Genomic DNA, 144179 nt, shown 5'->3' with positions numbered 1-144179 from the left:
CACATTTCTCAATCAATCCATTCAATTCAATTTCACAAACCTATCATCAACCCTCAACACATCAACAATCATCATTAATTTATACTCATTAGAATCATAATCCAACTCATACAAATTCATTCATCCTTTGTACACACATTACACACCATATACACAATCCATCAATAATTCATTCAGTTCATTCCTATCTTCTTCTAGCCTAAGTTTTCACGTGACATTAAACATTAACTACGAGAAACCAAGACCATACCTTGGCCGATTTCTCTCTAAGCTCGGAACTCCTCAAAAACCTTTCTTTTCACAAGTTCCAAGCTTCCAAACGTCAATTCCTCAAACTTAATCACCCGGATTTCATTTCAAACCGTCCAATTAAACTCCAAATAAATAAGAACACAATCTAATTCACACAATATCACTATAATCAACATAGAGTTCACTAATTCAATATTTCACAAGGGTTCAACAGTTCATTACCTTACCCACGGATATATTGGACAAAACCCAGTGATTATCCATTGCTAGAGTTCACCTAAACCATTAAAATCATTCAATTCCTCAATACCCAAATCCTAAAATCACGAAATTGAGGAGAGGGAGAACTGAGAGAAAAATGCTAATTTCTTACCACTTTGTTCGGATAGAATTGAAGAGAATTCCAAGGCGAACACGTGGCCGCTAACAGCTCATCAATCAGAACTCCGGATTGAAAATTATGGACGATTGAATTTTTGGAGGTGAGGTTAGGGTTTGTAAACGTGATTCTTCCTATTCTTCAGCACATTTCATGCATGAAATGAAGAAGGCGGCTTCATGTGGGTGATTTATAGGCTGGGCTTTGGGCCCGGTTCAACTGGTTTGGTCCGTTGGTCCGGTTTTGGGTCAAAATTTTTAAAATTTGTGTCAAAATTTATTTTTTAATATTTCTACTCCTCTAAATTATAAAATTTAATTTTCTTAATTTCTTTGAGTAATAATTAATTTATTGGCTAATTATTTATTAATTTCACGGTATTTAAAGTAAGTCTGAGGGATGGACTACTTATGCTTTACTGCATACTCTGAGTTTGTGTCTATGCTATATAGGATATCTAATTGATATGTTTAGCATGAAGTTTATGAGTATTATATCTGTAAGACTCCAGATTTTTGAAAATTAAATAATTAGCTATTTATGAGCTAATATATTATATTGAGATATAATTTTTAAGAAAATTATTTTTAACAAAAATAATTAAATAAAATTTTATGATTATTGAAGTTTAATTTAATTATTATTTATTCTATTAAATTTAAATTGATTATTATTATTATTATTATTATTATTATTATTATTATTATTATTATTATTCAAAAAAAAGGAAAAGAAAGTGGACGAAGGCCATTATTATACATATATGCCGTGGTATATATTCATTATATATATACATAGTAAAGATAAGGAAAGCCAAAAATGTGGCTGCTATGCATAGATACATATGTAATGGTTACATGTTCCTTTACTTAATAATTGTGATACCTTGCAACCATTCATTAATCATCATCATCTAATATTCATTCTTATCTTTTTGGCCAAGATTGAAAGAAAAGAAAGAGAGAGAAATGACCGTGGGATAGAGAGAGAGGAAACCATGAAACCCTCTAAGCTTCCGACTTTGATTTCTTGCGATCCGTAACTCCAATAAAAAATCTAATTCGATAAAAATGTTTGTATCTTTTTCCTCTACGTGTTGGTGTCACTTTTGTTCGGTAGAAGTTGACGGTGACGTAGCCCCTCTTTTCCTTGAGTTCGCCTAATTGGAGTTTTACGAGGTACAGACAATTTTTGACATTTTCTTCTTCAGCGACTCAGTCAAAAAGTTTCTCCAAAATCTTCATTGATTTTGATTTCATACGGAGGTAGGGGTTCGTTTTTAAATTATAAGTTTTTAATTCATGAATGCTCAAAAGTTTAATGAGTAATTGCAAATAATTTATGACTGCCTGAAATGGTTGAATGACGAATTTGTATTGAATTGGTGACTGTGGAAATAATTGAATTTGATGAATATATATTTGATTTTTTGAATATTTGAGAATGTTAAAGATTCTGATTTATAGCTGGTTGTGATGAGAATTGTCAAAATTGTGGTTGTTGTGAATAAATTATGTGTATGTTTTGATAAAATGATGTAAAAATTGAGAATAATGTATGGATTGAGATAAGTTAAGGAATGATAAAAGTGAGGGAGCCGTGAAGGTGGTGAAGTCTATTTTAAGGAGAGGTTCTACTAAGTTTTTGTAAAAATATACAAAAAAGTGATTTTATTTTGGAAACCTGATTTACAAACTTATTTTGAGAAATAACTCTATGTTAGAAAAAGATTTGGTTTACATATTTACTCATAATTGAAAAAAGGGTTTTTATATTAAAAAAATAATTTATTGGAAGTGATTTTTAAGAATTGAAAATGGATTTATAATATTAAATTTGATTTGTTTGAATTATCAAGAAGGATTTTTGAGAATTGAAGATAGTTTGGTAGGGACCCTTGAAGGGTGGCAAAGTCCGAATTTTAGAGAAAATGCTGTAGAAAATTTTATAAAACTCCGAGGCTTGGTTAAAGCATTATTTAAAAGAAATTTTGATTTAAGAATCGTATTAATTGATTTTGATTTATTAAGAAAAGATTCTTGTTTTCAGTTCGATTGATTAAGAAAAGTATAATGTTTTAAGTTCAATCTATTGAGAAAAGATTTTGTTTTAAGTTGGGAATTGAGTTTGATTTATTAAGAAAATGACTTTTTATCTTGATTTAATATTAAAGAAATTTGGGTATTTGGAGATTAAAGGTTTTAATGCTAAGATTGAAAATATACCTATGAGGTGATGTGGAGGTAAGAGTGATTGATTATTTGGTGATGCGGAAGTATGCTTAGTAACATGGCGATGCGGAGGTATGCATATTTATTTGGTGATGCAGAGGTATGACAAAAAGAAAAGAAATGAGAAACGAGAAATGAAAGCATAATTGAATAGTGCATGTTTGAACAGACCTTGTGCCAAAGTGCTAATGCGGAAGTGCTCACCTAACTGATAGCCAAAGGTTGCTAATGCGGGAATGTCCGTCTAACTGATAGCCTATGGTTGCTAATGCGAAAGTGCCCGCCTAACTGATAGCCTAAAGTTGCTAATGCGGGAAGGTTCGCCTAACTGATAGCCTGTTCTTACCATGATGCCAAGATATCCTGACTGACATGGGTTTGCCCATGATGATAATTGTGCCTGACTGACACGGTAAAGGAGCCATATTCGGGGTTCGCCCGGAGTAACGTCGGGTTACGAGTAGACAACCGACGCATGAGCTCATGGCCTGCTTAGGACAGGCATGCATCATATTGTTTGCATATTTACATTTGGTTGTGTTTTGCTTGTTGTATTTTCTCTGTGATTGTGCTAGTTGTCTTATTCTGGCTTGCTTGTGGGATCAATTGGATCTCTGGTACTATTAGTTTATACATTAATAGAACCTAAGGACCCTAGATAGATTACCTTGTTATGGTTTTAAATTATAACTTTAAATTTTAATCTGAGTGTCAGAGTTCTAGGATTGCCTCTAACTTTTTTGGAACCTTATTTATTATTTATTTGGGCACCATTACCATGCTGAGAACCTTCGGTTCTCATTCCATTCATATGTTGTCGTTTTTCATATGCAGGTCGAGAGGCATCACACTGAACGTCTAGAGTTTCTTGGCCCTAAGTTTTTACTTTGGATTGATTGAAATTCTACCAAACTCAATAGGAAGCATATTGTAGATATAGATAGTTAGCATTTAGTATAGCTGCATACATATAAGTAGTTGCATTAAATAAAATGTTTACCCCTTTGGTTGTGTTGTGTGGGGGAATTGATGAGTCCATATTTTACGATATATTTTGCTTTAATTTGGGTGGATTTTATCACACAAACCCACATTTATTCATCTAAATAGCATGCTTTTGAGATTCCTTCCTAAATTGTGCTTGAAAGTGAAAACATGCTCTTTTGTACTTAATTTAGTCAATTTTGATTCACTTTAATCCCATTTGGTGTCTTGATGTATTTGTTAAGTGATTTCAGGTTTCCAAGGCAAGTATGGGTTGAAGGAGTGAAGGAAAGAGCATGCAAAAGGGAAGAAACCATGAAGAAATGGAGTTTGGAAGTTTCAGCACCTGTGCGTACGTACAAGTATGTGTGCGCACGCACAACGAGGATTTGCAAGCGACGCGTAGCGTGGATGGATTTTTGCGCAGGGACGCGTATGCGTGACCCGAATTATGTTAGCTCATTAATGCAAATCGCTAGGGGCAATTTTTGGGCCTCCAGAACCTAGTCCAACTCATTTCTGGAGCTATATGAGGCCAAAGTGAAGCTGAATGAAGGGGAGCAATTAGGCTTAGGTTTTCTATGTTTTTGCTTTAGTTTTCTAGAGAGAGAAGCTCCCCCTCTCTTTAAAATTAGGGTTTTTAGCTTAGTTTTCTTTTAATTTCAGCACTTTAATTCTTGTTTTAATGTAGTTTCCTTTATGTTTTCATGCTTTCTTGTCTTTACCTTCTTTATTTCTCTTGTTATTTCCTTTATTTTGTCATTTTTATGTTATGAACACTCTTTGTTAATTTTACTTTCAATTAATACAATTTATGTTTTCATGTCATTTATTGCTTTATTGAGTTGCTATCTTTACTTTCCTTGCTTGGTAGTTGTAGCATTTATTATTTCTTGTCATTTTATTATACTTTATTTTCATGCACACCAAGTGTTTGATAAAATGCTTGGCTTTATTTTTACTTAGTTTTTCTCCACTCTTGGCTTGAAATTGATGACTTTGGTGAGCCTTGAGTCATTGATATCCATTCCGCATTGTGTGAGAATAGTTAATTGGTTTGGTTTCCATTGACGCTAGTCTTTCACTAAGTAATTAGTGAGTTGTCTAGGACTTATGAATTGAGATCAATTACGTCTTTTGACTAATTCTCAAGGAGGATTGACTGATTTGGATTGATTCCACATCATTGCCATGTTTGTGGTCAATGGCTAGGATAGGTAGCCTTAGCCTTCAATTACTTGCCAAGAGGTTTTCTTGCATTTTAAGTTTTATTGCTTTGACTTTTAATTCCTTGCATGTTTAATTAATTGCTTTAATTCCTTGCATGTTCAATTCTCAAACCCATCAAATTTTTGGCGCCGTTGCCGGGGAGTTGCAATGGTGTATGTTATTGGCTATTGTGCATATGTGAATAGTGTGAATAACCTAATTTTGGATGATTGTACAAATGTTGCTTGCTTTTGGTTAATGTAAATATGTTAATATGTGAATAGCTTGTTTTGATTGATTGCTTGTTTTTGCTAGTTTTAGGAGTTCATTTTTTTTTGTTCTTATTACCTTTGATTTTCACTTTCTTTCTATCATATGAACTCTCACCCATTGTATTTTGAGTTTTATTGCTATTGTGTATAGGAATTTGGAATTTCAATTGCTTGTTACCTAGAAGGAATGGAAGGAATTCACAACAAGATTGGGTGCACAAGCTTGGGGATCTCAATTGCCTTGGAAGATACAAGCTTGGGTGGATTTTCAAGGAGGTTTGATGAGAGCTCTCCATAAGTCCAACTTAAGGACATTAAACCAAAGTGCTAGGTGAGAGACACCCCACCATGGTAACATTATTTCAACCCTTCTCTTTGTTTATAATTCGCTTTTATTGCATTTTTGTTTGATTGATTATCTTAGAATTAGTTTAATTTTTAATTTGGATAGGTTAATTTGGCTTGGATCATGATTTTGTGATGTTTTGGATGTTTTGGGGCTGAATTTTGATTGAGCTAAGGCTTGGTACCTTAGATTTTGAAAGAAAATTTTTTGAAAAAAACAGGGCATCTGTGCGGACGCACATACTTGTGCATGCGCACACAACTACTATTTTCTGCTTCCAGTGCATGCGCACCAACCTGTGCGTACGCACACTCATGATTTTGCCCCCTGTTCACAGTGCCAGCACAGCCTATGCGCATGCACCCTTGCCCTTTTCGCTATTGTGCGCACACACAGAACTGTGTGCGCGCGCACACATGATCCTTTCCTTAAAAAAAAATTTTAGCCTCTCTATGCGTAGGCACAGCCCTGTGCCCACGCACACCCAAAATATCGCCTCTGGTCGTGGCGTTAGCACGAATAATGCGAACACACAACCATTTAACTTTTTCCCATCGACGCGTACGCATGCCCCACGCGTACGCGTCACCTTGCATTTTCGCCTTTCCACGCGTACGCGTCACCTTGCATTTTCGCCTTTCCACGCGCACGCGTCTAATACGTGTACGCGTCGACCCTCATTTTCGCAATAACCATGTGCGCGCGTCCATGACGCGTACGCGTGATTGCTCGTGTGTGCGCACATCCCTTTGTGCGTACGCACGCCCCTGTTTTCTCACCTTTACACTTCTTTTCTTCTCTTTCTCTCTACTTCTTCTCTTCTTTTGCTCTTCCACCCCTCTCCTCTCTTGCTTTTGCTCTCTTCTCTACTTGCGTTACTTTATTTTATTTGCATTTCATTTTTATTTTAGTAATTATATTAGTTTTAGTTTAATAGTTGTTAATTAGATAAATCGCAAGTGTTTGATTGATGTTGATTGGGTTGCTTGTTGCTTGAATTTGGTTTCAAGTTTGAAGAATATGTGCACTAAGCATTAAAGCCTTGTTTAATTCCCTAAATGAATTGTTAGTTTGATTCATATGCTGTCATGACCATATGCATTAGACTTTATCCTTGTTTGGCATCTGAATTGTGCACTTTTACTTTAGTGAATTGAGTTGAGCTACTTAGCATCATGGTTCTTAAGTGAATATAATCACATAACAAGGTATTTGTTCCTTGTTAATGCTTTGTATTTTTTTGAGTTGACTTGACTTGATTCTTATCAAGATTTGTCACTGATAAAACTGGTAAGATTGATGAGCCAACCAAGGATTCAACTTGGGATTTTTAATTTGTTTTTCTGCTTAAGGCTAGTAACGTGGTTATAGAACAAGAGGGGATTAAAAAGGCTCAAGGGGGCTAACAAAGGTGATGTAGGAGGTAGGCTTATTTGGGATAAGTGAGGGAAAATTCAAATGATGGCCTCAATCATATGTGGGTATGTGACGAACTAATTTTCTATCGGTAAAGAAATTCACAAAATATAATCGCGTTGTAAGTATAGCTCCTAAACCAACAGAAAATCCTTTTGTACAAACGTTTGGTTGTCACAAGTAACAAACCCAATAAAATTTATAAACCGAAGTATTTAAACCTCGGGTCGTCTTCTCAAGGAATTGCAGGGTGGAATGACTTATTATTAGCTATGGAAAAGGTAGAATTTTGGGTTTTGAAAGGTTTGAACAAGGAAAATAAATTGCAGGAATTAATAAATTAATATCTAATAAAACTCTTGGCAAGGTGTAAAAATTTGGAAGTCCTATCCTAGTTATTCTTATCGATGGTGATGAGAATTGAGTTTTAATCCCACTTAGTTAACCTTTACTAAAGCAAAGGAAAGTCAAGTGGACTAATTAGTTTGATCCTCAAGTCCTAGTCAATTCTTAAGAAAGGACTAGAGTTAGTGGAATTCAATTCAATTAGCAAAAATAACAATCATCAATCACGATGAGTTTGATAACTCAAGAGTCTCTAATTAATCAATTAAAGCCAAGAATGTAAAAAGCTAAATAAGAATCATAAATCTGAAATACCTCAGTTGCATTAATAAAAGAAAAACAATCTAAACATAAAGAGTTCATAAGCCAAATTGGTAACATAAGTCAGATACGAATAAAAGTATTGGAATAACTAAAAATATAAAAGGAATATTGAACCTGAGAAGAAGTTGAAATACTAAATCCTTTAAGAGGAATCCTAATCCTAAAACCTAAGAGAGAAGAGAGAACCTCTCTCTCTGAAAACTACATCTAAATTATGAAAAGTGAATAATGGAAGACTTGTTCATGAATGGATGCATTCCCCCACTTTATAGCCTCTAATCTATATTTTCTGGGCCAAAAACTGAGTCAAAAACAGCCCAAAAATCGCCCCCAGCGTATTCTGGTACGTACAGGTCGGGGAAAAGTGACGCGGAAGCGTCGTCCACGCGTTTGCGTGGATTGAGTTTCTGCCAGGTCATGCGTCCGCGTGATCCACGCATTCGCGTCATCTAGCTTCGAGGCAGCTATGACAAATTATATATCTTTGCGAAGCCCCAAACGTTAGCTTTCCAATGCAATTGGAACCGCATCATTTGGACCTCTGTAGCTCAAGTTATGGTCGTTTTAGTGCGAGAGGATCAGGTTGACAGCTTTGCAGTTGCTTCAACTTCTTGTATTCCTTCCACTTTTGCATGCTTTCTTTCCATCCTCTAAGCCATTCCTGCCCTGTAATCTCTGAAAACACTTAACACACATATCAAGGCATCGAATGGTAATAAGAGAAGATTAAACATATCAAAATTAAGACCAAAGAAGCATGTTTTCAATCATAGCACAAAATCACGAAGGAAAACGTAAACTCATGCAAATTATATGAATAAGTATATGAAAGATTGATAAAATCCACTCAATTGAGCACAAGATAAACCATAAAACAGTGGTTTATCAGTATGTATCTACATTCTATATTGGACATATGGATTAAAACAAAGTAAAGATTACAAGCATAGAAAAGAAGTGTGAAACACACAGGAATGAAATTTATGGTTGAATGTAACCATACAATTAAGCTCAAAAACTCACGGGTTGTGTGTTCGTTGGCTCAAAAATCATATATCAATTATGTATGTCATGCAAGTAGAAATCAAGAGTTCCCATTATTCTCAATGTGAATCTTAGGATGGCTCTTAAAAAGTTAGTGTTCTTCCTTGAAGAAATGTTGTTAACTAACTCACATTTGTTGCTATATATATATATATATACAGTGTGTGGATTGTTGTGATTCTGTTATACTAAAGTTTCTAGTTTACTCTTTTTATTTTCAATTAATCCAAAATATGCTAAAAGGGTAAACTAAGCTAATTAATCCATATATTCTATATCACAACTTAATAAGCTAAAAGTGCAACTAAACTAGATATCTAAGATAAATATATAAACCAAAGTGCAAAATGCAGAAATACAGTAAAAATACAGAAAAATGTGCAAGTACTGGAAGATAAATAAGATAAGATAAAATAAAATAAAAATAAAAAAATACAGAAAAATAAGCAAAATAGGATAAAAAGAGAGTCTGAAAAGTGGTTCACCAAAATAAAGTTCGCTGGAGATAGCGACCTCCCCACACTTAAATAATAGCATCGTCCTCGACGCTTACTCAAGCTGGGTGTGAAGAAGTGTCATCTCCGGAAGGATGTGCAGTAGGTGTCTCTGTGGTGGTCTGAGGCTCTGCAGTCTGTATGAGTGTCGGAGGGTCTGCCTGCTGAAGTGGAGGCTCTATCTGTAGAGGGATCTCTGGATCAGCCGGCTGTATCTGATGGGGCTCCTCATAGTGTGGAGCAGCCTGCTTAGGTCCTGCCTGCTCAGCCTCTGCATGTGCCTCATCCTCATGTTTGTCCGCCTCCTCCTCAGATGGCTCAAAAGGGGTGTCAGGCTCAGAGGGGATGTCGTGGTGGCCAGATCAGATCATCAACTTTAAGTGCTCATAGCATCGCTTGTTGCGACGCTTAGATCTATCATATCGCCGCTGGTTACGGCGCTCCATCTTGTCTAACCGGTCAAATAAGTGATGCACAAGGTGGTAGATGGGCTCTAAAGCAAGTGAGGGTGCAGTAGTGGTGGCTGGTGCAGCAGGGCCTGAAGGGGCAGCAGAAGATGTGGCTGCCTCAGCAGAGTCAGTGAGAAAAGGAGGTCTGTAGCCCAGAGCCTAAAACTTCCTGCTGTGAGGGATGATCTTCTTGTAGTCTGCTGCGGTGGGCTTCTCATCTGCTAGCTCCCAGGGCACCTCAGCTTGGCGGCCCAGCTGAGTAATTAAGTATGGAAAAGGGAGGGTGCCTCTTACATGGACTCTGGCCATGTAATACCGGATAAAACGGGGCAGATATAAGTCCTTTCCCTCCATCACACACCAGATGAGGGTGATCATAGCAACTGGCACTTCCGTCTCATGAGTGCTCGGCATCACATAGTTAGTCAGAATCTGCTGCCAAATCCAAGCCTCATCATTCACGTAGATAATCTTTATTCCTTTTGAGGCCACTATGGACTTGCCCATGACCCATGGGACAGTAGGATCAAGGGCTATAGTCCTCTTGACTGCGTCCCAGTCAAATCTCATGAATCGCATATCCTCTTCAGCTTTTTGGTAACCATCTGGCTGATCTGACTTAGGCTAAAGTTGGATGATTTCTTCAATGGCTTCCTCAGTAATCAGAATTTGCTTGCCTCAAAGCTGTACTGCATCCAGGGATGTTTTGAAGTAGTTACAGTAGAATTCTCTGACCCAGGATGAGTTGACTTCAGTCAAGTTCCTTTCCAAGAAGATACAGCCTCTCTGTTGAATTTTTTCTGAAGTGTATTGTTTAAGTTCTTCTGGAATTTTGAGGGTCCTTTCCAGGTATAGGTTTCTGGAAGTGGCAAAACTGGATACTTAAGCTCATAGTATCTGTTGGTAAACTTGACAGGATCTGTGGCAGGCTGTAGCTGATCAGCCTTTTCCTGCGGGGTAAAGTTTTTTTCCCGTCAGGAATTATCGTGAAGGATATCCAATATAGAGGTAGAGGATTCTCCTCTTTTCCTTTTTCCAGTGGTAGCTTTACCTTTTTCCTTACTTTTGGGATCAGACATCCTGAAAAGCAGAAGTTGCAGGATACAGTTTAAGAACTAAAGCAGGAAAACAGGTAAGCAAATAGGATTTATCAATATAAGCATAAAGGCAAAAGAGCAATAGAAGCATGAAATGAGTTAAATATAAGTAAATTTTGTACTGTATGTAAGTGAAAAGTCTGAGAGTAAAAATCACAATCCAAAATATAAGATATGTGGAATTCTTGTTAATTAGGAAAAAACAGTAATCATGCCTTTGAGTTAGAAAGTTAAAGTAGTCAGGTAAAAAGAGAAGTTAGAAAGTTAAAGCAGTTAGTAAGTAAAAAGAAAGTTAAAGTAAGTGGCATGATAATGGGTTTCCTAGTTAACAATAAATTCACAAACTTGAAGAACAATCAACTCATATTCAAGCAAAGATTTCAGTTTATTGATGATAATTTATAAAATTTGCAAAAGGAAAAAGAAATCATCAATAATACAATTTAGTAATCCGGGAACCAGAAAGAGTGAGAATGCAAGCCCATTAATCCATGAAGTGGCTAGCTTGAAACCAAATAGCGCAAAACTTGAATTTGCCAAAACCAATTCATGAATGGTAGTAGAGTGAAACAATTTGCTGAAAAAATTTGGGCAGTATTCCGGCTAAAATTGGATGTTCCCGGGTAATAAACAGTAAGAGAATCAGTTCATATGACATTAAATAGTGCTAAAAAGATTAACAAATAGCAAGAACATTGAAGAACAGTGTAACAGCAGCATCAAACATGAAAGAACAACATATGAACAGCATCATCATCACAGCAAATTCAGAATTGTGAATCAGATAAAAACAGGTAGCAAGAACGGCGCAATTATCAGGCCTAAATCCACTAACCACATCCTAGCTACCTAACCACCTAAAATCCACTACGATCATGCATCTCTAACTATCCTAATTTGAACAAAAGCGAAAAACTAACTAACTAACGGAAAGAGGAATCGCTGTCTGGCAGAACCTGGTGTGTAGAGGAACAAATGTATGGATCAGAGAGATGGTGAGAGTGTGGTGGTGGTGTTGGTGACGCGGCGGTGATGGGTGGCGGCATGGCGGCGTTCCTAGGTGAAGGCAGTGGTGGCTGTGTGGTGGGTGTGGGTTGAAGGGGGTTAGGAAGGAGAAGGAGATGTGAGGAGGGGAGGGTTGGGGGCATGGTGGCCAGTGGGTGATCCTAGGTGGTGGCGGCGGTGCTGTGGCGGTTCGGTGGCGGGACTGGGCGTCGTGGGTGGAGGACGGGAAAGGAAAGGGGAAGAAGAAGGGGAGGGGGTGGTTCGGTGAGGGTAGTGCGGTGGCGGGGGTGCGGCGAGGCGGGGCGGTGGTGGGTGGTGTCTGTTCGGTGGTGGTTGTGGGAGAGAAGAGAGAGTACAGAGGGGGTTTGGGGGTGGTTTTTGGGGACGCGAAAGGGTAGGGTTTCGCGTTGGTTGGGGTTATGGTATTTGAATCCACGCGAACGCGTGGGGCACGCGATCGCGTGTTTACGGCGAAAAGGGAAATGACGCGATCGCGTGAGTCAGGTAAAATGGAGGTGTCGCGTACGCGTGAAGCACGCGAACGCGTCGCTGAGAATTGTGCTAAACGCACAGTTTCAGCGTCATTTTGGTGCAACTCTCTGTTTTCAATAGGGTCCATAAAATCCATGCGACGTGTACGCGTCGCTCACGCTTTCGCGTGGGGTGTGTGTAGTGCAAGTGATGCATTTGCATCAGGGACGCGAACGTGTGGGCCAACTTGTGCTAAACGCACACCAGCCACACAATTCCAGCCCAACTTTCTGGGTGTTGGATTTTGACGCCGATTTGCAATCGACGCCCACGCGTGGCCCATGCGCACGCATGGGGTGCCTCTTTTTTTTTATATGCAGGATGCAAAATGCAATGATAATGTGGGTGCTATAAATAATTCCAGGTTCAATGAAAATAGAATAAAATAAAACTCAAAAATAAACAAAACAATAAAATCAAAATTGAAAAAGGAACGATCATACCATGGTGGGTTGTCTCCCACCTAGCACTTTTGGTTAAAGTCCTTAAGTTGGACATTTGCTGAGTTTCCTGCTATGGTGGCTTGTGCTTGAATTCATCCAAAAATCTCGACCACTGTTTAGAATGCCAACAGCCTCCGGGGTCCCAAACTAGGCATGTAAAGCCCTTGAGCAAACTCAAATAGGTTTTCAGGCTCCCAGGGTGCTGAATATCAAAATATATTCCAGGATCCCAAACCTTGCTTTTATATCTGCCTTTGTTTCGATCTATATTTTTCCAGCCGGGCGGTTTGGAAGTTGTATTCTCACCAAGTTGACCAAACATCTTCTGAGACCCATGTAATTGAACTCGAAACCAATCCCTACATTTCAAAGTGAAGCGTGGAACCTCATTGAATCTTGTATACCAGCCTTGAGCACGAACCATTTCCCTTTTACTCTTAAAGCCACAAAGAGCTCTAAGCTGGCCATCTGTTTCAAGCAAACCATATTCAAGTGGAAAAGTAAAGATAAAGGCTAAGGTTTTTACCCACTTGGAATTTGTATTGGATGGTAATGGCCTTGGAAAATGTGTTTCCAGTGGTTTTTCAAGCTCTACTCCCTTGTGTTCTTCTGTAAATTCCTCCACTTCCTTGCAAACTTCTTCAACTGAAACCACATCTTGATCAAAGTCTTCGATATCTTCCTCATCACTCAAGTCATAAGTTGGAGGTTGAGAAAAGTCTACCTCCGCATCATCTTCGTATTCATTTGGGGAAGATTCTTCAATCTCAAAGAATTCACTTGCGGATGCAAGTTCATTACTAGGAGAACTTGACTCGTGATTATCATTATCAAGGAAACTCGCTTCTTGATTCGTTCCGTCTAGTTCTTCATAAGATATCTGCTTTGGGGGCTGTGCACTATCCTCCTTAGCATCATTTGCAAATTTTTTGACAGCATTTTCCACAATTTTGGATTCCCATGGAGGTTCAGCATTTCCTAAATCTTCAACCAATTCTTCTTCTTCGATAATTTCAGCTTCCTCCACTTGTTCCAGTACAAAATCATGCTCCTTACTGTCCATTGGATTTTCTAGTATCTCCTTCATGCTACGTTCTTCATTAGATTGTTAACATGAAGCTATAAGGGTTCCTTGAGTGTCTGAACGTCGGGAAGGTAATCGATTAATTGCTTGCTTCAGTTGGTGAAGGGTTGCATGAAATTTTTCCACTGTTTCCTTGTGTTGCTCCCTTGATTCTTGGGTTGATGGATATAGACATAGTGCATAAGGACGAGGTGGTTCTTGGGAGTAATTGGATTGGAATTGGGGTGGGTATGAGTTAGGGTCATACGGAGGTGAATGGTGGTAGGGGGCTTGTGAGTGTGGTGGTTCAAAGCTATGTTGAGGAGGTGGTTCATAGGCATATGATGGTTCTTGTTGGTAACTACGAGGGGGTCCACCATATCTATCATTTTGGTATGCACCTCGGAATGGCTCTTGACCATAGTAATTTGGTGGAGGTTGGTTGTCACGAAGTGGTCCACCGTAACTATTATCTTGGGCATTGTAGAATGGTCGTCGTACATGGTATTTTGGAAGGTGTTGTTGCCTAAAGGGTTGATCAGATCCTCGTGACTCCGTCCATCTGTGATTGTTTTGACCTTGATGCATGTTCCTGTTATAGCTTCTATTCCTTTCAACAATATTTGAACCAAACTCAAAGCAAAGGGGGTGAGAACTCATAGCAACTAATAAAAATTAAAAACAAAAATAAAAACAAATAAACAGGTAAAAGAAAATATTTACAATAACCAATAATAAGGCACACGTTTGCAATTCCCCGGCAACGGCGCCATTTTGATTAAACTGGTAAGATTGATGGTTTAGAATTCACAATAAATTCACGTTGCAAGTATAATTTCTAAACCAAGCAATAATCCTTTCATACAAAAACTTGTTTTTCACTTAAGCAAACCCAATAAAATTGACAACCGAAGTATTGAAACCTCGGGTCATCTTCTTAAGGAATTGCAGGGAGGTATGATTTATTATTGGTTATGTAAAAAAAAATATGTTTTTGGGTTTTTAAAATAAGGAACAAGTAATTTAAATGACAAGAAAAATAAATTAATAATTATAAAATCTCTTGGTAAAGTATGAGAACAGAAAATCCTATCCTAGTTATCCTTATCAGGTGTGATGAGAATTGGATTTTGCTCCCACTTAGTTAACCCTTACTAAATAAAGGAAAGTCAAGTGGACTAATTAACTTGATCCTCAAGTCCTAGTCAACTCCCGTGGAAAGACTAGCTTTAGAGAGATCCAAATTAATCAGCAATTCCCAAATCTCAATCTACTGCTGAGTTTGACAACTCAAGTGTTACCAATTACTTAACCAAAGCCAAAAGGGAAAAATAAATCTAAATTAAATTGAAAGCATCATAAATAGAATAAAACAATCATAAATCTGAAATACCTCAAATTATATTAAATAAAATATTCAAATCTAACATGAAAAGGTTCATAAGCCAATTTGGCAACATAAGTCAAATACAAATAAAAGCATTAGAATAAATAAAAGTAGAAGAGAAACATAAATTAAAGGAACATTGAACCTGATAAGAAGTTGAAATTCTAATCCTAAAATTGTATATTATGAATGTTGTCATTCCTTCCTCTTTTGATTCCTCCATTCTCTGGCTTATATTCTATGTTTTTGGCTTGGATCTGGGCCGAAAAAGGGTCCAGAAATCGCTGGGGGCGTTTTCTGCAGATTCCTGTACGTGGCATCCGTCACGCGTGCGCGTGGGTCACGCGTTCACGTGGTTTGGAGTTTTCCCTGGTCACGCGTACGCGTCATTTGCGTTCTGCTCAAGGCACGCGTCCGCGTCAGTCACGCGTTCGCATCGGTGCCATTTTGCGCTAGGCACGCGTCCGCGTCATCCATGCGTTCGCGTCGCTACCTTTTTCTTCAAAACTCCAGTTTTGTGCTTTTCTTCTACTTTTGTATGTTTCCTTTCTGCCCTTTAAGCCATTCCTGTCCTATGAGACCTGAAAATACTTAACACACAAATCACGGCATCGAATGGTAATAAAGGATAATTAAAATTAATACTTTTAAAGCATAGGAAACATGTTTTCACACTTATCACATAATAAGAAAGGAAAAGTAAAATCATGCAATTCATATGAATAAGTGGGTGAAGAATTGATAAAAACATTCAATGTGAGCACAAGATGAATCATAAAATAGGGTTTATCAGTCACTTTTTGTAACAAGCACCTTATACATGTGATTATTTCCTTATTCCTAAGGGTGAATAAGTAGTCTCTTTTCATCATTAAATTGGTTGTTGTTGATTATGCCATTTTCTATTCACCATGCGCTTTCACTTGCACGATTTCAATAACCAATGTCTTATATACTCAATTCACTTTAGTTGTGGTTACCTAGGTTGTTTGTGCCTTAAATTTTGCTTGTTTATCACTTGTAACCTAGGGCTACTTGATTGAGGAACATGCTATCTCATGTGATTGTGTGGTTTCTGTTTCTATCTGGCCAATGTGTTGTATTCTAAACCGTGCACACTTCGAATACACACATTGTCTTCTATTATACCACGCTCATATGACTTCTTCCTCAATCATTGTTTCTGTGATTATACAAAGCAACCAGAGCCCCCGGAGCCTACCAGCTGAAGGTGGAGCCTCACAGTCCTTCACCCCCAGATTATGTGCATGCACGGAGGACCGTGCATTATTTAAGTGTGGGAGATGATCGCTAACTTCAAGGGGGGTAAAATTTTTTTTCTCAGACACTTTGCAACATTCTTCCTTTTTGTTTCTTTTTCTTCAAATTTTTGAAATTTTTGCTCTTATTTGCATTTTGTTTGGTTTATTTGTATATATTTCTTTAATGCTTATAGTATTATAGTAGTACATACTTGCATGTTGCATGTTAGATTGAATAAGTTTTGTAAAACAACAAAGAATTTTCAAGAAATCTCTTTTTGGGCATTCCATTGATTAGATTTGAAAACATGTTTTTGAACTTGCTTGAAATACCCTTTGTTATGGAATATAGAAAAGAGCTTGAACAAATACCTAGTGAGATTTGAGCTTTAATAGATGGTTGCACATTTTTAACCATAAATTTTGTTCTTGTGTGTTAAACTCCTCTTATGATTGTGATCTTTGATTTGCTTTAGTTTATATGTCCTATATTTGTTGTTTTGTATGCATCTAGTATGATTAAGGCCATTTTTCTTGATTAAACTCACTTAACCCATATGGCCAACCCTTGCATCTACCTTTGTAAACCACTTTTGACCCTTGGTAATTCCCTTTTTGTTCATTTTTTACCACATCATTCACCCTAAGTGAAAAACCATTATGTCCATTGATTGTATCTTTGATTAGCTTGGGTTTTGAATGTGTGTGTTAATCAAGTGTGGGGAGAATTTGTGGGAAAACATTGGTAGTTAGTGCTTTGGGTGTTCATTGAAAATATTTGGAAAAGTGGAAAAATACTCATGCATTCATTACTTGAAACATATGCATCTCCTCTTTGTCAAAAATAAAATAAAATAAAATAAAATAAAATAATAAACAAATAAACAAATAATAATAATATAAATAAGAGATGCATATGTGGTTGAATTGAAAAGAAAATGCATGAGTGAATGTGAGAAAAAGGGATAAATGGGTAGGTAGGATTGTTTGGTTATATATATAGGATGATATATTTGATTAGGTGGGATGCTTGAGCTAATCAAAGATCCAATCTATTAGTCCACTTAACCATATTAATCCTACCCTTACCTAAATCCCATTACAACTCACAAAAGTCCTCATGATATTTACATTCATGCATCAAGTAGTAGTTGATTGTTAGATGACTTGCAAATCTTTGAGAAACATGATTAAAGGAGGATTGAGTGATTAAGCCCTAAACACTAAGCGATTAGAGTGTAAACACATCCGGTGAGGGGTTTCATTCGCTCAATTCTATGTTTCCACCGCTTACCTTGTATCTTCTTGCAAGTTGTTGAACTTAATTTTGAAAATTTCAAATCAATCTTTGGACATTGATCATATTGCTACATTTTTCTTGTCTTGGCCCTAAGTTTTTACTTTGGATTGATTGGAATTCTACCAAACTCAATAGGAAGCATATTGTATATATAGATAGTTAGCATTTAGTATAGTTGCACACATATAAGTAGTTGCATTAAATAAAATGTTTACCCCTTCATTCATCCCCTTTGGTTGTGTTTAGCATGAGGACATGCTATTGTTTAAGTGTAGGGAAATTTATGAGTCCATATTTTACGATATATTTTGCTTTGATTTGGGTGAATTTCATCACACAAACCCACATTTATTCATCTAAATAGCATGCTTTTGAGATTTCTTCCTAAATTGTGCTTGAAAGTGAAAACATGCTCTTTTGTGCTTAATTTAGTCAATTTTGATTCACTTTAATCCCATTTGGTGCCTTGATGTATTTGTTAAGTGATTTCAGGTTTCCAAGGCAAGTATGGGTTGAAGGAGTGAAGGAAAGAGCATGCAAAAAGAAAGAAACCATGAAGAAATGGAGTTTGAAAGTTTCAGCACACGTGCGTACGCACAAGTATGCGTGCGCACGCACAACGAGGATTTGTGAGCGATGCGTACGCATGGATAGATTTTTGCGCAGGGATGCGTACGCGTAACCCGAATTACGTCAGCTCATTAATGCAAATCGCTGGGGGCAATTTTGGGCCTCCAAAACCTAGTCCAACTCATTTCTGGAGCAATATAAGGCCAAAGTGAAGCTGAATGAAGGGGCAATTACGTTTAGGTTTTCTATGTTTTTGCTTTAGTTCTCTAGAGAGAGAAGCTCCTCCCTCTCTCTAGAATTAGAGCTTTTAGCTTAGTTTCCTTTTAATTTCAGCACTTTAATTCTTGTTTTAATGTAGTTTCCTTTATGTTTTCATGATTTCTTGTCTTTACCTTCTTTATTTCTCTTGTTATTTCTTTTATTTTGTCATTTTTATGTTATGAACATTCTTTGTTAATTTTACTTTCAATTAATGCAATTTATGTTTTCATGTCATTTATTGCTTTATTGAGTTGCTATCTTTACTTTCCTTACTTGGTAGTTGTAGCATTTATTATTTCTTGTCATTTTATTATGCTTTATTTTCATGCACACCAAATGTTTGATAAAATGCTTGGCTTAGTTTTTACTTAGTTTTTCTCCACTCTTGGCTTGAAATTGATGACTTTGGTGAGCCTTGAGTCATTGATGTCCATTCCGCATTGTGTGAGAATAGTTAATTGGTTTGGTTTCCATTGACGCTAGTCTTTCACTAAGTAATTAGTGAGTTGACTAGGACTTATGGATTGAGATCAATTATGTCTTTTGACTGATTCTCAAGGAGGATTGACTGATTTGGATTGATTCCACATAATTGCCATGTTTGTGGTCAATGGCTAGAATAGGTAGCCTTAGCCTTCAATTACTTGCCAAGAGGTTTTCTTGTATTTTGAGTTTTATTACTTTGACTTTTAATTCCTTGCATGTTTATTTAATTGCTTTGATATTTAATTTCTTGCATGTTTAGTTTTCACACTCTTGGTTGAGAAATTGGGTGTTTGGGTGGAATTGAGTTGTGGATGTCCATTTCGCATTGTGTGAGAATAGTTAATTAGTTTGATTTCCATTGACGCTAGTCTTTCACTAAGTAATTAGTGAGTTGACTATGACTTATGGATTGAAATCAATTACACCTTTTGACTAATTCTCAAGGAGGATTGACTAATTTGAATTGATTCCACACAATTGCCATGTTTGTGGTCCACAACTAGGATAGAAAACCTAGATTACCCACTTCTTGCCAAGAGCCCTTTTTACTATTTGATTTCCATTTGCATTTCCTTGAATCGCTTTCTTTTCAATTTCTTGTATGCTTGTTTCAATTTCTTGCTATTTACATCCGTTGCTCTCTTGCTTTCATTCCCAAATCCCCATGCTCTCTCTTATAGCCAATAATATGACATTTCATTGCAACTCTTAGGGAGAATGACCCAGGCGCTAAATACTCTCGGTTATAATAATTTGTTTTCTATTGTGAATATCTTTAGGAATTAAATTTGATGTTGAGAGTTAGTTGTTGATTTGGCTATACTTACAACGAAGTGATCCTATTTTTGAGAGAAAATCCAAATCGATATCAATTCTCAAACCCATCACAGAGCTACACAAAATTTTTCAACCAATATTTTCAAAACAGCAGCACTAAACAACCTAACAATTCAAATTCATTTTACTTACTCTCCATTTTGTTATCAAGGAGGTGTAGTATTTCCTGCACAAAAGTTTGTTAGACACTTACAAAGTATATCAGTTCAAAACAGTTTAGAGTTAAACGTCTAACAATCACTATTATGGTTTCCAAAATATCTTCTTCTTCTTGCTCAAACATCATTTGGTCATCTTCCAAAGATTCAATATACTTCAAAAGTACCTCAACTCGGCTTTAGAATTTTCTCAAGGAATTTTTATTTTGAATAGCCAATCTCCAAGTGGGCATACAGGAGATATACGAGGTCATTAAGTCCATGTATGACTACTCGTGGTCAACCTACACGCAGGTCCCGATTGATGTGAGAGAGTGATGGTTTCAGAAGTGGGCGATAAGAACCCAATTTCGTTTGAATTGCTTAACTATATAGGAACTGTATTCCATTCCGAAACACTAATCTTGGTGAATCACTTTGTGCAGTTGAAATTCATATGGGATACAGAGCATAATGTCATGATCAGGAAGACCTATGACCATTGCACAGCCAAGCAGTTTCAACAGATGATGAAGGACGTTCGTCAAGAAAAAGACCACCTGATATCGTGACTCCGTCCAAACATCAAGCGTGACTTGGAGGCTTATTATAGAGATAACAAGGGATTTAAGTGTCATTATTTGATGAATGCCGCTAACAGGGTTTTGCCCAGGTCGTCGAGGTGTACGGGTGGGTCGGCGACCTTCATGAAGACGAAGACCAGACTAGTAAGAATTTTGGCATTTTTAATGTTTTAGTAGTTACTTGAATTAGTTTTTTACTTTTCTTTTTTATGATCAATTTAATTAATTAGTTAGTAGAGTAAATGTTAGTTTAATTTTCTATTTTAGTGGATTTAGGTGGTTAGGATAGGTTAGAATATGTTAGATTAAGCTTTGAGATTGCTAAAAAATGTTGGTTGAAAACCTTCAACAGTGGCTAAATCTGAATTTTAGGGGAGACTCTGTCGAAATTTTCATAACATTTTCAGTGAAATCGAAAAAATTAAAATTATATTTTAAAAATTACAATTAAGATTTTGGTTCATTCTTATATTTTTCTGTCATTGTTTAATTTGTTCGTTTATTTTATTGGTTAGTTGATATATTAATTTGTAGTCTAAGTCGTTGGATCATGAGGCGACACTAGCGGAGACCTTCAAGTATACCCGTACTTTGAAGGCAAAAAGGAGAGATTTGCTAACGAATGGTCTGCAACCTATTATGTGAGTTTAATTAATCCTAAGTTTCAACTTTATTTGGTTTAAAGTCAATTATTTAATTATTATCCTAATCACAACTAACATGTGTGATGCAGGAGGATTACACGCAGAGGTTGGAGACTGCGACCCAACAATCTCAGCCGCTTAGTGGGGCCGACAAAGCCGGCTCTGAGATCTCCATGGTAGATCCTGATAGGATTTGGCGTGAGACCGCCTCTGAACCCCACAAGAATTGCCGCTTCGGGTTGGGCTCGTTCTTCGCTAGTGGCATCCGCTCCTCCGTATTGGCGGCTTCCTTTGTGTCTGCCTCTGCCACTGGCCCTGTTGATCCCTAGGAAGTTGTCGACTTGAAGGAGGAGGTGCAGAAACTAACACAGGAGTTTCACCAGCAGGCGGAGCAGTTTGAGCTGAGGTATCGATATCTATAGGATTTATGGTTGTACACATTTTTGTTTGTCTACTTCATTGTATTTTACATTTGTGATATTTTATTTTATTCAGACCATTTATTTTTTAATAAAATAATTTCTTGATTTCTGGCGATGTTAAATTTAGGGTTTATAAAATTAACATTTATTCTAATTGTGGCTTAACTGTGCCAAAAAAATTTAGGGTTTATAAAATTAACATTACCGTCAGATTTATCCTATAGATTTATCCTATAGGATAAATTTGACGGTAACATGGCACCTAAACACCTGAAATAGCTGACAGTAACCATCAGCACAATCTCGCCAAATCTATTGAAAAGACTAACAGAAAATCTGCTGGTAATTAGTGTTTGACAAAATAAATCCAACGGTAAGCAATTTCCGGCGATGTTTATACCGTCAATCCAAGGACGACGTTAAATCCAATAGTAATCTATTTAGCGGCAGATTTATTTTAAAGATCCGACGGTAAATCCGACGGCACTCGTCGTTTTTCTTGTAGTGTTTAGGGTGGGTCGTCTGATCATTGCTTTGTATGCTGAGTCATAGTCTATTACTAGCCATGTTACTTTTACCAAACTAGATCTTGGATGATTCTCAATTGTTACCTAGAGAGAAACATATCCATTTGGGGTGACTTTTTCCCTAGAAAAGCCAATGGGTTATCGTTGTGCGGCCCTAAGTCATTCTCTTTACAACCCAAGGCATTAAAACATCCATGAAAACAGTCAAGCTTATCTGATCAAAGAACATTTTGTGTACCTTGACGTTCATCATTAACGTTGCAATCATGAGAGGCCTCTTGGATCTCTGAGGTGAAGAGACAATAGGAAGTTTCCCATGTCTTTTGGCATGTATTCTACATAGAAACATTGAAATCTCCCCTGCTTCACTTCCTTCTTGGAGGTCATGTTTCCATCTTCCAAAGATTGTCAAAGATCATGGCAATTTCTATATCCATCATTTAGACTTTTGACATCTTTTTGACCCTAGAGGAGGAGTCATCCAGGTTAAATTGCTTTGGCCTTATGTTTCTTTGTGTTTCACCACTCCTTTTTCTTGTATTCATGTATTCTTGGAATTTCTCGTTCTTGTGTCCTTGCTCGACCCATTTCTTCTGTATGGTCTTTTGTATCGTGTTTCCTAACCTAGTGATATTTACAGTAGAAGCTTTTGTCTTTGAAGGTCCTAGATTGTAGGTGTTGAGGGTTTAGTATGCACTGCATGTAACATATCTCATTATAGAGTTGAGCTAGCGATACGTTAAGCAGCGTGAAGAAGGTGGCCTTGTGATTTTGCTCTCACTTTTGGTAGTCATCTCCAGCTAGGGATTCCCATGTGTGTCACGGTGATTAAAATCCACTTTCATGGGTTTTTGACCTTACTCCTACTATAGGTAATCATGGACCCATTCTTGTATTTCGTACATGGAGTGCAAGGGCTGCTTTGTAAGGCTCTTCAAGAAAGGAGTGTCTTTTTTTAGACCTTTAATGAGGATCATGAGAGCATCCTAACATTGGAGATCCTCAATCTGGTTACATTCCATGTTAAAACGATAAGTAGTTCCTCAACATCTTTTTCGGCTTCTGCACAATTAGGTATAGGTTGAGGCAGGTTTTGGGCAGGTTTATGTTGGTGGTGAATCTATTTAGGAAATTCTTAGACAAGTCATGGAAAGTAAAGATGCACTTCGAGGGGAGAGAGTTAAACAAAGTTAGGGTCGATTTCAAGAGGGTAACAGGAAAAGTTTTACATTGCAAAGTGTCAGAAGTTCTTCTAAGACAATGTGGTTCTCAAAAGCATCTAAGTGGTATTGAGGGTCTAATGTACCGTCATATGCTTCCTATTAGTAGGGTGCCTAAATCATTTTGAGATTGGCTCATTCAAGATCTTTTTGGAGAAGGGGTATAATTCTCTTTCTTTTTTGTGAATGACCTCCCAGTTTACCTTGGTGTGGTGCCAAGTGCTCTCAGCTTCAACCTTGGGATCTCCATCCCATTAGTGTCACAGGGTTATTGTTGGTTGTTAGCTTTAGCTCAATGATGAGAATGCTCTAATCACTAATTCTCCCTTCTTTTAGCTCTTGTCAAAATGTGGATTTGTTTCGTAGCATTCTCCTATGTTTTGCACATGGCTTCCTCTTGGATTTCTGACTCAATTTAATACTTCTACAACACTGTCTTTAATGCTTTCTCTAGCCTAAAGATTCTTTCTCCCTAGTCTAGCATCACATTGACAGGGGGTGTCATCGACGAGGTTGGATCTTTCTTTAATACCTTATGAGAGATTAGGTATCGGATTCTCATCCATGTTTTTCTACGGGCATTGTGGTTCGACTTCTAGAATTTTTGCTGAATGAAATTTCTCGCAGACGGCATTAATGTTCAACAGTAGTTAACTTGGGGATGATTTTATGAGGATGATAAAAGAAATTTTCAATCAACCTCAGATAAATGAGCGTGGTGTTCATACCCTGGCCCAGCAGACTGAAAGCCAGGCCCAATAACACGAAAAGGCCATCAATAAAGGTGAACTTCATGATAAGTCCGACCTCTTTAAAGAGGTCAGACAACGATATAGAGGTCCAGCTCTACTTGACCTAACAAGTAACTGCTTCCTTAAGTCTCTCCTACTATCTCTACCTCATTTAGAAGGCAGATCCCAACAAACTCCCAAGATAAAGGGAACGCTTATCTATCAGAAAAGATAGAACTACTCCAACAAAGGTGGTATCTACTCTACTATAAATACACTGGTATCTCCCAGGTATAACACACATTCTACTCTACTAAAAACCTACCTAAAGCCCTTGCTAACTTAAGCATTGGAGTCTCTTGCAGGTACTACCCCCACATACTCACGAGGAACTCGGAGAAGCGGCACCTCACACCAAAGAGGTCAAACGATATCACAGGAAGGGACATGGACCTCATGTTCAGGTCTAAATCAACATTTCAGGTAACCCTCAAAACATTGATACCGTTGCCGGGGAGCTGGGACTCACCCTCTGACAAATGGCAGATCATGAGCTCAGAGATGCCTATACAGCATCTGAGTCTGAGTCAGAAGACCAAGCCCTCTTGCTTTCACCTCCACCACCACACCATGGCCCCCACGGGGAAGGAACCTTTGAAAACCCTCAAACAAGGAGGATCCAGTCTGAGGTCCACTATCCCGAGGCTAAGGATCAACCTCATGTGACCGAGATCTTGGATCTCATCCATGGATAAGAGGATTGGCTGCAACAGCTCAAACACAAGACTGAATGACAACGAGAATCAGAATGGGAGTTGCGAAAAGAAGGCGACGAAAGGAGTTAGAAGACAAGTTACGGAAACTAGAAGTTGATGTACAAACGAGGAATAATCGGGCAGAGCGTGAGGAAAGCCCCTTGGGAGGGTGAGATCCATTTACAGAAGAGATCATGAAGGCAAAAATTCCTAGGAACTTCAAATCGCTCGATATGGATCTCTATGATGGAATGTCTGACCCGAGCCACCATCTTAATAACTTCAGAAGCAGAATGTATTCGGCCGATGCTTCTGACGCCACTCGTTACAAACCCTTCCCGGCTACTTTAACCAAGGCTACAGTGAAATGATTTGATAGCATGCCCCCCAGGTTGGTCACTAACTTTGACGGCCTGGCCAGAAAATTTTTTACCAGATTCTCCATCCAGAAAGACAAAACGAAGCACGGAGCGAGCTTGCTAGGATTAAAGCAAGAGGTTGGGAAACCCTTCGTGACTATATGGAAATATTCAATAAAGCTTGCTTGGAAATTCAAAGTCTACCAACCGAAGCTATAATTATGGGACTGGTCAATGGCCTTAGAGAGTGGCCATTTTCTCAGTCAATATCCAAGAGATTCCCCACTTCTCTGAATGAAATTCAACAAATGGCAGAAAAGTACATCAACATGGAGGAAAACTCTCGACTTAAGGAACCTCATTCGCGATCTAACTTGCACTACTATCAAAGTCGGGACAAAGAAAGGGAACCCAAGAAGAAAGAGGAGCAAAATATAAAAAAATCCTTAAAAATATCACAACTACATCTCTTTAAGAGTTTCCCTGGTAGATATTTATCATGAAATATGCCACATAGAGAAACTCCCACCTCCTTGTCCGATTAAGCATAAGAAATCTAGAAGTCGGACCGAATGTTGTAAGTACCACAAGCTTTACAGGCATTCTACTAATTAATGTTACGACCTAAAGAGCGTCATCAAAAAGTTAGCCAGAGAAGGTCGACTTGATAGATATCTGGTAGACAGTTCGGATGACCCGGGGAAGAGAAGAAGGGACGAAGAAAGAGGACGACCAGAACGCCCTCCTCACACCCCCGAACAACATATACACATGATTAATGGTGGATTTGCAGGAGGGGAAATATCAAAATCCTCACGAAAAATGAACCTCAAGCAAGTATATCAAGTAGGGGAGGAGAGTAAATCACTCGACTTACCCACTATCTCCTTCACTAAAGAGGATGCTCAAGGAATCGTACCTGGGCAAGACCCAGTGGTGATAACTATTATCCTAGCAAACGCAAACTTCCACCGAACCTTTGTAAATCAAGGCAGCTCAGCGGATATTCTGTTCAAACTTGCCTTTGACAAACTCGGGTTAGAGAAAAAAGATCTAAGGGCATACCCAGATAGCCTTTTTGGATTGGAAGACACCCCAATCCGACCTCTAAGTTACATCTCACTGTACATTACCTTCGGAAAAGGTGCCATCAGGTTAAGGACACTAAGTGTCAACTACATTCTAGTCAATGTAAGCTTAGCCTACAATGCCCTAATAGGTCGGATGACTTTAAATTGACTTGCAGTTGTCGTCTCCACCCCACATCTTTGCATGAAATTTCCCACAACAGAAGGGATTGCCACAATCAAAAGGAGATCAAAAGTTAGTAAGAAAATGCTATAACGAGAGCCTAAGTTTGAAAGGCAGCTCGAAAGGCAAAGAACTCAATACAATCGAGTTAGGTCGAGTCCGAATTTGAGAAGAACTACGACCCCAACCAGAAGGCAAAATGGAAGAGATACGAATCAAAAACCACCTTGACAAAATAACAAGCATAGAGGAAAACCTGGAGGAAAGCCTAAAGAAAAAACTCATTGAATTGCTGAGGAAAAACTCCGATCTCTTCGCTTGGAAAGCCTCTAACATGCCCGGTATTGATCCCAACCTGATGTGCCATAGGCTTTTTGTATACCCAGGTTCCCGATCTGTTCAACAAAAGTATAGAAAGCTCGGACCTGAGTGAACACAAGTCATAGAAGAGCAAGTACAGGCTCTGCTAGAAGCAGGATTTATAAGAGAGGTGAAGTATCCGCTTTGGCTAGCCAATGTTGTATTGGTAAAAAAGCAAAACAGAAAATGGAGAGTGTGTATTTATTATACCGACCTCAACAAAGCCTGTCCAAAGGACCCTTATCCCCTCCCCAGCATATATGCCTTGGTCGACTCAGCATCAGGCTATAGATACATGTCCTTTATGGATGCCTACTCGGAATACAATCAAATTCCGATGTACAAGTCAGATCAGAAAAAGACCTCATTCATAACTCCAAAGACAAACTATTACTACATAGTAATGCCTTTTGGATTGAAGAATGCAGGAGCTACCTACCAACGATTGATGAATAAAGTATTTTTCTCTCACATAGAAAAACTCATGGAAGTATACAAAGATGACATGCTCGTTAAGACCAAAGAGAACGGAATACTATTTTCGACCTCTCAGAAGTATTCTCCACTATAAGGAAGCATGAAATGAGATTAAATCTCTCAAAATGCACCTTTGCAGTAGAAGCTGGGAAGATTTTAGGGTTCATGTTGACTCAAAGAGACATAGAAGCAAACCCTGACAAATGTCAGGTTATCCTTAATATGAAAAATCTGACTTGTATCAAAGAATTCCAACAGTTGAATGGAAGGTTAACGGCTCTATCCAGATTCTTAGCAGGATCAGCCTTGAAATCACTTCCTCTCTACTTAATCTTAAGGAAAGGGAAGCAATTTGAATGGAACCCAGAATACGAATAGCCCTTCCAAGACTTCAAGGCATTCTTGGAAAAACCACCCATACTTACCCGACGTGAAAAAGGGGAAGAACTCGTGTTATATTTATCTGTTGGAAGTCGGACTATGGCCTCAGCCCTAGTCCGAGAAGACAAAAGGGGCAGCAACCTATCTACTTCATTAACAAAGCCTTACAAGGTGCAGAGCTGAACTATCAAAAGATAGAGAAGTTTGCTTATGCCCTTGTTCTTACATCCAGAAGGCTCTGACCTTACTTCCAAGCCAATATCATTAAAGTCCACACTAATCAACCAATCAAAAATATCCTACAAAAAATAGACTTAGATGGGAGAATTTTACAATGGGCAGTAGAACTGTTCGAGTTCGATTTAAGATACGAAACTCATACAATGATCAAATCACAATATCTTGCTAACTTCATCACTGAATACACCGAAAGTCCCGGAAACCCTACTATATAATACGTAGATGGGTCATCAAACAAATCTGGAAGTGGAGCTGGTGTCATTCTAGAAAGCGATCAAAGAACTCGGATAGAACTATCCTTAAGGTTCGAGTTTCCTGCTTCTAATAACCAAGCAGAATATGAGGCCCTACTTGCTGGTTTGAAGCTGGCTAAATAAGTGGAGGCAGAAAAGGTAATGGTGTTCAGTGATTCCCAAGTAATAACTTTACAAGTTAATGGCACCTACCAAGCTAAAGACCCAACTATGAAGAAATACTTGGATTAAACACGAGAACAACTGGCACAATTTTCAGAAAGTGAGATCTAACATATAACTCGGGAGTCCAATGCCCGAGCTGATGCTCTATCGAAACTAGTCAACACTAAGTCAGGGGGCAACAATAGAAGTCTCATCTAAGAGACTTTACAAATACCATCCATATCAAAGGAAGAGGACATACTAACCATATACAATCAACATTTAGGGTGGATGACCCCCATAGTCAACTACCTCAAATTTGATATGCTCCCCAAGGATGAAAAGGAGGCTAAAAGGCTCGTAAAAGAGGCACAATATTATACACTGGTCCACAATATCCTATACAAAAGAAGGATCTCAATACCCCTCTTAAAATGTGTCCCGACCTCCAGTACAAAGGAAGTCCTGGAGGACGTACATAGTGGCATATGTGGAAACCACCTAGGAGCTTGGTCATTAGCCAAAAAAGTTATCCGAGCTGGCTTTTTCTAGCTGACCTTGCAAAAAGAGGCGGCTAAGTTCGTCAAAACGTGTCCGCCTTGCCAGAAACATGCTAATTTTCATGTGGCACCCCTAAAGAGCTCACCAGTGTTACCTCACCATGGCCATTCGTAAAATGGGGCCTTGATCTACTTGGACCATTCCCACAAGCACCAGGCCAAGTCAAACACCTCATAGTGGGGATTGACTACTTTACTAAATGGATTGAGGCAGAGCCCTTGGCAACCATCACTGCTCAAAGAAGTCAAAAATTCTTGTATAAGAACATCGTCACAAGATTTGTGGTTCCCCACTCCATCACCACGGACAATGAAACTCAATTTACTGACTCGACCTTCAGAACCCGATATCCGACCTAAAAATAAAATACCAGTTCACATCCGTGGAACACCCCCAGGCCAATGGACAAGCCGAAGCTGCCAACAAAGTCATATTGACCAGATTAAAACGCCGATTACAAGACGCGAAAGGAGCTTAGGCAAACGAGCTTCCTCAAGTCTTGTGGGCATACCAGACCGCTCTATATTCTACAACAGGAGAATCACCTTTCTGACTTGCATACGGAATGGAAGCAATGATCCCAATAGAAGTAGCTAAAGAATCACCTAGAGTCTTATTTTCCAATGAAAAAGCTAACACCCAGGCTCAAAGAAAAGAGCTCGGCCTCCTCCATGAAGTCCGAGAAAGAGCTCAGATTAGAGAGAAAGCTCTGAAGCAAAGGATGGCCCTAAGATACAACAGAAAGGTGATCAAGAGAAACTTCACCACCAATGACCTCATCTTAATTTGAAACGACATTGGAATACAGAAGTCAGGTGAAAAAAATCTAGCTGCAAACTGGAAAGGATCTTACAAGGTAGTAGAGGTCCTAGGCAAAGGTTCTTATAAGGTGTCCGACCTCCAAGGACGGGAGCTCCCGAGGTCTTGGCACGCTTGTAACCTAAAAAGATATTATAGCTAAAAGCCTTGTACCTAGGTGCACTCTTTCTCCCAATAAAAAAGGTTTTTTAATGAGGTACCAGTGCAAGGGCTAGGGGTGCCTAAGCCATTAGTAAATAGCTCTATAAAGGAATTTATTAAACATTAATAAAAGATTCCTAGTCTATTTCTTTTTAAAAGTTTCCTATTTCAAACGCATTAACTTAAGCTCGACAAAATGCAAAAATCAGTGACCGACCTAAAGTTGTCGGCAAGATAAAGCGACAAGGTACAAGTTAATGTAAGAAGTTATACAAACAACTCGTACAAAGCGATCTCAAAACATGTCAGAACAAAAATAGAGTTATAGAAGTAACTTAATAATGACCGATTACTCGAAATCGGCCCCACATAAGGAAATTCATAAAATATCAAAATCCCCGAGGTCAAAACGAGCTATGCTAAAGAACAAAAAAGTGTTTCGCAACACTAAGAAACAAGGTTTTAAACATTGCTTAATAAAAGTTGTGAAAAACAACTCAAAAAGGAAAGGTGTTCAAGAACTACAAATTATTACAAAAATTAGTGTTATAAAAGCCCACAGGTCGGGCTACTACAAAATATCAAAAGAGATCTAAAGAGAACTTAAGACTCCTCGCCAAAATGGGGATCGATTTTCTCGCCAGTAGCTTTGTCTTTTTCGGGAGAAGGAGGAAGCACGGAGACAAGCACGGCCGATACAGCAACCGAGGAGGCCTCAACAGCAACAACCTCGAGTTGGGATCCCAAAGAGGAGGTCGAAGCTATCTGAGGTCTCAAGGTGGAAGACGGGCCAACCTGAGGTCCCGAAGCCTTCGGATTCAAAGGAGGCTCCTCCTCATCGTCAGACTAGGGTGCAGGGACTATCTTCCCGTCCACCACTATGTTGTCTGTGCTAAAGAGGGAGAGGTCAAGGTCGGGAGCTACCTTAACTTGGGCTTCTAAGTTCTCGAACATTTCATCCATACCCAAAGCAACGGACTCTTGAAACCCAGCCAACTCCTCCTTCAGCTTCTCCAACTCCTCCTCATGGGCCATCCTCTCCCCGAAAACCCGAGTATAGCTCTCTTGGAACTTCTTGGCCTTCTCCTCGGCCAAGGCAGCAGCAGCCTCAGCCTTGCTCGCCCTCTCCCGAGCTCTCTCCAAGTTGGCCTTTAATGTATTTCTCTCCTGCTCCAACTCCACCTCGATCTCACTGAGCCTCTCCATATCAACTCGAGCAGCCACCAAGGCCCCAGTCGTAGCTTGGATGGGAGAGCTCTTCATCTCCCTAAAAAGTTGAGAGCACACTCCCACAAGGTGAAGTCCCCCACGGGACAAAGTCTGGAGATGGTTTTAAATATCATTCATGCTCACACGATGGTGAGGGAGAAGATTCTCTTTCCCCCAAGCTAAAGCATCAAAGTGTTTGGTGTAGATGCTCTCATCTTCATCAATTTTTGGTTTTTTGGAGAGAGGCTCAGTTGAAGAAGGAGACGAAGGAGTGGACTTTGAGGGAATAAGACAGGAGAGGGGAGTAGGGATAATAACTTTCAGATGAGAAGGATCCGACCACGATCTCTTCCTAGGAGAAGATTGGACAATCTTCCCGACCTCCTGTTGAGAAGAGCCCTCCTCGGCCTCTTTCTACCACTGAAGGTTTCGAGCTACAACCATTTTCTTGGTGTTCTGAAGAAGTTTCATAGCAGATTTGGGAGTCATACTTTTTGTGTAACACCCTACCACACTAAGCTTTACGCTTAAGTCGTAAAACAAAGGTGGTGAGGTATTACGACCTCTAAAATAAAATGAGTACATATAATAGCAGAAGAATTATAATATGCTAGGAGCCTTGAAGAAAAGGGGGAAATAAAAATCGCACAATAAAGGCGCTACGCTCAAGGAACGAGTTAACTTACGTGCTAAGAAAATCATAACTATCAAACATAAGATAACAGAAGTAGGAGTAGAATACCAAAGATACAAAATAACAAGCTCCTAACTCAGCCTGCGAAGTCAAGACTGGCCGGAGAATATTTACACATATATACATACATATCCAAAATCCAAAAGTACATATACACAATCCTGCCTCTCCATAAACCTCTAAGAGGATCAAAAAGAATAAGTCATGCGGAGAGAAAGCTAAGTACATATATATACATCATAGCATAACAAAATATCCCAGTAACCACTCCGCTTCAAGAGTCCAGACGCCTAACGAGATGCCTCTCGACCTGCATCTGAAAAACAACAACATAGTATGGAATGAGAACCGGAGGTTCTCAGTATGGTAAAGGTGCCACACACATAATATATAAGGTCCTGGGAATGCCAGAGGCAATCCTAGAACATCGACACTCAGATTATAGAGCTTAAAGTATTAAACAGAAGCCATAAAAGGTGGTTTCCTAAAAATATTTAATCATAACTTAACTTAACCTTAAATCTAAGTCCTATACTGCCATTCCTCCATACCTCCAACTCCATCATGTATTTTCACAGACAAATAGACAGATAAATGCAAACACAAGAAGGTTACAACTACTGCAGGTAACAAATACACATTTAGCATGGCAAATACAGATAGGCACACCCAATTAGAGCACAAGCAAGTAATTCAAGTAATATGCATATGATGCATGCCTGTCCTATGGCTGATGAGGCTCATCTGTCGGTTATCCAGCCAACCCGACAAGTCTGAATTGTCCTTAGACTGTCCCCCGACGTGCATCCCCAAGAGTCTATGCATAGATTTTTCTCAAATAATCAATATTGCTCAATGGGGGTAACATTCCCGGGAATTTATATAGTGCCCGGTCACACTTACATCGTAGGGTCAACAGAGTATCGAGTTTTCAACCTGGTACACGTGGTGGCAAGCCACGGCACTTAATCCAGGGAATCTCGTATCTCAGATTATTCAAATTCATAAGCCATATAAATAATTCAATTAAAATTCATCAACATCCACATCATTCTCAATCGCATCTCATTCATCATTATACGTCAATCATATTCAATCATTATCCTTCATTATCACATCTCTCATTCCGTCCATCAATAGTTCTAATTCAAAACATAATTCATTCTTTTCCAAATGAATCAAACTTAAAACATGCTCATTTTCTTAATAACTCAAAATCAAACCATATAACCTTTGAATCTTAAATCTTTATAAATAATCATATAAACTAAATCTCTACTTTTTATAGAATTTCGGCAGCATCTCCTCTAAAACTCGGACTTTGCCACCCTTTTCGGGTCCAAACCTGCTTTCTTTTCAATTCAACATACCCTTCCTCATCATCATAACAACCACCACGATAAATCTACCTCAGATAAACAATTAAACTCATACTATATTCAAATCCAACAACCCAAAATTCAACTAAGGATCATAGTTCACAATTCCTGAGCTTTTAACACAAAATACCTCATTATCACAACAACCTCCTCAATAGTTATACCTCAAATCAATAATTCACCAAATCATTAGTTAATCAACAATAACATTCAACCATAATTCCCTCCAAATTAACATAACAACATTCACCATCCAAAATTAAAAACTAATTATCCAATAAACTTCAACCAATTATATTCATCGACAAATTACTAAATATTAAACATACACCTGCATTCCAACTTATCCTATGGTCATCTAGCCTAAGTTTTCACAGAACATTATATATTAAATGCAAGAAACCTAAACCATACCTTGGCCGATTTCCACGTAACGACCAAAGCTATTTATTCAAAACCAAGACAGCCCCTCAAAACTCAACTAATCCGCTTTCTCCAAATTCCAGTATTCACAATTTCAAGCTCCAATTATTTATTCACAACCTAATACACATTCATAACACATATATATCCAATTTAATACTCAAAGCTCAAATTCAATGAAAATAAAATAGAATTATCGTATCCTCACCTTACCCAAGCTTCACATAAGCAAGAGTGAACGTTTTTCTCAAGCTAATTGGATCCTAAAACATCAAAAATCAAAGAAATTCAATACCCCTTCTCAAAACTCGAAAATTGGGGGAAAAGAGTGGCTGAAAATATTTAAGGGCTTACCTATAAAATTGTTCCGGTAGAAATGTAAAGCTCGACGCGGTGGACGCGTGGTCGCAAACGGTGCGGCGATCGGAGCTCGGATCGGGAAGTTACGGCGCCTTGAACTTGGAACGAGGGTTCGGACCCCTTTTTCTTCTCCTCCCTGGACGCAAGCTTTCAGCGTCACGTTGCTGAAATGAGGGAGATGCAATGCGTGGGTTCATTTAATAGGTCGGTTCGGTTGGACCGATGGTCCGATTTGGATCCGGTTCAACCGATTCGGTCCATTCGGTCCAATCTTGGACCGATTTTCTCAAAATTAGTGTCAAAATTTTCGTTCGATGAGCTCTATCCTAATTTGATATAATATTCACATTTCTAATCCTCCTTATTAAAAACTAATTTATTGACTAATTATTTACTAATTTAACCGGGGTTTACATTCTGCAAATTAAGCAGGATACAATCAGAAGCAACAAACTACAAACAAATAAGATTTAACAAAAAAAAGGAGAGGGAGCTACCAAGCTCGAACTTCAGAAGGCCAGAATCTCCCAAAAAAAATTTCGTATCCAAATGGGGAGCTTGACCCCAAGTATCCAACAAAAAATCTACCACACCCCTCTCTAGGTCATCTAACTCAAATAAGTCAACTTTACGAATTATGAGGTTGTCTTGCCAATATAGAGAAAAAGGAGGTTCTTGGTTTTCAGGAAGAAAGAAAGGTCGGGTATTGTCAGCAGATCAAACCTTAAAAAAGTGGTTCTAGAAATCAAAGGAAATTCCTTATTTCTCTCTTTCCCAAGTCCCATCGAGTTAGCTGTTGATGGAATGGAATAAGCGATATTGACTCTCTTGTCGAAAGGGCGGCATCAAGCTCTTACCCAGGCAAAGAAACAAAAAACACCAGGCGATTCAAGACAGGGGGAGATGGCTAATTCTGGGAATAGGATCTATCCCATACCCTTATTCTAGTATTCTACCTGCTCCGAAAACAATAGGCTGGAGAGAGGAGGAATATTCATCATCCGTCACCCTGCCCGCTATGCTCCTTGCCTTTGTCCTTTCACTTCTGACAGCAGGCACTTTAATAAAAAAATACTTTCTGACCTTGTACATCTTGGAGGGATATCCATCCCGACTTATTTGAAGAACTACAAGGCTTCTTCGCAACAAAAAGATAAAAGAAAACATTTAAAAAGGGTCCAACACTTAACTCCCGACATAGGAGCTCGTACATCTTTACAAATTCCCAAGATTTCGGGTGTAATTGTGTAGGGTCAAGGTTACAAGACCTAAGAACTTCCATCTCAAAGGGAGTAAAAGGAAGTCGGACGCCTAACCTAGTAAAGAAGCAGTCATAGAAGGGCCGCTCTGGATCCACTAAAGGGGGGAAACACACTCTATCCTCTAGGTCAGGTGGCACTAACACATAGTTTCTTTCCTCTTCCCTATTCTCACAGATGCTATGCTGCCTACGGAATTCCTCACAATACTCATTATTAGTAAAGGGGACACAACAAAGAACAATATTATCTACCCAAACACGAAGATTAGGAGGAACTTTGGTCGACATATTCTTAATAACATGGCGAGACATAAAGGCTACACCTACAAATGCAAAAAATAAAAAGAAGACCATTACCAAATAAATCGGACATCATTCCAAAGAAGTCGGGTAAAACAACTAAATCAAGGGAAAGCCATTCTTTTCAAAATCTTTCTACAAAGCAACCCAATGGCGCCTCTTTCGACACAACATTATCTCAAAAGCGGCACCATTAAGGGCAGTACAGTGCATAAAAGATAAACAGCTACACGAACACAAACAAAGATTCTTTCAAGAAAAGAAGAGAGTCTTTCAAATCTTTTGGTAACAAACGTTTTGTCTTCTCAAACGCTCCACATCAAAACAAACTTTCTCCAAAATAACAAAAAGAAAGTGCAAAGACAGCAAAAGCAAACCCAACAGCAAGCAAGTCTCACACAATCAGAAAGAAGAGTTTGAGGGAAAGAGAAAACGAGAACCAACCTTGAAGAAGATTGTGTAAAAAGGGGAGAGCGCGTCGAAAAAACAGCAAAACACGAACGACCCCCTTCACGCCAACGAAAGCAAAAAACTCTTCAAACACTAAGATTGAGAAATCTCGAGCTAACAGAAATGGTCCAAATGACACAAAGGAGTACTTTGGTGAAGAAGAAAGTAAAACAGTCTTTAAGAAACAACAAAAAAGGAAAAGAAAAGCCGAAAAGTCCCTTTTATAAGGGACAATAAATCAAAAACGGCTCTTTCACTCCTCTTTAAGCGTGCACGAATCCCCAGGAGCAACTACCACGCATTATTCAACAGTCATTAAAGCTCCACCAACGTTCAAAAATTCAAAAGACGTTGGGTAATACCGACAAGGTTAACACCCGACGTCCACAGCAGAAGTCACAGAATGCTTGAGCCTGACCTATAAAAGGAACAGACTCAAGCAGGGACACTGTTCATACCCTGGCATAGCAGAATGAAAGCCAGGCCCAATAGCACGAAAGGGCCCACCAATAAAGGTGAACTTCATGATAAGCCCAACATCTTTAAAGAGGTCGGACAACGATATAGAAGTCTATCTCTGCTTGACCTAACAAGTAACTGCCTCCTTAAGTCTCTCCTACTATCTCTACCTCATCTAGAAGGTAGATCCCAACAAACTCTCAAGATAAAAGGAACGCTTATCTATTAGAAAAGATAGAACTACTCCAACAAAGGTGGTTATCTACTCTACTATAAATACACTGGCATCTCCCAGGTATAACACACGTTCTACTCTACTAAAAACCTACTTAAAGCCTTTGCTAACTTAAGTATCGGAATCTCTTGCAGGTACTATCCCTCACCTCCTCATGAAGAACTTGGACAAGCGGCACCTCGCACTAAGAAGGTCGGACGCTGTCACACGAAGGTACCTGGACCTCACGTTTAGGCCTAAAATCAACGTTTCAGATAATTCTCGAAACAAGTAGTATGGACAAGAAATTTGACGGTCAAATTAGTTGAATAATTTTATAAAATATAATTAACTTTAAAATTTATTTTATTTCATTATAATACAAAATATTATATTTAATATTATATAAAAATTCCATAGAATATTCTATTAGAGAATATTCTCTAAGTCCAGCTAATCCTAAGCATTTCACTATTTCTATTTTTTAATTAAAAAAAAGTTTTTTAAATTTCCTTTTTAAAACCCTCTTCTTTACCGAAGAGTTTTTTCATATTTTTTGTTATTTCGAAGTGGATTTCTACGAATTACCATCCAACTGATGATATGTTTTTTTTATTGCTATAAGTCATGTTAAAGACATATCTTGTGTTTCATAAATTGAATTGTTATTTTATTTGATTAACTAGTCATGTTTATTGTACTCCGTCTTTTTCTTTTTATTAAAGTAAAGCATTGAACAGACTTTAACTTACACATAAAACGTGAAAATTAATTATTTAAATATTTTCTACCTAATCAATAGTTGTTTGGTGGGCGGACATGAGAAAGATATCCTTACTAATAGGATTAAGAAGTTAACATGGTAGTGGTTATACTTTTCCTATATGTATATTGGGTGTCTTGCATGTGGATTTCTTCCATTCACATCATGGCATCATGCACCCTACCACCCATCAAAATATTCCTCCTTGTACCACCAAGGCCCAAGCTAACCGACTTTTTATTAATATATATACAAATTATAATATATATACCAATTTTTTAATTTTATTTATATTCAATTTATTTTAATTTTAAAGTTATTATTTTTAAATTAATTATATTTTATTGAATTAATAGTTAAAATAGTTTCTGAAAGATACTTCAATCTCTATTTCATTCTCGAAAGATAAAATTAATCGAAATTATTCCCGAAAAATATACGATTTGGTCACTTTAGTCCTTCCGTCAGTTGGATGATGACGTGTCACGTTAAGTGCCACGTGGCATGATGACGTAGTGGGTTAATGCCATGTGTCACAAGATGATTAGTTGACGTGTCAGATCAGTGACACCTGGCACGTCACGTGTCAGATTAGTGATACGTGGTTGACATATAAAAAAGTTATTTATAATTAAAATACTCCTTGAAAGTTTAAATGTAAGTCATTTTCATTCTTAAAATTTTAAAAAATAATCAAATTAGTCCTTATATAATTTTTTTTATTTTTTCTTGATAATATTAAATTTGAAATATTTTTTTATACTACAAATTTTAATAGAAATATAATTGACAAACAAAAAATTAGTAATTGTATCTTTTTTTTTTTAATTTTTTCAATAAAATTATCTCACTCCTTTAATTCTTCTCAAAATCTCTCTTATTCTTTTCTATTCTAAAACTTTTTTCTTACATTATTACATTTTACTGGAATATATATATATATATACACTCAAAATTAAAATGTATGTATTTGTTAACCTAAACAAAGTTATATGCTCAAAATTAAAATTTATGTATGTTAACATAAACAAAGTTATACCACTATTTTTTTCTACTATATCTTTTTTTTTCATTACGGTATTACTTACATATAGGATGTAATGGTAGTGATATTAAAAGTCAAAATTCAAGAAGATCCACAAATTTTGCTTCGATTTCAAACTTTACAAAATATTGAAAATTTGTTGCTTAATTATTATTGTTATTATATATGCTACACGAATTACTTCTTAAGCGTACTACATGCAAAGATCATAACATTTTTTTGTGTGTTTCATATATTTGAGATAGATTATATAATTTTTCTTTTAATATCACTACCATTACATCCTATATGTAAGTAATACCGTAATAGAAAAAAAAAGATGTAGAAAAAAAAAAACAGTGGTATAACTTTGTTAATGTTAACATACATAAATTTTGATTTTGAGCATATAACTTTGTTTAGGTTAACAAATACATACATTTCAATTTTGAGTATATATATATATATATATATATATATATATATATATATATATATATATATATATATATATATATATATTCCAGCAAAATGTAATAATGTAAGAAAAAGGTTTTAAAATAGAAAAGAATAAGAGAGATTTTGAGAAGAATTAAAGGAGAGAGATAATTTCATTGAAAAAAAAATTTAAGAAGAAAAGATAAAATTACTAATTTTTTGTTTGTCAATTACATTTCTATTAAAATTAGTAGTATTAAAAAATATTTTAAATTTAATATTATCAAGAAAAAATAAAAAATTTATATAAGGACTAATTTGATTAATTTTTAAAATTTTAGGGATGAAAATGACTTACGTCTAAACTTTCAAGGACTATTTTGATTATAAATAACTTTTTTACATGTCAAGTGATACGTGGCGTGATCTGACACGTGGCGTGCCAGGTGTCACTGATCTGACACATCAACCAATCATCTTGTGACACGTGGCATTAACCCACCACGTCATCATCCAACTGACGGAAAGACTAACGTGACCAAGTCGTGTATCTTTCGGGGATGACTTCGATTAATTTTGTCTTTCGAGAACCAAAATGGAGAGTGAAATATCTTTTAGGGACGATTTTAACTATTAACTCATATTTTATTTAACTATAAATTTTATTAAATATATACAAATTAAAAAGATAAATAAAAAAAATTATTAATCACAATTTATTTTTTCTTTTTATGATTATATGATATCTATTAATATTATTTTTTCAATAAATACTTGTAGTATATAATAATAGGTAAAAATTTACATGCAGTTGTTTTCATATGGAGTTGATAGTTAAAAATCCTTAGATGATATTTAGTCAAATTTGTCAAATCATCTAACGGTTCTTAAATATCAACTTCACATGAAAACAACTGTACGTGAGTTTTCACCTATAATAATATAATAATAAAATAAATATAAACTAATTAATAGAATATTAAATTTTGAAAATGATAATTATTTTTATAAAAACAAAATAAAATATTTATAATAAAAAATAATTAAATTTTATATAATTATTTAATTATACTGAATTAACCGATTTGATTAGTAACCCACCAATTGAACCAATAATCTAATAATTCAGTAACCTGATCGATTTGATCACCGATTCAGTTCTAATAACTATGCCTCCAAGAATAATAAAAAGCTCCCCCATACTCCATGTGCATATCAGGATATACATATATAGCCTCTCAAATAGTATTAGCTGCATATCATTATTTTGTTCCTTACACTAATTAACAAAATGTCATCGCTCATCTTTCTCCTTATCCTTCTTGTTTCCCTTCCTCCATTACTAGCAGTTAAAGCGGCGGTTCCAATTCTACCAACTCCTCAGGTTTCAGCACTTAATAAAGGTTTAAAGGACCTTCAAGTAGCTTCATCACAACCTAACATCACTGCTACTAAGTCTTTACAAATCTATGATGGAATCAAGAAACCACCAACTCCAAAACCTAAAATCCATAACTTCGAATTCAATGTTACTAACCAAAGCAGTGTTCCTTACTATTCGGCCCCGGCAGGTGCGCCGCCACAGAAAATCGAAGGCCTCCATTTGGTGAAAGAGTATCTCTACACCTATGGCTACATCCAAAACAATAGTTCTTCTGGAAACTTCACTGATCTCATGGACGAAAACATGGTATCAACTATTAAGGATTACCAACGGTTCTTCAATTTGGACACCACCGGAGACATAGACAATGACACGTATCAGCAGATATTGCTGCCGCGCTGCGGTGTGCCGGATATGAACGTTACTTATGACCTCCCTGTGAATTTCTCATGGCCTCAAGGGACTCTGTTGTTCGCTAACAGCACCAAGATCCTCACGTATGGGTTCGACCCCAGGTAAATAAATATTATTTGAATAATTATTGAAAATCGTTTATACTTACTACATACCATTCGTTTCTGTTAATATTGTAAGATCATATTTCATAAATAATAATTTAAAATTAATTATAGAAATTTTCACTCTAATATGTAATTTTAAGGGATAAGTAGACATGTGCATGGTCCGGTTCGACCCGAATATTCGATCTTGTCTCGAACATTTTAGGGACTAATTTGGTATGATTTTATCAGATTTAGGGTCGGATAAGAGTCTCAAAAAATATATCCAGTCATTATTTCGGGTCACCTGAACTCGGCCCGGTCATCATATATAATTAATATTTTGTGTTATTAGTGATGAATGATGGCTATTCTTACGTGGAATTTAAGTATTGTAAACCTTAATATTTTGTGTTATTAGTTATTATAAGGCTATAAGTTAATATTTTATGTTTAAATGCATAAGATTTTAGACTAATGCATAATATTGTGTTATTTATATTGATTTAAATATTTGGTGTTATTAGACAATATTAGTATTGATTATGATTATGCTTTAATTTTAGAGAAGAGTTAATTCTTGTTATAATTTTCTAAATGAATTTTACCATGACAAATAATGGTTGGATTTTTGGAAATTTGGATATTTTCACACGCTAGCTTATAAGAAGGTATCAAGGTAATGTAATGTTAACTGCCCGGTTTTCACTCGGTTTTTACTCAGTATAATCGTGGCCCGAAAGTGTATATATTTCATCGGATCTAGAGTCGGGTTCGGGTCTAATAAATAGGCCCAGTATATATTTCGGGTTGAGTCTGGGTCACATCAAACCCGGTTTCACCCGGCCCATGCACACCCTAGGGGTAAGTATTGTTTTGATCCCTAACGTTTAGGGTCAGAATCGAAACGGTCCCTAACATAAATTTTTATTTAGAATCATCTTTAACATTTTTTTCGTATTAAAATCGTCATTTTTAATTTTATTACTAAATTATCCCTATCCCTATCCTAATAAAAAATTATAAAGTAAAAAAAAAAGAAAAAAACGCAAGGGGGAAAGGGAGAAAAGAGAGGGGAAAGGACGCAAAGGGGGAGGAAAAGGGGAAACGGAGAGGAGGGAGGGGCACGGCGCTGGCAAAGTTTGGAGCCGCCATCGCCGCCGTCGTCGGGAATCGCGAGGGAGAGAGGAGACGCGAGCCACTGCCGCCGCTGACCTCGCTGCTACGCCTCGCCGCTGCATCTTCCTGTTTTCGCTTCTGCTTCTTGCTTCGACTTTTGCATCTTGCTTCGGCTTCTGCTTGAACTTTTGCTTTTGCTTCTGTTTCTGCGTCTGCTTCTTTTGCTTCTGTGTCTGCTTCTCTTTCTGTTTTTGCTTTTGATTCTAATTTTGATTTGTTATTTTCTTATTTCATTTTTGTTGTGTGTTGATTTTTTTGTTGAATTTGATGTTGTTATTTCTAAATTTGAATAATGTGTTATTATTAGTGTTCTTAAATCTAATTATTAGTATTTGATGGGAGTAAGGGAGGTGGTGGTGGTAGTGGAGGAGGGTATTTTTGTCCGTAAAAAGTTAAAAGAACGATTTTAATACGAAAAAAAAAGTTAAGGACGATTCTAAATAAAAAATTACGTTGGAGACAATTTCGATTCTGACCCTAAATGTTAGAGACCAAAACAATACTTACCCCTAATTTTAATAAAATTATTTATCTAAAGTGATACTGATATCAATTCATCAATCATTTTCAATATAAAGTGAAATATAAAAACTTTACACTTCATATACACATCAAAGTTTCAAAAGTATTGGAATTGCTCTCATCACATTTTTAATATTTGTTGGATCTTATCTCATGGTTATTTCATGGATAATGTTTGAAAGTAAATGTGGTATTTATTATTCTCATCATTGTTTTCAATTCAATTTAAATTTTATATTATTTCTAATTATTTTATCAAAATAATTATACAAATAACAAAATTTTATTAGTTTTTCGTTAAGTTAATATTGTGTATCTTGAGTGAGACAAACTTTATTTATTTGTTAATTCCAATAAAAATTTTAATTCTAAGTCAATTTAATTTTTATAAGTATGAAAAGTCATACACTCCATTAAAGTTGTTCAAACAAACGGTAACAGCGAATGCGAATTTAATTTGAAGGTACAATGTACAACCCAAAATTGCCAATGTGTTCAAAGATTCATTACAGCGATGGCCAGATGCTATAGGGATTCTGAACTTCATAGAGACAACATTCAAAGATGCCAACATCAAGATTGTGTTCATGGACCTTTCTAACAACGAGACGATCGGAGACGAGTTTGGGGCAGCACTTTATGAAGGCTCTAGTTTCGGGATCATGGTAATGGACAGCTCTAAAACATGGGTGCTTCCAAATGTTAAGACAATGCAGTGGGAAGAGGGGGAAGTTGACTTAGAGAGTGTTGTGATGCACCAAATTGGGCATCTTCTGGGGCTTTCACACTCCACCGATGACAGCGAATCGGTTATGTTCCCTTCTGTTGTTGCGTCGCAACAACGGAAGGTGGAGCTCTCGCAAGACGATCAAGTGCAGATCCAACAGTTATATTTCCCTGGTAAGCCTAGTAATGAACATTCAAACTCACAACATGGTGTTGAGACTGGTAGGGGATTCATTTTGGCATCTTTGTTTCTTGGATTTGCTTCCATGGTTCTCTTCTAAATTCCAGTTATCTTGTGCACGGGAAAATCCATTTCATTATAGGTATGGCAAAATCAATGTGAGTCAATTGTATTTTGGAGGTAAAATGGTTTTGGAATTCCAAAGTATCATTAACAAGACATATAAACAGATATTGTATTTTGGATCAGCTGCATATGAATTTTTATTTAAAAAAATATTTATGGACATTAAACTATTGTACTGTCTTGACATATACTTATTATTTGATTTATGGTGTGGCCTTCAATTTGAAAATTACAATTTTTTTACCAAAAACAATTAGATAAAAGCTCAATTTGGTCTATTTAGTTGAAATTACACTAAATGAGACTTGCTTTTGTCTCTTCCTATCTATAAATTTCAGTTCATTAAACGATAAACGATAAAATTAGGTATCAAATTGAATTTAACACCTTTAGTGTTATGTGAGCTATTAAACTTTTCGGAAATATTTGGTAACAAAAAAATATTAGCCAAAAACACTTATAATTTGCTTTATTTAGTATTCATTAATTGTTACGATAATTAATGAATATTAAATAAAATAAGTTCTCACTTTTTTTTGTCTCCCTAACATTACTATAAATTTTTATAGTGACAATGAATTATACACAAATATATTTTGTTAATGAAAATATTTAATAAAAAAAAAATAAAAAATAGTCCGAACATGTTTTATTTAATATTTATTAATTATTACAATAATTAATAAATACTAAATAAGATTTTCACGGTGTTTTTTTATTTCCTTTGTATTACCGTTTTGTTAACTAGACACATAAGTAATTAACTAAATTGGTAATAGACAAATCAACTTAATTAACAATTATAAAACTCAAGAATCCAAGAATCCAAAAACAATTGATCAACCTAATTATGTTCAAATTCAAGAATCCAAAATTATTATCAAGTGAAAATCACAAAACCAATTGATCCTTATCTCCAAAAACAATCAATGAGATGGAAAATTACTATTGCTTCTGATTATCATAAGTGACACATCGTGGATAGCAATAACGACTGGGTAACTTTGTCTTTCGTGTACATTTTTTCTACATCACAATAGCATGCGCCATGCAGCATAGCTCAATCTTATTAACTATGTCTCAGTAAAACACACTTTATATTCAAATAATGACATTGTACAGTTATATATACGAGTTAATAAGGAAGCAGAACTAAACATATAACAAAGTACAGATTGCTTCACATTCAACTCTAAATAATTATAATATATAATAATAAGTAAATTAATTTGACCAAGATTTGATATCCTATTCCCAGCATTAAGCGGCCTCTGACGGAACGTGATGCCAGTGAGTAGGTTGACTAACGTATGCTTCGGAATAGAGGAGACTTCTCTTTGGCATATTTTAATTTTTAAACACTACATGATCAAATATTTTTATAATTAATTATGATTTAACAACTTGATCACCATTTAATTTTTCATGTCAATAATGCAGCGTTGACTTAATTAATCTAATAAAATGGAAGAAGAAAAAGAAATATGTGATCAAGTACTGCCAACTATACTCTAGGGATGCATGTATGTATAGAGGTATTATTTAGATTAACAAAACAAGCAAGTGCCCCAAGGATTCTAAAATGATCTTATGACTTATAAGCCCCTAAGAAAAAAAAAAATAACAAATGCGTCCTTGAAAATTTTTTATAAGACTTATAGATCTCATAAGAAAAAAAAGTTCTTGAGGAATTGCAATGATGAATTCATAGATTCCTGACAAAAAGATGAATTATATATGTCTAACATTGCAATTCTTCAAGGACTTACTTAATACTTTTTCTTTAAGAAACTTGTAAATCAATACAAAAATTTTTCAAAGAATTACTTAATTATTTTATACTTTTTCTTTAAAAATCTATAAATCCATCACAAAATTCTTCACAGAAGGAAGTTTCAACAGGAGAAAACTAAACAATAAACACAAATTGATCTTCCCTTTTTCCTTCTACTATGGGTATTTTTGGCAAGAACATAATTGAAGTCTTCTACACCCTTTTGACCGTTCAAAATTTACTGATGTTGTTAACTTATTTTTTTCCTCTTTTATTTTTTATCTTCTTTCTACTACAGCCATTCAACAATGGTATATGAATCCAAAATAGGTCCTAGATATCAAATTTCTGGGAGGCGATTTTCTTGGTACAGAAGAGTGAAAAATTATGTTGACGTGGCAAAAAAACTTGATCGAGTCTGTATAAATAGTAGTTGGTTATCTATCTTTCCAGAGGCTTATGCAGAAGTTTTAAATAGGCTTCAGTCTGATCATTGCCCTATTCTGGTGCGTTGTAAAGGTCGTCTTCAGTCTAAAGGGAATCGACCTTTCCGATTTGTTGCTGCTTGGGCTACTCATCCTGGGTATAGGAATATTGTGAACCAGTCATGGTGGTCTGGTAATAGAGGAATTCATGGCAAGCTTTCGGAAGTACAGAAGAATTCACTAAAGTTTAACTCGAAGGTATTTGGAAATATTTTTGTTAAGAAATGTGAATTAGAGCAGCAGATTAATTATTTACAAAAGCGTTTGGAAGTGGTGGATAGTATTTATTTGCGTTAGAAAGAGCAACAGTTGCTTGATGATTATAATAATACTCTAGTGCAAGAAGAGCTCCTATGGTTCCAAAAGTCCAGAGAGCATTGGGTAAGGTTCGGGGATAGGAATACAAGATTTTTTCATATTCAAACTCTTGCGCGAAGGAAGCATAATAAGATTCATGGCCTTTTTCTCAAGGATGGAGTGTGGGAAACTGATCCAAAGGTTCTGAGTCAAGAAGCAGAGTCTTTCTATAAAAGCTTATTCTGTCATTTGGATGATGTTGATTTGGGTTGCCTTGGTGATGTGCCTCTTCCTTCTCTGAATGAGGAAGCTTGCAATAATCTTACGGCACCAGTTACTATGGAGGAAGTCAAAACAGCTGTTTTTCACATGAACTCTTTTAAAGCTCCGGGTCCTGATGGGTTTCAAGCTTTCTTCTTTAAAGAATATTGGGAGATCATTGGTCTTGATGTTTGGAAGATGGTTAAGCAGGCATTCTCCGGTGTTACTCTTGATCCGAGAATGTTGGAGACTTTACTGGTTCTCATTCCAAAGGTTGAATCACTGGTATCTATGAAAGATTTCAGGCCGATTAGTCTCTGCAATGTAGTTTACAAGATCATCACGAAGGTCCTTGTTAATAGGCTTCGTCCTCATCTTGCGGAGATTGTTGGCCCGCTTCAAGGAGGATTTATTCCGAGACGAGGAACTCCTGACAACATCATTATTGCTCAAAAAGTCCTCCACTTTATGAAGAAGACTAAATCAAAGAAAGGCACACTGGCCTTTAAGATTGATCTGGAGAAAGCTTATGACAGAGTCGACTGGAGGTTTTTAGCTCATACCCTTAAGAGCTTTGGTTTTCCTATTCCTATACTTAATTTGATTATGAATTGTGTCACTGCTTCTTCCTTATCTATTCTTTGGAATGGGAGTCGTCTGAATGGCTTTACTCCTAGCTGAGGTCTTAGACAAGGAGACCCTATGTCACCCTATCTTTTTGTGTTGTGTATGGAGCGATTGGCATGCTTTATTAGTCATCAGGTTGATTTGGGCTTGTGGGAGCCGGTTGCTATTTCTAGAGGGGGACCAAGAATATTCCACTTAATGTTTGCGGATGACTTGCTTCTATTCTGTAAAGCTACAAAGAGACAAGTGCAAAATGTGATGTTGGTTTTAGAGAATTTTTGCAAAGCATCTGGGATGAAGATTAATGTGTGGAGAAGTCTAAAGCGCTTTGCTCCAAGAATGTCTCTGCAACAAGGAAAGAGGTTTTCACTGGGGTATCCTCTATCAGATTTGTCCAGGACTTGGGCAAGTATCTTGGAGTTACCCTTAGCCATTCTAGGGTGACTCGTTCAGCTTTCAATGGTGTCCTGGATAAGATTCGGAGTAGGCTAGCAAGTTGGAAAGGGAGTTTACTCAATCGGGCTGGTAGACTCTGCTTGGTTAATTCTGTTGCCGCTGCTATTCCCACGTACCAGATGCAGGTCTCTATTTTTCCCAAAGGAATCATTAGTAAATTGGAGTCTATGATGAGGAATTTTCTTTGGAAAGGACAAGTTGATGGAAGAGGATTAAATCTTGTTAGTTGGAAGGTACTGGTTACTCCAAAAAAATATGGAGGTTTGGGGATTAGAGATCCTTATTGTGTAAATATTGCTCTTCTTGGAAAGTTAGTTTGGACTTTTTTCCAGCAGCCAAACAAGCTATGGGTCCAATTGTTGGATGCCAAATACCGATCATTTCTATATGACTGTTTTAGTTATTCTAAGAACAAGGACTCTCCCATTTGGAGGTGTCTTTGCAAGGCTTGGGAAGTGTTGAAGGATGGGTTTGCTTGGTGTATTGGAGATTTGAACCAGAATTTTTGGTTTTCTAGCTAGAGGAGAGAAGGACGGTTATCTAATGAGATGGATTATGTTCACATTTCTGATTCGAATCTCCGGATACAGGATATTTGGTCGGTTGGTAGGTGGCATTTGGATACTCTTTATTCTCCTTTATCTCAAAATCTGAAAAATAATATTCTCTCTTACAATCCAGATGAACAAGCAGGTTCGGAAGTGGGTTGGTATTGGAGTGGGTCTGCTGCCAAAGTCTATGACTCACGCAATGGTTACTTGTGGTTGTGTAAACAGCTGTTTGGTTGGGAGGAGCGGGAGAATTGGCTTTGGCTTTGGCGTCAGCTTGTTCCGGAAAAAGCATAAGTTTTTGGCTTGGTTGTGTCTTAAGGAGGCTCTTCCTACTGCAAGTTTTCGCTTTAGAAGAGGGATGTCGTCATCGGATAGGTGTCCAAGATGTCTTTCTAGCCAGGAATCGGTTTTACATTGTATTCGGGATTGTCCAAAAGCTCAGCTTGTCTGGCATAGGTTGGATATTTCTTGTCATCCTTTGGATTTGAAGAACTGGTTCTTGTATCATAGCAGAGAGCATCCGTTCAAGTTCTTTTCGGGACTTTGGTGGATATGGCGAGTAAGGAATAACGACATCTTTAATCCCCATGAAACTTGACCTCCGGAAAAAGTGATTTGTCTGGCATTAACTTCAGAAAAGGAGTTTAGAAATATTTTTGAATTACAACGTATGTCTCTTCCCTCTACTCTAAATGGTTTTTGAAATCACCCATCCATTGGTACTTTTAAGATTAATTGTGATGCTAGTTATTTTGGTTCGGGTGATAGTGTTGGTTTTGCTTGTGTTATTAGAGATTGTAATGGGAGCTGGCAAAGGGGGTGTTTGGGAATGATTGAGAGTAATAGTATTCTTCAAGGAGAATTGTTTGTTATTTGGAGAGGATATCTCTTAGCTTGGGATGTGGGTCAACGAGATGTTATTTGTGAGACGGATTGTGTGGAAGCATTTAATCTTGTTACTCAAGATGGGTTTGGGTTTATTGATCCACTGGAACTCAAAATAAGAGATATCATGCATTGGAATTGGCGTGTTGACTTTCGTTTGATTATGAGAGATGCAAACACTGTGGCAGATACTATGGCAAAGATGGCGATGAAGTTGCAACCTTCGCATGTGGAGCTTCTTTCACCTTGGGAGGAGTTTAAGAGTAGTCTTAAACGGGACTGTCCCTCTATTTAAGCAGTTCCTTGTTTTGCTTTTTTTTTTTTTTAATTTATTTCAGTCACCAAAAAAATTTTCGAGAAAAGATAAAGAGAAAAGTAAAAGATAAATAAGAAAAAAAATATTATTTGTAAACTTAAAAAAAAGGGTCATGACCCTTTAAAGTGAAAAAGTTAGTAATGTGAGAAAGTAAGAGCTTAATCACTTTTAAATTAAAATAAAAGAGCTCACACAATAGAAGTTATTAATTTAATGATAATTAATCCCTCATTATATCACTTTACCAATCTACTCACTTTAGATGATTTAAATTCCAAAAAGAAGATAGGATCTAACCAGCTTTTGGATACAAATAGCATTAAGTCAGTCATACCTCATCCAATGTATTTACCAACTTCAACCCCATGATTTCGGAACTGAATATGGATCCATACATGCCACTAATTCGCAGAAAGGCCTAATAGGCTAATTAATAGAAAGCATTTTCTCATATGTTGCATTGCATTGCTTAGAAGGTAGAATTCACTATCCAGAAACAGCATTAATAGAGTATTTTTGTCTTCCATTTGATCTTGGTAAATTAAAGTTGAAGTGTTGTTAAGGTGTTAACCATTACGCTTTGTTGGTAGAAGAAAAGATCTTTCGGCTCATCATGTGTTGTTCAGCCATTAGACACATCCAACAGAATGCATTGATTGTCCACATAAATAAAAAAATAAAATATCATTTTTATCTCCAACATTTGAAATAAATCCTATTTGTGTTCCTAACGTTTAAATCATCCTATTTGTATCCCTAACGTTTGTAAAAATGATTTAATGTTATCACACCATCAATTATACTAACAAATTAAATTATATTTAACTAAACATCGACTCAAGTGAATCCTTGATTAGTGAAAGCTTATTTCAAGTTAACTACATGTTATTTACAAGTAAGACTTAGCTCTTGTCATAACGGAAACACAGAAGTAAGTCGATTTGTTGCCGAAACTGCAAGCCTGCAACTCAGCTAGTTATTCTAACTAACATCCTAGCCAGACATTGTACAGTATAAAACATCTGCCAATTAATTAGTAGTTCCAAAATATCTGGTCTCTCCGGTAATATCTTTTAAGATATTTTTGTACTAGAACCCTGTAAGTCCACTGTCTGTGCGTCTTGAACTCCAAAAATGCTTCTGCACTCGTATGAAAGTCCCCTTTACCAAAAGCATCAAACACAAGTGGATCAGTTAATAATTGCGGAGAATGATCCAAGTTCAACTTGTTTAAAGCAAAGTACAGGTTTTTTCCGAGCTTTTTATCCAAGTATGCATCAACTACACAGCCATATATCACCAGATCAGGGATCACTTTTGCATCTACCATATGTTCGATGCTAAGGTGAAGGTCCCAGAACAAAGACATCCTTGAAAAGGCCAGAGCACGAATATTAAAGGTTGTAATGTCGGGCCGGAACCCAGCTTCCACCATTCTAAGAAATTCTCGCTGCAAGCTTTTCATTTTAAAATTGGCAGCATAAGAAAGTAGCATAAGATTCCATAAAAGGTTCCCCACATTTTTCCTGCCTAGACCCACATCTCTTAGGAACTCACCCAAATGATAGAATTTTCTCTCCCTTATATATGCAGAGGCCATGGCCCTGATTGCTTCCTCGTTTATCATAAATCCAGATCTCTTAATGCGTGCATATGCATTCTCCATCTCTTTCAAAGAACCAAAAATACAGTAATACAAAAGGAAAGCATTACCAGTCTTGGAACTGATACGGAAACCCCTCGAAACCATTTCCTCTACGGTTTCTTCCATCAACTCAAGCTGTCCTCCTCTTCCAAAGCATGAGATAGCCAAAGAGTAAACATGAGGTAATATGCCAAAATTTCTCCAACTGACATAATGTAGAATCTCAAGCACGCCGTTGAAATTCCTGTGCTTTTCATAACCATCAAACAATTTCGAGATGAATTTAATTGATGGTACAAAAGAACTGTTAACAAGTTGCTCCCATATAGTGTGCGCTTGAGGAATGAAGCCACTCTCTGCATAGTATAACAACTCTGCAGACAAAGTAGACATTTTGGGCAGGCAATCATCAACATTCATATCATGAAAAACAATGTCAGATTTTTTTGCAAAAGAAGAACGGTCTCTATAGCCATCCAGGCCTTTACACTGCAAGATTACCTGTTCAAATAACATGAGAGGGAAAATGTCAATTGGCATAAAGGGTAGTTCTTTAGTCTTTACATAGTTATGGCCCATCTCTTTACGTGGCACATACCAATTTGCGGATCCCAATTCGCTGTTCTTTTGCGACCACAGTGACAGATGATTGGCGGCAACAGAAGAACAAGGCTGATACATTCCAAGAAAGTGAACCAGCAGCCATGGACCAATGAGAGAAAGAGACATGACATGAAGGATCACGAGGAAGAAGCATAGGGCTGATCTGATAGTGAAATTGTGAGAACAGAGAAACATCAAGATATCAATGCACGTACAAAAACAAGGAAAGAGTAACCCTGTATAAACTTATCCTATTTAACACTGGATAACTCCAAAAAAATTCATATATTGTGTAACAGAAACATGTTGAGATGCAAATAGTTATAGCACTAGCACAAAATGAAGTATTGACAAATTTGGTTTATACATAGTTCATTGAGGATTTTATGCTTTATATTATTTTATTCAGTTATTTTTATAACATATTCTTCGTCATATATATTCATCGAAGAACTGAAACAGAAGGCATGTTTACAAAATGAGGTATTTATGATAAAAACTATTGATAACCCATGGGATTTTGGAAAAGGAAAATGGGGTTAATTATTGTTGTATAAAACTGTACTGATTTAGTTGACTTACTTCACTGGTTAACCTTTATAAAAATTTGAAATTATGCTGAAATTTTTGTTAAAACTGTGTTTATATATATTTTAGTTACTATTTTACTATAAAACGATTCCTTCGGTTGAACCACGGTTGAACCGGTTGGACTAATAACCAGTAACTAAAATAGTTCGATGACCAGTTTGGTTTTAGAACCTTGGTGAAAACCATCTTTTTTTTTTTAAAATCTTTTTTAAAAATATAAATTGTAATTTCTCAAAAATATTTTTTTTTATTACTTTTACTTTTACTATTAAAAATTTGTCAAACAGGCCAAAAAATAAAAAAAAAATCTTTTTTTTCGTTGAAAAAAGATCTTTTTCTATCAATATAATGGTATCTAGGGGTGGCAAGCGGGCTAGCCTGCCCCACCAAAAGCCCGCCAACTCCGCCCCGCCCCGCCTAGCGAGGCAGTCCCAAATCTCTACCCCTCCCTGCCTAACAACGGATTGGCGGGCCGGCGGGCTAAGCTCGTTTATTCTCTCACTTTGCTTTTATTTTTTTGAAAAAAATTACTAAGCCATTAAACATTGGAATAAAAATTCAATTCACAAACATTCTAATAAACCTATGATTTCTAAATTCATATAATTCTCAATTTCTTATAAATGAATCTTCAACCAGGCTTTTTGAACAAAATAATCAAACAAGCATTGTACAAATCAAAATAAGCATTGTCCAAAGCATCGATTAAACATTATCCAAATTTCTAATCAATCAAACATTATCCAAGTTAGAACTTAAGTAAAATACAAACATTCCAAATCAAACTTGTGAATTGTGAGCTTGTGAGTAGGGTTAGGGGTGAGATGGGTAAGAGGAGAGCTTGATGGGAGTGAATTGTATTTATGGACAGGATTATTTGTTCCGAGTTGGGTAGTTGGGTTTATGGATTTGGATAGTTTTCGTTTTAGGCCTTAAAGCAAAAAAAAATGGTGGGCCCAGTGGACTAGCCGGCTCCACCCCACCGAAGCCTACCAAAGCCCGTGGGTTAGGCAGTGCGGGTTAGGTGGATTTTTCAAAACTCTAGCCTGGCCAGCCTTTTTTGGTGAGTTAAGCGAGCCGGCTCGACGGACTTCGGCCCGTTTGCCACCCCAAATTGTGAGACCTTTTAAATTTTAGCCCAGGTCAAATTCAACAACAGACTAGACATTGCGCTTGAAATAAGTTTATAACAAGCTATAGGTCAAACTCATACTAATTAACTGCCTTACAAGTCTAACCTATATTCTAATCCTTTTTCTTCTCCATTCTCTACAAACCCTAATCAAATAGATCAAATTAGTAAGGTGAACAAATAAAATGACACATCATAGAAGTTACAAATTTGATAATTAATTTTTTATTTTGTCATTTTATAATTCCATCATCCTTTTCCAACCGTGTAACACAGACTCACGCTATCTTAGAGTTCCACAAAACACATTCGGAAAATCTTCTCTAAATCACTGGTATAGCTATCGAAATCATGAGTATCAGCATGTAGGTTCCAAATCCTTGGGTCCATTAGTTATTGTTCTCTTGAGAAATGACCAGGTTTTGCTCATTCCTCGAAAGAAGTTTTTAGCTCGATCTCTTGGTTGGAGATGGATTTATTATTGTAGGCAGTTACAGAAAATATGAAGGTAAAAAAGCTAGTATTTAGGTACTTTAAGTTAACAATTTTTAAGATGCAAAATATGAAAGTAAAAAATTAAACTGATAACTAAAAATAATAACCAAAAACAATAAATTTTGCTAACCCTATAACATTTCTCATTGTTTTTTATAGACAACGGTTTCTCTTTGCAGATTTTATCAGTCCTAAACACCCCACAGAACAAGAACATTTGGCTATTATATGAATGCTATAAACTGATTACATTGATGCATGCATTAAGGTGAATAATTTCAGTATATTTTTTTTGTCGGTAAACTCGATCTCTGTTTGTACAACACAATTTCCTAATATGTATGAAAATGGACAGATCCACTAAGATCCAATGAAAAACAGTTTGTATTGAGATTGCACTTAAGATCTTGAAATATCAAATCACCTACAAAAGCATATTTGCAATAAATTGTGATATATTCAGGTTAGGTTAAAGCCACTAAAGGCCAACCCTAAATCAACTTCAACTTCCTTTCATAATTAATCAAAACCCAAAATAGTTAAATTCTCATTATTAAATTTTACTTAAATGCTTATAAAAATTTTGGCAACAACTCCTCTAAAACTCGAACTTTACCACCTTTCTCGGGTCCCATTCAAACCATTTCTCAACCCTTTTCAACGGATTCAAAACCAAATCATTTCCCAATAAAACACAATCCAATTTTCCAAATATCAAACCATTTTCGATGTCAAACCATTTCGAAATCAAACCAATTTCAATCCAACACCAAATCAAGGAATCAACATAACAAATTTCAACAACCAATCAATTCCAGTAAATCAAGAGACCAACTCAAGAATCACCAACTCAACAAAATCAATTAGTTAACCAGATTATACAACCTTCTCAAACAATCAATATATCCATCAAGCAAACAACTTCATTCATCCCGAATAGCTCATTTTAATCCATAAAACTTACGAAATCATAAAAATACATTTTTCGCATTAATATTAACTTGTAACAATTCTTAGAAATAATATGAGTTTTAAGAAAAAATTCCTACCTCAACTCGTCCAAACTCACAAAACCAACGCGTCAAAACCCCTATTTCTCCCAGCCCGCAACAGCGGCAGCCGCAACCACAGCTCCATTCCGCTTTCAGAGCAACAACAGCAACTCTAATCGTGACATGCAAGAACCGAAACTCAACTCTATAACAATTGCGCCGCAAAAACCTCAGCAATATATAACGGAACAGCGACTAAACGGATTTTCGGAACAAAATAACTTACTACTTAGAGAAGAACCAAGAAATGGAGCAACAGCAGCTCCAATGATGACTTCTGACGAGCAGAACGGAGGCAAAGAGCTTCGGCGGCGACGAAGCCGCTTGTTGTCGCAAGCAGCAGCGCCAACATCCACCACCGTCACCTCCTCTTCTTCGGTCAGACCCAAACGACGACGGTAGCAGCTTCTGACGAGTTCGACGGCGACGAGGCTGACTTCAACGGCGGTGTGGAACGTCGACGGCAGCTCGGCAGTGACGGCGATGGACTCCTGCACCCCTTCGTCGTCGCAGTTCTTCCTCCCCCACTGAACAGCGCCGTCGCCCTCTCTTCCTTCTCTGATCTCTCGCGCGCTCTCTTCCTTCCAGACCAGCGACAACGACGGCGACGAACTCAACCAATGGCGACGACAGACGCGACGGAGACGGCGGCGAAAGCTCCTCCCCCTTCCTCGCGTGTCACTGGGTCGCGTCTTCTTCCTGGGTTTCCCTCAACGATGGCGACGACGATGCCCCTCCGCCGGCGTCGTCCTCTTCTTCCTTTCCTTCTCTTCTTTCTGCGCGTATGTATGGTGTCGTGTGTGTGTTTGTGTGTCAGGGTATTGTGAGGGGAGGAGGATTTTGGCGGCTGCTGAGGGAAAAGGAAGGGTGTGGGTGTGTCGTGTGGGTGTGGGATGAAATATCAGAAGGTAAAAATTAGAATTTTGTTTTGGAGAAAAGGACGAGGGTTAGGTTGGTAATTTTCAATAAAAATAAAATTAATGTAATAATTGAAAAATTAATTTCATAATAAGTATTATTTTAACAATTTAATTTAATTTTATACATAAACGAATTTGATTGCTTTTTTTATTGCATGATATTAACTGTTTTTATGATAAAAATTAAAATGTTTGATGGATTATGATCTTTTATATATATATGTATAATTTATTTATTTTTTGTCTTATAAAAAATTAAAAATATTTTTAATTTTTTTTTTCAATTTTATCCGTTACCTTTTTTATAAGTTTCAAGTCCTCAACCTCATTTTATTTTATTGTCTATTTTGTCAGGTAGCATTTGTTTTTGTCTTTTTGAACACAAGACACAAAGACATAGACACGAATATACATGTTTAGGGTTTAGGGTTTATTGTTTGATTATTAAGACACAAAATTAAGAGAGATACGGTTACATATGAATACTCATAAAATACATGTAATTTATGTCTCTTCAAAAAGATAAGACACATATTTTTTACTTAAAACACAAATAAAATTATATTTTATACTATTTTATCCTTGCCTCATTTTTCGAGTTAAGCCTCAAAGTAACTCCTGAAGTTACCCTCGAGTCTCATAGTGATCCCTGCGGTTAATAACTACTCATATTTATTCCTGAAGTTGCACTCTGAGACTCAGGCTCGTCCTTCCGACAAATTTCGTCCACCTGACGCAACCGAAAAACTGAGTTGGACTCGTTGGTGACACGCTGTCAAAACGCAAACGACGTAGTATTTGGTGTGGCGCCAAAATGACATAAAATGGCGTCGTTTTATGCTCAAAACCTCCCTCTCTCAACGTTACACTAACGTATTGTCTTCCCCTCTCAAAACACAACACAAGCAGGTCTCTTCTTCTCCGCTACCCTGATCACTGGCGTCGATGCCATTGCAGTTACCGGAGCAATTTCCATCGAGAACCCATGCTCTAGAGGACCGGTTTCATCATCTGCATCAGACAGAGAGTTGTGAAGGCTGGTATCTCTGAAACAAGTAAGCAAAAAAAGAGATAAATATGTGGTAAAGCTCTGTTTTTTTATATTTGTTGTTAATTTAATATTTACAATGGGTGAATACGTTTTCTTCAAGTGTAATGTGTCGGTATGCATGCTTGTGTTTTGTGCTACTTGCTAGGGTTTGATCAAAACTAGGTTTCTTAGTGGTTAGGCCAATAAAATTATAGACTGATTAGGAAATTTTTGTTAACATGAAACTTGTTTTTTATGTCCTAGGATTTATTACATTTACAGTTGACAATAGGGTGTTATATTTTAGTTATGGAGTTTTTAACTTGGTAATGTGGTTGAAGTTAATGAGTCTGATATAACAAAAAAAAATTTAAATTACAAATGAGTGATCATTTGATTACCATTATATTTCACCATGGAGGGTCATTTATCACAGAAGTTGATGGAAGTATATCTTACAGCGGTGAAGAGGTTTTTGAGTTGTCAGGAGTTGATATAGACACACTGAATGCCTTTTTTGTTCGAGACTACCACAAGAATATTAGTTATGACAAGGTAACTCAAACATGGTGGCTGGTGCCTACAGGCCTTTACAAAATGGTCTAAGGGCTATAACAGATGATAAGGAGCTTTTGGAGATGTGTTACCTTGCTCAGGAAAACAAAGGCTATTCATGTGTACTACGAACATAGAGTCTCGAAACCTTTGTATAGTGAGGAAGCATAACCAGTGTCAACCAAAGGCAAGGAGCTGATGGTAATACAAGACTTTATTCCCACCCCAAACCCCACCACCAATGTCACAGTCGAACCAATTTCCACCACAACACCATCTACTCCAACTTCTGAACCAAATGACACCACTATTCCTACCTAAAAAACAGTCTCCATAACAAAGATTGAGAGGGTTAAATGGTTAATAAGGATGCTTGGGAGTATTTGAACAAGTGGCCTACGGACTCTTGGAGCAGGACTTTCTTCAGTAATACACCTAAAATAGACAATATCTACAACAATACTTGTGAAGTCTACAACTCTAGGATCAAAGAAGCTAGAGTCAAGCCTATTATTACACTCTTAGAAGAAGTCAAGATGTATGCAATAAGATCCATCACTAGGAACAAAGTCAAGATTAACTCGAACACTGGGATTCTACCTCCTATACAGCGCAGCAGGTTAGAAAAGATAAGGAAGGAGTCAAAAAGTTAGTCCCGATGTGGTCTGGTGACACAGTATGAGAAATTCGAAGTTCATGGCTGGCCAACTAACATGGTTGTGGATTTGGGAAAGAGGCTATGCACATGTGATTTTTGGCAATTGAATGGTAATATTCTTTTACTTGTTTATTGTTATCTTATTATTATTATTACTATTATCTGATATTATAGTTAGCTTATTATTGCTATCTTTGTTGTTGTGTTAATGCTGTTTAGGGATGTCATGTGTGTATACTTGTGCTGCATTGGCAAGGGCTGGTAAAAGACCAGATGAGTTTTGTTATCAGTGGTTGACAATGGAAGCATATAATAACACATATGCCTTCCATATCAATTCAATTCTAGGTCAAGCACTATGGAAAAAGTCACCATATAACAGACCACAAACACCAAAGTTTAGAAAGAAGCCAGGTCCACTTAAAAAAAAAAGAAAGAAGAAAGGATGCAGATGAGGAGTCAAGTGGAAGTAAGAAGCAGAAGACCAAGATGAAAAGAATTTATAAAAAAGATTACTGTCGTTATTGTGGTGAATCAAGACACACCAAAAGAAACTGTGCAAAGAGAGCTGCTGATGATGAGGCTATTGCTGCTGCTAATGGTGGTGAAGGTGAGGCCAAATCTGCTCCATATGGTAAAGGTAAGGCTAATGATGATGAAGCCACCCTTGTCCCACAATCCCCTACTGAAATTCAGCTTGAATTTAGTCAACCACCCTTGGCAGAAACCGATGACTCTCAATAGGTTCACAAAATTAGATGACATTTATTTTATTATATGCATGTTCTTATCCAGTTTACTAACTATTTTAGATGTTTTCACTAATAGGTTTTGCCCTCTCCTGTGAGGCCACCAAAACTCCCTCCCAAAAGGAAGTTATCCAAAAAAGAAAAATCAACTTTAGGAAGCAGTAAACCAACAGCAACCACCCCACCTACTGCCACCCCACCAGCAAGCAGTCAACCAGCAAGGAATCATCCGTTAATCCTATGCAAGGTGCAATACAAGGGACCGTTACAAGGTTTGAAAACTTCATGAAGTTTGTGCCCAACCCTGGATTCAGATCACCCAGATACAAAAGATGAAGACTAGGATTATTATGTTTAGGATCAGATTATTTTGTTTATCTATTTTGATGAAAATGTATGCTTTCTTAATTAGGATCCTAGTGTTGGAGATTTTAGTGTTCAAAACTTATGAGGTAAATACGTTGAGAACTTTGATATACTTGGTGAGCATTGTTCTGGCTCTATAATGACTATTTTGGGTGTGTTTTCTACATTATGAATATGGATTATGACTTTCTTGAATTGAGATGTCAGATTTTTTGTTCTATTTTGGTCTCTGATATGCAATTAAGATTAATTCCATTAGATGAATTCATTAGTAGTGCAGGAACAAAAATATACATATAACATATTGTTTATTCAATTTCCAAATTATTGTTGCACAGTGATGTCAAACAATTTAATCTGCATTTCTTTCAAACAAAAGAACAGGTACAAGTACATGAACAACATATGCATATCACATGTCACTTGTTTTTTGCTAGATACAATTGACCCTGTTGCCTATCCAACTTTAAGAGAAGCAAAACTACTGTAATCAGCAACAGCATAAATGCAAACAGCAAAATCTTCCCCATTTTTAGAACCCTAACTTCAGACTCTAATCTTCCAAGTTTCTAAGCAATCTTCGTCTTCCATTCTTCATTGTCATTTGAAGAGCTTGTTCTACCATCACATGTTACCGCATCTTCTTCCAGAATTTTATTTACCCACAGGAATAACCCACACCACCTCTTACCTACAGTTTGTACCCAAAAAGTGAATCAACCAAGTTTATATCCAGAATTACAGCAAACAACAACAGCAACAACTTACATTGTCGTTTGGGCATCCCACAAACGGTCTCTGTGGATTAGAATCCGTCGCTGACCATTGCAACACTGGTCTCGACCCGCACCCACACTATTCTTGCAAACGCGAATCTCTATTTCTATTCATTCTCCTCATGATGCTTCTAAATGATCGTGGGTTGTTCGAGCTCCCAGCTGCGTTGCTCGCGCTAGCCATAACCATGTGGTTTTGAAGATGGAGAAGACACTGCACGAGAAGGAAGAGAAGAGAGTCAGCTCTGTTGTGATGGACAAGATAAGAGAAGAGAGTCAAGCTTTAAAATTGGGGATTAGGATTTTTAACCTCACATTAGGGACTAAATTGAACCAAAACAGTTTATGGCACCACGTCAGCTAGCCGTTTTTCTGACAGCGTGTCACCAACAAGTCCAACTCAGCTTTTCAGTTGCGCCAGGTGGACGAAATTTTCCGGATGGACAAGCCTGACTCTCGGAGTGCAAATTCAGGGATAAATATGAGTAATTATTAACTTCCACTACAAGAAAATGAAACATTTGTAACAAAAAATTTGTATCAAATTTAAAATTGTTACAAATTATGATTTTTTTTGTAACAATAATTAGTTATTGTTACAAATTATGTTGGCTTTCGTATCGAATCGTTGTTTTGTTGCAAATTGTTATAGTGTTTTGTAACAAAAGATTATATTGTTGCAAAAATTTAAAATATTTTGTAACAAAATATCTATTTGTCTCAAAAGCTCTAAATATTTTGTAACAAGAAATTAATTTATCACAAAATACAATATTTTTGTAACAAGTTATTTATTTGTCACAAAATTCAAAGATTTTATAATTAATAAAATTTTTGTTTCAACATATTAAAAGTAAGATTTCGAATTTTTAAAAATTAACATAATGAGTTATTTATGATTTATTATATTTATTTAAGATTTTATATTTAAAAATTTATTTTACTAAAAATATTTAAGTCAAATTAATGATTCTTTGAGTTTAAAAATATTTTAAAAATTAAATAATAAATTATTTATGATTTATTATATTTATTCAAAATGAATTTTTAGATATTTTTATATTAAACGGGATATTTTTTATTTATAATTTAAAATGTTAATATTTTAAAAAATATAAAAATTTTATATAATTTAATTTAAATATTTAAAATTTTTGAATTCAATACTTTAATTTTTATAAATAAAAAAATTTAATTTGATTATCTCTAATTTTATCTTAATTAATATTTATTTAAAAAAATTTATGAATTAATAACAAAATAATAGTTTAAAAATAATTAATTTAATTTTCTCTAATTCTTAAAATTAATGTATTTATTTAAAAATACTTTGAGATTTTATAGTTAAATAATATTTTTATATAATTATTATTAAATTAAAATTAATTTTTAATTACTATACTACCCCATTTTTATTAAAAATACTTAAATTATCTAAACATTAACCCTAATAGAACTCTCTCTCACTCCACCCCCTAAACCTAGCCGCCAACCCCCCTTCCCAAAACACATTTGTCCAGCGAAAAGGAAAGTAAGAGAAAGGAAAACAGAAATAGGGGAAACTGGGAAAGAGAAAGAAGAGAAGGAGAGGGGGAAGGAGGGGAGGACGATGCCGGCGGACATCACTGTCGCCGCGCCGTCGTGTCACACCCAGAGGAGAGAAGGCGCCGTCGGGCAAGTGCCAAGGAGAGAGAGAGAGAGAGAGAGAGAGAGAGAGAGAGAGAGAGAGCGTCGTGCCTGTCGCGAGCCTGCTGTTAGAGGAGTCGTCGTCGCGCCCAGCCACCATCGTCGCTGTTCAAGCCGCCAGACTGCCACATGCAAGGAGCTTCCCGTTTCGCCGTTGTCTTGCCGAGCCAGGGGAGAGAGCGCCGTTGAGAGAGGAGATATCGTGATAGAGAAATCGTGCCGCGAAGGATGAGACCGTTGCCGCCGAGGCTCCGCCACTGCCCAACCGCCGTCGCCGAAGCCGTGATGTCGTCTCTGCGCCAGCAGGGAGAAGCAGCCCTTGAGTGTGTAAACCCCAATAACCCCTCCTTTTCCATTTTAATATCAAGTTTCTTATTATTTTTAATTTTTGGGGATGAAATTTCTTTTGTGATTTAAAGACCATAACTTTGATTTCTTCTGAACTTTTTGGCTGCAAGCTCTAATTCATGCCATTCTGAAGAATGAGTTTATTACTGATGATGAATAGTGAACATTATTGAAGATTATTGAACTGTTATTATTATGAGTAATGATATTTTTAGGTTTTTCTGTTATGAGTAATTTAGATTATTTTGTTGTACAGTAATTATGGAACTGTTCTTGTTGTTCACATGTTGTATTTTTTTTATTTAATTATGAAATTGTTCTTGTTGTGTTTATTCAGTATTGTGTTTATTTAATTATTCAATGTTGTGTTTAGCTTGATCAGATTTGGCCTAGTGCATCTGTGCGTGTAGGAAGTGAGCTATTATCTTGTTGTCAGAGTTTTTCTTTTTCTTTTGTCCTAACTCTAAAGATGATCTTGAATTTCAAATTTATTATTAAGTTACTGGATAAGTAATCAGCATATATTATATATTGTTATAATTGTGAGATGATCGATTTTGTTGTCATCACATGTTAAATCTGTCTTATGAAACTTTATAGTATGATTCTGTAAAAATATGAGAAGAATCAAATTTTGTGGTTCATCTTATTCTTATTTCCATTCCCATTTATGTTTCTGTCAACCATCCCACTTTGGCTGCTTTGCACCAAGTGATAAAGAGCTTTTGTTTGAGGGAGGGGGATGATTTACATTATTTGTTTACCTGAAAGGACTTTGATATTGCAAACATGTTGACTTGTGTGTTTCTTAGCTTTCTTTTCCTTTATTAAGTGTGCACTATGAAGCTTTGCATCTTGTCCCTATATTATGCTGCTTTATGATAAATAATTGTTATTGAGAATAACATGTTATTTTTCTTTTGATAGTTTGTAATATTATCTTTCACATCTTGTCCCTAATTTATCTACATATTTTTAACTTTGAATAAAGTCTAGTATATATATTTTGTTTTGCATGAAAAACTCACTACAAGGGAAAAGTTGGCTAGACTTGACATTATTTTGGAAGAGTTCTCAAATTGTATTTTGTGTGGAGAGGTCATAAAAACTGTCCACTGTCTCTTTTTTCATATGCAAGATTTCATAGAGTATTTTGGGAGCAGCGTTGAAGGAGAAAAAGTCTGGTGTAGCTATGGTTAGGGAATGCTTTGTCATGTTTTGAAACATGGCTAGAACTAAAAATGCCAAATAAAGTAAAAGAGATATGGTGCTTTGTCTTTTATGCTATAATTTGGTGTTTTGACATGAATCTCAATTTGGTGTTTTGACATGAATCTCACTTTCTTTGTATGGAACTTTGTGAGTGTAAAAGCATGAAAAGCATTATTGAAGTTTATATTATGTTATTTTGCATGTTTGATCTTGTGTTCATGGTGTCATGGAGCAGAGTTTTTGTAATGTTATGATTGGGTTTATCTTTTTTTTTTGGGAAAAAATGTTGGACTGGGTTTCTTGAGGGATAAATTACTGCAATATGCGGTATATGGGAGTTTATAGGGAGGGGAGTTAAAGGATAGAATATAAGCTTGATACTATATTGAATTTTCTGTTGGTGCAGCATAGATTGAGATTGGGGAAGTACAAGAGAGATTTGCATTCTTTGCAAAAGGAAAGGAAAAACTTGCAGGCTGTGTGGAGCCCTGAAGGCAAATTAATCACCATTCCTGTAAGTTAGTGGAAAAAACTTAGTGAAAAAATTATAATTAGTGTTATATCTTGTTTCTAACTTTTTTGTTTCGGTTTTTTTTATTTACAGGAGTGCTGAAATGGTTACCATATGCTACCTTGAGGGCTCAAGAATGTTTTGATGCATAGAGACACTAATCTATGTTAGAACTTTTATGTTTTGGTTGAACTTTTATGTTTTGGTTGAACTTTTATGTTAGAACTTTTATGTTTTGGTTGAACTAATCAATGTACTCAATAGCTAATGTTATTTTGTTTCAAGACAATTTTAGTTAAAAGGATCTTGTTTGACTTATGTATGTTTTTGCATATTATATACATGTAAACTTGTTTATTAAAATCGTTAATATATTAGTTAATTTAAAAAATAATTTAGTAAATTATGCATGTAATTTGTAATAAAAAAAGTTACAAAATAATTAATTTGCTTTCATAACTAAAGAAAAAAAAATGTTACAAAATCATGTTACATTTTGTAACAAAATTTTTTGATAGGAAAAAATTTGACTGTCACGAAAAATACCTTCAAAATCAAAATTTGTTATCACTTTTGTAACGGTTTTTGGTTTTTTGTATCAGAAAAAATTGTTACAAAATATGGTACTGAATTGTAATAGTTCCATTTTTCGTTACAAAAACTTTTTGTAACGGGACTTACTGCAATGGACCCTTTTTTTGTTACAAAAAATTTTTATTTCAAAATTTTGACGTTTTGTAACAATATTTTTTGTTACAAATACGCCTTTTTCTTGTAGTGTTCACGGATCACTATGAAGCTCAAGGGTAACTTCAGGGACTACTTTGAGGTTTAACTCCTCATTTTTCTCTTTTCTTCTCCGTGCACTTTCTTCCTCCAAGAATAAGGACTCTCTTTTCTCTTCTTCTTCATCTTTGTTATTGTTCACCTTTATCCTCTAGGAACAAGGTCTCTCTCCCTCCTTTCCTCCCTTCTCCTCTCTCTCAGTTGGATACACTATCACAACTGTGGGCCTGAAGAAGGTTGTTCGCAACCACCATCTTGCGAATGTCCTATGTTATCACCGTTGATGCATCTTTTCGTTCTTCTTTCATCTGATTTGTAGATCTGCTTTATTTTTTTGGAAAAGTCTGCGATGCTGACCGCGGGAATTAACATGTGAAGACACTACGTGACGAGCTGTGATTTGGATGCATGCAAGTAACCTTTAACCACAGTGATAGGGTTGATGAAACAACTGTGATGCAGCCAAATGTATCCCCTTTTCTGTTGGGAAAAGATGGTTAATTAAGTGTGATTAGGTGATTAAGTTTAGAATGTTCATGGGCTGAACTTTTGACATGCTGATGAGTCAGGAGTGATATGCCATGCCAAAAAATTTACAAATCTTATAATTATATTACAGTTTTTCATGTGGACCACGAATACACCAGGACTATAAATAATAATCTATTACTAAATATTTTACTAACCTTATAATCATATTATAATTCAGTAGTAAAACCTTAACTTTTCGATTTATTTTAATATGTATTTAACTACTGTTTGAATTAAAATTCCTGTAACGAATACTTTCGAGTTCCATTATATTAACTTTACCTAGCACTTCAATAAATATCTATTATAATATATACTTATTATTTGTTCAAAAAAATAATTCGCTCTAGTCATTATATATTTTTTTAATTAATTACTATTTATTTATTTATTAAGCGAATAATTTATTTGTTTATTTTTGAGTAATAATTTATTATTTTAAAAAATTATTACTCAAATAAATAAAAGAAAGGAAAAATAAATATTTATTACAATAAATTTATTTGAATAATAATTTATTACTTTTGTTGAGTTATGACTAAAATAAATCTATTATAATAAAAAGGTCTTTTTAATTTTTTAATTTATTTGAGTAATAATCTTTCAAGAGCAATAAATTATTACTCAAGTAAATTTAAAATAATTAAAAATTATTTATTTATTTATTTATTTGAGTAATAATTTTTTAAAAATAATAAATTATTACTCAACAATAAATAAATAAATAAATAAATTTATAAATGAATGATAACTAATTCAAAAAAAATAAAGCTCTACATCTAAACAAAATACTTATCCAAATCTGTTTAAGTTGTTATAATAATTTTTCAAATCATGCGCTCTTTCTCTTTCTCCTTCTCCGTTTCTTTCTCCTTCTCCTTCTCCTCCTCCTCCTCGTATTTCTTCTTCTTTTTCCAAATTTGCACACGCAAATTTTTCTTCTTTCCTTCTTCTTCTCCTCTTTTTCCTTCTCCTCCTCCTCCTTCTTCTTCTTTATTGTTATCACCAATAACACTAACATTTTGCAAACGTCTTTATTAGTTCTAATTTTCTCTACTGCCATCATTAAATAATTTTGGTTCATTTCTTAATTTATTTCGGTTTATTTATGGTTAATTGTCGGTTTATTTGTGTGTTAATTTCGGTTCACTTGATGCTGCTAATAAGTATTGACAAAATTTTGTATTCACAAGTGAACCAAAATTAACACACAAATGAACCGAAATTAATTCACAAATAAACCAAAATAAACTAAAAAATAAACTGAAATTATTTAATGATGGCACCAGAAAAAATCAGAACCAATAAAGATGTTAGTAAAATGTTAGTGTTGTTGGTGATGACGATAAGAAAGAGGAGAAGAAGAAGAAAATGAGGAGGAGGAGAAGCAGAAAAAGAATCTACATGCGAGGAAAAAAAAAGAAGCATGGGGGGAGGAGAAGAAGAAAAAATATATATAATGACGCTCTTTCAATGAAAATGATTTTTGTTGGTGTTGGACTTACTTGAATAAATTTGGATTAAAAAAAATACTTAGATGTGTAACAATTCTGATTAAAAAACATATAATGAGCAATGATTGTTGTTTTTTTTTTTTTAAATAACAACTACATCTTACTATAGATATTTATTTTATATTACTTCATGGATGGTAATTAATTCAAACGTGAAACGTTCTATATATAATATATTAAAATTTTTTTGGTAAGATAATTTTTTAATCATACATGGTTCTGTCCTGTCTAACCATGTTTTTGGTATGATATTTTAATTTATAAAAGTTTTTAAAAAAGAAGGCAGATCATATACTCTTGGTCCATTAGTGTGTCAAAAGTTCAGCCCATTAGCATACTAAGCTTCTTAATCACACTTAATTAACCTCCTTCCTCCAACGAAAAATGAGATACATTTGGTTCGATAACAGTTGTTTTCTCAAACCCGTTGCCATAGTTAAAGATTACTTCCATGCGTCCAAATTAAAGTCGGCCACGTAGTGTCAACTTCACATGTTGATTTCCGTAGTCGGCACCACAGACTGACCTTGATTTTTTTTTTTATTCTTTTCTCTTCTAATGTGTAGATTTGTTTCTTTTTTATTCATTTTTTATTTTATTTTTTTCATGTATTATATATATTAGTGAGTAAGTTAATTATAGAAAATAAAATACATCTGACTCTGTAACAGTTGTTTTCTCAAATCCGTTGTCGTAGTTAAAGATTATTTTCATGCATTCAAATCAAAGCCGGTCATGTAGTGTCAACTTTACATGTTGACTTTCGCAGTTAGCACCTTTATTTTTTTGTTCTTTTCTCTTTTAATGTGTAGATTTGTTTCTATTTTATTTATTTTTATTTTATTTTTAATTTTATTTGTTTTATGTATTATATAAGTTAGTAAGTAAGTTAATTATAGTTTGATTAAGTGTGCACAAGGTGTTGTATATATATTGGTTGAGTACACGTTACTGAAGTAAAATACATTCATTTTTGTAACTCATAATTTTATTTTTATATTCATTTTTGCACTTCATAATTTTATTTCTCTTCTCTTTTTCTCTCTCTGCTTTCTTCAAATTTCTTAACACAAACCCTAATAATATATGTATGTGAAATTTTGTTTTGTTGTTTGAATTTGCATTTTATACATTAATTTTGATTATGTAATTTTTTTTCTTTTACTGGAAATAAGAATCATGTTGATGGAAGAAGATAAAGGAATAGATATAAAATTAATGAATTTTTTTTATATAATAAGGGTAAAATAGATTTTTTAAAATAATGTGTGTTCTGTCCATTATAATTGCCAAAATAATTCTTTTTAACTATGTCTTTATGTTTGTTTGGATGCCATTATCTTGATAATTTTTTTTATTTTTTTATTTTTTAGCGTGTTTGACAAATTTCTAATAGTAAAAATAAAAACATTAGAAAAGTAAAAAAATATCTTTTTTAAAAAGTTACAATTTACATTTTTTAAAAGATTTTTTTCTTAAAAAAAGATGGTTTTTATGTAATAAATAAACAAAAAAGTACTTTTATATTGTTATACCCCCAACATAATTGATATATTAAAAGATCTTTTTACATGAATTATCTAAACATAAAATTATTTTTATTTTTTTATAAGATCTTTAAAAAAAAATAACTCAAAAAAAAATATTTTTTTAAAAACTCACCCAAATAAATTCTTTGTATATGTGTGCTTGTCTTAGTATTCATATCTTAGTATTCATATCTTTCTCGATCTTTATAAGACATTAAGACATAGACACTTGAGACATAGACATTAAATATTTGTGTTTATGTATGATGTTTGGATATAATAAACATGACATTAGTGTAGTGTCTAATGTTATGTTTGGTTAATAAAACACAAGAACACTACATAATTAGAATGACTATTTTACCCTCCTAATTTAAATTAAAAATTCAATAATTAAAAAAGAAAAAGCCAGAGAGGCAGAGCCCCAAATTGATTCCAGGGTTTGTCCCTCTAACCTCAAGCCCCCAGAAATCTCCCTCTTGTGCGATCTCCTTCTTCGCGGTGATACTTTCTCCCTCAAACCTCAAGCCCCCAGAAATCTCCCTCTTGTGCGATCTCCTTCTTCGCGGTGCTCCTCCCTCGTGTGCGATCCCCTGGTTCGCGGTCTTCTTCTTCTTCTTCTTCTTCTTCTTCTTCTTCTTCTTCTTCTTCTTCTTCTTCTTCTTCTTCTTCTTCTTCTTAATTGTTGGTCTTAATTGTTGCGAGTGTGTTTGATAGGTTCCGTTTACGAGAGGGAAAGAGGAAGGCAGCTCATTGATGAAAAGCCTGTGTGTTGAATTAGCGTCGAAGAAGAAGCCGTCTCCTCCGCGTTTGGCAGGTATCTACCATACCCATTCATAATATTTACAGCTTATACTATATTTTTAAGAGTTAGGAGTTTGCAATTTAGGGTTTAAGGTTTACCGCATTTTGGGAATACGGTGCTTAAAATATCTAGCTACTGCAATTTTGGGAATACGGTGCTTAAAATAGTAGTAATTGAAAAAATTTACTTATCAAACTTTACAAATTAGTGGATATTTTAGTCGATACTTTTGATACATTTAGAATTTTATGGTGATCAATTGTTGTGATGATAGTTCGTTGGGCTTAACTTGGTAAGTGCTTCATAGGATGGAATATTTCTTCTTCTTGTTCTTCTTTTTCCCTTTTGTTTTCTGCTGCAATGTAATCAATGCAGAAATAACACTTGAACGATAGCATGGACAAGTTATTCATAAATTCGTTTATCTTGGTGAAACAACCACACATTAAAGATAGGGTTTGCTTTGCTTGTTGTGTACTGTGTTCAACCGATTGATGGCTTCAACATCTGTCCACTTGTTTGTGTTGTTTTTCTTGTTTTCATATGGTGAAGAGCAATTAACTACAGTTGTTAGCCTGATTTGCATCAATACTCAGTATTGCTATTCTTAATGCTTTGCAATTACAAATATCCATATTTTAATTTTGATCTAAATATATTTAAGTATTTAGCTTATAATGCTGAGTAGATTGAAGTGTGTAGGTGACATCTTGAAAGATGCATTATATATTGATATTAGGCTTCATGTTGTTGATGCTTTTTGTTATTTAGTATTGTTGGAAATGTTGATGAAATCCATATTTATAATCCATCCATTTACTAGTGAATTCATGCTAATACTTTGAGAATAGAAATTGGTGTTTGAGCTATATGCTTTTTCGTGGTAATGCATTTAGCTTAAGCTGTCTCTTATTTCAAAGTTTGAATGTGTTTATTGAATTTCTTTTTGCAGGAAATGTTTGTGCTTGCTATCAAAGGATCAGGCAGTTATGATTAGCAGCAGAAATGGTTGGCTTTGGCTTATAAGATGCAAATAATTGATTGCTATGCAGAAATAGAACTTGGTCATGGATCAAATGTTGAACGGCTTGAGACAACTGCAACTTTGGAACAAAAATTACTTTTGAAAGTTGTAATTTTTTTCAATTATGTGGCACTGTATTTGTACAGTGAACACCTGAGAAACAATAGCATAAGAGTTTCATTGGTATAGTTTTAGGATTCAAGACAATTGTATGATTGAAAATTATATGAATTGAAAATTTAATGAAAAGTGGTTTCTTTGAAATTTAATTTGGCCTGTTGTTTGCTTTCAGCAATGAGTATTTGAAGTATATTTTGTTTGCATTGCACTAATATGTAACAGGAGAATGTGAAACTCAAGCTGTAAACATCGTGTATGAAATCACAACAGGAAGTGCAGTATTTTACTGTACCTAAAAATTGAATCAAAGCTACACAATTATAATTCAACTGTACCTAAGTGCAGAAAATTAACAAACAGAATGCAGAAATTAATTACAAATATGCAGAAATTAACTTTGCATAATATAATTAATAAACACCTGAGGCATAACTTAGGTGCATAAACCAAAATATCAACACATATTGTTGCAGATTACAAATAAAAGTCAGTTCATGCATAAATTAGGTGCATATATAGCTATTGCACTTTAATAATACAACAATTACCTAAGCCCTGTTCAATTATAGCAAAGTACCCACAGTATTTAGCAATAGACCTTAATAAGATAACAACTAATTAAATCAACAACACTAATAATAGCTAAAAGTTTTCCATTATATCTCGTACGAATGCTGCCTTTTCCTCGTCCAAACTCCAAAAGGTTGCCTTCAATTCCGGATTCTGCACAAATTTTTTTGCAACTTGCACAATCTCCATTGTGTCAAAGCCAATACTCTTTAAAGTTCTGCCCAGATTCACTTGGTCATTTACCCCACTCATTGCATTTGCTAGTACTTGCACATGCTTTCCTTGATCTTCTACTGCGGACTTAAAAGTTTCAGCCAAGTTTGATAGGATTGCAGCATCGTTGGTTTTCTTAGTTGCAGATTGACGTCCTTGATTTCTCTCGCTTGATGAAGCAAAAGAAGTCGAGAAGGTGTTGGGTAATTCACTCCCAGCAGCACCTAAATCCTCCATGTCAATATCCTCGTTGCCTAATCCTAAACCACCAGCTGTGGCCGCAGCAAATGTAGATCCCGAAGTAACATCTTCTTCAGCATCTTTGCCACTGCATGCTTCAACACCGGTAGCTCTATCCTTACCAAAAATATTGCCAAGACGTTCAAACAAGGGAAACGGCTTGCCGGGAGTGTAGAGTGTGACGTTGCGACCCTATACCATAAACCAAAGTCGACATTAATAAACATATCAAAAATGAAATTCAGATTTGTAAACTTAAAAATCTTGCAAGAGGAGTGATTAAAAATGAAAAACATACCTTTCCCCAAGCTTCCAATACTTGCTTGTTATCGACTTCAACACACATTTTTTCCAAATTCCATCCAAAGCCGCTACAACCCAACATCTCAGCCACATACATATATTTTTCTTTTAGTCGCTTGTATTTATTTCTGATGTGCTTCACAGTGAGGCCACATCCAGGAAACTTCTCATTCATCTTATCTGCTAGCTTTTGAAATGCCCCGGGTTTAAATTGACCGACATCCGCCCTCTTGCCTTCAACAATCAATTCCTCCATGAAGACCACAAATTGTTCAGTTTCCTGTTCAGTCCACTGACGTGGTATGGAAGCCATTGATGCTGGATAATGTAGTTGCACAGTAAAGGAAAAAGAGCACCAGACCAACGGAATTACTATTTACATTATAAATCAGTTACAGCAGAATCTTTATCAGCATTACAACAGACTTATAATAACAGCAACTACACAATAAATATCAAGTTACTAGCAGAATTTTAGCAAATCAATACTGGCTAGCAGATTTGTAACAGAGTAACACTACAATAAATTAACAATTGCAACAGAATTTAAATAATCACTAGTAGAAAATCAACATAATTCAACAATTTCAACCAAATTAGAACACAACGAATTAAACCTAGTATGCAAATACATTATGCCTTAAAAAAACTCAAATAATTTCAAGAGAAACAATTTATAGTACACGACAATTGCAGATATGATAAAACTAGGAAAATTTTGAAACTCTACGCTCCATGTTCTCCTCTCCATATTTCCCACATCTCAGTTACTAAGTCCTCACGCCATTGAGTCCACTCATGACTACTTTCCACAGCATCAATCACGTCGGCTTCATCAACAACAGTGTCATCTCCAACGGGTATATGCTCCGGTAAAAGAGTTGCATCTTCTTCGGGATCAACATCCATGTTCATACGAATAAAATTTTGTAACAAACAACACGCAATAATAATGTGGCTTTGGATTCTAATTGGATAGAATGAGGGACTTCGTAGAATTGCCCATCTCTTCTTAAGCAGCCTAAAGCACCGCTCAATCACATTTCTAGCTGATGAATGCTTCTTATTAAATAACTCTAGACGATTTTGTGGTGCACGGTGACCTTGAGCCCACTCATTGACATGATACCGGACATTTTTATAAGGAGATAAAAATCCTCTACCATTGGTATAGCCAGCGTCCACTAAATAATAAGACCCTAAAATAGAAGGATGAAAAAATTATAAGGGGTATATCGTAATTCTTTAATAGATAGCTAATGCACTTATGAAGAGATTAATTTAAACATACCAACAGGTATTTTCAAGCCATTACGTCGAGTAATGGCATCTCTAAGTACCCTTGAATCAGATGGTGATCCTTCCCAACTGCTAAGGACATAGACGAAATTCATGTTCCGATTGCAAACTCCTAAGACATTGGTGGATATTCTAGATTTCCTTGTCCGATACCTAGATTTATCACTCTTGGGACTGTGACATCTATGTAAGTGCCATCTAATGCTCCTAGACAATCCTATCAAATGGACAAAACAAAATAGTTATTACATACAAATAAAGTTGACCAATACAAATTTAAAGTTTATGCAACACCTTACCTTAAACCATTTCCATCTGGGATCTATAGAATCTTCTGGTACAGGGTCTGCCTTTGCAAATAACACACTTTGGACACGCAAAACTGAACCTAACACCTTATGAAAATACCTACTAACAGTTTCACCAGACCTATAAAACCTAACTTGTACACTGCGATTTTTCTTATGATGAGCTAATATAATCAAGAAAGTTGCTACTTGCTCCCCTATGCCAACATGACCATCATCATCTAACCCACTTTGAACTTGTAGCAATTCACACAAATTAGCAAATGCATTCAAACTCATTCTTAACTCTCATATGCAATTTCTATCTCCACCCACCCCAATGATGTTATCTAATGCATCTCGCCTTAATGGTAATGTGTTCACTCTTCGCCCAACTGAAGAATGACCCCTCCTTCTATTCCTAATATACATATATAAAGTAACTAAAAAAAACAACATCATCGTGTCAGATTGCGTTCTCATGATCCAGTAATATCCAACACATAGCTTAATTTATTCAGAACGATCCATCATCACTTCCTAAGAAACAATAAAAAATAAATGCATAAAAATAAAATAAATTCTAAAACCCAGTTTGACAACACTCAAGAGTAAACTTTTCTTTATCGTTTTAACTAAACTACAAGTAGAGAAAACACCCATTACATAATCACATACTCATTAGCAAGCTAACAGTTTTTAGTACATAAATGGAGAACTCTTAATTTATTACAGTTGCTAATTTTTTCTGCACTATAAATCGGAAATAAAATTCAAGGTAAAAATATACTAATAAATATCAAAACTAAGCAATCAACCAGCTGGCTCAGATTCCATGAACAAAATAACAAATAAATTATTGGGATCTAATTAAATATAAGTCATCAATTGGAGATACACAATGCTCCGTTATGATAACAAGTTTACAATTGGGACTAAGTACAAGAAGCTCTCACATGGACTCAAATTCATAATTTTGAAACATCAAACTGATTCAAATTGAACCATAATATTATGACATAATACTCCAACCGAACCCCATTAAAAATACATATCCAAAACAGAAGATTACCCAACACGTAAGTGTTCAAAAAAAAAATGGATATCCAATACAGCAACATACAAATACAATATACAAACAAACAAAAAGATTACGATTATTTCAAACCTTGAGCTGAGCTTTCTAGCACAGATGAAGGAGAAAGATTGTGATAGAACAATAAAAAGCTTCAGCACATCGAACAACACACACAAGTGAAGAAGATTTACAAAACTGCAAAAGGGAGAAAACAGAGGAGAAGAGATTAGAACTAGTTAGGGTTTGTGAAAAGGAGAAGGAGATTTTCATAGAATAACAACAAGTTTCACAAAATCAACCAACGCATATATACAATGGAGAATCCACGAAGCTTCAGAAAATAAATGACAAGGGCTCAGAACTTATTAGGGTTTGTAAATAGAGAAGGAGATATTTAGAATTTTAAAAAAATTGATGAGGATAAAATGGTCCAAAAATAAAATTTCAGATCTGTGTCCAAGGCTTTTGTTCCGTGTCTCACCATTTTATTGAGACACCAAAAACATGTATACTGTGTATGCTTATGGGTATGCGTGTATCTCCAATTTTTGTGTCTCACTAACCAAATACCAGACACGTTCTACCGTGTCTATGTCTTGCCCAAACAGACACACTAACCAAACGCAGTTCTAGGTCACTCTACCACTGTCATGTCACTGATTCCTCACCTCTCCATTGCACACTTTGCATCACTTACTACACTTTAATATTAACAATAACCACACTTCTTCAGTCCACTACAACTCCTCAGTGCCACCACTACGCTGCCGCACCACTTTCGGCGACTCTTTGAATCTCTCTTTCACTTTCTCTTATTTTAATTTTCTCTTCAATTTGATTTCTCTTTTTTTATTGTTTTAAGTGGATTAGAGTTAGATGCGTGTATAGAAATGTATACAAGTAAAGAATTAGACATAGGCGTGCATATGCACACACAGAGAATACTTACACTTTGTTTGGTTTAGAAGAATTTGAAAGGAAAGAAAATGAAGGAGAAGAAAATGGATGGAAAAATTAGTTTTCCATTATTTGGATGAAGAAAGAAAATGAATGGAAAATGTAAAAGTACATGTAGGGTCCATATTAAATTTTTCTCTTCAAGATTGAGAAGAAAACTTAGATTGGAGTGAAAAAATGGGTAAAATTACAAATTTGTCATTATAAGTTTATAACATTGGTATATTATAATTTATAAAGGGTATTAATATAATTTCATTTAGGTATGATTTTCTCTTTTTTTATTTTTCCTTTCATCCAAATAAAAGAAAATTTTCTTTCTATTTTTTTTCCTTCTATTTTCTCTTCATCCAAATAACACAAAAAAATTTAACTTTTTCTTCTATTTTCTTTCAATTCATTTTCTTTCTATCTATTTTCCATTTTGCATCCAAACAAAGTGTTAGAGATCTCAAACTAGTATAAAAATCAATAAAATCTGACTCTCTAGAATCATCTTCTATCGAAAACACACATAAAAAGAAGGAAAAAAAAATGGTTAAGTCCAACTCTCCTTCATCTTGATCAATTTGCCTATCAATGGGACACAATAAGTCCGTATCCTATCCTCTATCTGTCCGCTGTTATTAACGCTGCAACATTTTCACTCAATTTACCAACATCCTAAAATCATAACTTCTTTTACAAAGTTTGTTTAACCTCAATTCTTGGAAAGCATAAAACTAAACTCTTCAAGTTTTCTAGCACCACAAATTCCATCTCAAACCAAACTTTTAAAAGTAAATTATGACCCACCAAAATCTATAAAAATTCTACCGTACATACACTCTACTTCTCCATTCTTCTCTTAACCTATTTCAATCCATATTTCTACCTATTTAATTCCAACATTCTTTACTCAATTTATTTTTAAATTTCAAATCCTCTAATCCTTTCCACTTCCATACACCCTTTTTACTTTCACATTTTAAAAATTAAAATTTACACTTTTTGGACTTCATTAGTTCATTCTATGCCAAAATAAATGAATAACAAGTTTTGTATATTAAAAAAAAAAAAACAAAAATAACAACGAACTTCACGTTTCGTAAAACAAAAACTTGTATTTTATTAAGCCCATGAGTCCATGACTTCACTTCAACACTTGTCTCTCTCACCCTTCACATTTTCTCCCTAATCTCTTTACTCCATCTTCCATTTCATTCTCATTCTCATTTTTCTTAGTTTGTATTCTCCTCCTCCTTCGTGTGTGTGTGTTTCATTCTTAGAGCTGTCTCTGCTTAAAGTATAATAAATTGATAATAATAATTGTTAGGTTGAATTATTGAACCTTAGAATTACATGGTATAAACCATGATTTTGAAGTCACCAAAAAAAAAACCATGATTTTGAAAATCGCATCGAACCTATCGCTCGGATTGGTATGATTTTGAACAAAGTTTTTCTATGATTTGGCTCGACTTAAAAAACCGATAAATATAAAACCGTTTCGAAACTGTTGAACGGGATGAAAATCGATCGGTCCAACTGAAATGGGACCCGCCCGGTTTTCACTCAGCTGCCTCAAACAGTGTCGTTTTGGGGTTAAAAAAAAAAAAAAACAGGAATTGAAGCCTTACACTCGCAGAGTGACACGAGCCATCATCCCTTCATTTTTCTGAAGGACATTGCTCTTCCCTGTTCCCTCTCTGAGAAAGAAAAGAGGAGACAAACCCTAGCATTCACCACCGCTGCTGCTCTTCTCACCGCCGTCGTCCCACCATCGTTTAGTCGTCCTCCACCGTCCCCTCTGCTGTATTCTCCAACGCCTCTGCTCATTCGCCAACTTCTTCGTGTCGCATCGCCAGCTCCAGTTCGGAAGTTCGTCGCCCATCGTCCGTGGTTGTCCGTCGTACGTCGCTGCCGGCGTTCTTGCTCCCTCTCCCTCATACTCTGCTCACTTCGCAGACCGAAGGTAATCTATGTTTTCTTGATTTTATTTTTGTTTTTTATTTCTTTCTTATCCCTGTTTTCTCTGTCTTCTTGCTTAGTTTATTGAGATTCATACTCTGCTCACTGCTCATTCGGTAATGGCTATTTTCTTTCTTATTTTTTTTAATTGTTCAGATTCAGAGAGGTTCCTCTTCTTTGCTTGCTTGGATCAGTATGGTTTAGGATATTCATTTTCCTGAATGATTTGAAGCAGAATTTAAGTGGACCAATTTAATCTTGCTTGTTTTTTGAGATAATTTAATCTCCTTTGTTAACCTAATTTAATTTTGCTCGCAGTAAACCCCAATTATTCAAGCAGCTTTTTTGTATGAGTGCTAAAATTATGATAGAAATAGCTGTCAACAGCTTTCTTTTTTATTCTTGCATTGTTTGGGCAGTATATTTGTTTGCAGTTTCCTTTTGCATCTTATTGAATGCATTGCTTACTGAATCTAATCAGAAGCTATGATGATGAATTTTGTAGCATTGGTAGGATACACGGTAGGATACTTTTAAAGATTTTGATTAATAGAAGTAGAGTTCTCTTCCAATTATAGCTTGCAAATTCTTACTAGGTTTTGTCCAGGGCCTTCAATTCAATTTAGTTTAGAGTTATTTGTTACAAAAGAAGTCACATTTGAAATTCTTTTTTCTTTACTTTTCTTTTTCTTTACTTATCTTGTTTCAATGTATGCTAACAGCTCATGAATTAGTCTCATAAGTTGGAAACTCTGATTTCTGTACAATCAGTTCCTACATGCTTTTAACTACAATATATAATTGGGATTCATTTCTACAAGTTTCTTGATATAAGTTTTCTTTAGCCTCTGTGCTAACTAGAAGAATGTAGTTCCATCATAGCGTATGGTCTTTAATGTTTGCTACTTTCTTGTATCTAGCTTTATTGTTGAGAGAATTTAATATGTTGCAGATTTACTAAGATCATATGACTTTAGTTGATGTAATGTTTTAAATTTGGATGATATTTTAAAGTTTATATTAGATTATAATTATATTTTAGTGTGTTTATTTATATTTTATTTATTATTTTATTATAAAATGGTTATTCTGGTTGAACTATGGTTGAACCAGTAAATTAGTGAACCAGTAACTAAAGCGGTTCGATGACCGGTCCGTTTTTCAGAATTTTGGTGTAAACATTTGAGATTTATGATAATTCTTCCTTTTCCTTTTTCTTGCATGAATCGAAGATATAGTTGAGGCATTAGTCACACCAATTAAATAGTTGATTTCATTATGGGTTCCATTGTTTTTCTCCTTTCAGCTTTGACATTTTTTTTGGTTCCCTTCATTGTTTCACTTGCTTTGGTTACTATAGCACGGTAGATGTGAATAGTAAACTCGAGAGTTAACTCTCTAGAGTCTTGGTTGGCAACCATGCACTACTAGTTTGGCTTATTCCTTTTTCTTTTCCTTTTCTTTCTTCTTCTCTAGTTTGCTGAAAGTAACGAGTTTACATTTCATGTTTTCTCAGTTACACAGTTTAGAAATTAAATTATGTTTAGTAGTTAACAATGTCTTGGTTGCTGAATGAACTTGCAGTAGGAGAACAGTGGACATTATACAACCATGTTGGTCCATCATATATTAGAGGGTTCCTGTTACTATCATTGTGACCCTTGAGTAGGTCAATTTATCGAAGGTTTTGTGAATTTGTATTCTCTGGAAGGCTAGTGCTATTTGATTTCACAATTATGGAAGCAACAAAGGCTCTTTCACACTCCAAAGCCATCTCTTTTGGTTTTTCGATCGTGAGCAACAGCTTCTTTCTGAGACCTTTCAACAAGCATTTTCATGCTGATATACTTAATAATGACTATCGATTTCACTGCAGACCTATACACATTGGTTCCCAATTGAATTGCTCCTACGGAAAGCAATTCTCCTTTCTGAAACCAACAAGAAAAAGGGCTGATCTACTGCCAACTCCTACATGCTCAGTTGCCGGTAACTCCAGCAGCAAACCTCATAATCCAATCGAAATGTACTTGAGAGGTTTCTCGGCCGAATCAGTAAAAGCGGCTCTTTTGCAGTTGACTCCCATTGATATTGTGAAGTGGTCTGGGATATTATCCATCATAGCTGCGGCCACAAAATGGACTGTGAACACACTCTTCAGTCCTTTCTTCTGGATGTATTTTAGTTGGTCATGGTTGTTTTGGCCGTGGTTTGTAGCTATATTGATTGCATTTTATGGGTTACACTGCTTTAGGAAACATTTACATGGCGAGGCAAACATGTTCGAGCAATTGGCAATTGTTACATCAGCTTTTACATGGCTCACTCTGGTTCCGCCAGGTTTTTTCAATGGCTACCTTGAAGGCTGGCCTTTTGTTTTCTTTTTTGTGTATCATTATTTCTTTTTCTTCAATGTTAGTGTTCGAAAGAGGTTGTATGGAGACTATTTTACCCGGCCCCATGACCCTAAATGGGATGTCAACTTGCCGATGACGTCGCGCCTTGTGTTTAGTGCAGGAGTCATGGTTGCCCATTGGCTTGCAGCATTTGAAGGGCCAGAGCTTCACCGGATACCAGGTGGGTGGAACAATCTTGGAATTTGGGCTTTAATTCTCACAACTCTACTAATGCAGTACAATGCAACATTATATCTTGCTAAGTATTCAGAAAATGTGGTTGTGCCAACTGCTGTTGTTCAATTTGGACCGTATCGCTGGGTTCGTCATCCAATATACTCATCAACTATGCTTCTATTTGTAACAAACTTCCTTGCGCTTCGTGCACCCTTGAGTTTGCTGTTTGTTGTAGCAGTTTGTTTGTTGTATTATAGGCAGAAGGCAAAACTGGAGGAGGCTTTAATGGTTGAGACTTTTGGTGAGAGTTATACACAGTATGCTAGCAAAGTTAAGTACAAGTTGATTCCTTTTATCTATTAGTTGGTCTCTGAAATATATTTGTTAGAACTTTGAAATTTGATTGGAATGTCAGGCTTAGGCAAAAGAGTGGCTCTAGAAATCTGGAAAATTTTATGATTTAGTTTACGTTTTGATGCTCAAGTTCATTCCATTGTTGTTTTGATGGCATAGACAATTTACTTTCTAATATTCAAAAATGCAAACAAAATCTTTTTCCATTAGGTGCAAGTGGGCTACATGAATTAAACAACATTGTTATGTGCTTTTGTAATTCATTTCCTAAGCATGCAAACATTGTTTAATTCTTTAAGGGATCTTGACCTGTGTGCCCTGCATGTGTGTAAAGTATACCTTGTTATGAATAACAAATGGCAAATTCTAGTATCCCTATCTTTATGATGTGACTATTTAATTGACCAGTCAATAGCAAGGTGACAATTGGTGAAGGCCATTAAATACTTGTCAGTTTTGCTGTGTTCAAATCAACGTGTTAATAAAGGTAATTATTGCAAGTGGTGAGTAAACTTAATTAAATTAGGCAATATTGTAACTTAACATATTTGAGATTTATGTTTAATTAAAATTCAATTATTTTATTGGCCCAAAAAGTAGAGAACCACCATTGTGCAGTGGGACACTAGGGTAAGAGGCCTGATCGTGATGGGTGTAAAGGATTTTTTGCGGCAGCATAAGTGTTTTGGGATTATCTTGGTTCTGGAATTAACTAGATATTTGTTCTCTCTAAATTGAACTTTTGGTATGTGTTTTTAAATAGTTATTTTTAGCCAAGACAACAAATCAGCAATGGATTTTGATCAATGCGGCGGCTGTGTCATGACTGGCCTGCAGAAATGTGTGTTTTGGATAATTTCGGCTACGAAACCATTTCCGATGGAGTTGAGTGGTTGGAAAGATACAACACTAGGTGGAGTTAAGTTGTGATATTATAGCTTCTGGATAGTCATCATATTATGGTGGTTTTGTGGTTTTTGTTTTTACAAATTGTTTCTCTCCCATTTAAGTTATGATTATATTTATAGCTTCAGGATAGTCATCATATTCACTAATATCCCGCCATGATAGAACGCATCTTGTAAAAATGATTTTTTTTTTTTTGGCATATTTTAATGAATTTCAAATTAGATTTCACGACTAGAGAAGAAACAACACTAGGTTGACTTGGGGATCTTGAGTGTGAAGCTGGAACATCTTTTTAACCCTTAAACATTTTTTAATTTTCAATTCAAACACGCAATTTTTTCTTACTCTCTTCAAAACTCAAGAATAACTGTACACAAAAAAAAAAAAAAAAAAAACTCAAGATTAACTCTTTCCTTCATCCGGTATTTATTTCAAAAATATTATTTGTATATAAAAAAATCAGTCATTATGTATTTATTGTATAAATATATATTATGTTTAACTTATTTTTAATGTGTATTTATATTTTTAATTAAATTATATAAATTAAAATATTTAATTAGGTAACCGAAATAAAAATTATAACTATATATATATATATATATATATATATATATATATAATCAAATGCACACAAAAATGAAATTGAAAAGAATAAATTTTATATTTTTAATTTGAGATGTATAACCTAAAATTACTTGCACTAAAAAAGTTAATTGTCTAATAACAAAAACTAACCGTATTATTATATTATTACAGGTAAAGGGCAATACGTAAAAGTAAAATTGGACACCAACATACATGTACTGATATTATATATTCTTATAGATATTAATTTAAAAAAAATTACAATTCGTATACTAAAAATCAACTATTCAATCAATTATCATGTATATTTATATTTTTATACGTATATAAGTTTAATACAAATTAATCACTCATGTCACGTGTTTATCAAGCACTCACCTAATGCTCAATTAAAAACTCAAATCACTCTAGTTGCATCATCAATTCCAATTCATCGCGTCATGCTTTCTTCTTTTCTCATGATAATGAATTTTCTTCATCGTATCTTGTTACCTTTTCTTCTCAACGTATCAAGAATCATCGAGTCTCATCAACAGTGTGATTATCTTTATTCGACTTGCTCCATTTTTCTTACAACATGAACCATCATTTCAATTCTCATTCTTTGTTTTTCTAGTCAATTTTATTTTCTCTGTTTTTATTATATTTTGATAGTCGAATTTTAATTCTTTTTTATTATGCAATTTAGCTAAAATTGTAGTGCAGAGCCATGTAGTAGAAGAAGAAAAAAGGAAACCATTGTTAAAATTGATTCTGGTGCTGCCATTGTGATACCTTCAGATTTGATTTACATTTTTATTTGCTGTTTTTAAGGCGAGTTTTTTTTTTTTTATTTTTTTTTCACCGCCTATTTTTTATGTATGGTAGGGTATGTTGATTTTTAGGGATTGGAGTAAAATAAGGTATTTTATTGTCCATGGCATGCCTCAATTAATATAGAACTTGATCATACTTTCATGATGTATTCTTGAATCATTGATTGAATCCAACATGTTCCTATTGATTTCAATTGCATAATCTACATTATTTATAGGCATTATTATCTATTGCATTGTGTTTCTAAACTTCCTTTATAATGCTGTTTATGCAGAAAATCTCGTTTACCAAGGATAAGATTGGGACTACGTCAAATTATATATTAGACAAACTTTTTTTTTCTTTTAATATTTAAGTGAAATTTTGTAAAGTCGAATGAGAAAAAAAAAACACATATTATAATATTATATAATAATTGGATTTTTAAGTTTGAGTTTTGGCTTTAGAATCCTAAGAATGTTAATTATAATTGGAATTACATATCGTAATCAAACACACTATAAATCATAATACAAAATTCGATTATAATCATACGCGCTCAAAATAATAATCAAACTTAACAGTTTAAATTCATGCTACGATTAGAATATAATCAAGCACACTCTAAATTATAGTACAAAATTATAATAAAATACACTTTAAATCATAGTACAAAATTTTGTTATAATCAAACACGCTCAAGTTAATAATCAAACTCAAGAATTCGAATCAAAGTTCAATGCTATATTTGAATTATAATCAAACACATTCTAAATCATAGCACAAAGTCCAATTATAATTAATTACGTTCAAGATAATAATCAAATTCAAAAATCCAAATAAAAAATTAAACTCATGCTACAATCAAATTATAATTAAATATTAATTTGAATAAAAACATACAAGGAAGAAAAGAACGAGTAGAATACATAAAGATAATTTTTACCAAAATTTCAACCCCATAGTGTCATACAGCAAGTATTTCTGAAAAATCTTTTTATATTAATGTTGAATAAGCGATAATAATTATGCTTCAAAACTATGGAGTAGTAATTTGGAATGGTGCTAGTTTTCTATCTCTTTGTCTTTTTGGTTCTTGCTTCACTACAAGAGGAGTGTACAATTCTTTTTTTTTTTTTTTTGGATTTAACTAATATGAGCACATAATAAGTTTATTATTAGTAAAATTTTTTAAATGTTTTTATTTAATAAATGTAATACAGATATATTAAAAATTTAATTTTTTTTATATTTTTAATAAAAAATTTTTTATTTTATAATCTTAACATGTGCCATTAAGACACATGATAAGAACATATGATAGATAAACTATTTTTTTTCTCTTTTGCCCTTAAAAATTTCCTTGTTTTTTTCCTTTTCTTTTTCCCTTGATTTTGTAATTTTTAAGGGCCAAAATCTTTGTTCAATAAATTATACATTATTGGATGAAACTGACAAAGCTTAAAATACAAAAAGAAACTTAATATCAAATAAAAATAGCTCTGATTCAGATATGAACGTCGAATATAAATTTGTTGCTTGTTATTCTTAAAATAGGAAGATTGGTCATGGTTTCATATATAATATTGTTAGTCGAAAATAACTAAATTCAAAGAATGAAGTGATTCGATATATAAAGTGAGCATTGAAGTAGAAATTGGTATCAAAGGAGGTGTATTTAGGGACATCGAGTAAGAGTTCAATTGGCATGAGTTTGATTGGCACAGTAAACTGAGGAGTTACTTGAATAAAGAAGATCGAAGATTTTCAAAATCAAAGGTTATCTAACAACTGCCATACGATCAAGCAAAAGAGCGAGAACGGTTACTAATGTTTACGCACACATGGGGATGCCGTTTCAGGATTGATCAGTTGAGGAAAATGGCTATAAATATTAGAAGGCTCGAAAGTACAAGGGTTGGAACTTGGTTTCAAAAATTATTCACGCACACTCACATCCCAGCGACTTTCTGAGTCTGCTTCGAGTTAAATTTCTGTAGGGTTCCTTCCACTCGTTTTTACTTTTCATTTATAATTTCTGCAAAAAACTTTATTTTTCATGTTCAATTTATCTTTCAAGCAACTTTAATTTTCTTGTTAAATTTACATTTCAAGCACTTTTAATTTCCATGTCAAAAGTTCTTTGATTCAATCGAAGGCGTTTTATCGCACTGTTTAAATTCAATGTAAGTCATTTCTATTTCAATCAATTTTACTTTAAAAAATCTTTATTTAACACCTTTTCAATCTTTCCTTTTAAATATTGTCTGATTCGAGGATCTTTGATGCAATCTTAGAAAAATTGGTACTCGCAAAAAGAGCAGTTGGTTTCACTCCCAAATCATTAGAATCGAACTACCATCAATTTGCTAAAAATCGACAAAACAAATTAGCACGCCCAGTGGGACAGTTTTAAACTAAAGTGTGTCAGATGATTTTAGTGTCATTTGGTGTATGCGACTGAGAAGTGGAAGAATTATTCACATGGCTGATGAAGTGTCGAATGTGAATGGTGGTTCGTTGATGAGCGAATAATTTATACGCTTTTTGGAATTGTTTTTACATAGTTTTTAATATGTTTTAGTTACTTTTTAGTATATTTTTATAGTTTTATGCAAAAATTCACATTTCTGGATTCTACTATGAGTTTGTGTGTTTTTCTGCAATTTCAGGTATTTTCTGGCTGAAATTGAGGGATCTGAGTAAAAGTCTGATTTAGAGGCTGAGAAAGGGCTGCAGATGCTATTGGATTCTGACCCTTCTGCACTCGAAGTGGATTTTCTAGAGCTACAGAAGCCCAATTGGCACGCTCTCAATTGCGTTGGAAAGTAGACATCTTGGGCTTTCCAACGATGTATAATAGTTCATACTTTGGCCGAGATTTGATGGCCCAAACTGGCGTTCAACGCCAGCCAGAGACCCTTTTCTGGCGTAAAACGCCGGAACTGGCACCAGAACTGGAGTTAAACGCCCAAACTGGCATCCAAGCTGGCATTTAATTCTAGAAAAAAACTATGCACGTGTAAAGCTCAATGCTCAGCCCAAGCACACACCAAGTGGGCCCCGGAAGTAGATTTCTGCACTATCTGCACTTAGTTACTTATTTTCTGTAATCCTTAGTAACTAGTTTAGTATAAATAGCACTTTTTACTATTGTATTCAAATCTTATGCCATTTTTCACATTTGGTAGGCTGGCCATTCGGCCATACCTAGACCTTTTTCTCTTATGTATTTTTCAACGGTGGAATTTCTACACCTCATAGATTAAGGTGCGGAGCTCTACTGTTCTTCATGAATTAATGCAAGTACTATTGTTTCTCTTTCAATTCACGCTTACTTCTTCTCCAAGATATACTCTCGTACTTAATTCAGTTAAGTCAGAATGAAGGGGTGACCCGTGACAATCACCCACTATCTTTGTTACTCGCTTAGCCAAGATCCGCGTGCCTGACAACCACAAGCGGTCTACATGATGTTCACCGTAGTCATTGGACGACAGCTGGAGTATAGTCTCTTGGGTCTCTGATCCACGGATTTGACTTGCCTCTCCTGACAACAGAGCATTCGAATCCATAAGATTAGAACCTTTGTGGTAGAGGCTAGAACCAATTGGCAGCATTCCTGAGATCCGGAAAGTCTAAACCTTGTCTGTGGTATTCTGAGTAGGATCTGGGATGGGATGACTGTGACGAGTTTCAAACTCACGAATGTTGGGCGCAGTGACAGTGTGCAAAAGGATAGAGAGATCCTATTCCGAGAAAAGTGAGAACCGACAGATGATTAGCCGTGCAGTAGCTGTGCCTAGTATTTTTCATCCGAGACGAGAGATCCGACAGTTGATTAGCCGTACAGAAACCGTACCTGGACCATTTTCACTGAGAGGACGGATGGTAGCCATTGACAATGGTGATCCACCAACATACAGCTTGCCATGGAAGGGAGCACGCATGATTGGATGAAGATAATAGGAAAGCAGAGGTTCAGAAGCAACAAAGCATCTCCAGACGCTTATCTGAAATTCTCACCAATGAATTACATAAGTATCTTTATTTTAATTTACGTTTTGTTTATCTTTCAATTATCAAAACTCATAACCAATTGAATCCGCTTGACTAAGATTTACAGGATGACCATAGCTTGCTTCAAGCCGGCAATCTCCGTGGGATCAACCCTTACTCGCGTAAGGTTTTATTACTTGGACGACCCAGTGCACTTGCTGGTTAGTTGTACCAGAGCTGTGAAAAGTGTGATCACAATTCTGTGCACCAAGTTTTTGGCGCAGTTGCCAGGGATTGTTCGAGTTTGGACAACTGACGGTTCATCTTGTTGCTTAGATTAGGTAACCTTCTTTCTTGTTTCAACCTTTATTTTCTTTTCAAAAAGTTTTTAAAAATATTTCAAAAAAAAAAAGTTTTCGAAAAAAATGTTCTTCTGAATTTTTAAGAATGAATTCCACCTTAGAGCTTCATGATGATATGTTGAAGCTTGGCTTGCTATTAAGCCATGTCTAATCTTTTGGACTGAAGCTTCCACTTATCATTGCAGCTATTGGAGGAGCCTTTGGATTCTCATTTATAATTCTGTGCTAAAGCTTGGCTTGCCATTTGGCCATGTCTAATTCTTTTAGACCGAAGCTTTAGACTAACATTGCATGAATCCTGGAATTCTTATTAAAAATTTTGAATTTCTTTATTTTCTTTTTCCAAAATAATTTCGAAAAATTACAAAAAAAATTTAATAAAATCATAAAAACCAAAAAAAATTTTGTGTTTCTTGTTTGAGTCTTGTGTCAAATTTTAAGTTTGGTGTCATTTGCATTTTTTTAAATTTTCTTAAAATTTTCGAAAATTCATGCATTATGTTCTTCATGATCTTCAAGTTGTTCTTGATGATTTTCTTTTTTTGATCTTTACATTTTCTTATTTTGTGTCTTATCTTGTTTTTCATATGCATTTTTGAATTATTAGTGTCTAAAATTTAAAAATTTTTAAGTTTGGTGTCTTGCATGTCTTTCTTTTCTTAAAAATTTTCAAAAATATGTTCTTGATGTTCATCATGATCTTCAAAGTGTTCTTGGTGTTCATCTTGACATTCAAAGTGTTCTTGCATGCATTATTTGTTTTGATCTTAAATTTTTATGTTTTGTTTTATTTTGTTGTTTTTTCCTCTCCTCATTAAAAATTCAAAAGTAAAAAAAATATCTTTTCCTTATTCTTCTCATAATTTTCGAAATTTTTAGTTGACTTGGTAAAAAATTTTAAAATCTAGTTATTTCTTGTTAGTCAAGTCAAAATTTCAATTTAAAAACTTTATTTTTTCAAAATCAATTCTTTTTTATTTTTTTTTATGATTTTCGAATTTCATTCTTAGAATTTTTCAAAATCTTTTTCATTTTTCTTTTAATTTTTTGAAAATTTTAAAACTAATTTTTCAAAATTTTTTTCTTAATTTTAATTCATATTTTCGAAAATCCTTGCTAACAATTAATGTTTTGATTCAAAAAAATTCAAGTTTGTTACTTTCTTGTTATGAAATGTTCAATCTTTAAATTCTAGAATCATATCTTTTAGTTTCTTGTTAGTCAAGTCATCAACTTAAATTTTAAAAATCAAATCTTTTTAATTTCTTTTTCAATTCTTTTTCAAAATAAATTTCAATCATATCTTTTTAAAATTTTAATTTCAAAATCTTTTTCTAACTTCTTATCTTTTCAAAATTTATTTTCAAATCTCTTTCAACTAACTACTTGACTTGTTTGTTTTAATTTTAAAAATTTACTATTTCTTATCTTTTTCAAAATCACCTAACTGCTTTTTCACTTTTCATTTTCGAAAACAACTAACCACTTTTTCAAAATTCTTTTTAATTAACTAATTGTTTTAAATTCTAATTTTATTTTATTTCTTTTAATATTTTCGAACACTAACTAAATAATTAAAATAAAAACAAAAATATTTTTCTTTTATTTTACTTAAAAAAAATTCGAATACTCTCTCTCTCATCTCTTTCTATTTATTTTATTTATTTACTAACACTTCTCATCTAATAATTCGAACCCTCTCCCTCTCTCTGTGTTCGAATTCTTCTTATTCTCTCTCTTCTCATTCTTCTATTCTTCTATTCTTATACTCACATAAAGGAATTTTTATACTGTGATATAGAGGATTCCCATTCTCTCTTTATTCTCTTCTTTTTCATATGAGCAGGAATAGGGATAAAGACATTTTTGTTGAAGCTGATCCTGAACCTGAAAGGACTCTGAAGAGGAAGCTAAGAGAAGCTAAAGCACAACACTCCGGAGAGGACCTTACAGCAAATTTCGAAAAAGAGGCAGACATGGCAGCCGAACCTGAGAACAATGTTGGAGATGCAAGGAAGATGCTTGGTGACTTTACTGCACCAACTTCCAACTTCTATGGAAGAAGTATCTCAATTCCTGCAATTGAAGCAAATAATACTTTAATTAAAAATTATAATTATTTTTTTTAAAATAAGTACACATTAAAAATTAATAACTAACTTAATCATATCAACAATAATTCATATGAGAAATTTATAACTTTATGACATTAAATACTAAATTATAAATTAACAAAATATTAACAGTGTGAATCGAATTAAAAATAAAACCTTAAAAATAAAACCATAAGTAATAATCCAATAACTTCAATTTATATTTTAAAAAAATTCTAAATTCCAAACATAAAAATCGAAAAGAACCAAAAGAAAAATAACAACTCAAGAAAAGACAATATTTTTACCAAAACAAACATATATTTAGCATTATTCTATTAGATAGACTCTAAAATAGATTCCAAAACATGTGCATCCAAATTCTCAAGTTTTATTCTCAATCTTGATCTTCTTGCAAGTTGAGGTATCTCCTTATACTTTCGAATCTTCCGACTCCGAGGATAGTCGCTTGGTTGGGGTAATAGCATTTTCCAACACTTCGGATTCATCATTTTTCACAACTTCATTAGAGAATTCAAGCAACAAATTCTGTATAAAATACTACGATAAATTAAAGACTTCCTTCTCACATTTGATTTTATCTCAATAATAATTTTTAAATAAAATAAAGATCTAACTTTGAGAAAACTAACAAACAAAAAATTCATTTTTTGAACAAATACCTTAGCACCTTCTACTTTCTCTCCTTTAATAATTGAGGATGCCTTTGAAGTTAGAAGCAAATCACTGGTGTAGTCAACATCCTAAAATTATAATTAGTTATTAATTAGTATTTATAAATTAGATACTACTAATGATCAAGAAAGAGAAAAATAAACTTAATTTTTAATAGAAAGTATACTTATAACTGTAATCACAATTTGAATAGGGTAAGCCTTTTTGAATTTATTTATGAGGTCCACATTATCAGTCATCTTCTTAACTTTATAAGAAGGTGAAAAATGTGGATTATCAGATATTTGAACTTCAACAATGAAAAGGAAGGTCTTATCAATTAGGTTGAGTAAAAGTGTAGGTGTATCTGATAGATTTCCTTTCTGCAGGGTATTATATAGTATATTAATAATAATAATATAAAAATTACCTTTAAAAATATCTTCACGAATGTTTTTAGAAATAAATATTGGTTAGAACCTACCAATAAGAGTGGATCAAGTATCTCTATACAACTCTTTCCCAAAACTTGTTTTGCCTCCTTGTCAAAGATTATGAAATATGCACAATCAGAGTCATCAATGACACCAAGCTTTATTTGGTACCTGCTTAATAAAATAAAACAGTATAAAAAAAGGCTAAACATAGACTTATTCAATATCTAATCCATTGTGATTAGACTTTAAATTAAAAAAATAAATAAATAACCTTAGAGTTATGGATAAAAGGAGACGGTGAGAATTAAAATACTACGTTAGATAACACATAATATTAAACTAAAGAATTAAAAAAATTATATACCCACCTATTTTTAAATTGGATGACATTTGCTTCTTTAAGATTGAAGAACATCTTTGTGCCATACATGAAATTCTGTAAAACATTTTTTTTTGAAATTTAATTTAATACAAAATGAGTAAAAACTCACATAAAAAATAGTAAAAACTCATATAAAAATTCACATAATTATAGATAAATATTACCGTTATATAATTTCACTCTAACAAATTGTAAGACCACAACAGTTTCATCTTTATTGTCGAATCCCAAAAAAGCATTTAATTCATGTGTATAGTTGCCAAAAAGTGCACACTCTATTATTTTTCTATGTTAAATAGAATATTTAATGTTAAATATATTTTTATAACAAAATAAACAAAAAATAATTACAACTAAAAAAGTAACTACCAATAAAATAATATCAAATTATATATATTTTTTATATTTTATATTTAAAAATTAACAATAAAATTAAAACGTCAAACACAATTTAAAAAAATTAATAATTAGTTTATTAATTATTTTCAACTCATAAAAAAACCAACTACCGAAAGAATGCTTTCTATTAAAATTCTTTTTAAAAAAAAATTTAAATACTTTTTTTTCAAAATCAATCCGAACTGATTTTTCAAAAAATTTAAATACTATTAATAAAAAAATGTGCCTTTTTTTCAAAAAACGTTGTCCTTCAATAAAAACGTTTGTTACTTATTAATAATATTAATAAAAATATTCATAACAAAATAAGTTAAAATAACAATTTAAAAAGATGCGAATATCAAAATTTTTAGATTTATAAAAATAAATATATGATTATCTATCATCAATCTTTAATTCAATAATAGTGTACTTAGTGAATTTGCCATCCTTTTCAAGTGTCCTCTCATTCCCAATTTCAGCAAGATATCTAACATCTGAAATGATTTAAAATAAAAAAAAATTGTTATCAATAAGTTCATTAAAAACAAAATACAGCCGAAATTATCAATAAAATAAATAAATTTATAAATAAATTATACTTTTTCTAAAACAATAAACTTACCAACTAAGTAAGTGTAATCGTACCAGGAGCATTGAGAATGTCAAAACTCACAAAATTAAATCCATATCGTGGGATACTTGATAATTCTAGAAGTCTGTACACATTAGTACGTCAGTTTAAAACTTTAAATTAACCACATACCCATGATGTGTAGTCTTGAAGTTACTCTCATTGAGTCCAACACTAAAATATCTTATTTGGTAAGATATTCCTTTCTTTAGCAAATTTACGGATCGAGACACAAGAGCCCTCTTAATCGAGGCGTGTATTTTTTCTCCCTAGAATTGATAAACAAAAATCAAAGATAAATTAGATGAGGATAAACAAAGAAATTTAAAATATAAATAATATAAATTGAAAATAAAATAAAAAAATATTAGTAGAAAACTCGCGTCTTGATCAAGCCAAACCATCTCAATTGAGTATGGCAATGAAGAATTTTCGTAACTTAGTAGTGTCCATGACCGTATCACTTGTATACATACACCCAAATCTAGAGGACTAATTTAGTACTTTACCCTAGACTTTAAATGTATGTAAAAAAAGGGGTTTGATGTACTTTAATTGTGGTGCTACACATATCTCATAACTTATTATATTTTTATAGTTGACGCATAGTTAAAATTTTTTAAATTTGATTGACTTTAATTTAAATTTGAATTAAATTTGTAGATAAAGTAAATAAACATATTAACAATTTTTAAAATTCTAAATTAACATAAATATATTTAAATTTACGTACGTAGTTGCAATTTTTTGAAAAAAATCTACAAAAATTTAAAAGTTAGTACTAAAAAGAATCAACAAAATTTTAAAAAATAGTGTTAAAATTTAAAAAATAACAACCTAAATAAAATAATTTAAAATTTAAAAAATAACAACCTAAGTATAACAACCCAAACAAATAATTTAAAATTTAAAAATAACAACCTAAGCAAATAAACTCCCAGACTCAACGTATGAGCGCTCTATTAGTTCCCCATTTGTATTACTATAAAGATAAACTAAGAATGAATTAGGTCTTTCATTGGTTTTCAAAACTGCGGCGTTAAATTTTAGTTTCTTTAATTTTTTTTAAACTATACTTTATGTTTCTAAAAATTTGGCAAAATTTTTTTTATTAAATTTTATTTTGTTTTAGTTTTGTCTCGAAAGCCCAATGAAATCCTAAGCCACAACTGTATTACAAAAAGAATGAAACTGAAAAAATGTGAGAATGGAAAAAAATTAACATAAAGAAGAGGAAGGCTAATGGATTGGACATAGAGCTTGAACTTAGAATAGCACCTGCATATTGCTTAGGCCCTCTAAAATTTGATTTACACACCTAGCATAATTGGGCACAAGATATTACCTTTGGTGCTGGAAGTAAGCAAGCCTGCACAACATTTAAAGAAATAATAAATAATAAATCATTTTGTTGGCAACTAGAAGCCTGTGACAAAACATCATAAGATGCAGATAACTTCAAAACTAAAACTAAAATCAGATAGAATCCCCTGCTACACATAGAAGGTAACTTCTTTGTTATTTTAAGCACACCAGGAGAAGTGCCATAGTTAATAGTCCCGGTATAGGGTACTTCACCGTAGTGTCTAAATAAAAATATATAAATAAATAACTGGATGGTCTGATTTAAAGTAGTATACCAAATCCAGTGTCCAATTAACATGTTCAAAAGAAAAATGAATATTTAATTTTAATAATTCAAGCATAATAATAAGTTTTGAATTGATTCAACATCAAGGAACACAATTACACACAAATTTCAAATTTCTTGCAATACGGATGCACCACAGCATGCTTACTTGTAAAGAGAGATGAGAGGCCCAAGCTATTTCTTGCTTAAGAGTGGTCTCAGAATCCATCCTAATGGTTTCATCTTCTGAATCCAAATCTATCCACGAGCTAATTTTTCCTGAAAATTTGCCATTACATATTGAGAAGTTTCATGAGTGGTGAATCCAACAGTTTAGAAGCTTCACTACCAAAATAAATATATAAATAGCTTATTTACTATGAATAGAATAATATTTAATTGAAAATAACACACACAAAAACTAATAATTGTAACGAAAATGACTAAAAATTATATGATAAAATATTAATAAGTGTGAGTTGTACCAGTCTAAAAATTAAAAGAAAAATAAGCCATAATCCAATCAGATTTTAAACACCACAGACTAATTCAAACAGCTTTCCAAATCACTTGTAAGGATAAGGAATGCCAATAAGAATAATATAGAACTCATACCAACAACATGACTGCTCTACTGGGATGGACTCATGACCAGGTCTGACCCAGCAAATGGTAGAAGACCAGACTCTGCACTATCCTTTTGAACTAAACTTGGCCGATAAGCAGGATCCATCTGAATTGCACCATTAAAATCATATAAGCCCAAAGCACACTAAGAAACTAGATGTGTCAGCACCAGAACACAAATTATATAATAAAAATCCAAAAATTAAAAATTAGACTTTACACACACCAGTTATCATTTGCAAGATAGCAGATAAAAACAAACAAATGAAGCTTCAATGGAAGGGAAGGATTTCATCAGGGAACTTTATTACATATTTAAATATTATGTCTCTCTAATGTAGTCTAACAAGCTCTTCAACCGAAATCAAGTTGAAACGGCTTCCAAAATAAAGCATTAGACAAAGTTTCTTTTGGTAAGCATACTGACCAGTCACATATGAAATGGCAGCATCAAGCCGCTATATAACTGGCTAATTGGCTACCGTAGGAAACACATCCAACACAATGCAAGTCCGCTACTCGTCTTCGAAAAGCTTAAGACACTAATTGTTTTCTTCGAGTAACTCATATAACTAGGAAATCAGTGAACTGAACATAGTTTCATGAAACCATTTCTTAATCAGCTTTCAGTTACAATATCAGCTAGATTCTTCATTAACTACGTTTGGTGACAAATTTTTCAACCACGCCAACTATTTCTTCGCGTTTACAAAATTACTTGATTAATAACTAAAAAAAAGAAAGAAAACGATTAAAAAAAATCAACTGTATTGGTAAAATGTAGCTCAAGAGACCCATTCAATGTAACTCCAGAAGCTTCCAATAGAACAAGCAATGTTTCATCGTAAAAGGCCCCATTGAACAAGATTTCACTATAGGTGAGCTTACTGACCAATCACACACAGAAAATGCGCGCAACTAAAAGTTGCACAATGTGAGTGGCTAATTGGCCACCGCAAAAACCTAACCATTTCAAAATGCACCCTAAAACTAAGTTAGTTGGAGTTAGTTACAGTTAGTTAGTTAGTTAGTTAGGAGACGAACCAGAGGGGCAATAAAGAAATCGAAGCCACCGGACGAGAGATTGAAAGCGAGGACGTGTGGCATATCATCGTTGAACTCCGTTTCGATGCCACAATACCGTGACTCGCTCTTGTCACCTTGCCTTTCTCCGAGAGGCATTTTCGCTGAGCTACCTTTGCTTGGTTTCAGAGAGAAATGTGTGAATAAGAATAGCTGTTTAAGAAGAATGAGTAATACTATTACTGAGCTAAAGTGAAGAGCTATGAAGGAAGAATCATTGTTGAGTCAAGGGAGAAATTGTGTTGACCTGAATTTGAATTCTTTAAAGTTTGAATTTCACTCAACAGAGTAAAGTGTAATTTTTCTTTTTGAATAGTCTCTTTTTCATATTTATTATTGGTCCAACTTATAAAATTAATAATGAAAAATCATACTTTACTTTTTAAAATGAAATTTAAACTTTAGAAGATCCAAATCCGTTGAGGCTAAGAGGAAAAAAGGGATTTTGGCAAAAGTGTGTTTGGTTTAGCCCTTAAAAGTTAAAACATCAAAAGTTTCAAAAGCATATTTGGAGTTTCTTGAACGTTTTTTTTTTTTGAACTCACGTGTAATTTTGTTTTTAAATTTATGTTTTCATTATTATTTTTTGTAATATAATTTATTAATATTATTAGATAAAATAAATTAAACCAAAATATTAATTATAAATAATAATAATAAATTATAAATAATAATAATAATAATAATAATAATAATAATAATAATAATAATAAATTATAACGTATAAAAAAAATTACTCAAAAATATTATATAAAAACATATACTAAAAAAATATTTTAAAAAAATAAATATACTTAAAAAATAGTACTATAATTTAATATAATTTTTTTAATAATTATCTATCTAAAATTAATTTGAACTAATATTATTTAAATAATATTTATTTTATTAAAATTAATTTTAATTTAGAGTTATCAAATATAAATTATGTTGACACAAACTCACTTTTACTTAAAATTAATTTTATAAAATCACATTTATTCAAATTTCAATTTTACAAACGGTCAATCTAAATACATACTAAAGCCAATGAACTATAGTTTAAATGGCATAATTTTTCCATTCTTACCTACAAGTCTGTCGAATAGTCTCATTTCTAATTTTTGAAAAAATAAAAAAAATCTAAACAGATGCTAGAAATTTTTTTTATTGTTCATGATACAGAAAGTTGAAAATGAGCGAAAGGGCCACCACCAATGCGGCAATGCCAATACCCGTTAGGGTTCTGATTCTTGGTTAGGGCTTTCGGCTTCACTAGTGTGGGCTTATTAATTTTTTTCCCGTATATTTTTGACGATTTTTAGATGTTGTTATACATACAAATATTTTTATAATCTAAATTCACACAAGTTTAGCCAAAAAAAAACTATGAACACATATGTTATCGCTTTTTTTTTCTCTGCATTTTTCAGTACAGAATTTTTTGCTAAAAAACACATCAATTTATTGACATAACATATAAAATTTTATACAAAACACTGAAATTTTTGTACATAACAAAAAATTTATCAATATAATATAAAAATTTTATATATAATACATAAATTTTTATTTATAACACAGAAATTTTGTCACATATCATAAATCTTTTTAAAAGTTTTTATGTTATACACCAAAATTTCTAGAATATATGTGTATTATTGGTTGAGTATTAATATTTTAAATATGTAATCCTTAAAAAAGCTTCTATATCAAAAAATGACATGTGTACCATTGAACTTGGATGAATAAAAAAAGAATTAAAAAAAAACTTATGAATGAGCAATGTATAAATTATTAAAAGAATGGTTGCATAATAGTAGTTGAAGTAAGTGCGATGCACAAAAATGAACAGACGTTTAAATGAACAAATAAATAATGTGTTAAGAATTTTAAATTATAAGATTAGAATTTTAATGAACAAAGCAACAAATTATTCCATTAATATAACACAAACGTTTGTTATGCTATTTTTTTTTAGTAAAGTATCGTTTTTGTCCCCAACGTTTGGGGTAAATCCTATTTGTGTCCCTAACGTTTAAATCGTTCTATTTATATCCCTAACATTTGTAAAAGTGATTCAATGTTATCCTTCCGTCAATTACACATCATGAGCGCTTTAGTTTGAGTTTTAAAAATCTTTTCTTGAAGTTAGAATACAAATGTTTGGAATAGAATCGATGATCTATTCCGAAAAATAGCTCATCAAATGTTAAAACTAATTCCTACAACATTTACATAATTCACTTTTCTAGAGATATAATTGAATCTAAACACAAATAGTGGGTATAATATTAAAATCGAACACATCAAAGTGAGACCTAATTGAGAATGAATACATCCAAATAAGAATAATTGAAAAATATAATCTGATTTGTTAGTATAATTGATAGTAGGATAACATTGAATCACTTTTATAAACGTTAAGGATACAAATAGGACGATTTAAACGTTAGGGACACAAATAGGACTTACCCCAAACGTTGGGGACAAAAATGATACTTTACTCTTTTTTTTTTTAAAGTTAGGAGTGAAACTCAAATTTAAGACTTTTAAGATAAGAATGAAACGATTATACTATTTGAATTATAGTTTATTAGCATGTTTGTTATGCTATTTTTTTTTTTTAAATTAAGAGTGAAACTCAAACTCAAACTCAAAACCTCTAAGTGAGAATAAATAGATTATATAATTTGAATTATAACTCGTTGGGACTTTCGTTATGCTATTTTTTTTCCAAAGAGAGTAGGTTATATTTCATTAATTATTGAAAAATGAAATACAAAGATGTCCAAAAGCAGGACAGCATAATAAAAGGAGGGGATTTCCCAAAAACACTACACTGAAGGTATTCATCCAACGGTGCATGGTCGAAAAACGAAGAAAAATCTTAAAGAAGAAAGAATGATAATTCAAATTGAATGCAACTAAGAGCTTGCCTCATGAAGATGACGACCTAAACTGGGAGTTCTTTAGATTTCACGGAGCAACTTGACAGAGCTTGGTAGAATGGCAGACGGCATAGAAGTAGAACCTTTAAAAATCAACTGGTTGCGAGCTTTCCAGCAGTTTCAGCAAATGATAGCAAGCAATTGAGGATTACGGTCAGCATTCTTTAACGGGTTAAGTATCTCTGTTGATGCAGTCCACCATGTCCAAAAGTCGTTAGGACTCTGAGGGGGAAGATAATCACGAAGATAACTCTGAGACCATACGTCTTTAATTCTAGAGCAATCGATCAAAGAATGAGTGACTGTTTCTGTTGCTTCATGACAGCAGGGGCATATTGGTGATATAGATGGGATGCGGTGATGAATCTGAGCAAGCACCGAAAGTCGGTCATGGAGAGCTTTCCAGATAAATAGCTTAATTTTGTGAGGCAAGTTCAACTTCCATAGATCAATCCACGGCTTTTTCTGCTGCATATAATTAGGGCAAAGCTCCAGAGGTGGATGGTAAAATAAATAGCCAATTCTATAACCTGAAGTTGTATCATATTACTTGGATTTATTCAAATTCCATTGTAATTTGTCCCTACTCTGCTAAATTTTAACTAACAAAATCCTGTTTGCAACGTCTTGGGAAAATAATTCTTGAATGAGATTCTGATTCCAATTCCTATCTTTAGTAATTAGATCTTTAACTTTTGGAGCCAACTCAGAAATAGCCTGTCTATTTGGCATGTCAGAAATCATTAAGGGATACGGAGGAGGCAACCAAGGATCCTCAAAGGTTCGGATATTCTCACCAGTACCCACACCCCAATTAAGACCTTTTTCAACAATCTTTCGGCCTTCCTGTATGCTCCTCCATCCCCAAGAAGGTAAGACTCCGATTTCTGCCATTATAGCATTACCATTGCTAAAGTATTTACCTCTTAGGATTTTGGATAATAAGGAAGTAGGCTGTGTTACAAGTCGCCAAAACTGTTTGCCTAAAAGCGCCAAATTTTGGATTCTGAGATTTTTAAATCCAAGGCCTCCTTCTTTTCGTGGGCGAGTCATAGTGTCCCAGCTAATCCAAGCCATCCGCCTTTTAGAACCTTTTTGTCCCCACCAGAACTAAGAAAGTAGAGAGTGAATTTTCGAAATTAAACCATCAGGCAACTTGAAGCAAGACAATGTATAAATAGGAATAGCTTCTCCCACTGCCTTAAGCAATACGTGTCTACCACCTGACAAAAGAAGATTGCGCTTCCACCCTTGGATTCTTTTCCGAACCTTTTCTTTGATCATACTAAAAGAAGCCTTTTTCGATTTAGAGACTGTAAAAGGCAAACCAAGGTATTTATCCTGAGCCCCAATATGATTAATATTCATAGAGTTAGCCAGTAGTGTACGAGTAGTGGAGGGAGTGTTGTGGCTAAAGAATACAGCATATTTATTAAGATTTACCCTCTGGCCACTGATGCTTTCATAAGAATTCAATAAATGCAGAATATTTGAACATGCTTCAGGATTAGCCTTACAAAATAAGATGGAATCATCAGCAAACAGGAGGTGGTTGGCCTTGGGACATCGCCTATGTATCTGAAGACCTTGAATCAGTCTGTTTTGTTCTGCTTTGTGTAGCAAGAAGGAGAGTTCTGCACAGAAAAGAAAAAGATAGGGGGATAAAGGATCTCCTTGTCGAATACCTCTATTTGGTTTGAAGAAATCATAAGGTTGTCCTTCCACAATAACAGAATAAGAAATATTTGTCACTAATTCTCGAATCCACATGATCCACCGGGAGTCAAAACCAAACTTCTCCAATATAAACTAAAGAAAGTGCCATTCCACCCTATCATATGCCTTACTCATATCTAATTTTAGCGCCATTTCATTTTCGAGTCCCCTTTTTTTGTTCTTCAAGTAATGCATACACTCGTGAGCAATTAGAATATTATCAGAGATTAATCTGCCTTTAATAAAAGCACTTTGCGTAGGGCTAATTAGTCTATTCATCATACCCTGAAGTCTATGTACAACTACTTTGGAGATAATCTTGTAAAAGACTGAAGATAGGCTTATTGGTCTTACTTGAGTCATATCTTTAGCATCAAAAATCTTGGGAATAAGATAGATCTGAGTGTGGTTAAAATCTTTCAAAATTCTGTCCCCTGAAAAGAAGCTCTTAACTGCTCGAAACACATCACCACTAAGTATGTTCCAGAAGCTTTGAAAAAATTTTGTTGTCATACCATCATCTCCTGGAGCACTTTGAGGATGAATGCTAAATGTTGCACGTTTCACTTCCTCCATAGTCACTGGTCTTTGAAGCCTACGGTTCATGTGAGTTGTAACCTTAGGTTCAAAATCAGTAAACAGAGGTTCAGGGTTCTCATGACAAGTGGAGGAAAAGATGTCCTTGAAATAAGATTCAGCCACAAAAGCAATACCAACATTTGAAGTAGCCACTTCACCATCACTGCCAGTTAGTTGCCAAATTCTATTCCTTCGGGTTCGATTTCTAAATTTCTGATGGAAGAAAGCTGTATTCTGATCACCAGATTGGAGCCATTTGACTCTAGACTTATCTTTCCAATAAGATTCCTCATTTTGCAATGCTTTTTCAAGTTTGTCCTCTATTTCTGAAATGATGTCGCCTCCATGAATTCCTGCTAAACGAAGTTCCTCTAGTTCAGACTGTAGTAAATCAATCTCCACCTTCGAATTAGATCTGTGTTCTTGCTGCCATCTAACAATCTTATACCGACAATGCTTTATTTTTTGAGCTAGGATATACATGGCTGAACCATCAATCTGTTCGTGCCAAACCTCTCTAACAATCTGCCTTATTTCATCATTGGAATACCATCTTTCTTGGAATTTGAATCGGCGTTTAGATCTCTCAGTTCTCAGATTAGAGTCTAAGAGAAAAGATGAGTGATCTGAGCCTGATTCTGACAGTCTAAGAACCGTTGCATTGGGATAGTGTTGCTGCCAATCAACTCCTACCAGGAATTGGTCCAGTCTTTCCTGTATCAACTCATCACCCCTCTGTCTATTCGACCAAGTGAATGGTCTTCCGACCATACCAATATCAATCAGGGAATTATCATCAATAAAACTGTTAAAGGTTTCAAAAGAAGAAGGAGATTTAGCACCCCCACCTTCTTTCTCCAATTGATTAGAAATGGCATTAAAATCACCCATTAACACAACCTTACCATTGAACTGTTGGGTGACTGAAGTTAATTCAGCAAATTGAGCCATTCTATGTTGATCATTTGATAAACAGCTAGAACACCATAGGGATAATTAGAACTAGCTGTCAGAACTGATGCCGCAATGAAGAATCTACCATGCTGTAAAATTTGAACAGTGCAACCATCCCTCCATGCCATTGCCAAACCCCCTGATAATCCATCCGGATTCACAATAAACCATTCCTTAAAACCACAAGATCTTAGTTTTTCTTCAACTTGTCGAGATTGATTTTTTGTTTCACAGATAAAACCAACCTCGGGGGAGTAGGATTTGCAAATCCCTTTAAGATTGTGGATTGTCAGGGGTCTCTCCAAACCCCGACAATTCCACGAGAGCAGTTTCATATTTCTTTGGGTGCCACTTGAAGGCTGGCACCCTCCACCGTCATAGTATCAGAGACAATATCATTGAGACAAATTTTCTTTGAAATATCTTCAGTACCATTACGTCCACTCCTCCGTTTGAAACCTATCACAGACTTTATGGAAATTGTTTTAGGTTCGGCTTTTTGTTCTCCTTTTTAAGCTTGGATATGACGTTGTTATTGTGTTGGACATTATTCATGGGATAGGATATCTCCAATAAAGCATTAGAAGAAGAATTAGTATCAGTAGCCGTACCTGTGTTTTCTGATTCACCCTCAATTTCTGCTCTAGAACCCGAATTGGCAGCAGTTTTTTCATTATTCTATTTTTTCTGATCATCTTGCACACTCATTTTTGAGAAACTGTCAAAAATCCAAGCAGGTGGAGATTTTTTCTTCGATTGAGCTGGAATAGAATCATCCCGAGGTTGGTTAGGATTGAAGGAAGCTTTCTTTTCAGTTAAACGCTACCGACTTGATCTGTCTTAAGCCATTCACTAACTCTATCTTCCTTGATATTATTTTGGGCAGAATCATCAATAAAAAATTGGCAGTTCTTAGATTCATGCCCCAATTTTGCACAATAAGTACAGAACACACCTATACGTTCATAGCGTACTCCAATTTCCATCATTTTCTTATTAGGATCAAGCAATTTCAGTGTATCCCTCATTCTTTTATCACCATTCAGTTCCACTTTAGCCTTCACTATGCGTGTATCTTTGCCTCTAACTTCAAATAGAGCAACATCTTCAATTTGACCAAGTCTCCCACCCAATTTTTGGCCAACCTCAAGCGTTTTGTATTGTTCAGGCAATCCCCAAAATTGTGCCCATATAGGAAAAGAAGAGATGTGATTATCCTCCATGTTTATTGACTGCTTCTATCTGCGAACATGAATAACAAAACTCTTGAATAACCAAGGTGAACCCCTTTCAATTCGAGTCACATCAGAGTCATTCTCAAAGAAAAATTAAAACTGGTTCTTGGATTTTTTGACTACTCTGAATCCTTCTGGTTTATTCCATATTGCATAGAGAGCTCCTTCCATGGTACCTACAGAAAAGATCCGATCTGAGAAAATTCTTCCCTCCGTGTACATGCTTGAATTCCTTCAGAAACATCTTCATAAGCTAAAACGATCAAATCATCCTCCTGATCACTATCAATTATATGAGGGTTTCTGAGTCTCTGATTTGTTGCTCATGATGTAGAGAAAATCAGAATTGGTATTTAATGATTCCAGAGAGAAATAAGATATATGGAATGAGTGAATTAAAAAACGAATGAATTAAAAGAGGAATGAATTGGGAGAAAAAACAAAAATTAGGGAGCTAAGTGAAAAATAAATTAAGAAAAGAAAGTAGAAGAAGATGGAAAAGAGTTTGACGAAAAAAAGACAAAGAAATAGGAAACCATGGAGGCGGCGCAGTGAAACCCTAGCAGATCGTGAACGAACTCATCGGGCGCTAGATGACTTTCGTTATGCTATTTACTAACAAATAATGACGAAATTTGATTGATGAAATCTATAATATAGTGCAATATAATCATCACCTAAATTATACAGCAAACTTTCAAAAATCATATCAAGGTAAATGATATTGTTAATAAAATTAAATGTCAGTTTTGATAGATCCATAGTAATTTTTTTTAACTTATTAAAAAAGTATTGTATTAATATTTGGTATAATTTTTAAAATTAAATTGTAACTTTTTAAAAAGTTATTTAAGTGCTTATGAAAAAGTTAAAAAAAAAAATACTTTTTTATAATAAAAAACTTTTTTTATTATTCTTCTTTTAAAATAAATATTTTTATGACTAAAAAAATAAATATTAAATACTTTCTTTATAAGTTACTTTTAATATAAGTATTTATTGTTTAAATTTAAAAAAAAAACTTAATTAAATTATTTATCCAAACTAAACTTAAAAAGATAAGCATGACTTTTTAAAAAAAAAATCACCAAAGGTTCTAATAAACTAAAAGTGGCACAAAAGTATTTTAATATTACAAATAAAGACTACAATCTATGATGACTTTCAATCTTCATTTCAATTTCAAATATTATTATAGATCTTATTAAGGGTCCGTTTGAATAGGTTCATAAGTTATTTTTTTACGTTTAACTTATAAAAAAGTATAGTATTAATGTTTGGTATAATTTTCAAAATCAAATTGCAATTTTCTAAAAAGTTATTTTAGTGTTTATAGAAAAGTTAGAAAAATAATTTCTCTCAAATAAAAAGCTTTACTTCTCTTAAAATAAATACTTTTAGAATTAAAAACGTAAATACAAAATAACTTATTTATAAATTATTTTTATTATAAATATTTATTGTTTAAGTTATTTTTTCAAAAGTAACTTAAATAGTGGATGTTACAATACTCATGTATTGTTTGAAATTTTAAAACTCCTTTAAAATATTATAATATGCGTTGGTGTAGCATCCTAGAAAGTATTTCATTAATGGAGCTTTTAATGTATATTGATAAGATTATTAAGTAATTAATGTATTTTTCTTGTAACTACAAACACATTAATTATAATTTCTAAAATATATTTTAAATAAAATAACAATTATGATTATTATTGAGATTTGTTTATAACTTACTATTAAAAATTTAACATGTTCTATTGGTATATAAGTGATTGAAATTATTAAATTCGTTTATAAATTCTAATTAATTAATAATTTTAAAATTTATTTAATATTATAATTTATCTCATAAAACTTATCTTATATATTATTTTTTTTCATCTATAGCATCATGATTTTAAAAACTAACTATATTATAACATATCATTTAATTAGAATATATATAAATATATATTAGTAACAGAATTAATATTTTTTTAAAGTGTTATTCAAATTAATTTGTCAAAAAGATACTTCAAAAGAAAAAGGAGATATTGAAAATAAATTTACATGCATTGAGATATTGCATAAAATTTTTTTAAAGATTTTATTGGAGATGTTTATTTTAGATTATTAGTTGACTATAATTTTTTATTTTTATAGTTAAAACTAAATTTAAAAATAATTTTAAGTAAGTAGCCACAAATCAATAAGCAAAATAGTGTTACATTATCCTCAGATTCATAACTAGAGTTGTTACTTTTAATATTTAATTCATGAAGTTATGGTGTAATCGGATTGGCTTGGGTTGGGTTTGGAAGAAATTGAGAACTGAACTGATTAAATTTGATCGCTTTAAAATAGATGGGGTAAATATATTTTTGTGACTAAACCCGAACCGTTCATATAAGTTTGCATTAATTTAAATACTGAATTAGAATTAGATTTAAAAAAAAATAGAAAAGAAAAAAAATTTACAACGAAGAAAAATAAGAATAAAAAGAAAAAAATGTGAATGATGGTTGAAGTTTAATTAAGGTTAGGTAAAAATTATATAAGTTGTATATTTTTTAATATATAAATTGTATATTTAAATTTTCAAAATTAAAGTTAAATTTATAAATATTTTTAAGTAATTAATGGCATAGAATTTTTTTTCTTTTGTTAGACAAAATATTATTTTTATAAAAAAATATGAAAAAAAATAATTAGTTATATAGTTATGTTTCTGTATATAATATTTATATTTATTTTAATTAAATTAGGTTATTTGACAGCTTGGTTATTTACTTTGATTTTTTGAATTGGTATCAAACAAGAAGTGTGGGAATAGTTACAGATGCCATTCAAATTTTCACTTGGTAACTGACATTAGGTTAGTCTATAAATAGAGTTTTAAGCATATGTTGTAGAGAGTTCAGTTCTTTTGGAAAATACTTAGAAACCCAAAACGTTCTCAGCCCCTTGGCATCACAGAGTAAAATTGGGAATCTTAAGTAATTCCTCTGAATTCAGACATTTGTAATTTGTTTCTTTCTCGTTTTTATTAATAAAATTTCTCTACTTTTACTTGTTCTTCTTTTTACATTTATATTTCTTTCTTCATCTTCTCTTTAATTTCTCGTTTGTTTTAATTTCTACAATTTACTTTGCCTCTGGCACATTGCATTTCTTTGTTTATTTGTTACCTTCAATTTTTTTTTAATTCTTATTGACGATACAATTGCGACATTGAGATACCAACATTTTCTTTTAAACATTAACAAAAAATTGAGTAAAACAAATTAGCACGCCCAGTGGGACCTTATCAAGAGATTATAGTTTGTCAAAAGAGAAAATGAGGTATTTTGAATTTGCATGTGGCTATGTAGTGGGAAGATTATGTTTCCAGAGATAAAGAAATCAACGTCAATTGACATGTCAAATACTTCTGCAGTATCTTTTTCTACTTCCAGCGATGAAACTAGAGAAAATGAGTTCGAGAATTCTCCCATAATTTCAAACGCAGAGCCTACCTTCCTGTCAATGAGGCATGATGGTGTTGGCCATGCCCATCCAGGGTTAAATGCAACTCACATAAACACCATGGGATGGCCGCCTTATGGATTGCCACCGGGGTATGTCCCCCCATGGTGACACATGGATTGCATGTGCCTCTCTACTCAATTTTTCAAAATCTTCTTTACCAGAATGCATATGGCATGTCAAATGTACCTATTTCTGGGGTGTCAGGTTCACACATGTCACAACAAAATTTTTCACATGCTATTAACACATGAAATAACAGCGCATCTAATTATACTACACCTACTGTTACTACGGTAGAAAATTTTAGGTCTGTGTTTCTTGACATGTCAAGAGCAATGCCAGTTAATTAATCCAATCAAACTGTTAGATCTTTAGCAAATATTAGGCAACAGCTGGATGAAAGCCACCATGATCTAGTAAATATGTTAACTCATCAAATGGTAACGGTTTTGAATCCTCTTTTAGAAAACACAAATTCTAGAATTAAACAATTAAACAAGCAAGTTAATAGAATTGCTACTGTGGTAAATTTAGAAGAAAATGATAACCATGGTTTAGGGCTTGATAATGTCAACCAAAATGGTAGAGAAATTCCTAATTATGACGTTCATATGCCTAGACATGGTCAAAATGCTGATGATATGTTGGAAAGACTTAGGCAAAACAAGTTAGGGGGCATTATAATCTAGCTAGGAATGTCAAACAAGTTTTAAATCGTTTGGGATTTAATGTTGGTTGCTTAAATAGGTCATATTTCGTGTCTGCTTTTTCTGAATGTGTCCAACAAACAGAGCTTCCAAGGGGTTGAAAAATTCCAAAATTTCTTACAAAATTTTATGGAGAAGAAAATGAGTCCACAGTAGAGCATATTGCTCGATATATTGTTGAAATTGGGGAAGCAGCTTTGAATGAATATCTCAAGATGAGATATTTTTCTTCTTCTTTAACAAAAAATGCATTTACATGATTCTCCAATTTAAGACCAAATTCTATTCATTGTTGGGGTGCAGTTAGAAAGAAATTTTCATGATCAATTTTTTTAGGTGAATTGAAAGTTAGCCTTACGAATTTATTCTCTGTCAAACGTGCAGAGGGAGAATCCATTGATACTTATTTGGCACAGTTTAGAAACATGAGAAATAAGTGTTTTACTCTGATTCCAGAAACTGAAATTGTCAAAATGGCTACTAATAGAGCAAATTAAGAAAGAAAAAAAAATTCAAAAAGGGTTCTAAAAAGGTTGCATATGTTGATTGATTTTCCGATAGCAGTGATTCAAATGAAAAAGAAGTTTTTATTGCTGAATTACATGGGGTCCTCCTTATGTATGCAAATCTTTGAAGCCTGTTAAAGGAAAAAAAAAAGTTTCTTCATATTCTAAAGTTGAAAATAAGACTTATTCTTTTGATATTTCTAAGGCGGATCAAATATTTGAGGTTTTATTAAAAAATAAGCAGCTTATTTTACCGGAAGAAAAAAAGATGCCATCAGCTGATGAAATAAAGAATAAAAAATTTTGTAAGTTTCATTAGGTATTCTCACACACCACTAATAATTGCGTCCATTTCAGGAATTTGATACAAAAAGCCATTGAGGAGGGAAGGTTGAAGTTTGAGGATAAAATTGCTATGAAGCTGGACACTAAACCATTTGCTGCTGATTCAAATTATGTTGAGCCATTCAATTTGTCAGTCAATATGGTAGGAATTGATCCAATAATGTCTAGTTCTCAAAATAAAAATAAAGACCTGAGGACTTTTGAGCAAGGCAAGAAGCCAGTTTATCCTCGTTCTGGTGAGGATTTATTAGATTTTTTGTTAAGAATTAAAGAATCTGACAGTACCATCGCTATGTGCCCAAAGTGCAGTGCTATTTTTGACAAGGAAGCCGCAAAAGAGTTTGAAAAGTACAAAGTTGAAGAGAAAGAAAAGGCTGAGTTGAAAAAGAAGATTGCTGAAAAAGAGAATGAGACTAACGAGCTAAAACGAAAGATAGCTGACGGAAAACAAAAGTTGGGCGGTTAGACTTCTTTGAACAAGTGTGTTGACAACGCTGGGATACAACCCATCAACCAGAAGATAAAGACTGTAGTCATGATTGATGGAAAACTCGATGGATTTTCTCAAAAAACAAGGGTTCCTCCCACTAAAATTTCAAATAATAAATGGGTCCAGAATGTGAAAAATGTGTAGAATCAACCTACCACTTTCTCAAGAGGAAAAAATAAGTGGGTGAGGCCTAGACCTTTTAAGCCCAAGTACTATGAGTCCTAGTTATGGAACATGAATCATGCACAAGATGGAGGTAGTGTATATGTTCCAAAAAAATATACCTATTCCCTCAAAGCCAATTTATTCTTGTTATAATCCTAACATGCAGTAGGTTCCTAATTATTCTTCTTAGCCAAATTGTCAAAATATTCTAAGGTATTCTCCTTTTACAACCTTTGAGCAAAAAGAGAATATACCTGAGTATGTTCCTTTAGATCTATACAATGGACATTTTTCTCCTTTGCCAACCATGGCTAAGTCTGCAGAAATAGGCAATTCTTCCAATCACCCTAAATGCAATAAAAATGTAAAGAAGAATCTTGCTGCGAAAGAAGGTAATGGTTGAAAACAAGGGAGAAAAAGATGACAGCTTAGAAGTGATATTTGGTGTTAAGCAACCTATAACTATGGTGTCAATACTACCTGAGGAGTATAGTCAAGTCCAGAAAGTGGAATCATTAGAAGATGATTGTTATGATGTCTTTCCTGGAAGCAAATGCTTATTTCTAGATGACAATATGTGTAGTGAAGAATTGTTTGAGAAGCCTACTGAAGATGACAAGGAATATTTGTGTCTACTGCATATCAAGGCTCGTGCTGATGGAAGAATAGTCAATAAGATTTTGATTGACGAGGGAGCTGCTATCAATCTCATACCTGAAAGAATGATGGGAAGGCTTGGAAAGACTGAAAAAGATTTGATCAAAAGTAGCATTGGGGTGACATATTTTAATGGAAGGATTTCTTCTATTAGAGGTGTGGTCCTGCTATCAATTGAGGTCGGTTCTGTCAATAGGCCAACTCTATTTGTTGTTGTTCCATCTAAAGCTAGTTTTAACTTGCTTTTGGGACGTGATTAGATTCATGGAATGGGTGCTATTCCATTCACTTTACATCAAAAATTGATTTTCTGGGATGAATATGGAGGAGTGGAAGAAGTTCTTGCTGACAATAGTACCTGTTACTATGATGAGATGCATGTGGAGTTCAGGATGTATAATCCTGGAGTCAAGCCACTAATAGTTGACACCAAAGAATTTAATCCTGAAAATATTGAGATGTGCAAAATAGATATGAATGGTTTTATTTTGGTCCCTAAGACCGGGGTGGATACGACCTTAGGAGAGACTTAGATTATGAGTTTGATGAGCCAATTGGCTCGGCTGTCAGCCTATATGGCAGACAGAGAAGGGTACATTGATAGTGTACCTTATGATTGTATATATGATAATGGTCTTTTAGGTTTTGAAAAAAATAATACTGACAATGTGAAAAAAGTTGAGGTGCAGGATCCTTTGGAGGAGGTAGATATTGGTAACGGTGATCATCCTAGACCAACATATGTGAGCAAGATGTTCCTTGATGATTTCAAAAAAGAAATGGTAGAGATATTAAAGGAATATTGTGACTGTTTTGCATGAGATTATTGATGAATCCACATTTCATGGTATTTATAAGTGAGGCAAAGATAAAAGAAAGATAAAAAGTCGAAGAAAAAAATAAGAATCGAAGAAAAAGTCGGTAAAGTTTTAATGGCAAAAACAAATAGTGATTAGTGAACAAACTAGGACGAACATAGTTAGTATTTGAGTTGTGCCTAGGGTTAGGTATAATATGAAAAGTTAAACTGTTTCAGTATAGACTTAATGAACCTATACTTGGGACAGGCTAACTATTCATACCAAAATTTACATAAGCTATAAAGACGTACTTTAAACAGAGAAAAGAGTAATCAGAGCAGAGTAAAGAGACAAAGAGAAAAGAGTAATATAACAAAGATAATAGAGGAAAAGAGTATAAAAACAAAGAGTTAAGCTTTGTGGCATGATATTCTATTGTATGTTCATCTGCTGCTTTCCTGTTAGCCTTAGAGGTCATGTAGGCCAAAGTTCACCTACAGTGAGTTGTTATTTCTGTAGGCCGGAGTTCACCTACAGTGAATATCAATTATGTATCTTAGGGTGTTGCTTTCTGTAGGCCAAATTTTACCTACAGAGAGTTGTGAATCCTGTAAGCCAAAGTTTACTTACAGGAGCGTTATTTCTGTAGACCAAAGTTCACCTACAGAGAGTTGCTATTCCTGTAAGCCGAAGTTCACTTACAGGGATGCAATTTTTGTAAGTCGAAGTTCACCAACAGAAAGTTGTGTTGTGTTTAGACTATTCTTGTAAGCCGAAGTTCACTTACAGGGGCGCCATTTTTGTAGGTCGAAGTTCACATACAAAGATGAAGCCATATCTAGGACTAGTTCCCAGGTAATGTCGAGTTGTAGGGTGTAAACTGACACGTGAGCTCATGGCCTGCTTAGGTCAGACATGCATCATACTTGGTTGTTCATTTCCTTTGTTATAATTGTTGTATGAATATATGCTTTCTTTGTTTGTATTCTATTTTCTGTGTCTGTGTTTTATTTTCTTGTATTTTTCTGTTTGTGTTCTATTTTCTATTTTTTCTATTTTCTCTATTTATCTGTATCTTCTATTTACTACTTTTCTGTATTCTGCTATTTGTTTGCTAAACAACACCGAATTAATGAACGTAACCAATAATTCCGTCCCTACTAAGAACTCCCTAGTTCTTATCCCTTCTCTCTCTCTTCCCCCTTCAGATGGAAGCAAGAGTACTCTTCCGTACTCCACTGATGGTCGTTTTGCAAAGAGGATTCCGCTCTAGGTAGTCTTCTGAGTCTAGGGTGAGCTCTGTTATCTATTTTTATGTATATGTCTTGAGACCAGCCAACATCTATACCTCGTTTATCTACGAACTTTAACCTAAGTCCTCCGTATGACGTTGCTGTTATGCAGCCACTCAATAAAGTACCAGTGGTATACTCTAAGATAATGTATGATTGTGTAGAGGATTAGTAGAAGATGTTCTGCCTTTTGATGACATTCAACCTGACTCAAGTTTTAAAGACCTAGAACATACTTTTCCTCGCTTTAGTAGTTTAGAGGGACTAGGTGAGTATAGAGTCTAGGTTAGCCTAGGTGCCAGTTTAGGGACTTCTTAAACAGGTCAAAGCCTAGAATGTCGTATGTATATATATATATATATATGTGTGTGTGTGTGTGTGTGTGTGTGTGTGTGTATAGTTATTATTTAGTTATTTTTAGGGGTGTTCTAACTAAGATCTATACTCTAATGAAAGCTGGACAACTAAATGTTATTAACTGCTTGAGATGTATTTAAGTGTGATTATTCATAACTGTTCTGTCTATTATTATTGCGAATAGATTATGCATGATTCCGTTTATTAATCCAAATGCTTTTTTAAAAAAAAGTACCTTGCAAAATAACTACGCCTTTAATAATGAATCAGACTCATATAATAAATAATAGATAATAATTAGAAAAATAAATTAGTAGCACTCAATTTTTGGTATGATCTACACATACTGAAAATTGAGTCATTACAATAAGTATGCATCATGTTATTGTTTGCGTCTAATTAATTGATTGTGATTGCCTAATTAAGAGATTAAGTGTTGTTTACTACTATGGAAACAAACTGTAAAGTGTGGATTAAAAATTATATGTTTTATTTGTGTATTGTTGGATAAAAGGAGGTAAGAAGGAGTTATGAAGAAAATCACTAGACAATTGATATGAGTTTGAATATAGGTGTGTACCCTTAAAGAATTTGGGGTTATGTTTGGTTGTTATCTCAATATAAATGAGACATAGACATAGATACACAAGAGTACATAGACATAAGAAGACACTAATTTTATATTGTGTTTGGTAAGTTAGATAGGACAACACACAATTTATTATTATATTAAAATTTAATTTTACCCTTATTATTTTGGCATCACCATCATCGCTTCTACCTTTCTTATTCTTTTTTTCAGAATTATTGAAAACTACCACCACCTTTAAATCAAACCCAGAAACTACAAAACTCTGATTCAAACTAAAATTCAATATGCATAATAATAAAATTAAATTCATAGCAATGTTGTCTTTGGAGTAATTCAGAAGCATCCATTTCTATTTTTACACAAATTCAAATTAAATTCAATAGATATAAAATTAACAAAAACTTCAATTTTGTCTTAAATGAAAAAAAGACACATAGATTCAGTTTTTTCAATAAAAGATAAAAATAAAAAAAATTCAAACTCAAAGACTATAGGTTGAGATGACAAGTAATGAGATGCAAGCAAGACAATGAGCTGAGGGAAGAAGGAGACAACGAAGATGTAGAGAGGAGAGGAGAGGTAGAACCATAAATCTATGGTTGTTCTCCATCTGCAAAAATCTTGAAGAGGAATAAGAATAGAGACATACGAGGGAGGATGAGGCAGAGGAGAAGCTCTCTTTAGAGAAGACAAATTGCCAAGGAAAGGGTGGGGGCAGTACCATGGAAGCTCCAAACCAGCGGCAGTAGAGGGCAGTAGAAGGATAAAATTGTAAAAAAATTAGTATCTCAAGTTAGAAATTTGTGTCTCAGCCTTTTAGAGAGACACAAAATACATGTTTTTAATGAGTACTTGTGTATGACCGTGTTTTTCATAATTTTTGTCTTACTAAACAAACACCATACATGTACTTCCGTATCTATGTTTTGATGGACATGTATACCAAAAATAAACACTGCCTGGATAAACCCTAGACTTTGTGATTTGGGAGTTAGGATACCTAAATATTCATATTTTTTTATGTAGCTTTTATCCAATTTCATTATCTTATTGAAAATGTTTAGGTTCTTTTCCATTTTTATTCATATTATTTTTTTTAGATGCAGACAGTATTGTGCCTCATCGATAGGCAAACTGATCAAGATGAAGGAGAGTTGGACATTTGGTTAGCTAGTAGCAGTTTTTCTCTTATTTTTATGTGTGTCCTCGATAGAAGACGATTCTATAGAGTCAGATTTTATTGATTTTTATACTAGCTCAATCGAGATATCTAAGTTCCCTTTGTGTATGCGTGTACACGCTTGTATCTGTGTGTTATTTATATACGTTTCTATACACTTTTGACTATCATGTGATATTTTTTTGAATTTGAAAAGTGACAATATTATGTCCTTTGGATCAGTAAAATCTCTTTCTCTCTCACACACAAACACATCACTGCTTCCATTTTTATTTTCTCCACAACTTCTGTCACTTGTTTCCTTACCATCAAAACTACAACTGCATGCTTCCACTATCACACATCTAATTATACTCCACTTAAAATCATCAACAATTACAATAATAAAAGTAGAGAAAAAGAGAAATAAAATTGAAGAGAAAATTAAAATCAAGAGAAAGTGAAAGAGAGATCCAAAGAGTCGGCTGAAAGTGGTGCGACGGTGCAACAGTGGCAATGAGAGGATGTATTGGGGTGAAGAAGTGTGGTTATTATTAATATTAAGGTGTAGTGGGTAATGCAAAGTATGCATTAATGAGGTGAGGAGTCGGTGACAGTGGTAGTGAGGTGAGGAGTCGATGGTAGTGGTGGGGTGACGTAGTATCACGATGCGACGGTAGTAAGATAAGCAGTAAGATAAGGCTGGGGCTTTGAAACTTATAAAAAATATTACGAAAAAATTGAAAAAAGATTAAATATTAAGAATATTTTTAAATGTTTCAAAATAGTGTTGACAAAAAATAAATAAATTTTACATATATATAAAAGATCATAATCCATCGGACATTTTAATTTTTATCATAACAACAGTTAATCTCATACAATAGAAAAAGTAATCAAATTAGTTTATGTATATAATATATATATATATATATGTATGTACAGCAATGCAAGTAGTAGCTTAGCTAATCTATTAATTGTACATCTGGCATGACTTGGTAAATGTCATTCTAATACTAACTATTAATTCTAATATCCCCCTCAAGTTTGGCATATAAATGTTTAAAATGCCAAATTTGGCTATAAGACTATGAAACTGAGCTGCTGAAACGGGTTTGGTGAAGATGTCGGCTAGTTGGTGTTTGGACTTAACATGTATCAATTTGATAAATCCAGCAACTACTCTCTCTCGGATGAAGTGACAATCAACTACTATGTGCTTTGTGCGCTCATGAAAAATCGGATTGGTAGCTATGTGTATAGCTGATTGGGAATCACAAAATAACATGGCAGAATCAATGATAACATTGAAATCAAACATCAATCTTTTTAACCAACTAAGTTCAGCCGCCACTGCTGCTAATGCCCTGTACTCTGCTTCAGCTGAGGATCTTGATATTGTAGTCTGTTTGCTTGATTTCTAGGATATTAAAGAGTTGCCAATGAAAGTACAGTAGCCTGCGACACTGCGTCTGGTGTCTGGACACCCTACCCAATCTGAATCAGCATATGCCATGAGCCGTATGTCGGAGTTGGCTGGAAAAAACAAAGCTTGTCCTGGACTTCCCTTCAAGTACCGAAGGATGTGGTGGAGAGCATCCATGTGGGACGAGTTTGGACTTTTCATGAACTGACTCAAGGTGTTAACTGCATAAGTGATTTCAGGTCTAGATATTGTTAAGTACATTAGCCTGCCCACCAGTCTTCGATATAAGGATGGATCACTCAAATGGGTGCCATCTGTTGAGCTCAACTTCAGGTTAGGTTCCATTGGTAATGCAGTTGGTTTACAAGTTGTGAAATTAGTGTCTTGCAGTAGGTTAAGGGTGTATTTTCGCTGACATAGATGGATGCCATCAGTGGATTTAGCAATTTCTAGACCAAAAAAGTATTTTAGATCTCCAAGAATCTTGAGTTTAAAGATGGATTGAAGCAGTTTCTGAACGTTTGACAGCATAGTGGAAGAAGCACTTGCTAGGATGATGTCGTCTACATATACCAGTAGATAAACCACATCTGTACCAGACCCATAAGAAAAGAGAGAATAATCATTTCTTGACTGTTTGAAGTTATTCTTCAGCAAGGCAGTTGAGAACTTGAAAAACCACTGTCACGAAGCTTGACGTAGCCCATATATAGAACGATTTAGCTTGCAAACAAGTCCTTTATTTCTGTCCTTGTGTCCTAATGGCAGCTCCATGTACACCTCTTCGAAGAGGTCTCCATTTAAGAAGGTGTTGTTTACATCCATTTGCCACAAAGACCATCCTTTGATAGCTGCTAAGGATAGGAGAACTCGAACAGTGGCAAGCTTGGCCACTGGGGAGAAAGTATCACGAAAATCCACTCCAGCTTGTTGTGTGTACCCTTTTGCAACTAGCCTCGCTCTATACCTGTCCACAGTGCCATCAGCCTTGCATTTGATTTTGTACACCCACCTACATCCAATGGTGTGCTTGTTTGGAGGTAGTTGAGTCAGGGTCCAAGTGTTATTATCTTCCATAGCTTTCAGCTCTTCATCCATTGCTTTTCTCTACTCTGAAAATTTTACTGCCTGATGGAAGTAGACTGGTTCTGGAATGGCTTGGACATTTCTAATAAAGGCAGCATATGATGGAGTTAAGTGTCTCTCAGTGTCAAAGTTACAAATAGAGTTAGCTTGGTTGCATTGGTAGTCAATAAGGTAGCTAGGAGGTTTTCTTTGTCTTTGTGATCTCCTAATAGTAGTTGTTGGTTGATTTTCGAAAATGTGAGTGTTTGTGGTGGTTGGGACAGTCTCAAAGTTTGTTATTTCAGTAGTTTCTGTTGGAATTGGTTCGGTATTGGTGTGTGTTAGGGTAGGATCAGTGAGTGCGGGTATGTGTGGGTCAGGGATGGGTGAGGGTAACACTATGTTAGGAAATTCTTGGATGAAGGAATGGTCTAAAGTATTGATGGAATGGAATGGGAATATATTTTCTGAGAAACTTACATCTCTAGAAATAAAAATCTTCTTCTTCTCTATATCATACAACTTGTATCCTTTATAGCCAACTGGGTAGCCTAGAAAAATAGCTTTGATAGCTCTTGGAGAAAATTTATTTCGCTGAGATAATAGGGTGGATGCATGGCAGAAACAGCCAAACACTCTCAAAGCTTAGTAATCTGGCTGCTTTTGGAAAATTCTTTCATACGGAGTTTGAAAATTAATAATAGGGCTGGGCAATCTGTTGATGAGGAATGTGGCTGTGAGAACGCACTCTCCCCAGAATTGAATTGGTACCTTGGACTGGAAAAATAGGGCGCAGGCTACATTTAACAAATGTTGATGTTTGCGCTCCACAACAGAGTTCTGCTAAGGTCTTTCAACACAGGAGAATTGGTGGAGTATTCCTTTGGGTTGCATGAAATCAGTGAGAGCTAACTCCTTAGCATTGTCTGAATGGATCTGTTTCACCTGTGCTTTGAATTGTGTCTCAACCAGAGAAATAAAATTGATCAAAAAATTTGTTGCATCAGATTTATGCTTCAGTAAGTAAGTCCAAGTGAACCTTGAATAATCATCAACAATTGTAAGAAAATATCTCATTTTATTATATGTAGGAGTCTGATATGGCCCCCAAATGTCACAATGGATCAAATCAAATGGAGATTGACACAAGTTGTTATTTGCATAAAAAGACAAACGTTTAAACTTTGCTAAGGGACATACCTCACATCTTGAGTGATCAAGTTTCAATGGATTATTTGAAAGAAACTGACTCAATTTTACAAACACATTTTCTGACACATGACCTAATCTTGCATGCCAAGTATAACTATCTACATGACAAACTAAAGAATTGGAGTGTTTGACAGAATTGAAGAGTTGATGGTGAGGAGATTCCAACAAGAACAGACCTCCACACTCATCACCTTTGCCAATCACCCTCTTGAAAATATGGTCCTGTATTGTGAAAGAAAGGTCAGAGAAGTTGACACTATACTTAAAAAATTTTATTAAACTACTGACTGATATGAGATTGACTCGAAAAGAGGAAATGTAAATGACATTATGAAGAACCAAAGACTTATTTATGTGAATGGTACCCATGGCAACAACACATATTCTAGTATGGTCAGGTAATGAGACATAATGGTTTGACAATGATTTTGGATTATTAAGTAAGGCATAGACATTGGTTATATGGGTGGTAGCACCTGAGTCAATTATCCATGAATGTGTCAAAAGATTTGGATCCAAGTAACTAGTTGAGAAAATTTTACCTGCACATATCTCAGGATTGTCATTACTGGAAAGCGTTGGTTGAGATTGCAATAGACTCATGAGTTGTTGGTACTGAGATGCTGTGAGAGAAAACCCAAAGTCTTTGTTAGCTATATGCTCCTTCTCTTGCTCAGATATTGTTTCACCAACAAGATTCACCTGATTCCTTTGCTTGTTCTGACTGTACCCTGGTGGATATCCATGGAGCTTATAGCATTTATCTTGTGTGTGACCAAGTAGACCACAGTGGGTGCAGAGCGGGCGGTCTCACTTTCTTTTTTCTCTGTATTGATTCGCTGGCTGGCCTCGATGTGCTGCAGGAGCGGGCTTCACAGCAAAAGCGACTTGTTGAGGTATTGGAATAGAATTTGCCATGCCAATAGCGCGTTGTCGCTCTTCTTGAAGAACCAAAGAGAAAATCTTCAAGATAGGTGGAAGGGGGTCCGATAACAGAATTTGACCTCTTATGTTGGAGAAGGAATCATTCAAGCCCATTAGAAAGAACAAGACGTGTTCTTGATCAAGATGAGATTGGAAGGCTTTTGCTCCTCCACATGTGCACATTGCAAGTGGCCGAAATGTGTTGAATTCTTCCCAAATTGTTTTTAATTTGGTAAAGTACTGAGAAACAGAGAGATTACCTTGAGTTAGGGTAACTAAAGCCTTTTTCAGCTCAAAGATTCTTGGACCGTTGCTTTGAGAGAATCTTGTTTCTAGGTCTTGCCATAACAAAGCTGCAGAACCAGCATAGATCACGCTAGCAGCAATATCCTTTGAAATAGAGTTTAGAAGCCAAGTTGTAACCATATTATTCGTGCATTGCCACGATTCAGCAAGCACAGGGTCGATTGTTGAATCTGGTTTAGCGATGGATCCATCTATGAATTCCAATTTTCTCTTTCCACTTAACGCTAGGCGAATTGATCGACTCCAAGATGCATAGTTATCTTCTTGTAATGGTTGAGAGATCAACACCAAACCAGAATGATCACCAGGTTGTAGTGCGTAAGGATCTTGAACAGAAAATCTCATCGATTGAGGGGCTTCCATCGATCGAGGAACTTCCATGGATCTTGAACAGGAAAATGGGAAGCGAATCGGGAATTGAAAACAAAAAGAGAAAGGGGTTGTGAAATTGGGAATCGAAAATTGGAAATTGGGAAGAGGTTTCTCAAGCAAAATTGGGGAAAGAAACGTGGCGTTGCGGAAGGGAAGGGATCGTAGAACGTGGCGTTGCGGAAGGAAGGTTAGTGAAATATCATTCCATCTGATACCATATTGAACTTGATTTGGGAAAAAAATGAAAGACCTTGTTCTCATTGAATTGATGTTGATATATATATATGTGTACAGCAATACAAGTAGTAGCTTAGCTAATCTATTAATTGTACATCTAGCATGACTTGGTAAATGTCATTCTAATACTAACTATTAATTCTAATATGTAGTACTCATTATGAAACTATAACCACTATATCCAAAAGATCTTAAAAAGTAAATTATAATCCTGCAGGTGAAGTTTGATAATAACTCAATCTAATTTTTCTAATTAACTAACTTATACTGAATACTATTTGTCAATGGGAGTAACAAATACACACTATAATTTTAATTCTCATTATAAAAGAATTACAAATTCAAATTTGTGATAATTGTCTACTTAAAGCCAAAACGCTTATAATATCAGAATTCAGAATCTCAAATTGTTATTAAACAAATCAAAATAAATGTCCGGATTCAATCCCATTTTGAATTATGCTCCCTTTGTTTTAACTTTTTAGAAGGACTTCATTAAATCAAACATTTTTTGTTTTAAAACAAAAAGACTTTGAATAAAATATCTATCATTAAATCATTTTTGTTCAAGTTTTTCATACATTATTGATCTAAAGATAGATATCTACTCACATCCATCCTTACCTTAAAGACAACATTGCTATAACATTCTTTTATTTTATTTTTTTTACTCATCTATCATAACAGATACTAACAGTTGAGAAAACAAACCCCAGCAATTTTTCAAATAGAACCATACTAGAAGAAGGGGACAAGAACTTCTGCTTCTTGAAGAGAATACATGTAAAAAGAAGGGGAACTTTCGCTTCTTAATAATTGGCATGCACATGCATATCTCCATCACATTTTTCAAGACCGTCAAAGATAGTGTTCAGATTGAAACTATTCTCATCAGGATCAGCCATACACAGAAAGTTGATATCATCCTCCAACCCACTACCTTTACCTTGAAAAATGTCATTTACGTTGAACTCGGACAGCTCAGCATCCATGAAACTCCATCTCAAATCCCGGGAAAGCATGCCGTTGATGTCCGTGTTTGGCTGCTCTCTTTCCTTTTGCATATTTTCTGCACGAATATAGATCTTTTCATTTATTTTTCAATTGATATTGTCGAATGTGATTTTTTATCATATAGTATATTCTCTTCCATATATTTTTTTAATTCTATTTAAAAGAATATATGACCAGAGATTATATTTAAAGAGTATATTATGAAAAATTACATCTAATATCAATAAAAATATTTTATACATAGAAATATAATATTAAATTTTTGATCTTATAATCTTTTAAAATGTGAAAATAACTGTTGAAATTTTCAAACAGTGCAAATAAAAATCAAACTATTTAACAAATTCGGGTGAAATTGCACGGTATAAAAATTTTAGAGACCAATTACATATGAATTAAAGTTCATAAAAATATATGCAGGATAAACTACTTATATGTATTCTCTATTATCTTATTAGATCTTTTATTTCACACGAAGATAAAAAGTTATATGTAAACTTAAACTTATTGTTATGTATATAAATATAATACATAAGGCGACACTTTCACGTGAAAATTATAGTTGAAAACGTTTAAATAATATGACATATTTACTTAAATCTTTATTTATGAGTTTTTAATTATTATTTTCACGTAAAATAACTTCGTATGAATAGCTATTAACACATAATATATAATATATAAAGTAAAGTGACAAATAATCTTTTAAGAATTTATATTTTAGACAAATTAATTTTTATCAAACAAAAAAGATACTAATAAAGTTTTCAAGAATAATAAATGTGAACACACTATTTTTAAATTAATTTTTATAATTAAAATAAAAAGTTTTAATTTAAACTATTTTATCCACATTTGTTATTCTAGAGAACTTTATTAATATTTTTTTTAAGATTAATCTGTCTGAAATATAAATTTTCAGAAATTTATTTGTCACTTTATATATATATATATATATTATTTGTCCCCTGGTTACCTAAATTTGCTGGATGTGCCACTACTGTGGAAGGAGCCTCTTGCTCCACTACTTCTGCTTCTTCAAATTCAGTAGAGATTGGAGTTATTTGTGTTTGTGCTTTTTTCATAGACGGCTCATTCTTCTTTATTTTGTCAATATAATTGCTTATGTCAAAGTTTGTTACTGCATTTATTCCTCTATACTTTATGGCTGCTTTATCATATGCTGCTGCTGCCTCTTCTTGAGTGTCTTTAACATTAAAAATAAAAATAAAATTAAAAAATATAGCAACTTAAAGAGAGTTAGTGACTAATTTATTTATGAAAGAATAAAGTTAGAAAATATGTTTTTTTTTTTTATTGTTATTAATTATTACAGAAAATCTCATAAAGTTCGTTATTACTTGTAGTACTACTAGGGGTGGCAAAACGGGTCGAGCCCGTCGGGTCGATCCGCTAAACCCGCTAAAAAAGGCGAGTCGGGCTAGGATTTGGAGCCCGCCAAATTAAAAAAGCCCGCCAAATTCACACCGCCAAATTGGCGGGTTTTGGCGGGGCGGGGCGGGCCGGTCCGCCGAGCCGAAAATTTTTATTTTTTATTTTTTTTATTAAATAAAAGTGTGATTACTATTATAAAATTAATAATTATAGAATTTTTAAACGCTTTTTTTCATTTTTTGTTTTTATTCTTCTTTTAGTTATTAACTTTATTTATTTTATTTTACAATTTTGTATATATGCTCAAATTATGTGACTTATTTTTTAAAATAAAGACGATTCTATTGACAAATATTATTTTGAACAATTTTATTGAAATTAAAAATTTAAAAAAAAATAGTAAAAAAATTATATTATAATTTGACTATTTTTTATTTGTATTTGATTTTTTAATTATTATTTTTTGGTTAATTTTAATGAATTTTATTTTTTTTAAAAAAAAAGAAGCGGGCTAGCCCGCCAACCCGCCAATCCGCCATAAAGCGGGACAGGCTAGCATTTTGAACCCATTTTAGTTGGTGGGGCGTGCCGATCCGCCCCATTTATAGGGCGGGCCTAGGCGGGGCGGGGCGGGTTGGGGCGGGTCGGTCCGCTTTGCCACCCCTAAGTACTACGGCTAAGAGGCGCAGAAGTCACGTGCCCTCAAGAGATGTTCATTAATTATTTTAGTTTATGCAAAGTTAGATATCTTTATACTTAACATTAAATTATTGAAATAAATCAAATTTTGTATTTTAATAATTCATTTTCAAACATTAACAATTTTATAAACTACTTCTTTGACTGAAATATGGCAAGAGGATATTAAAGATTGCATGAACTCTAGATCATAGTATATAATCTCACATACCAATACTAATAATATTAGAGTTATTTCCTAAAATAATTCTTTAAATTGGGCTATGTATATTAAAATAGTCTCTAAAATTTATTTATACAAATTATATTTTTTAGATTGGCAAAAACGCATTATATTAGAGATATAATATATTTTTGTTAATTTTAAAAATATAATTGATATAATTAAAATCTTATAAATTATTTTAATACACATGACTAATTTCAAAAATTATTTTAAAATTTAACTCAATAATATAATTGTAAAAATGACATAAACAGGTCTACAAAACTCTAGCCAAATATTAGATAGGTCTAAGCCAACTAATCATAAAATTGATACTAATTGGTACTAATCAATTTCTACTTAATAAAAAAGAAATCTTTTGGTACATTTAAGTTTTATGTGAATTTAAGATCAATTAGCCATAAATTAATTAATTAGTAAAAAAGATCATTACAATAGCAAAAACAAAAAAGTTCAAACTCACATAGAAATAATATGTTCTAAATATTCAGGTTGAGTTTAGCACATGAATTAATTAGTACGTCTCTATTTTTCCTTTATAATATATAGACAGAGACATTACTTGCCGGAGATAAATTAAGAGACAAAGAAAGAAGGTATATATAGGATCTATTTGAAGGACAAAAAGAATTATTGCAGTGAAATATGTATACATTTGTTTTATTTTATTTTTCAATTTATTATTAATTATGAACTTATTAAAATTATTGTTAAATTTACTAATTTTGAATTTTGGCTACATAATTAATTTTTAACTACAAATTATCTTTTGATTCATTAATTAAATTAAAATGTTGAAATAAAATTATTACAAAACTGATTTAATCTTTTTGTTTAATCAAAAATTCAAATGAAATAATATAACATATTGTTAAAAAATATTAAATTATTATTTCAATTAATTAAACATGTAAAATCTCAATAGGAAATCAAAGTCAGTCCATATATATATATATTTGTGTGTGTAGCTCAATATTATCATTTTAATTTTTTGCATAATGTTCTTTAAAATAAAATAAAACAAAATAAAATAAACTCTTGTCATTAATGAATAAAACAAGGGGTCAAAGCAAGTATAAATGTATTCTAGTGGCACAGGTGGACCATGGTACTTTGCAGCTACTCCTCATGCAAACTAACACATGCAAACCTAAAATGCCAGCTTTCTAGTTTCTACTGCATTGGGTGACTTGGTGTTATGAATGATGGCAACTGCAGTTTTTCTTAGCTGGAAATTTAAGTATTAGTTTATGATATTATTTGTACTAATCCATTGGATCTCAAGTTTTGTAGATAGCATATTAATTGAATAAAAAATTATATATTCAATAATTATGTACATTGTGTCAATACTATGGGTTATGACATGCAAACGCCATTTATTATTATTATTATTATTATTATTATTATTATTATTATTATTATTATTATTATTATTATTATTATTATTATCGGTAATACTAGAAAGACAAAAAACAATCAACTGAAATAGTTTAAGTGCTTATTTGGATACTATTATTTTGATAAAAAAATATTTTTTAATGAAAAAAGATCTTTTTTTTATTTTTTAACATGTTTTACAAATTTCTAGTAGTAAAAGTAAAAGTATTAGAAAAAAAAATTTTCATGTAATAAATAAATAAAAAAGTACTTTTATATTGTTAAACCCAAACATAATTGATAAATAAAAAGATCTTTTTGCATGAGATACCCAAACATAAAATTACTTTTACTTTTTTCATAAAATCTTCTAAAAAAAATAACTCGAAAAAAGATATTTTCTTAAAAGTTCATTCAAACAAGTCCTTATCTTATTTAATATTTATTCATTACAAGATGCATTAAATAAAATTAAAAATATTAAATTTTGACATTTTTTATTAATATTTTTTTATTATCAAATATTTTCGTATTATTATATTATAATACAAAAAAAACATTTTTAATTAAACATATTATGTGTATTTTTATTGGTAATAAAATAAACATTTATATTTTATCAAATAATATATTATTGTGCTACAATTTAGTGATAAAATTGAATGCAATTGTTGAAATAGTCAAATAGTAACTCATTAAATTACCAATGTTTAAATATTAGTTTAAGTACACTCAAGATTTTTACCACTAATTTTCTTTATATTCCCTTATATATATATATTAATTATAGTTCAATTAATATGTTCAATCAATTTTAGATTTAAGATAAAAAAAATAAAATTAATTTAGCGTAAATAATACTACTTCAAAGACTTTTAAAATTAATATTGTAATCTTAACTTAATTAAAGTCTAAACATTATAAAATACTATATAAACTATCCGAGCATTTGTTGTGTGGGGACACAGAGTCACAGACAAACGAGAGTCTGCCAACTGCACTTGCAGAATCATTTGACATATTTGACAAATGCAAAGGTTTGTTTGCATTCTCTCAAATTCAATTGTTTTTAACAACCATGATAAAAAATTTAGACCTAAAATTTTTGCGTATGGTATATTTTCAATTTTCACTACTAAACTATTATCCTTAGACCTTAGTTGCTTAAATTTTACATAAATGATTGGAAATCCTTTATTTTTTACCAACATCGTATTTTTATATAAGGAAAAGTATAGGGTACCAAATAGATTATTTACCAATTTATTATCAACAATAATTAATTATTATATTTTAAACACATGTAGAAAGAGACACATTTAAAAAATATATTTATAAAAATACTTCTATTAAACACAGTCATAAAAAATATATTTTTATTAGACACATCTACAAAGACACTTCTATTAAATACAGTTATAAACAAGAGTTGGTAGAAATTGATAAAAATGTTGTTGGTAACGTAGCGAAATTGTTTGTATAATTACATCTGTGTATGTTTATCAAGCTTTGGACATAGAAATATTTAATGGCATGGTGTGCACATTAATAGTCTATTTTTTCTTAGCTTGATCATGTTTTTCACTTATTTTTCAAACAAATACATATATATTGGTAAAAAAAATTATTAGCCACATAACAATACTCTAAAATTTTATAAGTTATAATGCAATTCTTTTTTTCAACTTAGCACTTTCCTATGACACAAAATTTTGGGAACATGCATGTTTAGGGAATAATAAAAAAAGAAATTTACTTACTATAGGTCCCCAGATAAAGGTACTTGTTGCCATTTACTCTTCCGATTCGTGCTTCCCACCTTCCATTGTGGTGATGCCTACTCAAAAATCCAGAAATATTTCAATAAAAATAAATAAATAGTGTACCGATAGAAATATAAGTACTTTAAAATTAAAATACATTTAGAATATATTTTTTTTTAAAGTTAGAAATAAGACTCGAACTCAAAATTTTTAATGGAAAAACTATGTCATATGAGTTATAGTTATTTCAATTACAAATACGTTTATAATATTATATCGCGTGCATTGTGTATTAGGAATGTAAATGATCTTCATGCTTGCACAATTTTTTGAATGGATTTAAATGAATAGTATAATAGAAAAAGATTATTTATATAAAAAAGGGTGATGTATAAATAAACTAACCTCGCCACTCCACGATACTTGGAAACACCTCTCGAAAATCCACTGCTCCTTCTTCGCAGAGAAGCCAAGTATTCAGTTTGTGAAATATCCTTCATTTCCTCAATTTCCTTGGCATATGTTTCTATCTGCATTGTTCATCCATAGTTAACTAATTTATACGTTATATATAATCTTCCCAAAATATAAGAAAAATTGGCTTCCAATGTAACAAAAATTGCATTGAAAAAGTTAAATACGCTTGGTTTGTATTTTTATATATTTTTAGAATTTGTAAAAAAATATTTTTTTATAAAATTTAAAAAATAAAAATATTAAAAATAAAAAAAGAAAATAAAAATATATACCAAATACTAAAAGTCTACTCTCATTTATTTAGACAAAGTATGAAAAATGTCAACTCGACTCTATTTTCATTTTAATAAAAGGTAATTTTATGAATAATTTTAGTATGTGAATTTTTATAACATTTTTCACTATCACCTTTAATGAAGATATCAACCGGATTGTTATTCTTTAATAAGTATTTCCTAAGCAACATAATTGTTCACAAATAATTTAAGCACTATATATATATATATATATGAATTGGTGTACCGAAAAATTCAAGATTGTATTAGATCCCCAATACTTTAGAGCTGCAAGATCATAAGAGCGAGCAGCAGCTTTTTCTGTATCGTATGCCCCTAAATTCACATGTAAAGCCACAATAAAGTAAGTTAATATTTTTTCTATTTAAAAAAAAAATAACATATATTTTCCCAAATTTTGAACGAAACTTAATATAATTAAAAGTATATCATTAGAATTAAAAATTCATAAAACCAAAAGCTTGCGTGAGATCCAAGATTTATTAGGGAAACTTACCCAAATAAACTAAAGCAGCCACAGAAGTGTATGTGAACGTTGTCATGGCAGAGGTTGTCATAGACAAATTAAAACATGGCAAGTGAAAACATAGAATAAGGTCAAAACACTTAACATAAATAACAAAACAAAACATTACATATCTCCACGATTATTCACTGCTTTTTATTCGTTCATTCATGTTTTGAATACACTATAATTTAAGAGAGTGATTAGTGCAACTTTTTAATGTCTATTGTCATTGTTGACACTTCCATTTAATTCTATTCATCTTTAGGTAGGATTCTCTCTTTGAATGATAACTTTAAAATATTTACTATTTATATCTTATTTCTAACTTTAATATATGTTGTGGAAGTTATATATTAATTCTTACCAACGTTGTTAACTAATTTATTCAATCTAATTAATTTTATACCTTAATAGTAAATTAATTTTGAAAATAACAAATAATGATAGAAAATGTATTGTGTACATAAATGTTGCTAAAAGGAATTGTAATTGTTTTTAAAAAATATTTTTAATTTAGATAAATAATTAATTTAAATGATTGAATTATTCTAACTTTTAAGAATGTCAATATATAAAAATACTTCAATTTGGATCCTCTAAATTTTAAATTTGTACTTTAGAGAGTAAAGTGTGATCTTCTACTCTTAAATAGTTTTTCTCTCATATTTATTCTTGGTCCCACCTATAAAATAAATGGTGAGAGATTACACTTTACTCTCTAAAGTGAAATTGAAACTTTAGAGAATCCAAATCCAAATACTTTAGCAGAATCCAATTATTAATAATCTGACAAGTCATTATTTTGTTTTAAAACTTTCTTACGTACTCAATGTTATTCAAATATAGTTACGTTTCTAAACTGAAGTAAAATTCGCTACCGTGATGGCACTCGAACTTACTTAACCTCTTGAGCTAAGACTAAGTCAGTCTAACCCTCAATACTTAGCAAGAAAGCTAAGAATACAAGAGAACACAAGAGAAAGGAAGCTTTGGTGGAAGAACACTTTATTACTAAAGTGTGGTTACAAATAATTCACACACTCACACTAACTCTATCTCCTATTTATAGCCATCCACCTCCTCAATGGATAGTTAGGATTAAATCTAATCAATGGCCTAGATTAATCATCTAGAACCTTCTTTAAAAATATCTATCCTACCACAACTTTCTAAATGTTTCTAGATTATTCCATACCATTCTTTATACTTCTATATACATCTACACCCTTCTAGAATACTCTATGACCTTCCAGAGTCTTCTAGAACCTTCTAGGGTATTTCGGGACCTTCTAGGACATTCTAGAACGTTCCGGAACCATCTAGAGCATTTTCAAACATTCCAGAAAACTATACAAACGCTATTAAATTTAACCTTCTAAAATTTACCGTGACAATATGGAATGGATAAAAAAATTATAAAATCAGACAAATAAATAAAATAAAATAAATCATATCACAAAATTGAGTACAATTTAAAATAAACCATACAAAAAAATATATTATAAATGTTTATAAAACTTAAATATTTTGAATAATCAAATTAAACTTTTTTTTATACACATTTATTAAAATATTTATCATTTTAAAAAATGTAATTCCATAGTTGTACTAAAAAATAATATAATTTTCATCAGAATACATTATGTTTGTATGAGTAGGTTTAGTTGAATAAACAGTATAAATAAATAATAAATCTATGAAACAGCAAATGAAGATGGACAAATAAGAATGAAAACACTATAATGAAAAAATTTAATTACCTTGTCGTCCCTTTTTACTCTGAATATTATTCCAAAAATTCTTGTCCCACAGATGAGCTTCAAACCTACCTGTCCACCTATGTCTATGGATCATTAAACATGTTATTGATTATTACAACAGTCAGCAGCAGAGACATGCAAATGAAAATAAAAATGAAATCAAACCTGGTGATTCCTCTATAAATAGAGCTTCTTTTGTTGCCACAACTATTTGTTCTCTTGAATACTTTATTCAGTGGTAACTTCACATCATTTATGCTATTTTTGCTTTTTGGATATTTACCATTATTATTTATCTCTAATTCAAAACCAGCACGGATAGAAGTCGATGAAGATGAAGAGGAGGAATTAGAAGACCTCTTCATCTCACAACCACCACCCTCTTTGTCCAATAAGAAGAAAAACTTGCACTATGTAATGCGTGTTTTCTTTTTTCTACTTTTTTTTTACCGCAGGAACAGACAAAAAAGTCTTTGAATGTGTGTCAACTCTTTCTCTCTCTCTCTGACTGTTTTGGTAGATTCTATATATATGAAGTCTTTCTGTCATGCACCTTAAAAACTACTGAGAGTAAAGCACTACCTGATAGTGATGTGGACCTCTTTTTAAACCACATACAATAGTGAAAGTAATTAATGATAAAAACTGATAAAAAAATTGATAAAGTGTTAGATGACCCTGTATTCCTTTAACAATGTGAGTGGTTTCCATTCTTGAATCTCGGGGGTGACAATCATGAACTTGTTCCACAAAATCCAGTTGTTGTTGCTCAGGATGGTCACCATTTTGATACACCGGTTCTTAACCCTGAAGCTCAGGATGTGAATAATGGACCTGTAGATGAGGAGGGTGTTCTGCATGACGCTGAGCGTGCGGTTAACCATGTTTCACTGCGCCCGGAGGTGAATGCATTCACACTCTTGTTTTTAAGTTCCTTTGGAATGTGGATAGGAAGAGGGAAGAGAAGTGTATTTTTTTAGTACACTGTTTTTTTAGTTCTTTTGGTATTGTTTTTAGTTCATTAGTATTTTCATGATAAAATTTAAGCGTGTTTTTGTGATCGAATGTGTCTCTAGTTCTTGCGTATAGAATTGCCCAAATTGAACAACATTTGAGTTGCCTACTTTTTTTTTCCTCCATATTAAGTGGTGAAAGTCAAATCTTTTTTAGCTTTTGTTAATGCCTTTGGCCAAAAAAGAGTTTTTATACTATGCTTTGTTACAAATAAGAGAGGAAGCCCCCAAACAGTTTGGGTTGTTGAACACACTTAATTTTAAACGTTAGAAATTAGGACACTTTTTTTAGGTATGTGATTTTTCTGCTTTCACAATTTCGCAAGTGGAACTAGAACCATCGAGTTTTTTGAGAAATACAATCTTACTTCAGAGTTGGTCAATTCACTCAACTTCAAATATTGTATATGTTGATATTTTGACTTTCTCAGATTCAGAATTTACCTAGATTGCTTTTATTACTTAAAAAAAATTCTTTAGTCCAACAATTAACACAGTTGAGCAGATGTTAGATGACACATTTATAAAATTATTATATTATATTTAAATTTGTTGATCATCAAGGTATATTTTAAAATATTGTAAGCTAACATTTAAATTCCACAACACAGTGTCTATAATTAGCTCAAACAATTCTAGTGCATTAGATGTCCCACTTGTGCAAACAATTTTATTAGACAAACATTAAAGGATTCAATAAATGAAAAATATTGTTAAAATTTAATAAACATAGAACATGTTAGTACATAAATAAATAATTATATTTTTATTTTTATATAATATATTCATAATAAATATAGAGCATATAAAATTATAAATTTGTTTATTCAATAAAATTAATAAATATGCAGTAAAATATTTATTATATTAAAAACAAATCCATATTAACATTTTTAGTTTTAATTACAACATATAAAATATAAAACAATTAAATTTTATATTACTAGATAGATGATTAGATTATTTTATATTAAATTTTAACTTGATATAAGAAAATAGGAATAGCAATAATGTCCTTATTTTTTATTTTTATTTTTAAAGTATAAATTTGAATTTGTAAAAACTCTACCGTGGGGAGTACGTACTCCTCATCTAGCGTCCGATGAGTTCGTTCACGCTTTGCTAGGGTTTCAATGTGCTGCCTCCATGATTACACCTTTCTTTGTCTTTTCTTCGTCAAACTCTTTTCCATCTTCTTCTACTTTCTTTTCTTAATTTCTTTTCCACTTAGCTTCCTAATTTTCGTTTTCTCTCCCAATTCATTCCTCTTTTAATTCATTCCGTTTTCTAATTCACTCATTTCATATATCTTATTTCTCTCTGGAATCATTAAATACCACTTCTGATTTTCTCTACACCATGAGCAACAAATCAGAGACTCAGAACCCTCATATATCAGGAGGATGATTTGATCGTTTTAGCTTATGAAGATGTTTCTGAAGGAATTCAAGCATATACACGGAGCCTGTCCGGAAGAATTTTCTCAGATCGGATCTTTTCTGTAGGTACCATGGAAGCTTAGTTCAGATAACGGGGGCCATGGCCCCCCCAAACTTTTTATAAAAAACTTAGTAGTACTTTTTCAAAAGATAAAAAATAGTTCAATTGACTTAAATACTTTACTATGACTTAAAGTATCTAATAAGTTCAATAAACAACACTATCTCTATCTTTAAGTTCAAATATAAAAAATTAGATATTTTTTATATATTTAATTTAATATTATTTTATATTTTACTATTTATTTAATTTAATTTTTTATATGATAAAAAATAATAGAATATTCAATAAGTATTAATATTATTGTATTTGTATAAATTGACAAAAAAAATTCAATAAATATTATAAATTTTAATATTTGTCCTTCTAACTTCTTCTTTGCATATTTTACAAGATATATATTCAAATTTTTATATAAAATAATAATGAAAAATCAAATAATTGATACATTTTTTAAGATAGTTCTTCTACTTTAATGAATCACGAAGAAAGTGAGATATAACCTTCAAAAGTTCAAAAAGTTACATCTGATGACTTTAACCTTAACTTTTTGGAACGAGATCTTGAAAAACTGCTTTAAATTTGGCAATATCACCCAAACCAGAGAGATGAGATTAGACGAGCTTATCTTAAATGGGTCCATATCAAAAATATTTTGACAATTATTTTCTATCTGGCCCCCCCAAAATTTTGTTTCAAGTTCCGCCACTGGAAGGAGCTCTCTATGCAATATGGAATAAACCATAAGGATTCATAGTAGTCGAAAAATCCAGGAACCAGTTTCAATTTTTCTTTGAGAATGACTCTGATGTGACTCGTATTGAAAGGGGTTCACCTTGGTTATTCAAGAGTTTTGTTATTCATGTTCACAGATCGAAGCAGTCAATAAACATGGAGGATAATCACATCTCTTCTTTTCCTGTATAGGCATAATTTTGGGATTGCCTGAACAATACAAAACGCTTGAGGTTGGCCAAAAATTAGGTGGGAGACTTGGTCAAATTGAAGATGTTGCTCTCTTTGAAGTTAGAGGCAAAGATACACACATAGTGAAGGCTAAAGTGGAACTGAACGGTGATAAAAGAGTGAGGGATACACTGAAATTGCTTGATCCTAATAAGAAAATGCTGGAAATTGGAGTACGCTATGAACGTATAGGTGTGTTCTGTACTTATTGTGCAAAATTGGGGCATGAATCTAAGAACTGCCAATTGATGATTCTGCCCAAAACAATATCAAGGAAGATAGAGTTGGTGAATGGCTTAAGGCAGATCAAGTCGGTAGGTATTAAACTGAAAAGAAAGCTTCCTTCAATCCTAACCAACCTCGGGATGGTTCTATTCCAGCTCAACCGAAGAAAAAATCTCCACTTGCTTGACTTTTTGATAGTTTCTCAAAAATGAGTGTGCAAGATGATCAGAAAAAATAGAATAATGAAAAAATTGCTGCCAATTCGGGTTCTAGAGCAGAAAATGAGGGTGAATCAGAAAACACAGGTACGGCTACTGATACTAATTCTTCTTCTAATGCTTTATTGGAGATATCCTATCCCATGAATAATGTCCAACACAATAACAACGTCATATCCAAGCTTAAAAAGGAGAACAAAAAGCCAAACCTGAAACAACTTGCCAGAAAGTCTGTGATAGGTTTCAAACGGAGGAGTGGAGGTAATGGTACTGAAGATATTTCAAAGAAAATTTGTCTCAATGATAATGTCTCTGATGCTATGATGGTGAAGGGTGCCAACCTTCAAGTGGCACCCAAAGAAATATGAAACTGCTCTCGTGGAATTGTTGGGGTTTGGGGAGACCCCTGACAATCCACAATCTTAAAGGGATTTGCAAATCCTACTCCCCCGAGGTTGGTTTTATCTGTGAAACAAAAAATCAATCTCGATAAGTTGAAGGAAAACTAAGATCTTGTGGTTTCAATGAATGGCTTATTGTAGATCCGGATGGATTATCAGGGGGTTTGGCAATGGCATGGAGGGATGGTTGCACTGTTCAGATTTTACAGCATGGTAGATTCTTCATTGCGGTATCAGTTCTGACAGCTGGTTCTAATGATCCTTATGGTGTTCTAGGTGTTTATCTCAGTTCAAATGATCAACAAAGAATGGCTCAATTTGCTGAATTAACTTCAGTCACCCAACAGTTCGATGGTAAGGTTGTGTTAATGGGTGATTTTAATGCCATTTCTAATCAATTGGAGAAAGAATGTGGGGGTGCTAAATCTCCTTCTTCTATTGAAACCTTTAAAAGTTTTATTGATGATAATTACCTGATTGATATTGGTATGGTTGGAAGACCATTCACTTGGTCGAATAGACGGAGGGGTGATGAGTTGATACAGGAAAGACTAGACCGATTCCTGGTAGGAGTTGATTGGCAGCAACTCTATCCCAATGCAACAGTTCTTAGATTGTCAGAATCATGCTCAGATCACTCCCCTCTTCTCTTAAACTCTAATCCGAGAACTAAGAGATCTAAAGCCGATTCAAATTCCAAGAAAGATGGTGTTCCAATGATGAAATAAGGCAGATTGTTAGAGAGGTTTGGCACGAACAGATTGATGGTTCAGCCATGTATATCTTAGCTCAAAAAATAAAGTGTTGTCGGCATAAGATTGTCAGATGGCAGCAAGAACACAGATCTAATTCGAAGGTGGAGATTGATTTACTACAGTCTGAATTAGAGGAACTTCGTTTAGCAGGAATTCATGGAGGCGACATCATTTCAGAAATAGAGGACAAACTTGAAAAAGCATTGGAAAATGAGGAATCTTATTGGAAAGATAAGTCTAGAGTCAAATGGCTCAAATCTGGTGATCAGAATACAGCTTTCTTCCATCAAAAATTAGAAATCGAACCCGAAGGAATAGAATTTGGCAACTAACTAGCAGTGATGGTGAAGTGGCTACTTCAAATGCTGGTATTGCTTCTGTGGCTGAATCTTATTTCAAGGACATCTTTTCCTCCACTTGTCATGAGAACACTGAACCTCTATTTACTGATTTTGAACCTAAGGTTACAACTCACATGAACCATAGGCTTCAAAGACCAGTGACTATGGAGGAAGTGAAACGTGCAACTTTTAGCATTCATCCTCAAAGTTCTCTAGGAGATGATGGTATGACAACAAAATTTTTTCAAAGCTTCTGGAACATACTTAGTGGTGATGTATTTCGAGCAGTTAAGAGCTTCTTTTCAGGGGGCAGAATTTTGAAGGGTTTTAACCATACTCAGATCTGTCTTATTCCCAAGATTTTTGATGCTAAAGATATGACTCAGGTAAGACCAATAAGCCTATCTTCAGTCTTTTACAAGATTATCTCCAAAGTATTTGTACATAGACTTCAGGGTATAATGAATAGACTAATTAGCCCTACACAGAGTGCTTTTATTAAAGGCAGATTAATCTCTAATAATATCCTAATTGCTCACGAGTGTATGCATTACTTGCAGAACAAAAAAAGGGGACTCAAAAATGAAATGACGCTAAAATTAGATATGAGTAAGGCATATGATAGGGTGGAATGGTACTTTCTTTGGTTTATATTGGAGAAGTTTGGTTTTGACTCCCGGTGGATCATGTGGATTCGAGAATTAGTGATAATTGTTTCTTATTCTGTTATTGTGGAAGGACAACCTTATGGTTTCTTCAAACCAAATAAAGGTATTCGACAAGGAGATCCTCTATCCCCCTATCTTTTTCTTTTCTGTGCAGAAGGTCTCTCCTTCTTGCTACATAAGGCAGAACAAAACAGACTAATTCAGGGTCTTCAGATACATAGGTGATGTCCCAAGGTCAACCACCTCCTGTTTGCTGATGATTCCATCTTATTCTGTAAGGCTAATCCTGAAGCATGTTCAAATATCCTGCATTTATTGAATTCTTATGAAAGCATCAGTGGCCAGAGGGTAACTCTTAATAAATCTGCTATATTCTTTCGCCACAACACTCCCTCCACTACTCGTACACTACTGGCTAACTCTATGAATATTAATCATATTTGGGCTCATGATAAATACCTTGGTTTGCCTTCTACAGTCTCTAAATCGAAAAAGGCTTCTTTTAGTATGATCAAAGAAAAGGTTCGGAAAAGAATCCAAGGATGGATGCGTAATCTTCTTTTGTCAGGTGGTAGACACGTATTGCTTAAGGCAGTGGGAGAAGCTATTCCTATTTATACATTGTCTTGCTTCAAGTTGCCTGATGGTTTAATTTCAAAAATTTACTCTCTACTTTCTCAGTTCTGGTGGGGACAAAAAGGTTCTGAAAGGTGGATGGCTTGGATTAGCTAGGACACTATGACTCGCCCACGAAAAGAAGGAGGCCTTGGATCTAAAGATCTCAGAATCCAAAATCTGGTGTTTTTAGGCAAACAGTTTTGGCGACTTGTAACACAGCCTACTTCTTTATTATCCAAAATCCTAAGAGGTAAATACTTTAGCAATGATAATGCTATAACGGTAGAAATTGGAGTCTTACCTTCTTGGGGATGGAGAAGCATACTGGAAGACCGAAAGATTGTTGAAAAAGGTCTTAATTGGGCTGTGGGTACTGGTGAGAATATCCGAACCTTTGAGGATCCTTGGCTGCCTCCTCCATATCCTTTAATGATTTCTGACATGCCAAATAGACAGGCTATTTCTGAGTTGGTTCCAAGAGTTAAAGATTTAATTACTGAAGATAGAAATTGGAATTAGAATCTCATTCAAGAATTATTTTTCCAAGACGTTGCAAACAGGATTTTGTCAGTTAAAATTCAGAAGAGTAGGGACAAATTGCAACGGAATTTGAACAAATCCAAGCAATATGATACATCTTCAGGTTACAGAATTGGCTATTTATTTTACCATCCACCTCTGGAGCTTTGCCCTAATTATATGCAGCAGAAAAAGCCGTGGATTGATCTATGGAAGTTGAACTTGCCTCACAAAATTAAGCTATTTATCTGGTAAGCTCTCCATGGCCGACTTCCGGTGCTTGCTCAGATTCATCACCACATCCCATCTATATCACCAATATGCCCCTGCTGTCATGAAGCAACGGAAACAGTCACTCATTGTTTGATCGATTGCTCTAGAATTAAAGACGTATGATCTCAGAGTTATCTTCGTGACTATCTTCCCCCTTAGAGTCCTAACGACTTTTGGACATGGTGGACTGCATAAACAGAGATACTTAACCCCGTTAAAGAGTGCTAACTGTAATCCTCAATTGCTTGCCATCATTTGCTGGAACTGCTGGAAAGCTTGCAACTAGTTGATTTTTGAAGGTTCTACTTCTATGCCGTCTGCCAATCTAGCAAGCTCTCTCAAGTTGCTCCATGAAATCCAAAGAACTCCCAGTTTAGGTCGTCATCTCCATGAGGCAAGCTCTTAGTTGCATTCAATTTGAATTATCATTCTTTCTTCTTTAAGATTTTTCTTCGTTTTTCGATCACGTACCGTTGGATGAATACCTTCAGTGTAGTGTTTTTGGAAAATCCCACCTTTTATTATCCTGTCCTGCTTTTGGATATCTTTGTATTTTATTTTTTAATAATTAATGAAATATAACCTACTATCTTTGGAAAAAAAATTTGAATTTGTGATTTTTTTTCTATTTTTGCAACATCATCAACCTCACTTCTCTTCTTTTTCTCTTTCTCTCTCGCCGTTAGCCCCATTGCTACCATTTGCTGTCGTTTCGCCGTTATCGATTGCTGTTCACAACTCCAGCCATTGTCGCCATCGAGGAGCATATACTTGGAGCTTGTTCTGCTATGGAGGAGCTTGTTTCTCTCTTGTGAGTTGTTGCCTCCATTGTGTGCTATCGTTGCTTCTTACCTTTGTCAACTACAATGCTACCATTTTTCTTTCATATAGATATGTCTTTTTCCATTTCTCTTTCTTTTTTTATTTTTGACATTGTTGCCATTTTCAATATCCTAACCCTACACTTTTCTGACCCCGTTTTTATTCCTGAAAAATCAATATCATTAGTTTACTTGGATGTGACCTTGGTTGCATATTCATTCACGATTATTTAATTGTTTTAATCTTCTGATTTTGTTATATTTATATTTTCTGTGAAGATGTTAGTAGTTTTAATAAGAATGTTGATAGTAGTACATTAATTGTGTTGATTTATTTATACTGAAAATTTATGTTTTGTTGTCTACATATAACTTGTTTTATTTGATTAGTCTAATAACTTAAAAGTATAGAAACCCTAACCCCTTTTAAGTTTGAACCCTAACCCTACTTTTTGATTTCGTTTTCAACTCTAAATTTCAATTAGTTACTTAATTTTTTTTGGATTGGTCTTGTTAGTAGGGTTGGAGGTGCCATACGAAATTAACATTCTATAGTGCAAACATGCATAATTCAGTTACTTTCTTTACTTGGCTCTATTTTATTAATGTGTGTTTGTATTTTTTATTATTATCGATAATAAATTTCATTTTAGTGTTCTTATTCGTTGACATAAAATTCTTCTAGGTAAGCTTTTTATGTCTTATGTTTTTTTTGGGCAACTCATCAATCATCCTAATATTAATGCTGCTGTTGAGTTGCTAAGATAGGATAATTTATTGTTATTTTTATTAACTATTTGCTTATTAAATAATTTAGAACTGATAATGTTACTTGTAATTTTTCATCATATGGTGGATTTTTTTGTTCGAAGCTTTAAATTATGTGGTGGATTGTTTTGTTGAAGTTTTAAATTTTGTCTGCTTTAAAATTTATTTTCATATTATGTGGTGGATTGTTTTGTTGGAAGCTTTAAATTATGTGGTGGATTGTTTTGTTGGAAGTTTAAATTTTGTAATTCATTTTAATTTTACTAGTATACAACCTGTTTGTTGCACGGAATTGAACTTCGCACAACTGAATCGGCAAGTGCACCGGGTCGTACAAGTATTACCTCAAGTGAGTGAGGGTCGAATCCCACAGAGATTATCGGATTGACCAAACAATGGCTATTTTGTAAATCTTAGTCAGGCGATTAGAAAAGATGATTGTTTGTTAAGAGGCATAAAAGAAAAGTAAAGAAAACGAAATACCAGATAAGTGTAAAAGCAATGATGGATATTTAGTTAAGGCTTCAGAGATGCGTATTCTTCAACAACGAATGACTCTTTCAATGTCAGTCGTAATTGACTAACTCATGTAGCATACTCATCAAACAACTCAACCTCCAGGATCCCTTACTGAGGCATGTCGTGACTGTGAGGAAGATTGCCAGTCCTTTGGCAACTATCACAGTTACGGACAAACTCTCGGGCGTCTTTAAAGATTGTTGGCCAGTAAAAGCCAATCTAGAGGACTTTGATGGCTGTTCGCTCACCTCCAAAGTGTCCTCCATATTCTGAGCTATGGCAATACCATAGGATCTTCTGTGCTTCCTCTTCAGTCACACATCAGCGGATTATACGCCCGAGCATCTTTTTAAGAGGTATGGTTCATCCTACAAGTAGTACTTTGTGTCATGCATGAGTTTTCGAGCTTGTTGTCTACTGTATTCCTTGGGGATGAACCTTATGGCTTTGTAGTTTGCAATGTCTACAAACCAAAGGGCTATCCGAATTGCAAAGAGTTGCTCATCAGGAAATGTTTTAGATACCTCAGTAGGGGGAAGCGCAGTCCCTGCTACTAGCTCAATCTGAGATAAGTGGTTTGCCACTTGATTTTCTGACCCTTTTCTGTCTCTGATTTCTATATCAAACTCTTGCAGGAGTAGTACCCATCTTATCAGCCTTGGCTTAGAATCTTGCTTGGTTAGAAGATACTTGAGAGCAGCGTGTTCAGTGTATATAATGACCTTAGACCCTATTAAATAGGATATGAACTTGTCAATGGCATAAACAACTGCAAGTAGTTCTTTTCTGTGGTAGTATAGTTCTTCTGTGCGTCATTTAGAACACGACTGGCATAATAAATGACATGTAGAAGCTTATCATGTCTCTGTCCCAGGATTGCGCCAATTGCATGGTCACTGGCATCACACATCAGTTCGAATGGCAAGTCCTAGTTAGGGGTAGAAATAATGGGTGCAGTGTGATGTAGAAAAATTGTCGGTAAAGATTTTCACAAAATATTAGCGTTGTAAGTATAGTTCTAAACCAATGAAATTCCCTCAGTCAACGTTTAATTTGTTTGTCATGAATACAAACCCAATAAAAATAAATTGAATTATTTAAACATCGGGTCGTCTCTCAAGGAATTGCAGGGAAGTATATTTATTATTGGTTATGGCAAAGTATTTTTGGGTTTAGAAATAAGGAACAGGGAAGTAAAATGGCAAGAAAATAAACTAATAATTAAGTAAGCTCTTAGCAAGAAAAGAGAATTAGAAGTCCTATCCTAATTATCATCGTCAATTGTGATGATAACAGTAAATTACCTTCATTTAGTTAACCTCTAACAATTGAAGGTAAGTCAAGTGATCAATTCAGCTTGAGTTCATAAGTCCTAATCAAAGACTAGAGTTAGTGAAGCTCTTGCCAACTAGCAACTTTCAATCGCCAACCAACAAGAGACTTTGACAATTCAAGAGTCTCCAAATTACTCAATCTAAGCTAAGAATACCAATATTCTAAATTAAAATCCTCCCAAGCATTTTATCAAACACTTGGAAGGCACAAAGTAAAAGCATAGTAAACTAACAAGGGAATGTAAAATCTAAGACTAATCAAAGGAAAGAAATAACAATAGCAAGGTAATTAAACAATAAGAAACATGAAACATAAATTGCATTAATATGGAAATTGAATCTAACATGAAGAGTTCATAAACTAAATTAGGAAAAATAAAGGAATCAATAAGAGAAGATAAATTAAGATGCTAGAATAATAGAAAGTAGAAGAGAAACTAAATTAAATCAAAATAGAAATCTGAATTTGAAAAGAACTAAAACTAAAAGAAACCCTAAAACCTAGAGAGAGGAGAGAGCCTCTCTCTCTCTAGAAAACTACATCTAAAACCTAACTAATGTGAACAATGAAGTGTATGTTTGATTCCTTTCACTATGCAGCCATTAATATGAGTTTTCAGGCTTGAAACTGGGCTAAAACTAGCCCAGAAATCGCCCCCAGCGATTTCTGATATCTACAGCATGTGACGCTCTATCACGCGTACACGTCATCCACGCGTACGCGTCACTTTGACAATTTGCTGGCCACGCGTACGCATCATCCACGCGTGCGCGTCGCTTGCCTTCTGCACAGGTCACGCGCACTCATCGTCCATGCGCGTGCGCAGCTACCAGATTCTGAAATACTTGATTTCTTGTGTTTCTTCCACTTTTTCATGCTTCCTTTCCATCCTCTAAGCCATTCCTGCCCTATAAAACCTGAAATTACTCAGCAAACATATCACGACATCAAATGGTAATAAGAGAGGATTAAAATTAGCAAATTTAAGGCCAAAGAAGCATGTTTTCAATCATAGCACAAAATTGAGAAGAAAAATGTAAAACATGCAATTTCTATGCATAAGTGTGAGAAGAGTGAATAAAATCCACTCAATTAACCTAAAATGTACTATGAAATAGTGGTGCATCATACGCACAAAGGCAAAAAAATTTGGGGTCTGTGCACACAAGCTTGTTCGAATGGTCCCAACAGAAGAGGTGCTGGTGAGTGTGCGTACGCACAGATATCAAAATCTGATTAAGGTGTGCGTGGGCACAGGTGTGTGCGTACACACACTGCCCTGTTTCTGCAAAATTTTTAATGATGCTTCTAAGGCATCAAGCATGGCATCCAAAACAGTTTTTCAAGCCTCTAAACATATTAAAACCCCAAAAGCATATTATCTTACTAAGATTACCTAATAAACACTAAAATGCAACAAAATTAAGCCTAGAATTTAATCAAACTAAGCTAATAAAAGAGACAAAATTCAATAAGCAAAAGCTAAAAGAAGAGAAGAGTTAGAATGATGTTACCATGGTAGGGCGTCTCCCACCTAGTACTTTGGTTTAAAGTCCTTAAGTTGGACTTTTCGAGGAGATTCTTGTTAGGGCGGCTTGTGTTTCCATTCATCCTTGAGTCGCCACCCATGTTTGCTCTTCAAAGCTCCTCCGGGGTCCCAAACTCTAGGTTCTCGATCATCCTCTTGTTGAGTCTTGCTCTTGCTCTTGGATGGACAACCTCTCAAATCACCTTTGAAGCACCCAATTATACCTTGGAATCCTCCTAATTGGACTTTCCACCACTTATACCTTGAATTCTTTTGGTAACCAACACCCATTTCTTCACCATTTAACACACCAAGAAGCACCTTAAGTTGGTGATCCATCTCCAAGATAGTAAATTGATGTGGGCTAATAAAGCTCATTGAGGATATTGTTACCCACTCAATTTGTCCTTAGGTTGGAGTCATCCTATTAAACTCTTACATGAAAGCTTCCACTTCTTGGGTATCCACCTTTTCCTCACCACTTTTTCTAGCTCTTCCTCACCAACCCCATCTAAGTTTTCTCTACTATCATTCAATCCAAACTTAGGAGGTTGTATGAGGTCTACTTCCATATCTCTCTCAAACTCAAAGGAGAAGGGTTCCTCAAGATCATTGAGGGGATTGACCGAGGTGGACGAAAAATATGGATGATGGAATCTACTTCTTGATCAAATTCCCTCAATTCTCCATTCACCTCTTCTGGCAATTGTTTTACCTTCCACCTCTTGCGACTCTAGCCTCAACTCCACTTCTTCTCTTTTAGCCTCCATGTTCTCCTCCTCACTACACTCCTTAGTTGATCCTCCACATTCTTCAAGGGGGATGTCTTGATTGCTTGCGCGTAGTAGGGCTAAGTGGTTCACCGCTTCGTCTATGGTAGCCATGAACTCCCCTTGCTTCTTTCAGAATTCTCCTTGCTCTTGGAGAAAGGCTTGAAGATCTTGTTGTTCTTGGGGCAAGGGTTGGAGAACTTCACATTTAGGTGTAAAAGAAGGTTCAATGGTTGGAAGAAGGGTTGTATAGTTGGAAGGTGTGTTATGTGGCTTAGGGTATTGAGGCTGTGTATAAGGAGGTAATGGTTCATATGGTTGGTGGTAAGGTGTATTTTGTTTGGATTCCCTGGAGGTGGACGGTGTGGTGCTTGAAGGTTTGGTGGTTGAAGGTTGTATAGGGGGTGACGTTCATATCTTTGGGTTTGGTATGCACATTGGGGAGGGTTAGTCTCATTATAACATGGGGGAGGTGGTTGCCATGAGTGTTGCTCATATACAAATGGTTCCTCCCTCAATTGATTCTCCCATTTCATGATGCAATCCCAAGTTGAAGTCATCATACCCTACAATATAATCACAACCAAGCTCCAAGCGACAAGGGTGATAGCTCATAAAGAAAGTGGAAAAGAAAAGCAAAAGACATCATTAAATAAGAAAAATAAGAACCTAAATATTAACAAAAACAACCGAATAACTAAAAAGTAAGCTATTTACACTATGGACATATTCATAACAACAAAAAATATAACACCTATTGCACTCCCCGGAAACGACGCCAAAAAACTTGATAATGGCCTAAAGCGGGTTAGGAATTTTTCTCAAAATAGAATTTCTTCGTTGCAAGTATAGTCCCAACCCAACAATCGACCAACACCAAAGTTTAAATTCAAATTAAAATGTAATCGAGTAATTAAACCTCGGGTCGTCTCCCTCGGACAATGAAATTAAGATGTCACACTCTTGGTTGTGAGGAAAATGGGGGTTTGTAAAACAAGAAACTAAGGAATAAAAGAACTAAGGAACGATAAAAAAGGCAATTAATGCAAATCAAAAGAAAGCAAGATCAAAACTTAGTGAAAATGTTATAAATGCATAAAAAGCCTTGACTTGGGAATGAGAATTAAGGAATCCTATCATCGTCATAACCACAACTATGGCAACTATGATGAGTCAATCTCGCTTCGTCAATCCCTAACATCGAGGAGTAGGTCAAGCAAGTATAATTGACCTTAATCTATAAGTGCTAGCTAACTTACTAATTTCTTAGTAAAAATTTAGTGTCAATGGAAACAAGAATCAACTAATTACCCAAGAATTACCACTAAATGTCAGACATTATGACTTTAGTATCCTAGGAACTCATTTTCCAAGCCAAGGTGTGAAAATCTACTCAAAATTATCAAGTGGCATTTTCACAAACACTTGGTGGGCATAAAACCAAAACATAGGAAATTGCAAAGAAAAATAAAAACTATAACCAAACTATTCACAAAATTAACAACAAACATTAAAACAAGCAAAGAGAAATCATAAAACATTAAATTCATCAACCAAAACTTCAAGAAATCAAAATTGCATATATTAACAAAGTAACTTGAACAAGAGGTAAATGTAGCAAGAGTAGTGTAAATTAAAAAGGGAATTTAAGAGTACTTACAATTAAGATGAGCAAAATCCAAGATCAAAGCTTAACTATAAAATGCTACAATGAAAATTAAGAAAAACCCTAAGAGAGCAATTCTACACTACACTACTCCTACTCCTACAATGTTTTCTACCCTAAAAGAGAGCTCCCTAAGCTAATCTAACCTAATGCTTTGATATGGAATGAAGTCCCCTTTATATAGCACTAAATTTCAGCCTCTAGCCTTCCAAGATGGGGCCAGAAAAGCCCCAAAATCACGAGCTATGTGACATTTTAACGAAGTCACGCGCAGGGACCTGTGCGTATGCACAGATGTGTATGTAGGCACACTTGCTGATTTTTCACCTGTGCGTATGCACGGGAGTTGTGCGTAAGCATACTTGCTGATTTCTGTACTTGTGTGTATGCACAGGGGTTGTTCGTACACACACTTGGCTGTATGCTTCTCCTTTCTTTTCTTCATGTGTTCTCCCTTTTTGCATGCTTCCTTCCACTTCTACCAACCCATTCTTGCCTTGACCTGAAATCACTCACAAAACATATCATGGCATTGAATAGAATAAAAGTAGAATTAAATTGCTCAATTTAAGCACAAAAATGCATGTTTTTACATTTGGGTTCAATTAAGGGACAAAAAACAAAAGTATGCTATTTTAGTGAATAAGTGTGAGTTTATTGATGAAATTCGTCCAATTCAAACAAAAAATTATCGTCAAATATGAACTCATCAAATATGTCGAATTCCTTGCCACCGGTATTGAGCTTCACCCAGTAACTGATAAGTTGCGAACTCCACACATTGATTTTCAGGCACCTGCTGAGCCTGTAAAGCGCTCTCCATTGCCTGAAACCAATTCTCGGCCTCAGAGGGGTTCATAGTTCCTCTAAAGGTCGGGGGATGCACCTTCAGGAAAGTGGCAAGCGTCATCGGCCCTTTTTCACCATTACTGCCATTGCCATTGTTCAACTGATTTCCTAGCACCTCAGTTGTCGCCTGCATAGACGTAGCCATGTTTCTAGGGCAGCCATAAAGTTTACAGGGTTATGTCTACATGTTTGGTGTTACTAGTTCTGCCTCAACCTCATTCGCAACCACGTCCACGAGTCGCCGTCTGATCCCTATTCACACCAAACAAGTGATATCAAGGTGATCAGTCTCAATATCTTAAGTCTAGTGCTTCGAAGTCCTAAATGCATGCTCATGAATATTTATGCAACATATATCAGTTAGATAACCTAATTTAGCATGTACAGACACCTAGAGTATGCCCAGAAGCATAGTCAATCCGTCCCTCAGGCTCTACAAGAACGAACTGCTCTGATAGCATAATGTAACACCCTACCACACAGAGCTTTGCGGTTAAGTCATAAAACAGATGTGATGTGGTATTACAACCTCTAAAATAAAATATATACATAATAATAGACGAAAGAATTTAATAATCGAAGAGCCTTGAAGGAAAGTTTAAACAAAATCGTGAAAAAAAAAAAGCAAAATCCTCACGTAACAGAAACTTTCAAATGAAGAAAAGTAAAGACACATAAATCAATATAATAAGAGCGAAGTGTCAAAAAGATATAGAATATTCAAGCTCCAGGCTCGACCTATGAAGCCAAGGCCGACCAGAGAATATTTACATACATATATACATTCCCAAAGTCTCCCAAAAGACTCAAAATAAACACGTAGTTCTCCACCAAGCCTCTATGATGTACAAAAGTAAAGCCTATACAAAGGAGAAGTCTAAACACACACACACACACACACACACACACACACAGCCCAAATATCAAAATACAGTAACCCGACTTTGCCTGCAAAAGAAACTCCAGACGCCTAGCGAGGTGCCTCTGACTTGCATCTGAAAAAGACAATATATGAATTCTCACTTAACCCCTCAATTCTCACTTTCCTCCAAACCTGCAAAACACCAGTGGAGCTACCCT

The 144179-nt window shown here is 34.1% G+C and overlaps 7 protein-coding genes, 1 long non-coding RNA gene and 2 pseudogenes across 17 annotated transcripts; 3 read left to right on the top strand and 7 right to left on the bottom strand.

Annotated features, from left to right (window-relative positions):
• Nucleotides 1-30597: 30597 nt before the first annotated feature.
• LOC148563781 (uncharacterized) lies at nt 30598-35608 on the bottom strand (annotated as a pseudogene).
• A 4651-nt stretch (nt 35609-40259) lies between these two features.
• LOC107641802 (metalloendoproteinase 1-like) lies at nt 40260-43650 on the top strand. The gene is made up of 2 exons (XM_016345256.3): nt 40260-40867; nt 43017-43650. The coding sequence occupies exons 1-2, from the start codon at nt 40260-40262 to the stop codon at nt 43558-43560; spliced, it is 1152 nt and encodes a 383-aa protein (XP_016200742.1). The 3' UTR covers nt 43561-43650.
• A 6408-nt stretch (nt 43651-50058) lies between these two features.
• LOC107640451 (pentatricopeptide repeat-containing protein At3g42630) lies at nt 50059-55651 on the bottom strand. Of its 6 annotated transcripts, none has more exons than XM_088488285.1 (4): nt 54983-55651; nt 54754-54901; nt 51482-51644; nt 50059-51384 (listed from the first exon to the last, which is right to left on the bottom strand). In XM_088488285.1, exons 3-4 carry the CDS (start codon nt 51638-51640, stop codon nt 50272-50274), a joined length of 1272 nt encoding a protein of 423 aa, XP_088344411.1. In that variant the 5' UTR covers nt 51641-51644; nt 54754-54901; nt 54983-55651; the 3' UTR covers nt 50059-50271. The 6 variants fall into 6 exon arrangements, with proteins under 6 accessions (XP_088344411.1, XP_088344412.1, XP_088344410.1 ...); XM_088488286.1 differs by having other exon boundaries at nt 54754-54868; nt 54983-55646; XM_088488284.1 differs by having other exon boundaries at nt 51482-51649; nt 54983-55640.
• Nucleotides 55652-68392: 12741 nt separating this feature from the next.
• On the top strand, nt 68393-69814 carry LOC110271977 (uncharacterized). Its single transcript, XR_015883439.1, has 3 exons — nt 68393-68523; nt 68645-68744; nt 69685-69814. It is a non-coding gene; the product is annotated as an uncharacterized LOC110271977 (long non-coding RNA).
• Nucleotides 69815-70518: 704 nt separating this feature from the next.
• Nucleotides 70519-71299, bottom strand: LOC148563780 (uncharacterized). Its single transcript, XM_088486943.1, has 2 exons — nt 71198-71299; nt 70519-71091 (listed from the first exon to the last, which is right to left on the bottom strand). The coding sequence occupies exons 1-2, from the start codon at nt 71297-71299 to the stop codon at nt 70519-70521; spliced, it is 675 nt and encodes a 224-aa protein (XP_088343069.1).
• Nucleotides 71300-71928: 629 nt separating this feature from the next.
• LOC107640452 (uncharacterized) lies at nt 71929-73220 on the bottom strand (annotated as a pseudogene).
• A 3201-nt stretch (nt 73221-76421) lies between these two features.
• LOC107643437 (uncharacterized) lies at nt 76422-79906 on the top strand. The gene is made up of 2 exons (XM_021123504.2): nt 76422-76777; nt 78358-79906. The coding sequence occupies exon 2, from the start codon at nt 78510-78512 to the stop codon at nt 79707-79709; it is 1200 nt and encodes a 399-aa protein (XP_020979163.1). The 5' UTR covers nt 76422-76777; nt 78358-78509; the 3' UTR covers nt 79710-79906.
• Nucleotides 79907-88034: 8128 nt separating this feature from the next.
• LOC110271876 (uncharacterized) lies at nt 88035-94436 on the bottom strand. 3 transcript variants are annotated; one of them, XM_088488776.1, is made up of 9 exons: nt 94254-94436; nt 93198-93315; nt 92752-92861; nt 90944-92321; nt 90752-90815; nt 89927-89994; nt 89606-89726; nt 89130-89210; nt 88035-88429 (listed from the first exon to the last, which is right to left on the bottom strand). In XM_088488776.1, exons 6-9 carry the CDS (start codon nt 89986-89988, stop codon nt 88385-88387), a joined length of 309 nt encoding a protein of 102 aa, XP_088344902.1. In that variant the 5' UTR covers nt 89989-89994; nt 90752-90815; nt 90944-92321; nt 92752-92861; nt 93198-93315; nt 94254-94436; the 3' UTR covers nt 88035-88384. The 3 variants fall into 3 exon arrangements, with proteins under 3 accessions (XP_088344902.1, XP_020979165.2, XP_088344901.1); XM_021123506.2 differs by lacking the exon at nt 88035-88429 and adding an exon at nt 88829-88995; XM_088488775.1 differs by lacking the exon at nt 88035-88429 and adding an exon at nt 88829-88995 and having other exon boundaries at nt 91085-92321.
• A 21184-nt stretch (nt 94437-115620) lies between these two features.
• LOC107640454 (retrovirus-related Pol polyprotein from transposon RE1) lies at nt 115621-117582 on the bottom strand. Its single transcript, XM_016343975.1, has 5 exons — nt 116838-117582; nt 116532-116720; nt 116329-116465; nt 115978-116211; nt 115621-115872 (listed from the first exon to the last, which is right to left on the bottom strand). The coding sequence occupies exons 1-5, from the start codon at nt 117580-117582 to the stop codon at nt 115621-115623; spliced, it is 1557 nt and encodes a 518-aa protein (XP_016199461.1).
• Nucleotides 117583-118359: 777 nt separating this feature from the next.
• Nucleotides 118360-127802, bottom strand: LOC107641803 (ethylene-responsive transcription factor WRI1-like). 3 transcript variants are annotated; one of them, XM_088488229.1, is made up of 7 exons: nt 127512-127802; nt 127347-127423; nt 125305-125393; nt 124711-124835; nt 124303-124379; nt 119819-120049; nt 118360-118897 (listed from the first exon to the last, which is right to left on the bottom strand). In XM_088488229.1, exons 1-7 carry the CDS (start codon nt 127709-127711, stop codon nt 118638-118640), a joined length of 1059 nt encoding a protein of 352 aa, XP_088344355.1. In that variant the 5' UTR covers nt 127712-127802; the 3' UTR covers nt 118360-118637. The 3 variants fall into 3 exon arrangements, with proteins under 3 accessions (XP_088344355.1, XP_088344354.1, XP_088344356.1); XM_088488228.1 differs by having other exon boundaries at nt 118363-118897; nt 127347-127429; nt 127512-127800; XM_088488230.1 differs by lacking the exons at nt 127347-127423; nt 127512-127802 and adding an exon at nt 125575-126853 and having other exon boundaries at nt 118451-118897.
• Nucleotides 127803-144179: the final 16377 nt, after the last annotated feature.

Source organism: Arachis ipaensis, chromosome B5 (assembly GCF_059453495.1).
Source record: "Arachis ipaensis isolate K30076 ecotype BB chromosome B5, ASM5945349v1, whole genome shotgun sequence".
Lineage (NCBI taxonomy): Eukaryota > Viridiplantae > Streptophyta > Magnoliopsida > Fabales > Fabaceae > Arachis > Arachis ipaensis.
Note: the sequence above shows the minus strand (reverse complement) of the source record. Positions and strands in the feature narration are given on the sequence as shown.

Coding starts and splice junctions, on each gene's coding strand:
- LOC107641802 (XM_016345256.3), top strand. CDS start 40,260: ATGTCATCGCTCATCTTTCTCCTTATCCTTCTTGTTTCCCTTCCTCCA. Junction 40,868..43,016: donor ACGTATGGGTTCGACCCCAG/GTAAATAAATAT, acceptor TTTAATTTGAAG/GTACAATGTACAACCCAAAA.
- LOC107640451 (XM_088488282.1), bottom strand. CDS start 51,612: ATGTCTCTTTCTCTCATTGGTCCATGGCTGCTGGTTCACTTTCTTGGA.
- LOC148563780 (XM_088486943.1), bottom strand. CDS start 71,299: ATGTATGTGGCTGAGATGTTGGGTTGTAGCGGCTTTGGATGGAATTTG. Junction 71,092..71,197: donor TATTGGAAGCTTGGGGAAAG/GTATGTTTTTCA, acceptor TTTATGGTATAG/GGTCGCAACGTCACACTCTA.
- LOC107643437 (XM_021123504.2), top strand. CDS start 78,510: ATGGAAGCAACAAAGGCTCTTTCACACTCCAAAGCCATCTCTTTTGGT.
- LOC110271876 (XM_021123506.2), bottom strand. CDS start 89,988: ATGTATGGCACAAAGATGTTCTTCAATCTTAAAGAAGCAAATGTCATC. Junction 89,211..89,605: donor TACTTGATCCACTCTTATTG/GTAGGTTCTAAC, acceptor TTATAATTTTAG/GATGTTGACTACACCAGTGA. Junction 88,996..89,129: donor AGAAAGTAGAAGGTGCTAAG/GTATTTGTTCAA, acceptor TATTTTATACAG/AATTTGTTGCTTGAATTCTC.
- LOC107640454 (XM_016343975.1), bottom strand. CDS start 117,582: ATGGAAGCCCCTCAATCGATGAGATTTTCTGTTCAAGATCCTTACGCA. Junction 116,466..116,531: donor CAATCCTGAGATATGTGCAG/GTAAAATTTTCT, acceptor TAATTGACTCAG/GTGCTACCACCCATATAACC. Junction 115,873..115,977: donor TTGATCACTCAAGATGTGAG/GTATGTCCCTTA, acceptor GGGCCATATCAG/ACTCCTACATATAATAAAAT.
- LOC107641803 (XM_088488228.1), bottom strand. CDS start 127,711: ATGAAGAGGTCTTCTAATTCCTCCTCTTCATCTTCATCGACTTCTATC. Junction 127,430..127,511: donor ATTTATAGAGGAATCACCAG/GTTTGATTTCAT, acceptor AATGATCCATAG/ACATAGGTGGACAGGTAGGT. Junction 124,836..125,304: donor ATACAATCTTGAATTTTTCG/GTACACCAATTC, acceptor TGAACAATGCAG/ATAGAAACATATGCCAAGGA.